At 49.0% G+C, this 137,055-nt stretch overlaps 1 protein-coding gene across 1 annotated transcript; it reads left to right on the forward strand.

Annotated features, from left to right (window-relative positions):
• The first annotated feature begins 61,403 nt into the window (after nucleotides 1–61,403).
• LOC119380921 (luciferin 4-monooxygenase-like) lies at nucleotides 61,404–121,583 on the forward strand. Its single transcript, XM_049412298.1, is given in 12 exon segments — nucleotides 61,404–61,625; nucleotides 64,887–65,094; nucleotides 72,192–72,342; nucleotides 73,384–73,399; nucleotides 75,299–75,516; nucleotides 76,275–76,446; nucleotides 78,339–78,510; nucleotides 91,286–91,386; nucleotides 93,560–93,704; nucleotides 113,393–113,499; nucleotides 113,501–113,657; nucleotides 121,459–121,583. Coding segments are annotated over 12 exon segments (1,740 nt in total). The 5' UTR covers nucleotides 61,404–61,457.
• Nucleotides 121,584–137,055: the final 15,472 nt, after the last annotated feature.

Below are 137,055 nucleotides of genomic sequence, written 5' to 3' on the forward strand. Positions count from 1 at the left end.
CAACTCGTGACGTTTTTTCTTTAAATCTTTCAAATCAGAAACGTCAGTCACCCGGAGCTACTTCCCTGTCCTTTTGTTTGACTGGCAGCAGGCGCAGGTCATGAAACACAGGAGTGACGAAACGCGCACTCTAAACAATTTTAGCGCTTAATTCCGACTAAGTGCGCACTGAATTTTTAGCACTCCAGGAATTCTAAGGAAAACTTTTATCGCAGACACGATATCTTCGTCGCCTGTATGTCAAGATGAAATGTTGCGTCATATACGTAGTGCTTTCGCACTCGGCTTTACAATTTACGTGGTTGTGGTAATCGTGTGCTCACTTAGCTTGCACACTGTTGGTCTTGACAGCTTGAAATTACTTTGAAGTCCTCGCACTATAGCGGTACTCGTGCAAATGCTAGCCCCACAAGGTTCTAGAAACGGAGAGCGTTGACCCGATGCGTTCTCTGCGCGCGAAGGGCGCTATGATTATTCGCGGTGGCACGTCATGGCCGTGCCGGATCCAATTTTCGTCGGTGCAATCCTCTTATACGGAAATTCGCTTATCACCGTGCGTTTTTGAAAGTATTCTTCGCTCTTGCATGCCGTAGATCAGTCTCTACGTTGGAGCTTTGCGGAAACTCAGGCGAAGCTTTTGTCAAAGGCCTCCAAACTATACGGTACTTGCGACAGATACAACGCTAGAGCCGAGTGACGCGTTTCTAGAGGCACTCATATAGACCGCCGATGCGAGTAACTTCAAATGCCCCTTACGACCAGCAGCTAAGGCGACTAAAGACTCCTCTCTGATATTAACCTTAGTATCCGACAAGTTTGCTTATGGATGGCACAGTCTGTACATGCAGGACGCATGCACCACGATCGAGTAAATCGCTAAATAGCATTTAGCGAACTCGAGTCTGCGCTCAGAGACAACGGTGCGGGAATATCTTCTTGATCTAAATGCACACACTAAACGACGTCAAAACGAAGAAGACACAAGGACCAGCGCAGAGTATAGTACTGTTTATGGTTAGTGGCAACAGCTTGCGATTTGATTTTTTTTTTCAGATTACGGTGACGCAAAATGTCGCTTCGCGGCAGTTTCATGAGCATTTACCGTGATAGAATGGTTGTTTGTTATTGATCGCGAAGTTTGGCAAACGTAATCTGTATGCCATAAACTGAAGTTTATTTTGATCCCTAGAGTTTGGAGACTTGGTTAAAGCGGTTATAGCTATATTGTAATATAATAATAATTCTAGGGTCTTACGTCCAAAACCACGATATTATTATGAGGGACGCCACAGTGGAGGGCCCCGGAAATTTCGACCTCCTGGATTTCTTTAACGTGCACCTAAATCTAAGTGCACGGGCCTCTTAGAACTTCGCCTCCATCGAAATGCGGCCGCCGCGGCCGGGATTCGATCCCGCGACCATGGGGTCAGCAGTATAGATATTTTGTAATTACGTTAGAGGTTTTCCACAGCGCATGAGTATATGTGGTTCGATTCTTTGATTGGGTGGATCATAATTAATGCGACACACCCGCACCTGAAGTAGCAACGGTATTCTGATGCTGAGCACGGGGTGTCGGGTTCGCGTCCCGGCTGTAGATGTGAAATTCCGATAAGAGGGAAGTAGTCGCATAGGCGGCGCGCGTGGTGCACGGTATACTGGTAGGCTGAAGGAAAGCGTTTATGTGCAGAAATCAGGAATTTGCATTGATTCTAAGGTTGCTCCCATTCTTAGTGATTTATACCTTAGAAAGATCGACAAACGTTTAGGGGACGCCTTAGGTAATTATATTATTAAGGTTTTCTGGTACGTGGACAATTACTTGATTTTTTATAGTGGTGATGACATTGAATCCATAGCTACACCAGTAAGCGACCAATTTGAATTAAATGATTAAATGGAGGAGGGCTGAACCTCACTAAGGAACTGCCTCAGACTGATCGAATACAATTCCTACACATTTCCTTAACGTTTCAGAAGAGCCACGTATGCTGGAAATATTCTCCTAGGTCTTCAAAACCGCTGTTAGACTTCTCGTCGAAACATTCTAAGATTGTAAAAAAAAACAAAAAAAAAAAACGGTATAACCATGTCATGGCTTAAGTATTCTCTCACGAAGTCGTGTGAGCACAAAATGAGTGCCAGCTTTAACGCACAGGTTGCGCGTCTTTTACATGTAGGCTATCCTCGCGTGGCAGTGGCCACCGTCGCTGAACCTTTAAAGAAGTCCGAGCGTGGTTGCGGAAAGCACTAGTAACAAGCGTGTTGTCGGTGTTCCTTACATTCATCGCGTATCTCACAGGCTAAAGAAGTGGGAGGTAGATACGGCGTTAATGTTGTTTTTACGGCTGCCAATAAGCTAGGTAAGATATGTGCCGCTGTGCAGAGAAAGAATGAGCGGGTAATAGACAAAAAGCGGACTCACATTTGTTTCGTAAAACATCTTGTCTTCCTAAGTCCCTGTAAATAGGCAGTGATTCCACTCCTGCGCCAACTGCGCCAAAGTGCGCCAAATCGTATTTAATGCGCCAACCTGATAATATCGACGAAATTTGCGCCAAACTGCGCCAAAGTCTCGGGTTTGGGGGCGTCTATCACCGGCAATCGCACCGCTGGCGCGTCAGAACATGTGCAGCTCGATCTTGGGGCTGCCAATAAAGTCGCAATCATGGACGAAGAATTATTCCGCTGAATAAATGGCGCTCGCGCGTGCGTTCCGAGTAAGCCACGATGCCATGCACGGTGCCGACGCAGCTTCTGTTCTGCAAGTCGGCTCGACAGCAAAACGCGCTCTCCGCAGAGGCTCGTGACGTCTAGGCCTATCGGTAGCGAGAAAGTGCGACGGCGATTCATCGGCGGACGTCGTCTGTTCCAGAAACGCTGCTGATAGCTCGTTTCAAGCGTCGCAAGGCACGTAAGGAAAGCAATGTTCAGTAATAACTACATGAGTGCCGCTAAAATGTCTGTCACTGCTGTTTCCGGACATCGCGGAATGAAATCTGGGATCGCTCGCAGTAGATATATGGGACAATATCGAATTTTCCTTGCTTCGCGTTTATGGAAGAGCACGCGAACGGTGGAAACGCGTTGACACTTTCCTCAGATATACTTTATCCATGGATCTTCATCCAGAACAGCTTTTTCGTAATTCCTTCCGCCAGCACGTCCGAGTTTGTAACCACTCTGCGGTAAATACCCCCTAAAAGGCCCTGCCCTTTCGAGCTCACGTGCTAGGGTTCCAATTCGAATTTTTTGCTTGCTTTTTTTTAAAAATGTCATCTCATTAGTAAAATCATATCTCCTGGTCGGAGCAGCCGCAAATGCACAGCTGTCAGTAGCGGGCCCGTCGCTGACGGCCCACAGTGAAGCGGCTACGCCATGTACACGTCCGTCCCTCACTTTCGGGGGTCATAGCTAACGGTTAAAAAAACTCAGTTTTGCTTAAGAGCGAAGCAATGAATGCGATACCAAAAAATTGTATTGTGAACGAAGTAAGACTAGCAGCTAACTCTTTGGATCCGATTCTCGCGTAACTCAACAAAACGCTGGTTTAAGGGAATATGGCCCCTCCAGGAACCGAAGCGTTTTCTTGCTCTGAGTTCTCTAAACGCGAAGTAAGCGTTGAGAGCACAGCAAGTTTACGAGCCGTCTCCTGATGCCTCGAGATAGCGCGCGCGCAAGCGACTGCGCCCTTCGAACGATGGGCCCCCCCCCTTCCGCTCCCCTGGCGTCCCTTCATGCTCCTTACGAAAGACGGGCGGGGCGTTTCCTCTCTGTTTGATGAGCAATCGACGGCAGGCCCGCACGCGGAAGATGTTATCTCATGGGCTGTCCGTGCGACGGAGACAGACGGCCGGCTAGTATTAAATCTCCGCTTCAGCCGCGTTCGTCGCCAGCGCTCGCGAGCTTTACCTGCGGCTAGAATGGCGCGTGGTGATGTTATTAATTTGGGACTTTATACGGAAATTACGGCAACGGCGACGGCAAAAATCCGCCGAGTGTCCATATAATTGCTATCGCAAGGGTCAATGTACGGGCAGATTTTGCCTCCCCCCCCCCCGCCCCCTGTGCGCACGTCTATGCTCCTGAGATGATTTTTTCCATGAGATTTGCAATGAATCGAATATTTCTCGCCTTCATAAGAGGCCCCATAATAATACTCAGGTGCTTGAATGTTAATGCAATATGCTTCTGTATTGCACTACAGGATGTAAAATTCGCTGCTCCAAAGTGCTCCACGATGCAAAATTATCTGCTCCAAAGTGCTCCAAGATGAAAATATTGCTGCTCCAAAGTGCTCCAAAACGGAAATTTTGCTGCTCCAAAAATTGCTCCAAATCAGAAGTCCTCGGTAGCATCGCTGAATAAGTTACGCGCTCGTATTTCTAAGTATCATGAATCAACAACTCGCCCAATCAGCCATTTTAACAAGATACCAACAAACTTACTGATTGCCGTACGGGTGTGGTGTATAAGATACCGTTTGGCTGCGGCCGCTTCTACGTAGGACAGGTCGGTCGCTGTGTTAACCAGTGATTAATGGAACATGAGAGGTTGCTAACCGGAGGCTCACCATCTAATCGATCTATCTATACAGTGTCGAGAGTGTAAGTGCGCGCCAAAATTCGATGAATGCGCAGTTTTGTACAGGCATAGGAATGAAGAAACGCGTCTAATGGTTGAGGCCTGACATATCGATAATAGCGGTAGCGCATGCGTGAGCCAACTGTCGAATAACTTGCATAAAAAAGAAATAAAGTGCCTGAACAATTATCTCTCCCGTAGACCACCACGCGTGCCGGACTGATAGGTTCGCCTCTTACCTGGGCATGCGCAGATAAGTTTTTGTGTCTACCGCCTTTTCCGCCGCTGTGCGCCTTTTTCAGTTATTAGCCGGCGTTTGTGGTGTCTTGACTATATATACTCTCTTGTGTCCGTGTTTACACGCCCTGTCTCTTTAACATGACTACCTACCAACTAGCTCAGCTCTCTGTTATTCTAAACTCTTGTCCCTCGGGAAGGAAGTGAGAAACAAAAAGTCACAGTTTCGCCGCAAGGGCGAAGCAATGAATGCCATAGCAAAAAAGCGGCCCGTGATGGACGCGCTGCTGCGCTGCAGAAACATCTACCCCTGGCAGCAACTACCGCGCGAGCAGACAGCGGAAAGACAAGGTTCTCCCTGCGCAAATATTAGAAGCGAGCGAGCTGGCCGACGACTTTTAAATGCACCCGTTGCGCTCCTCGCGCCATCTCGCTGGTAATGAAGAAGCGCTTATAAGCGCTTGCCGTCTCCGAGTCCTGCCAGCGGTAAAGGGTGTGTATATCCTCCTGAGACCTGAGCAAATTTGTGGCAACACAGGTGAAATCAAAACATTTTTGGAATGCACACACGCTGTATTAAACCAGAAAAAATTGCGTCTGTACGGCAAGCAGTTTGTGCGCAGCAGTCTGTGCATTATAATGCACACTGGGTCTCAATGCACGGAAAACGAACGACACTTGCCTATAACGAAATTTTACATTTGCTCGCGAAAAGCACGCTTATTTGTTGTGAAACTGCCTGCAGAAGTTTCGCGCGGATGTGATGCAAAGAACGATGTTGCACGTGATGCACTGGAACTTTGTGCGCTGAGCGTAGGCGTGCGCAGGGTTCCCCATCAGGGGGAGGAGGGTTCGTCGCAGCGCCCCCCTACTAAGTCAATGTACGAGGCAGATTTTGCGATCCCCCCACGTAGGTGACAGGGGGGTCAACGTATGGGGCCGATTTGGCGCCCCCCCCTCTTAGGTGACAAGGGGGGGGGGCGGCCGACCCCCTGCCCCGTGCGCACGCCTATTGCGCTGAGAATATCATCTGTTTCGGCACCTCGAGGAGGATCCCTAGTTCCCAAGCTCTGAAATGTGGCTTGCTTGCGCAGTTTTTCTCTCAGAAGGCGGGGGCCCTACCTTGGCTTTCAGCAGCTTCCGTCGTGACTCATTAGGGAGCCTTCCAGTACAATACGCAAAGCATTGCGTTGGCTTTTCGCGCAACTGCGCATGCGTCGTACTCTTCCGCTTGCGGGCTCCCGTTAAGTGACGCAAATAGCGAGCCACAAACGCTAACGCTAACTTAGCGTACGCTATTCGAAAACTTCCTATTGTGAAATTCTGCATACCTGTCTTCCGGCAACAGGTAATGGGGAAGGGACAGCCTCATCGTATGAGAATTCTAGGTCCGAGGTTTCGTTGCTGGTCATTGACTCAAGAACACGTTTCTTTATCACTGATTCCTAGGTGAAACAAATGCCAAAGCTTAATGCCAAAGAGTAACGAACCGCATCAGATTCGCAAACATACGGAGGAAAAGGCACGTATTGAGACCGTGTGTGCATTATAATGCACACTTCAAGAAAACAGCTTGTGATAGCAAAAATACTAGGGTTGGGGTTACATGACATGCGGAAATTATCCCTAAACCCTTCCTAAGTAGATTTAAACAACAATTAAGAAATATGACACAATGATTATTGAGTAATTTGTGAATTACTTGGACGCCGTGAGCAGAACGTCGAAGACGAGAATGACGCCATGTTTCAAAGCGGGAAACCGGACCTCTCACTGTAGTATGCTTCCTGTATTGCTGGCCAGATGGCACCACATGATAGAGCATGAGATTGCACCAAGAATGTTGGCTCCAATAGTGGCGCGAATTTCGAAAACCGGGAAAAAACAATGTGCATTTTAATGCACGCGGGTCTGAAGAGGATATAACGCTCGCCGTTAGCTACGTGAAGGATCTGCGCTTTGTGGCGTAGTGGTTAGCGCCACGCGCTCCGGAGCGAGAGGCCGCTGGTTCGATTTCGCGCCTCGGAAGCATTTTTCTAAATTACTTTTCTTTGGGACTTTTATATTACATACATACTTATGCATATACGGTGCATGACGGCAGCGACGGCGACGGCAAAAACCAGCCGAGACTGTCCATATAATTGCTATCGCAATAATTCCCACTGCTTCAATAAGGTGCATTGACTCTTTCTCTTGCTGGGTTAAAGTAAGTGTTCGCAGCATCAAGTAGCAGTGATTTGCGACGAGCATAGCATTATGCGCACTAAAGTAGAAGACCGATACTGCGATTTATTGGCGAAAGATAATACACGCGCCCTGAGGTGCTTAAAGAAAACTCGCTGAAGTCTCCAAAGGACGCTTGACAAAGAAAACATTGTGTTATCTATCTAGTCCTTCACACCTTGGGCTCTACAGAAAAATATCGCGGCGAAGCGTCCCGCGGTAGTGCCGACGTCCGCACCTATATAGATGCCTCTCTTTTGTGAAGCCTCGCGCACAGATGCTGCGGCATATGTACAACCGCCTTTTCTCGGGACGGTTCTGAGTCAACATATCAGGAGAGCTGATCTAGCAATGATTGTTGCCCTCCTTGTCAGCAAGTGGCCTTATACGATGCCAATTGCCGAGAAGAGGCCCTCCACGAATCTGTAAAAGCGCACCGCGTCAGGCGAGAGTGGCATGATTGAGGGGACAATGCCAATGGTTGCACGTGAGCAGTAAACATGTGGAATAATTAGGCGCGTTGTGTGGAATTAGCAAATAATAATAATAATAACGGCTGGGGTTTTTCGTACCAAAATTACGACATGATTATGAGACAAGGGGGACTTCGGATTAATGTCGACCACCTACTGTTCTTTAGCGTGCACCTAAATCAAAGCACGCGGGTGTTCTTTGCATTTCGCGGCCATTGAAATGCGGCGCCGTGGCTGGGAGTCGAACCTGCGCCCTCCAGCTTAGCAGCGCGATACCTACGTGTTGAGCTACCCGGTAGGTTGAAATACCGGTCTCATCAGTAGCGCTTTAGAGTACTGCGTAAACATGCTGGAAATACATAATCCTGTAGCCAAGAAATACCACGCCAATATCTTCACCACGTTATAACGTAAAAGCAACTCCCTGCAGCACTGAAAAGCCCACAGGGGTATAACCTTTACCATCGCATCACACTGCCCGCTCGTAAACGTGCAGAAGACGGGTGCTCAGTTAGAAATGTGGCTCCGAGAAACGGCTTTCGTTTTTCGCGCGATTCTAGTCTCCATCTTGCAATCTTGCTCGGCCTCGTCGCTTCTGCAATGTGTACTCTGTAGCGTTATATACCAAGCACCACACTGGTTTGCTTGAACCGGTAGTGAGTTGACGGGAACCCGCTTAGGCTTGCAGTTCAGCATGTTCACCGTGCGTTTTAACGCAGCTACAGGGATCATGTCGTGTTAAACTGTCTGTAGAAGCGAAAACTTCAATGTAAAAGAATAAAGAACAGTAAATAATGGACGTGTTCTAATTCAAGATAAACAGTTACCATTTCTTGTTGTGTGGTTGATTTATAATCTGCGTAGGATATATTGACACAGCAACAAAGTACGAAAAGCTTTATACGCATGTTATGAAACACTGAGTGAGACCACAGTTATTTTTATCATTGGCAATCGTGATCTTGACAGTCATATTGATGATCATATTGTACGTGATACTTCAGGGAAGGCCTGCAGCCGCAACATTTCACTACTGAGTAGAATGTAGTTCTACTCAGTAGCAAGATTAATTTTACTCAGCAAGAATAGCCACGCTTGGGGAACTTTGTGGCCGGTCATCGCAGTAAAATCCTGTGTATGACCACAATGCGTCTCACTACGACAAATAGCGAATGGGGACGTACAATCCGAAGTATTGACGGTGCATTGGAGCTGGTTGAGAGCAATTTGACTGATTTGCAGTAGAGTTACCGTGACGCCGTTACAGCTGGAGCCCTCTTCCACATTTTACAATTGCTCTCTAGTTTGCACGCCAGCTACAGCTAGGTACATGTGCGGTGGATATTAACTTGCACGCTCGAAGAATTGCGGTTAGTTGGGATGGTAGCAGTGAGCGTAAGCGCTATATAGCGCCATGTCAAAGCGCTCTGTTGTTTTCACAGCAGTATTCCCTCAGGAAGCTTTGCCTGCACTCTGCGTTTTTTGTATGGCTGACCATACAGTCGAATCCAGGACGCCTGCGCCAGTCGTGTCCAATGCAAGGACAAAGCGGTCCGGGCCCTAGACAAGTGACAGAAGCAGGGCAAGGTGCGTGGTGTCAGGCAGTCAGAGCTCGTAAGTAGGCAGGCTGTCTATAGATGCAAGTCATCACTTGCTCGTTAGAGTACCACTTGATACCACTTGATCGTTAGACTTCTGGCCACTGAAGGGCTGTATCTATTCACCTATGTGAAAACGACTTTTTGTAAGCAAACCAGCGAACTTGAAAAATTGTCCGACTTCCACGGCTGTGTGCAAGGCGGTAGAGAAGACTTATCGCAGTAGCGACGCACTCTCTATCAACACAGCGTATTTCCTCGGTTTTTTTTTGTGCTTTCTCTTGTCTTGTGGATCACACGCGATAGGACGGCCGCAGTTCTATACTGATGCAAGCGAAAGCGCTGTTAACTCTGGTTCCGAGGTATATGCGACAGCAACCGAGATTAGACGTATAGCTTATTAGGCACATTCATGAGCACGGGAGCGCGTGTCGCACAGTGCTTTCAGCGACGCCTATATCTACACCAATGTGAGGCTCGGCACATGCGCAGCGCGTTAGCGGCGAGGCTAATTTACCATCGCGCGAAACGCATCATCCGAGCGCACCTTCGTCCAAGGTGCTCACCATTGACGTGACCGTAATCATGCCACAAACGAACTGCACATGTGCAGTTTCTTGTTGGTGTAAGTAAGCGTCGCTGAGAGCACATGTACGGCACGCGCTTCCGTCTCCCGTGTTCAGGCTAAGCGTACTAACGACTGTACAGCAAGAACATGCGTCGTAGATGTTGTAGCACATGCTTACATTATAACGTCGGAGCGTGTGTAAGGCAGGTTAATGCGTAACCGTACACAATAGCGAAGTAACGCGGCATCCAAATAGAGGCCTGCTTGATACTGGATGCCAGCGTTCTGATTAGGAACAGTTCCAGCCTCAAGACGGCGCTACATGGCCACCTTTTCTTGAAGCTGAGTGTACATTTGGCAACATTGCCTTTGAACTTTAATCTATTTGCAGCAAACAGCAATAAGGACAGCGCTGTGGGTGATAAGAAAAAAAAAAAACTGTTTAGAAGATCGTTAGGGGACCATAGTACTGAGGTGTAGCTTACGGAGGTTTGGTGATTAGTGCAATACAACGTGATTCTTTCAGAATGCATGACATATTTCATTGGGCTGCAGTTTTGTTATTTATTATCCGATTTTAATGTGGTTTGCGGCAAAAGATTCAGGAAGTATGAAATGTTACGATCCGTCCCGTTTTATGATGCGCAACGCAAGAAGAATAAATAAGAAGTAACATTTCTAGGAAAATTGCAAACATCACTGCCGACACATTGCGGAGTGTTGCAGTCAACATGGAGCGGCGAGTTCAGTTACGCCTACTCCAGGAGGGTGGTCGCTTTCAGTAGGATAAGTGATTATAAACATTTAAACCTTTACAAACCTGTCATAGTCACGTTTGATATGCTGAATGACAACCAGAGTTCTTAACAACGTTTTCTAGGCGCAAGCCATCCCTCCTTGTATAGCATTTCATGGTTTTCCTTATTTCTTATTTATTCTCTTTTTCGACGTTGCATATACAAAAACGGATGGAACGTTAAATTTGTATCCTTCCTGAATGTTTTGCCGCAGACCGCATTACAATAGAATATTTTTTTTAAAACAGAACTACAGCCCAGTGAAATAGGTCAGTTCTAAAAGAGCCACCCTGTACAATGCAATTGGGACCTTCCTTCGTTGCCTCACTAAGCAAACAATTTAAAAAAATAAATAGATGGGGAGGTTGAAGTTTACTAATGAATTGCCTCTGCGTGGTGTGATGCAATTCCTAGAAATTTTCTTGACGTCTCAGGATGACCACGTGTGCTGGCGACACTCCCATAGACCTCACCAAATCGTGTGTAGACAAAACGAACCCCAGCTTTGATGCTCAGGTTACGCTCCTTTAGAAGTAGCTTACACTCGCGTTGCTGTAGTCACTAACGCTGAGCGTTTAAAAAAGTCAGTTGCTTTGTCCATGTTCGAACATGGTTGCAGAAAGGTTTAACAAGAAAGTCACAGTTATGCCTTACATTCATTCTTTATCGCACAGGCTAAAGAAGGTGGAAAGGAGATAAGGTGTTAATAATGTTTTTATAAAAACAACGTTAAAATTTTATACGCAGCCGTATACGACTGTCAGCAAGCTAGGTATGATATGCGCCGCCAAGCAGAGAAGGAATGAACAGGTCAAGGATAAAAAGAGGACAGACTTTTATGTTGTAAAACACAGCAATAAATTTACAGACTACCGTACTGATGTAGCTTACGATCACGCTTACAATGTTCTTTTCACGTGCGGTCGTTTCCAACATAGGGCAAAAGCTGCAGAGATTAATGGAGCATAAAATATCGTTAACTGGAGGATCGCCATCTAGTCTTTCTTTGCACCATCGACATTGTAAACAGAAACCGAAATTCGTAGAATGCGTCATATTACGCAGACACACGAACGAAGAAACGCGTCCAATGGTCAAGGCTTGGCATATCAATAGTGGTGGAAGCGCATACGGGAGCCAGCCATCGATTGACTTGCATGGAGAAGAAATGAAATGTCTGAGGCAGTTACCTCTCACGTAATTCCACACATGTGTCCGCATGTCGCCACTTCCTTGTCACGGGAAGTTCAATTCGGTCCTCACGTAACAGAGTGGCCACGTATCCTGCGCACTGGGCGCGGTCGGTTTCGATATCGCCATTAACCCCTTCAGGTTTTCGCCGTACATGTACGGCAGAAGCTTCCTGGTACCAAAGGGTTTTCGTCGTACATGTACGGCATAGCGTTTATTTTAAAACGCGCGCCTTTTTCGATCATTTCTCTTGTTTGGCCTGTGCTTCCACACTTCGGGAATACGTGGAATTTTTTTCATGCGCCGATGTCTCTCCGTTGTATTTTTTTTCGCTTCCCAAAACGGCGCGCCGCCTATCGCTTGCCCATCCGAGCGCGTTCGCGGTGCAGCTGGTTTAAAGTGCGCGCCTTTTTCGATGATTTTTCTTGCTTGGCATGTGCTGCCACGCTTCGGGAATACGTGGAATTTTTTTCATGCGCCGATGTCTCTCCGTTGTTGCTTTTTTTATGCTTCGCAAAATGGCGCGCCGCGCGCCGGCTATCGCTTGCGCAACCGAGAGCGCCCGCGGCGCGGTTTGGTTTCAAACGCGCGCCTTCTCCCATTTCTCTTGCTTGAATGTGCTGCCACGCTTCGGGAATACGTGTAATTTTTTAATGCGCCGATGTCTCTCCGTCTTTTTTTTTTTCTTTCCAAAGCGGCGCTGCGGCTTTCAGTAGCGCATCGGAACGCGTGCACGCGGTCCGGCTCGTTTCGGTTTCGTCCCTTCGGGTGGTTTTTCGCTTCTTGCGCCCGCAAAGCTGATGGCTGTTTGGTTTCTAATCTCTCAAAGGGTGACCGCTTGTTACCTCTCGCATTTATTGCACCCCGGCGCGCGATTACATCTGTTTCCGTGCGGCGCTAAATTACACAAACGACGCCGCCGTGATTGCGTTTTCCTGTTTTGGGTTCTCGGAAAAAACTAACTACGTCTTGTTGGCGATAAGACGAAGTATTACTGTAACTTTTTCACTCATTTTGCTTTCCGGACGGGCGCAGAACCATAGTTTCTTCCTTGCGCTCACTGACGCAGTTCGCTCACGCTATGGAAGCGCGCGTCGGTTGCGCTGCTGCCGGTGAGTCGAGCAGCGATTCTTCCGATGCGGACTATTCCCCAATTGCCGATCAGAAATCTGATTCATCGGATTTCAGTTCGTCAGACAAGGATTTTTTGACGAGTTCAGACTCCGATGTCGATCAAGGAGCGACATCTGAACGCGTGGCGCGGGGAGCCATGCTTCAAAGATTATCACACGCTGAAAAGTTTTTAGTGTTAGAGCACGAGCGTTTTAACCGGAAACGTACTCTGGTGCGCTTATTTTTGTATGTTTGTGAGCTATGTTTAATACAATGCATAATTTTATTCATAAAAAACTGTGAAGCTTTTTTTTAGGATTCTGCTTGATTTTACTACGAATAAACCATATGTATGTAACAACAAAAAGATTTTTTTGTCACTTTACGGTCACGAAAAAAAATTTTAGACAATTTTTTTCTGAAATAGGATCGTCTGAAGAATTTATTTCAGCAATAAAAAAATTACACATTTTTGGACTGGATTTTGCGAAAAAATTCGACCCTCAAAGGGTTAAAGTTCGATGACGAATATCTCGAATTACGCGCAACTATTGCGTCTTGACACCTATAGCGCACTGAGGTACGACGAGGACGCGGCGCTAACTTCCAACAAACGATTTATTTTACGAAGCAGTACAAGTGAAAATATAGGAACCGGGTAGCAGCACACGCAGGCGCATATGTACAAGGTTAGAACTTTTAAAAGATGTGAAAGACAGATGAAGATAACATAAAAATGCAGCGAAAGAACAAGATTACAACAGCAACTATTGCAATTTTTAAAAAAAAATGGTATGATATAAATTGTCCCGGAATACAACATCCTAATATAAACTGCCCTAAAGTAAATAATTAAAAAGTTAACGAACTTTTGTTAGCTATAGTCATTTCAATGTCATTTTAGTTGCGGTAAAGTATTTCCCCGTAGAGTTCATGTGCGAAAATGACAGGAGCCTGACTGTAATAGGAATTTTACTAAAAATCTGTACTGTTAAAAAAAACTGTATTTTTCTAAATATGGTTAATCACTGTAGCAAACAAAAGCTGCAGTTTTTGCTCATGATAGCTCGTGCTAAATTTAGTACATTTTGCGTTCCTGATTTTCCTATATCGTATGCAGGTATACGTTTCCAACTAGCCTGGCTAACGTAATTGATATGCGAAAATTATTTTCTAGTGCGAGTTTGCAGTGTTGAGATAGCTTATAACTGTGCATTGAAATAATCGAAATATAACTATGCTTTTAAAGAAGACCTGTTCTGTGCGCAAGAGAATGAGTTCTGGGTACTAAGCTGTTATTATTTTTTTAACGCAAACGTGTACGTTCATATATCTTGCTTCTAGTAGGTCTCTAGACGAAACGTCCACAGTTTAATATATGGCAGGATAGTAGGCATTATTATGTCGACTAATGTAGCAAAATGTTACTATAGTGGTGACCTACAATGTGTGCGATCCCATAGATAGCTCACCGAGATATGTCAAGCATGGACATTCCAAGTCATCTGTTCCCCAAGTAAAACTTTCAGCGTGTCTTGGATAGCACCTTATCAATCTCACTATCAGTCAGTTCAATAACAAGAAGCCGAACATATTTGCTGCGTGACAAAACTTGGTTTACGGGTTTAACAGCCCAAACGATCCAGGCTATGTGAGACGCCGTAGTGGAGGGCTCCGTATAACTTCGACCTCCTGGGGTTCTTCAACGTGCACTGACATCGCACAGCACGCGGTGCTGTAGCAATTCGCCCAACCATCGAAATGCGACAGCCGCAGCCGGGTGTGGACGAAACGTAATCGCTTTGGTTTTATCAATGGAAAATTCAGGTAATTGCGAGCGGCCCACCATCTCAGCCCCTTATGTTGTATATTTAGTTGCCATGTACGCATTAAATATTTAGCTTATTAAATGAGGACCAAAATACAGTATCAAAAATTGTCTACCTCATCGCCGTGTAGTTTGTTTTGTTTTTTAGAAGGAGAAAACAAGTTGTCACATTAACAGACCTTCCGTCTATTAATTTCGATATAACTGCAGGCGCTTTCGCTGGAAAGATGTGGACCCGTATATGTTCACGCACGCAAAAAAAAAAGAAGAAAAAAACATGGCTGATCCCTCCGTCTTAGGAATCGGTATAACACGAAAGTGAAACGTGTCTTCACAGAAGTAGTGCTCATTGTGTAGTGATATATGGGAGCTTGTACAATGTCTATTCGTGTTTGGCAGCTATAGCACCGTTGACGTGGATGCACCCATGTTGACAGCATGTCTCTATCGCGACGACTAACGCCCATGATCATGATTAAACCGTTGTGGTAGCTGACGGTGTGAACATATATTTGGACACAGCGAATCGTGAATCCCGCGTAAGGATGATATCAACAAGATCATAATCAACACAGGTACCCGGTATGCACTTCTTCAAAGCGTCGTCAATTAAGGAGAGAAACGGCACGGTGTGCGCTTTCTAGTAATGGGTAGCCGACGCCTGTGCTCATGCATACATAACACACACTGCGCTTCAGCAACACGGGAGGTAGAGGTTCGTAGCCTGAGCCGCAAACGCGTGCGTCCCGCTAGCCTCTGTCTCGCAGGCGCTGCTCTCGCTCCACCAAGGCACGACATTCGCCCGTCGAAATCGCGTCCTTTCTGCAACGCATATTACAGCAGTTTTTGTTAGTCTGTGCTCTCGCAATTGAAGCAGTCGGCGGCGGAGAAATCCCGTTGGTGCACGTGGAAGCTGCACTACTCCGATGAGCCGACGCACGCTAACACGAAGCCAAAGGCAAAGAACGTAACTGCGTCAAGGGTGCCTCGGCGACGCCAGCGCGGCCAGTCTACCTCTCTGGTATCGAGACGCTTTGACCATGACCTCCGATATCGCGTGCAATCTCGGAATAAGCGCTAGTAAGTGTCGATCGTGAAGCATTACTTCTTTTCACATCTCACAGACGGTGGCTCCGCCCGCCGCGAAAGAGAATGTGCGAAAGATATAAGGCGCGTTCGCGCCGTGTCTAGCATCTACCGAGTTGGCTTAGTCGGTAGGGCGTCGGGCGCTTGCCGTCGCGGCCGCAACGTCGTGGGTTCAATTCCCAGCGGGGTATCTTTTTCTTTCTCACCCGTTGGCGTCCATTATATCAACGTCATATCCGTGACGGATGTACTTGGTGGACACCGGCAAAAAACACTTTCGTGTTAAAAAGAAAAACCCTTGCGCTAGAACCGTTCGTAAGAGCAGGTTGCAGGCAATGGCGGCACAACGAGACGTAGTACAATGGCAAACAGCGTTTACAAATGAATGGGTTTTGGCGTCCTCTCGTGTCTTTTTTCGCGCAAGACAGAGCAAGACATCAAAGCTCTGCTATCACGCTTGCATAAGGACAAGCCAAAGCTGTCGCGCTACTGTGTATCGCAACTGTGCAAACACGCGTGTCTCGCTATCGCTTTCGCCGATCCCACCTAATCTCCCGCGTCTCAATGCTCCTGTCCGCGAGTGCGCATTCGCGAAACATACATGTTCTTGCAAAACCGGACGTTCTGCAGCTGCATTGCAAGCCTACCCTGTATTGCTTTCTTTACGCTGAAATTGTGGGAAAGAGAGAGCGAGAAAAAAAAAAGCAATTGTATCAGGGAGAAATTAGCTTATTTTGAAGACGCGTGCACGGTGGATATAGCATACGGAAAAGTTTTAAAATTTGTGGGCTGTATACGGGTGTCGCGCTGTCTTCACGCTTGCGATTACCATCACAAATAAGTGTAACGGTAATGGGTAGGACCATCATCGTCATCAGCCTAATTTATATTCACTGCAAGGCGAATGCATCTTTCATCGACGTCTTAATCATCCCTGTCTTGCACGAGATCACTTTATCCTGTGTTCGTAAATTTCCTACTTTCATAACCACCACCAAGTCCACATCGCCCGCGAGTGAGTGCCGCTTCACTTGGCATCCCGTTATGTAATTATACGAGACCATTATTTGCCTGACCTCACGGTAACGTTGCCTGGTGAACCTCTTTCTTGTTTTGAGTGTAAATTTTAAGGCTGGCTACACTAGTTTGCTCCTCAACTTACATGGGTGCCTTCTGGATGTTTTGTCGTTACACGTACAAGATTTCATGCCATATATATATATATATATATATATATATATATAATCTTTTTAATTGCCTGATGAATGTCTGCTTTAAAGTATTCACCTGGGAGGATAGTATGAGACGGTGGGATAGTGGAATTGTCCCTTACCTCACCAGTGCCACCCTTTCTCACCGCCAATTCTAATCGGAAATGCCCTCTTCCTGCTTTGTCTTCGCCGACTTTCGTAATCACTCGAGTGTGGCGAAGCTTACCTGCATAGCCGTCGTCAGGCAAACTTCGCGTACCTCAACAACTTGTACGAAAGAATGCGACAAATGCGGGACGCAAATTTCGCTTTACGTCATTTAGTACTTTCGCTGAATGTGACAGTTATGTAAACAAAAATATTGGTAGTTTTTTTATATCTTTTTTTTTTCCCGCATGACCATGACGACTTGCGCGCATTCTCTGAACATTCTTTTTTGTATTTTTTCGTGACTGGCAGGGGCTTTAGGCCATCGAATGATCTTGACTAAACTATTTTTGACGTGAAATACATTTTTCACGGCGCTCTTGCTTTTTCTTTGACTTGTTCCCCGTCTGTATCATTCGAAGAAGGCATCATACGTTCCCGATGCCTGTTTATTTTGACGAAATCGTGAAGACGTCTTTCGGGATGCTACTGAAAAGGCATCAAATTGCGCATAGGATGATGCAGAGAGAAGACGACGAAGCGGAAGATGTCAGCGCGGCTCACTGTGTGTGTCTGCCTGTTGGTGACTGTGGGCGGAGTCGTGAAGTCGGGCGCGGCCAGCGACCAGTCCGAGTGGACCTTCGTCAAAGGTGCCCCTACATTGACCCCGCTCATGTGGGCTCTCGCGGGTGCCGCTTTGACTACTCTCTTAGTTTGGCCATGTACATTTTATTAACGCGTGTAAACTCGCGCAGTGGCCTTTAGGATGTTTTCATTTCACAGTCTAACTCGAAAGCAAGGTGTGTTTCCGTTGTGCGGAGCAAGACGCGAAAAAAAGAAAAAAGAAAGAGAGACAAATTAGTTTGCAAAGCTGGCTTTCTCGTGTTCAGTTATACGTTTTCAGAGGGAAGGGGGATGTTAGAGATTTATTTTGCTGCTAATTACGGCTACACACAATCCCATCAGTACTCGCTGCGTGGAGCTAGTTCCGCTTGCAGCATCTCAGCATGACGCGTTTGCGCTGATGTGTTTTGTCAGGTTTTGTACGTCCCTCATCGCCAGGGGCGCAGCCAGAAATTTTTTTAGGGGGGGGGGGGTTCAACCATACTTTATGTATGTTCGTGCGTGCGTTTGTATGTGCGCGTGTATATATACGCAAGCAAAACTGAAAAATTTCGAGGGGGGTCTGAACCCCCTTCCCCTGGCTACGCCCCTGCTCATCGCTGTCTTCAGTTCTTTTTTGCAAAGTCCGCGCAAGAAACGTTGATCATGTCTAACCAACTAGCCCATTGTCAAGTTTTTCTTCAGCATGAACGATACGTGCTTTATATGGGCAATTTTTATATACAGGGAGCCGTCGACGTCTTTTTTGGGCAATGCGTTTTTTTGCTGCAATGTGTTGCTGGGGGCCTGTTAGTCATAACACGGCACATCGTTTGCTGCAACGCGCAACAGATAATTAATTACAAGCTCCTCATTACCGACACAGCCTCAGTTTCGGTTTGACAGAGCTCCAAAAACGACAAGCCGACGGCTGCAACTATCACCACCTAGCGAGTGAAACGCTCGGTCACGTGAGCACACAAAACAGTGACTCATTTCCGAGCGTCAAGGAAACAGCGCAGAAGCATTTCGGCATTGTGGCCTGTCACTGCAGCCCAGGCAGCATAGGGAAATCAAGAAGTCATTGGGAGCAGGAAACGGGAAAGTGGTAGTGTCGCCAAACACAAAACTTTCAACGCGTGCGCCGCGGCCACACACTCACGAGCAGCCGCCGAGCAGACACCAACAGCGCAGTCGTCAAAACAGAAATGGCGGCTACGACGTCATCATAACTTGTTGTACCGGCTGCAACGGTTACGTAGGGGAAGTAGGGGGGTCACCTCGGGTCACCTCCGAGGGTGTCAATGCAACAGGTGCGGCCTATAATGCTGGATCGCGCACGCGAACTTCAAAATTCATATAAAATACCTTCCAAGCTTTATTCGCTGTCGATATTTTTGCAGATGGTACACGCACGTAAACGGAAATCGATCCAGCAGGCTATCTCGGCCGCGAAATTTTGTGTCAATACCCCTTTAAGACTTTAAGACGGGAGTCTATGGCTCGGCACCATATAGTTACACTTTGAAACGGACTGTCTGTCTCGGGACAGGGAAAAAAAAAAAACAAAGCGAGGCAATATTACCTTTTTCTTGTGACTATTTTGCAAGCAATCACCTGCGGCAGACAGCGCGCTTTTTCTCAATAGCTGGATTGTCTTGAGCCCTTGACATTGCTTACACGACAAACCAGAATATGTAAGTGGCTAATGAACCAACTCATTGTACCATATTTAATTACTTAATTGTGGGCATGTGGGATTGAAACTGACCGGTGTTCTTGCTCGTCCATTTGCTATTGAAATCCCGAGGCTATAGCAAGTGCTTCGTCATGTACAAATTGTGCCACAGACATTGAATTTCTACGCTGTTTTGTCTTGCACTGCGTTAGGCTGTTCCAGCTGGAGGTGTCGAGTCCGAAACAGCAGTTGCAGGGACTTAGAGGCGAGGCGTCGTACTCTACATTTATCCCTTTTTGCGCAAAGCTGCGATACTTCTGCACGGTATAGTGCCTCCTTGTACAGTTAGCGACAACACCATCTTGGCAGCAAAGCGATAGCAGATGCTTGCTACGTGATGTGCATGCACATTTGCCGCCAAGATGGAGGGCGTAAAGGGGGCCGTAAGACGGTAATAACGGTGATTTTACAGCGAAGATGTTAGTTAGTTGGTCGGGAGTTTTCGCGACATCGTACTCACACACACACAAAAAAAGGAAAGGGAACCTTCAGCGATAGAAGCGAAGTGCATGCATTCCTTGATGTCACGCATACGACATGCAGCCCATCATTTGTTTCAGTCAATAACAGGCAGAAAGCAAGCATCCAAACCACATGATTAATCACAAGGCGCGATACGCTCGTAGCGCTCCCCGCATCCGTTTACCGGTAAGGACGTCAGCTTTCGACCTGGGGAGTGACGTCACTAGCCTTCGTATGTAAAAGAACCAGCATATATATATATATATATATATATATATATATATATATATATATTATATATATATATATATATATATATACATATATATATATATATATATATATATATATATATATATATATATATATATAATATATAAACCCCAGTGGTTATCGTCGGCGGAGTAACGTTGAAACCCGTCAAGGACTGGTTCCTGTCGTTGGTCAGGGACAACTTTGAATTCACGTGCTACAACGACCCCAATCAACCAGCCACGAGGTACAGATGGTGTTTATGTTTGTTCTTGGCCCTGAATGCAGTGGTGGTTTTCGGCAGCTTCGTTGGGCATCCACTTTCTCAGTACCGAGATGGCGAGTCAAAAGCTCACAGGGTCCCTTATACATTCGCCTAAGGGGACTCCAAAGCCATCTTTTCCCTCTCAGTCGATACATTGATCCTACCCCGCCCCCTCCGAAAGCTTTCTGCACCTAATGGCTCGTTCACACCGGCGACTAGCAACGGTCGCGCGACTAAGTTAGTCGCAAATGGCCGCAAATGGCCGTTTTGGTCGCAAAGCGACTGCTTTGGCTCAGTCGCTCGCTGCTCGATTTTTCAGTCGCGCGACTGCAGTCGCAAACCTCTGAACCAATCAGATGCGCAGGAACAGGACATCAGCCTATTTTACGGGGCAACGGCAATGCAAGCTGTATACAAGCAGACGTGAATTCTATGTGGCGACGCATATAGGTCGCACGCAGGTGTGAACATCGGTCGCTTTGAGTCGCTTTTTGACCGCCAGTCGCAAACGGTCGCGCGACCGTTGCTACTGCCTCCAGGATCAGAGGCAATGCAAGCTTTCTGCACCTCACTTGGTTTTGCACTGCCTCCGCGATCGGCCCACTTTTGACCAAGCGACGATGTCATGCGATGACGTCATAGTGACGTCATAACGACGCCACAAATTTTGGAGATCTGTGACGTCACGATGACGTCCTATGGTGACTTCATCACGTGACGATAATTTTTTTCATCGCTCGTGTTGACGCCGACGGTCAATTTTCGCGTTTGATGGGGCATCGCCTTAAAATTTTTTTAGAGCGCAGCTCTTAGGTGCCCGTTCCTGCGTTGAGCGGCGTCGCCGTTGTTGGCTGCCGTCAGCGTAACAGATAGAGCGAACGAGGACGAAAGAAAGCGAACGCGGAGTCTGTCGATATCACGAGCCCCTGGCCTCTAACCTCGCTTTCTTCCTCCGTTACGCGCGCTGGCCCCTCAGTTGGAGCTCGTGCGCATGCGGGGCTGGTACGTGCACTGCGGCTGGCTTCGCTTGTCGCAACGGGGCTGTCGGCGTTTCACTTGGTTCGCGACGCCTGCAATGCACAGAGTGGTGTGCGTAGCACTCGAGCGTTGGCAGTTTCTGTGGCAATGTGTAATATGAGTGTTACATTGCTACGAATGTTACATTGCTACGACTGTGGATAGCCAAAACTTCAAACATAGTTGGCGTTGCCCCAACACGAAGCTACTCTCAGAATTCGCATTAGGCAGTATCGTAATCAACGGTGAATTTTTTTACTACTCGTTGAAGTTTTTACCTTGAAGTAGCGCTGTTAACGCTTCTAGGCTGTCAGCGGTCTGTTCTTGCTTACGTTGTCCAAGGTATTTTAGTGATAGTTACGTTGCTCGTTGCTTCGTGCCATTCCTGGGTCTAGGGAGGTGCGGAATGGCAGAGAGGACAAACGCACGTGGATGTTATAAATGCTCATTAAATATTTGCCGACTCGTGCAATGCATGACACTGTGCTTTTAGCTGAGATAAACTAAGAGATATGCAGCGGCGACGAGCGTGTGCTCTGGCCGTCTCAACGAGGAGTTGGGTGTAGTTAGACATCAGGGGCGTAGCCAAGGGGGGGGGGATGGGAGGGTTCAAACCCCCCCGAAATTTTTCAATTTTGCTTGCATATATATACATGCACACATACAAATGCACGCACGAACATACATAATGTATGGTTGAATGTATGTATGTATAATGTATGTATGGTTTTCGGGGGGGGGTGAACCCCCCCCGAAAAAAATTTCTGGCTACGCCCCTGTTAGACATTGAAGGGTCAGCCAGGTCTCGCGGACAGCCGACTATCTCGTGGTGGCGGGTCTTCTTTACCACCACTGCTCACCTTGTATTCACTGGAGCTGCAACTGTGTGTCACGCAGGAGCCTGTGTCTACCGTCATCTGTTGTTTCCCAATGGATCCAACTTCACGTTCCGCAACCCCTGTGAGATGGTCATCTGCGACGCACGCAAACGCGTGGTCTACTTCAAGCGGTCAGTCGAATTGCCATGGCATTCGTCCAAAAGCCTTTCGATCGGCTGAGAGTCGATCGAACGAAATGATAATCTAATTCGCAGCTGACGTATTTTATTATTTGCCGTGTTGCTGAGCGTATACATATATATACAAGGGTTGTTCAAATGAAAAGGTACGAAACGTTGTAACAACATGACCATTAAATGCCGCTGTGGGAGAACGTAGCGAGACATCTAAGGATGCGATTGGAGTCACTGCCGTGGATCGCAGCATGCGGGGGCGCCACCGCATGCGCAGGAGAGAGCAGAGGCTCTTATAAAGAGCGCCGTCCAATTGACGCGACAGTGCGTGTGAGGACAGGATGGCGTTTACATCGCAAAATTTGTTAAGGAGTAGCGACGCGTTATCCGATTTCTGACAACGGAAGGTGTTAAACCGGCCACCCTTTATCGAAACCGGCCACCTTTCATCGCCTGCGATTTCCATGTGTCTGGTCCCCTGAAAAGACATTTGAAAGAGAAGCGCTTCAACTCGGACGACAAACTCAAGGACGATGTGAAGGACTGGGTCTCGTCACGGCCACACGAATTATGGGAACAAAGAGTCCTTCGGTTCGTTCATCACTGGGATCGTTGTGATCAGGCACATAGTGCACACTTTGAATAAAGTCTTGATTTATACCCACAATGTCGTTTCGTACCTTTGCATTTAACACCCCTTGTAGTAAATGAAAGGTAAAAAAAACATGGCTGATCCCTCCGTCTTAGGAATCGGTATAACACGAAAGTGAAACGTGTCTTGTAGTGTGCACGTACTTCACAGGAGTACGGCCACTAGCGTGGGTTCGTACTTAGCGAGCCACAGGGCCGCGTTTGCCGTCGCCTCGCGTGAACTAGCGCGCCGCTGCACACATACGTTCGAGCGCAAAGGCGCCGAGCGCAACGCGGCAAGTACACAGTACTGCTCTCGAGATCCGCAACAGTTTATTGCCTGCGGCAACACCACAAAACGCCGTACAACGCCCGCTCCCAAAGGCGGCGGGAGAAGCAAACAGGCTTCACCACGCCACGGGCGAAAATACAACACAAAGGGTGCCGCTAGCACGTCTCCGCGGGCAACGGGCTCACGGCGACACGCCGCTGAGAGAAAACGGGTCTCTCGCGACTATGCTGCGTACTCTTACGATCCGCGACCACAGGGCCCGATCGCTCGAGTGAGGGCAAGCTCCGCTCGCGTTGGCTTCGATAGGCCTCCAACGCTCAAGTTTGCGCAGCGCCGTCCGCCGCCCCAGCGGAGAGAGGGGAAAACTCCGGTAGCTGGGACGGGTCGCTCCTGCTTGGTTTTCCCATCGCGCGCGCGGAGAACGTGCTCCCCGGGGCTTTTATCTGGCATTTTTCACGCTATGGGTGCCGTTCCTTCGTCGTACTCGAAAGCAGGCACGCAGTCCTGCTGCATTGTGAACTGTCACAAAAGTTTAAAAATGTCGAAGAGCCGAAAACTTCCTGTCATGTTCTACCCTTTCCAATGCAAGCAGTCCGAGGAGCAGAGGCGTCAAGAGTGGAGTATGGCAGTTCGCCGCGATGCTTTCGCGGTCTTGTCACCTTGAAGCAGTTTTTTGTCGTACACAGTATTACGAACTATTAACGGGGAGAAACGCGATGATCGTGCTCATTTGAAAGGGAAGTGCGTTTGTGAACCGAAGTTACAACAAATAGACAGCCGCTGTACGTTTCGAGATTGCGCGCTGGCTTTCCGAGTCAACCATTTGTAATGTTACAGCAGCGGAGCGTTTGGGCTTATTACACCACAGTTTAAATAACGTACCGTAAGTACTAAGTGTTTAATTCAGCTGATTGCGGTACATTTCCCGTCGCGGCTCCCTGTAAACAGAATTAAGCTGTATGTTTGCACTGAGCGTTTATATTGGCCTTGCATGCGACACGCCGTGATTGCCTAGAAGGCTGAAGTGTTGCGCTGCTAAAATCGTGGTCATGGGTTCGATTCACGCATACAGCAGCTGCATTTCGATGGGAGCGAAATGCACTAACACCGGCGTACTTAGATTTACGTACACGTTAAACAAACCCAGGTGGCCGAAATTAATCCGAATTAATCCACCACGGCGTGCCTCGTATTAATGTCATGCGTTCGGCACGTAATAAAAAGCCTTGCATGCCGCTTTGGAAACGAGCTGAAAAAAGAACCAAGGTGGCAATTAAATTTTCGATGGCTTCGCGAATTCAGATGCGCTTATTATTGGGCACAAATCTCGCCATAATCATAAACATGCGCGATCCCATTGGGTATTGTATAGTATCAGGGGCGTAGCCAGAAATTTTTTCGGGAGGGGGGGGGGGGGAGCAGCCATACTTTATGTATGTTTGTGCGTGCGTTTGTATGTGTGCGTGTACATATACGCAAGCAAAATTGAAAATTTTCGGGGAGGGTTTGAACCACCCCCCTCCCCCTTGGCTACGCCCCTGTATAGTATGATGCTGACCAAGCGAGCTGTCGAAACAACCAAAGCGACATTCGAATAAGCGAACACGGTGCGTGATCAGGCGTCGATATTATTCGAAATGAAACACGCCTCTGCAAGAAACATGCATCGTCGAAGTGGGCATGAAATATTTATTTATTTTTTGTTTGCGTATATCATTATGCTGTCAAAGGGAGCTCTAAAAAAATCCAAGGCGACATTAAACTTGCGATCCGACGTTGTTATCATTCGATGCAAACCTCGGCAAAAGTGAAACTCCCACGAAACTGAACACTGCGCATTGCGATGCAGCCAGTGACTCAACAGGGCAGATGTAAATTTATGCTCTTCACACTGAGCTCATAATAAATTTAAAGCCGCACGACAAACTTGGCATCCAAGCAATTGAAAAGTTATCAATAGAAAACGCACGCGAAAGCGTGCTGGATGGTTGCTGACAGCTCCGAGTATACACGACTGCCGCAACGAATGTGCGTTTTACCGGTAACATAATTACAGAACTCGCGCAGTCACCTCCCTACTCATGTCAAAGAAATGTGCCCGTTCAGCATCTGCACGCACGTAGCGCTCGCACAAACAGCATCGCCCTTGACGACCTGCTCGGTCCCGAAAAGGTGGTCGATCAACCGTCCTCCTCTGGTAAGATTCCCACCGTTAAAACGTTTTTTTCCATCTCTGGGATCTTTCTAAACCTTCAGAGCAAGCGACACGTGAAGCTGCATGTGCACGGCGAGCAGAGAACAGCGCGTGCAGGGTGCCTGAACGTGCGGAGACAGCGCAGTCAAAAGGCTGGTGTGGGGACAGGAGCGACCGGTTTTCGCAAGAAAGGCGGCGAAACGCGTGCGCCGCAGCGCCCCCTGGCCGAGCTTGGGAGGCCTATAGGTACGGTTTCGGCGTAGTATGACCACGCGCGAATGCACCGCACCGCTCTTCAGCCTAGCGTTCGGAAAGAGGACAACGTAAGGTAAGCGCTCGCCGCTGGCGCAAGGCACCGTTAGCGAGTTCCGTCCGAGCGAGCCCAAAAGAGGAGCCGACGGACGGGAGAGAAAATACGTGCTTACCCGGTCCAGAGAGGGTCTCCCCCTTCCGCCGCACGAAACGTCTCGCGAGACGCGAAACTCGAGCGCAGCGCCCCCCGTCGAGGTCCGGCGCCGGGAGAGAGGAGGTTAACGTCACTCCCCGCTCGCCCAGCGCCGTAAGACGGCGGAGGAGAGGAACGGCATGATTGGACGTGGGGATGGCAGAAATAGGCGAAAACCAGCGCAATGGCGACGGGCAAGCCTCAATCCCCACAGTCTTCACAGAAGTAGTGCTCATTGTGTAGTGATATATGAGAGCTTGTACAATGTCTATTCGTGTTTGGCAGCTATAGCACCGTTTCACGTGGATGCACCCATGTTGACAGCATGTCTCTATCGCGACGACTAACGCCCATGATCATGATTAAACCGTTGTGGTAGCTGACGGTGTGAACATATATTTCGACACAGCGAATCGTGAATCCCGCGTAAGGATGATATCAACAAGATCATAATCAACACAGGTACCCGGTATGCACTTCTTCAAAGCGTCGTCAATTAAGGAGAGAAACGGCACGGTGTGCGCTTTCTAGTAATGGGTAGCCGACGCCTGTGCTCATGCATACATAACACACACTGCGCTTCAGCAGCACGGGAGGTAGAGGTTCGTAGCCTGAGCCGCAAACGCGTGCGTCCCGCTAGCCTCTGTCTCGCAGGCGCTGCTCTCGCTCCACCAAGGCACGACATTCGCCCGTCGAAATCGCGTCCTTTCTGCAACGCATATTACAGCAGTTTTGTTAGTCTGTGCTCTCGCAATTGAAGCAGTCGGCGGCGGAGAAATCCCGTTGGTGCACGTGGAAGCTGCACTACTCCGATGAGCCGACGCACGCTAAAACGAAGCCAAAGGCAAAGAACGTAACTGCGTCAAGGGTGCCTCGGCGACGCCAGCGCGGCCAGTCTACCTCTCTGGTATCGAGACGCTTTGACCATGACCTCCGATATCGCGTGCAATCTCGGAATAAGCGCTAGTAAGTGTCGATCGTGAAGCATTGCTTCTTTTCACATCTCACAGACGGTGGCTCCGCCCGCCGCGAAAGAGAATGTGTGAAAGATATAAGGCGCGTTCGCGCCGTGTCTAGCATCTACCGAGTTAGCTTAGTCGGTAGGGCGTCGGGCGCTTGCCGACGCGGCCGCAACGTCGTGGGTTCAATTCCCAGCGGGGTATCTTTTTCTTTCTCACCCGTTGGCGTCCATTTAACAACGTCATATCCGTGACGGATGTACTTGGTGGACACCGGCATAAAACACTTTCGTGTTAAAACTCGCATCTTTCGTGTGTGCGTTCTTGCAGGAGGAACAGGCGATTCTGAGAAACCTCGTTTGAGTTAATTCATGCGTGCAAGATAGCTTCATCTTATTACGTTTATTAAAACCGCTGTGTTAGGAATTGATGATGTTGACCACTGGAGTAGCCAGGGGGTGGGAGAGTGGGGGGTTCAAACTTTCCCGAATTATTTCAGTTTTGCGTTCAATCACACATACAAACGTACGTACGAACATGCATAAAGTACGATTCAACCCCCCCCCCCCCCAAAGTTTCTGGCTGCGCTACTGATGTTCACAAGCTTGAGCCATCGGCGCTGTATAGATCTTAATTAAAAACTTAGAGCTTAGAAAGAATAAATGTAGAAAAATGTGCAAGTATGCCTATTCGCAGCTGCATTATTTTGTACTTATGGTTCAAATTACGCAGGCTCTCGGAGCGGAATTGAACCAGGAAATATTGTTGACGATTTGCACAGTAATGAAGATGTAGTCAAGAATGAGTAGGCTGTCGCACGCTTTGGCCGTTGCTACTTGGTATGTATGTGCATGTTCTTCCGATATGGAATGCTATGCGGTATCTGGAGTAGAAAGGATTGGTAGACAACTCAATTAATAGCGTGAGATTAAAGGAAGACAGTGCTGCTGTTATAACAGCGGATCGCCAATATTAGACGAAATGAGCCATAACTTAGCCAACATTAGTCAGTACTGGTAGTGTGCGAGTAAATACGGTAGTTGAATTCCCTCAGAAAATATCGTCGACATGGTCAATACCCCGTGACATGAGGTAGACGGGTGGAAAAGGCCCATGGAAGACGTTGTCTTCGAAATGTGATTTGAGTCGGATTACGCTCAAGGCCATTTATCTGTAGCGTCAGTGCAACAGCGATTGAACCCTTGGTTCGCAGGTGCCCCAAGGTGAACTGTCCGCACTGCGACAGCCACTGCCACTTCGTGACGCTGAAGGGCTCTTACCCGCACTGCTGCCCGCAGGTCGTCTGCGATAGGGACCACGCCTTCACGCTCACATGACTGCCTCGTCGAGGAGCACGCGGGCGCGCGCGGCGGCGTGGTGGCACGACCTCGAGGCTCTGCTACCCTCCGCCACGGCAGCATCCCTTTCGCGCTCACGACGGAGGAAGGAAACCCTCGGCTGTTTCTCTATACGCACACCCTGATGTCGTAGGTAATGAAACACTGACACTGTATATTGTTTCGTACGATAAAGCTCCGAAAAAAATAAAGGGCTGTTTGTGCGTTCTTTTCGTGCGTATACACGAAAGCTTTAGAATGAAAAATTGAAGATAGGGTACTGTAATGTCAGTTTAATGATGATTTTTGTCTGTACTGGGCGCCGTAATTGCTGAACAATGAGAAAACACTGCCGACAAGCTTGTCACAGCCTTTTTTCCCCCTTTTTTTACAGAGTATAACACCAGCCTTTTAGACAGATTTTCAGGGGAAGATAGAAGCTAGAAGAGATGAATAATTCTTGAGCACGGGGTGTCGCTGGAGCCGACACCCCGCGCGTGTCGTCGTCGTCGTCGAAACGTCGGCTCCAGCGACATCCCGTGTTGACGAATTTTTCATCTCCATCCTTTCAGGTAGTTTTCACTTATACAGAAATGAGCCGTGCTTGGCTGCTGTAAAAAAAAAAGAAGAAAAAAAAAAAGACGCGGTTTCGATCCCCGTCGCGGCGGTCGCATTTCCACAGAGGCGAAATGTTAGGACCGGGTACTGTGCGATGTCAGTGCACGTTACAGAACTCCAGGTGGTCGAAATTTCCGGGGCCTTCCACCAGGGTGTGCCTCGTAATCATATTGGGGTTTTATCACGTAAAACCCTTAGAAATTATCCTTAACGAATAATTCCATCCGATCGACTGACCGACCGAAAAAAAAAAAAACAGAAGAAAACAGAAACAAGCAAACAAACGTAGAACTAACGAAAACGTTGAAAATTATGTGAGGTGAAGCTTTAGTGAAACAGTTATCAATGGTATACAACTGACTGAAATGCGTACAACTGTGTTTACTTTCATCCTCTGCAACGCTTTACCTTTAGCAAACTTTATGTTTATCTATCACAAACGTTAAAACTTTGATACCGTATAATTTTGATGTTTACGTTCTGCCCTGCTCAAAAGCTAAGCGAAAATTAGAACGCCGAATCAGGTGGACAAACGGGTTTAGACGTCTGCGCGGCAATGTCACAATTACAAAGGCGAGTAAAGTTTTTGAAGATGATGGCGTTGTCAAGTGTACAAGCATAGAGATAGCACAAAGTACACATCTGGCTGCATTTTAGGATTGTGTACACCTCCTGTGCCACAGTGGCACAGACCCATTCCGGAGGATTGGTCAAAAATAGACACACATACAGCGGCGTACCAAACCGATAAATCAAGGAAGCTCTGATTAATCGAATATTAAATACGAAGCCTTCCTTAGCGAAGCAAAGGCACTTTTACCGTTTCTGTATATCTATGTATCTAGCCGCCTCTGTCTTGGCACTCTCGCGGTCGTCTCCCTAGCTTGGTACATACCAATATTGGCATAGGAGGACGTGAGTGTATTACGAACACAATTCGCAGGTAATGACATGAATAACGTATAACTTCCTTGTCGCGTGCGTCATCAAATCCTTTCCACCAGTCACGGGCCGCACATACCCGCATACCGCAGCCCGTAGTATGCGGGTATGCGCCACAGGTGATTAACAGTCCATACCAACCCAGACCTTGGAAATCTTAACGCGATACAGTGAATAGGCCTGTGTCGCGGGAAATGCGGTGCCGGCGACGTTGTCATCGATGAAAAACCTGATGGAAGCAAAGAAGAAAGGTCACGGCTCCAGCCGGAATTGAACCCAGGTATTTTGCGTGGCATTCAAGTATTCTACCACAGAGCCACGCCAGGGCTCTGAACTGCTTCGGAAAAAGACCCTATACAGGCATCGTGTCGGGACAATACCAATAGCTGTGGAAGCTACCCACTAGCTGTGGAAGCTACCAGCTACGCAATAGCTACCCACTTTTTGCAATAAGCATTACACATCTACACGTATGACTCCACAAGCTACAGTCAAGCGTTGCTCGAATACACGAACGACCGATACTTATGATATGCACAGGGGCTCCGGAACCGGGGGGGGGGGGGGGGGGAAGGGGTGCAGTGTGAGTGTGGGGGCGACGGCCCCCACACTCACAGCTGCACCGACCTCCCCTCCCCCCTGCTTCCTTTTCTCACCTTCTCCCCTTGTACCACTCGTGAGGCTAGCGACTCCGCCTCTTTCATTTTCCTGTGCTGCCCTCTGCCGTTTTGGTAGGGGTTTGGTAGGGGCCGGGACAACCGGTATTGCCAGAAGCAAAGCCTCCGAGATGAGGAGCCGTTTCGCGACTTTTCCGCTAGGGTAGTGCCTATTTTCGTCTGGTTCAACGTATCTTCCGTGCTGAAGGGGTTATCGAAGACATAAAAACTGGCGCTCTATTCTGCAGCCCTTGCAGGAGTACGCCTAAGCGCCACGAACCGTCAACCTATTCAGGGGCGTAGCCAGAAACTTTTTTCTGGGGGGGGGTCTGACCTCCGTTTACGTTCTTGCGTGTCTTTGTATGTGTGCGTGCGCGTATATATACACATGCAAAATACGATAATTAAACAGGGGGGGGGGGAGGTGTTTAACCCCCAAACCTCCAACTGGCTTCGCCACGGAACTTATCGCTTAAAAGCTTGAAATGTCAGTCTACTTCCGGTTCGGACCAAACCACCTTGGTTCCTCCGCACATAATGACCTTAAAAATCGGAAAGAGAAAACGTAGCCCATGGTCTTGTTGCTGAACGGTTGTAATCGAGAAGCTCTTCGTCAACTCATCAGGTATGTCACCCTTCAAGCATACGGTGAGCGACGCCGGGATGAATAGATGATTTGAAAAAAATTGCAGTGGCTTAGCTCGGCTATGCCAGGATATACGTAGCGTTAGCCCAAAGGTTCAGCTGATTATTCTGAGCTTCCCAGATTGTCTAGGATTAGCTTGATTGTCATGCTTACTGCTGCTCCAATGACACACATTCGGCCACATCGTTCAGAACCGGTAGACCTGGCGGCATGGCCGGGTAACGATACCCATTCGTAACGCTAAAGAGCGGAATGTTCTGCTTAACGATAAAGTTGCGCGTTGTACAAACCCGCGCCACGGTTTCACCCCACTCAGGCGCCGCTACTAAACTCAACGTTTCACGCATGGCACTATACTTAGCGGCGTCAAGTCTTTCACGTGCCATAGTCTTTCACACACGTCGCACACGTATCCAAACGGATTGTTTACGAAGTCCGTCTCGAAGGTCCGAGTCGCACTGGCGCTTTCGCTAAGTTTCACAGTATAGGCAGTCGATCGGCGAGCCTCGACGTCATCGACGGCGTCTTGTTGTTGCTGCTGCCGAGGTGGTCGGGCACGTCGCTCAGCATCCTGGCGACGCCGCTTTGCTAGACGTTCCTCCCTTTCCTCCAGTGTCTCCGCAGCGCGTTTAGCCTTCCTCTGTTCATTCTTCGTACGCTGAACCGCTAATTGCCAGGCAACTACTTCGGGATCCGATGACATAAGGTTCTTGGCTCTTCTGCGCCGTTGAGCAGCATTTGCGCTCTCCTTCTCCATGGCGTTACCCACCTGCAAACGCCAGTCAGAGGCGCTGCGGCACCAGCGCATTGTCAGACGGCGATTGCCCAGCGAAGGGGAATAGCTGCGCCGCCATGGCTACGACGTCACTCCTCTCGAATGCGCAGAGCAGCAGCGGCGAGTCGCGCGCGCCGGCGCCAGTCTGTCTGCCCGGCTACGGCGCCACTCCTCGCGCACTCCGCCACCAGCAGCGGCGAGCCGTGCGCTGCGGTGGCGGAGAGCGCGAGATGCCGGCTCCGCACTCATCCTCGCGCATGCGCAGCATGGCTCATGATGACCCACGCGAAATCGGCTCCGGCTAGGCAAGTGTAGCTAACGCTACAAAAATCTGTGTGTAAGGCTTTCCAGCAAGGTTTACTGCTTATTTTTCTTTCAAAACAGAAACTTGTTCACAGACATGTTCCCTGATCAGCGTGTGTAGGATGGGGGAGGATTATGAGGTATGACGTTCTCGAAGCAATTTTTAAAAGACATGGTGGTGTGGGCGTCTTTATTGGGAGGGGGGGGGGTGCCATGAGTGAACTCACTGTTGCTCTCCGAATTAACATTTGCGTTCCTAGACCGCAGACAAAGTCGCTTTCTCGTAAGTGCTAGCTTGCTGCAAACACGTGCGCGGGAGTTCGGTTCATTTCCCTTTCTAACATTTGTGAGCCACGCGTCGTGATGTTTGTTACCCTTGAGGTAAGACCGTAAATGTGAAATTACACCCCGCTACTTTGATGGCGTGGTGCATTAATTGTGGCACGCAGCACCAGAGCACCATGCCGCCGAAAACATCATGCTTTCAAAGCTTCTTTTTTTTTTTTCTCTTTTTCCCCTCTTGATGCAAGTGCACATGCGCTTCTGAAACGAAGCTGCTTGAAGAGGGAAGCCCAAAGGAAAAACGGGCCGCCGGCTTCTCTTCGTCAGAGCAGGGAGGAGGAGGAGACATCTTTATTAAAGAGAAATTTCAGGGGTTTGGGAATGGCTGCTTGTCTGTAGCGACCTCTTCAGCCCACGCAATAATTGCTACGGCCTCTGATGATTGGTTTAGAATACCGCCCTTACGAAATTTGGCAATATGGCGGGATTTGACAGCGTCCAGAATAGGACCCCATGTTTAGGTGCACGTGAGAACACCAGGTAGTGGTGATGATGATTTGGTGCGTTTATTCTTTGGAACGGGTGGGTGGGCAGGTGCACTGAAACCTCAGTGCGCAAGAAAAAAACAACTAAACGAAGTCATGCACGCCGAAAACTGGAGGAATAAAAAAGCAAAGCAAAAACGAAGCACGCATACGGACACTCATGACATATCAGTGAGCACGCTGTAAGCTATCCGAGAGAGAAATGGCAAGTGCGTTTGCTGTCACCGAGCCGTGCGCTGAGCGTTCGAGACGAGCCTCTCAAAGCCTGGCTATTCTAGCCACCATAGCCTGACCAACGGCCGCTGGATGAAAACTGGCATCGAATTTGCGGAGCTGGTTCACGCCATTTAGCGCGCTCAAGCTCTTCGCGAGGCGGATGGGTGTCGCGTTTACACCAACGACCTTTTTCTTTTCCTCGCTCACGAAATCGAATCCACCCGCGTCTGGGCATCTTTTCTTTTTGCATGTTTGCTTTCTAATTGCCAGAGCATCATAAAGGTTAAAAACGATGCGGCGAGCATTTCTCGTTTTTTTTTTAAATACTTCGCTCCTCCGCGTTGGTTCTGGTCGACCAGAGCCTCTTCTCGCTCCCTCGCATCGCTGAGAGAATGACCGCGCGATGCTTATAAAAAATAATAATAATAAAGACACGATACACAGAGCGCGGACTGGGATCATCGGACGCGAGCTCTCGCACGCACGTGCATGGTTTCGAGCTGGAACGGTCGAGCTTCGTCGTCTCGCCTCATTCTGTTCCCTGTTCCCCTGTTCAAACTGTGGGGGGGGGGGGGGGGGGGGGGGGGGAACACTACTTGCAACTGTCTTCCGCCCCTCTTGAAATTTATCGTTGAGAACATCATATTTGAATTGCTTGAAGTTCATCTACTGAACAGAAACGAAGTACAAAAGTGAAAGCGGGGAAGGAGGGAGGGGGGTGCAGGTTGGCGGGGCTAGGGCGTGTATAAATATGGCGCAACAGTCAAACTATACGTATAAGCGATGATCTTTATTTCTCACTGCTTCGTGTGCTCTGCCACATGAATAAACATTCATTGATAAATGTGTGTATGCTACGTTGAAATATAGTAAGGATTGTTATTCCTCGTGTACGAACAAGAATTAAAGACCATTAAAAATCGAACATATAGCAGTTACGCCTGGAATCGTAAAACAATCGTACGTGAAATTCTCGATATTCACGCACCGTCAAAAAAATAGTCATTCGACCGAAAGCAAAACGAAGGCAACCCATGATCTAAACATATGCTTCAAGGAAAAATACGGTTCATGGTAGGTGGTTGTTTATTTGGATCGAGAAGAGATTCAATCCAGAAATAAACACAACTGAGTCACAAACTGGACATTGAACAGCACAATTAAGCTAATCGTGCCGGCAAGTCCCCAATGAAAACACAATATCCGTCGGACATCCGAAAGAACTCCAAACATCCGTGGACATCAACGGACTTGCAAGCGATAGCAGATGGACATCCTGTGTAATTTGAGTTGAATATGCCCCAGAAAGGATATCACTAACAAGGAATCACTAACAAGAACCTCCACCCACCCTTCGCCGAGGGCCGGTCGAACTGCGCCCTCGCCCACCCTTGGACCGCCGCTTCGCTCGCTGGCACCGCCGGCGTTGTTGCGTATCGGGTGTATCAGCTTGCGACTGCATCTGCGCAGAGATGATAGACGAATCGGACAAGGCGACGGTGAGTTAAGGCAACTTTATATACATATAAACAGAGGCGTTACATATTCGGCACTGGGGCTGACAGCTTTTTGGGTTCGCTCGCACTGAGGTGCGACGACGACCCGGGATTTCTTCGCTCGCTGTCCCCCGTCTCCCCGCGCAGCTTGGTTCTCTTATAGCCCTGGCCGATTCCTTGCATCAGCCAGTAGTTCGAAGCCTCCAATCAGGAACCGTCGTTGGTCGTTGGCTTGAATGATTATGCATGCATATCATCGCAACGTAACGTGCACTTCGCCGCGATAAAACACGTCTCTGCACCGCCACGGTGGTCTAGTGGTTAAGGCGCTCGACTGCTGACCCGAAGGTCGCGGGATCGAATCCCGGCCGCGGCGGCTGCATTTTCGATGGAGGCGAAAATGTTTGAGGCCCGTGTACTTAGATTTAGGTGCACGTTAAAGAACCCCAGGTGGTCGAAATTTTCGGAGACCTCCACTACGGCGTCTCTCATAATCATATCATGGTTTTGGGACGTTAAACCCCATATATTAAATTAAAAAACACGTCTCTCCTCTAACGTGAGTGCCGACGCTATGTCGGACCCTAACCTACCCTTTACACGCCAGTGCAGTCGTCGTGCCTGGCAAGCGCACGATATTCACACAACTACTCAATTTGCACAAATACGTCGATAAATCTTGTAACGCTTGGCTCAAAGCAAAAATACGGCAAAGGCTGCTACTCGTTGACTGCTTCGCATGACAGTGATTCCCACAATGCGTGGGATCTGCCTGATTTTTTTCGTTTAGTGAAATAAAGATTTTCTTTAAAAATTCGAAGTATTTTAGAGATACCTATGTACCAACAATTGCGATTTTATATGAGAACCCTACATGGGCATTTCGATACCGACTCGACGAGAAAATTGTCCGTCCACGCCTCTGTCACGCAAGACGAATCGCTATAAAAAGTGAATGTATAAAACAAAGTGAATCTTTCTGGCAGCGCTGGGCTTCGAACCCAGGCCTCCACGCTCCGAAGGGGAGCGTCTTAACCACTGGGCTACACACCCAGTGGTTAAGAAGCCTTGTCTTTGTCACGGCCGCAACTACCCTGACAAAGACACGCTTACTCGTTGAATCGTTTGTGGGGGTGCTGTCACCCCTTGTAAAGTTGGTTGCGCCTCATGGCGCACGCGCGTCTCACTTATTAGTCGCAGTTAGGCTTAACAGCCGCTGATCGAGAGGTGGCGCTGTGCTCGCGCGGTGCTTAGGGGCGCGCGTATCGAGGCACTCTAGCGGGGCTTTAGCGGTTTAGGTAGGGTCCCTAGATAGTTTAGGGTTAGCGCGGTGGCGCCGGCAGCGCCGCCTGGCGGGAGAGGTTGGGCCGGCACACGAAATGGCGGCGAGGTCTTTGGGGTTTGGCTATGGTGGCTAGAGGGGGAGGTGTCAGCATCGGCCGGGCTGCGCCGTGCAAGCCGGTGCGGCACATTTTCATGACGCCGACAGGTGGCGCGCTCGTCGTCTCCGAGATGCCTAGAGCAAGGTCTGGCAAAGTGGTCTCGTGTATTCTTTTCGGCAAAACGCGTGTTATGTGACCTGTTGCTTCGCCTGCTCGGCTTTTGTTTGTGCCTATTGGTGCCTGATGGCAAAAGGCGTTGCCGTTGCCACCGGCGCTTCGCGGGAAACCTGAATTCCTAGTCAGCGAACGTGTCTATGGCACGCTGTCTACTAAAGCGAGAAAAGCATGTGCGTTTTTCGCGACCGAGAAACGTACGCATGTCGTGGCCTTTGCGAGCGAGAAAAGCATGTCGCGTTTTTCGCGACCGATAAACGTTTGCCGCGTTGTTCGCGAGCGAGAAACGCATGTCGCGTTTTCTCGCGAGCAAAAAAGACAATTGTGCGGCGAACTCCGGTGTTGCGACGGTCTCCCCAGACACAAAACATCTTCTGTCGTGAAGTTGTGTCGTCCCGTCGATAGATTATCCGCTGCCGTCACCGGACCAGTGGACGCGTGTCTTGGTTACTTTATGTGGTCGACCGAGCCTCGCAAGAAAACCGAAAAGCGTCCGCTACATCACACCGACGGCTCACCTGCGAGTTTGTTGTTTTCATGTGCTGACGCTACGTGATGGCAAAACAACACGTCCCTGCGTACATTTCCGTCGCTGCGTACAACGTCGCTGCGTCGCAACGTCGCTGCGTACATTTCCAAGAAGTTGCCAGCGAAACGGGGTGACCACCCACTGCATAAGCCGAGGTGCAGTGTTTTCCAATCGTTACACTCCACGCAAAGCTTCAGCAGTACGAAGCAATTACCAAAGCTCTTGTTGGGCCAGGTTCAATTATATGTTTGCCTAATCTCGAAAATTATTTTGTTATATTGCTAGCGTGCGCCGTAAGAAGTCGTGGACGGAAAACGCGCCTCGCTTCCGTACCAAACACCTACGCGAACCTAAGGCAGCGCGCGGATGAAATCTCGGAGCCGACAGAGCGCCCGAGGACGCGCCCATGTGGCGGCGCTGCTGTCGGCACCGAGATGCCTCTCGCACCGTCGCATCGTCATGAAAAAATGCTTCGTCTCCGGCGCGCCGTTGCTGACACCTCCCCCTCTAGCCACCATAGTTTGGCTGTGTGCGTAGACGGACGTCTCCCGCTGTGTGTCAGTGGGGACGATACTGCGGCTCGTATCCCGCGGACCCCTCGTCCTGAGTCGAACGTCGGCGACGCCGCATTCGCGGTACCTTGTATACGCGTTCTGTTGTTTGGGTTTGTTATGTTTTCTGTGTATTCTATTGGCATTATGTAAGCGGGTTACTAGTTATGTATTAGATTCGGCTGGCGAGCTCGCCGTGATGTAAAAGCAGCGTCTAATAAATGTACACGTGTTGTTGCACGACCGCGTGACTGTCTCCATGCGTTCCGAGAGCGGCGATCTCTTCAGACCCCACACGTTCGCTCCAGGGCCATTCCCTCTTCAACGATTTCCCATCACTCCCTGCACGGGAATTACCCAATAGATGTGTAGCGTGACGTTCGTTCGCCTTGCATCTGCTGCTGTTGCGGCTGTTTTGTACGCGTTCCTGTTGAGCAGACGACTGATCTTTGCGTAGGCGTGTGATATTAAATACAACTTCTTTACATATAAGCACTCATGTAATCTTGTAATTCGCATTCTGCATTTCCCTAAGCACGTGCAGACTTCCATTTTCTTCTTGTGTGTGCCTTGTACTTCTTCGTCGTGTTTGCTTTTGTACATGTTTGGTCCCAGTATGCTGAGTCCATGAGAGCTAAATAATGACACGTAATTATGCGTCGTTATCGCGCCACACCTGCCGGCCGCTGTCGGGCACACACACACGCACACTCACAATGGGCTTAAACTGCGCATGCTACTCCTGTAGTGGGAAATTGGTCAATGACAAGTCGTAGGAATGGTATCGCATTACAGGAAGCCTGCCTTGCCTTTGCCGCGGGTCGACCTGGTATTGCATTATCTCAGCCGTCGGTGCACATTTCGTGCTGGAGAACGACAACGGTACGAAAAATTCCAAACAACGTGGACTAACAACTTTGCTGTGAAACACCATTAAAAGCGCGAATAATAGCTAAAAGTGTCACTCTCTTGAACAAATCTTTAGAATGGTAAAAAAAATGCGCACTTTTGCAAGTCATATTCGAGGAATTGGCTACGCAAATTAGACCAGGACGAAGAACACAAACAACAGGGCGGCCATTAAACTTCCAACTTAACAGTTGAACATTCGGAACCACTCTTTTAGGGGATCACCCCTGTGTTGAAGCCCCATCGGCGAAACATCACAGTGCGGCTGCATTTACTTACGCCTTAAACAAACATAAGCCCGACGGGTTTCAAGAAATTCTTTTAATTAAAAACGGGTTCTGTGCCCCGACGCATTTGTAAAAGTATGGCAGAGTGTACGTGACATTGTTGGAACGGGGATCTTGCCCGTAAAATCCGAATATTCCTTTGGTATGTGAGAAAATTTTCAGAGCTGTACCTGCATTTCTCATGCCACAACATGTTCATTTCTTAACCAATCGTCGTCTCGCGTTTATTGATTTTTCTACTTTTGTTGTGCTGTATTATTTTACATCAGGTAGATATAATAATCAAAAAGATGGTTCTTTTTTTTTTCAGCCCGTGTTTCTAATTTTTGCAAGCATTTCTCTTCATGCCTTTTTTCACTTCATGCAACGAGAGGAGCAGGCGACAGAGGCCACTGCACACGAGCAGGCAATGCGCTACTTAAAGGGACCATGACACGCAATTTTCAGTCATAATCTGTGTTATGCGAATTGATCCTTATGCGTTAACGAACAAGCTGGCAGAGTTTTACCGCATGTGGTCCATCACTTAATTTGCAATTGAGTATTTTTACGAACACGCGAGCGGCTTGAGAGTCAGGCAACGCTGCCGCACTCGCGAGCCGTTACGTAACAAGCTGAACTTGCTGTGCGAGCGTCTGCATTCCGTCTAACGATTTTGTTCCGTGGTCAGCTGCGCGTGCAATCGAGCTATTACAGCATAGAGTTTCATACAATACCCTAGAGAGGAAACTGGCGCTGCGATCGTTCAACCACCATGGGAATGATGGGAGGTACAGGCTTCGGATTGGATAGCGTTAGCTAGCGAACTGTCTACGGATCTTTTTCTACAGTTTCAGTTTCGTTCTTCGCGAAGCGTGGGTAGTGGGGTGCGTTTCAAAGCATTCAAGCAGCGCCTTTGTTGTTCAAAGAGGCTGAAGACCGCTAGATCTTTTGGTTTGATGCGACGCTGCAGCTTTACAGGCTGTATTTGACAGTTTTAGCAAAGCGTCGTGCACTCACCGCTGCGCACAGATGTAGCGTCCCATGTAGTGCAGCAAACTGCATCGAGTTCACGTTTATTTGATAAGCGCGTCTTACCAAAACTCGTTCAAATCAGCTGCGAAACGACGGCGAAGCTAAGTAGACGCACCGTCGCGCTCCTCTGACTCGACTTCACTGCAAAACGAGAGATGCGTTGGAGGCAGACCACTTGAACAGACGCACCTGGCATCGCAGCAGACGATACGTTAAGTCTTTCTCACTCAATACAGTACTGTTATTTCCATGAATAGATAATGCTTACTTTCGAGGGGAAAACAAGCGTGTTTCTTTTCAAGTGTTGTACAAAAATATTTCATTATTTGGTGATGCCAAATCTGGAACACAATTGCAGAGCAATGCATACCCTGGTGGTTGAATTTGTCCAGGTTTCAGTTCCATCTCACGGTCACGCAAACTTTTTGCAATAAGTTTTACATACAAAAGAATGAAGCAAGTTTTAATTGGAATTAACTTCATATCACTTTGTTTTACACTCGGCAAACAAGCGTTGCGAATCTCAAGAACCTAATCCATCCGAAGCAAATCCGAAGCCTGTACTTCCCATCATTCCCATGGTGGTTGAAGCGCGTCTCAAGGAGCCCGCGTAGACACTAGCGCCAGATTCCCCTCTAGGTATTATTGTAAGAAACTCTATGTATTACAGCTTTCTTCAGCTTAACGTCGTAACTGAACGATTTGCAGCGACTGAAACTTTGGTAAAAACGACGGCTCTGCTCCATGCAGCACATGACGTCACACGCGCCATGGCAAAATGTTGGTTGTCTGCGGTGGGCGAGGTTTATAGCCGAAGACTTTGCATGATATTTATGATTAATAGTGCCCATATTTACCACGTTAGGCGCCTAAAACGTTGCTTTGCCGGCCTACTTTTGGGCCTCTTATAATGTCTACCAACCTGCCCCCTAATCATGACCTCACGCCGTGGTGCACATGACCTGAAAAATTGGAGTCTCTCCACGCGCATAAGGAGGTTGTGTAGTGTTCGTGAGTTCCCGATTCACTTGTGTTGTGCACGGGTTTCGGTCTCGGCAACCCAAGAGCAGGGCTGGGCAGAGATACTCAGAAAAGTATTCCGGAATACAGATAACGAAATACATGAACTGGAAGCCTAAAATACAGATACTGAGATACACTTGCCTTTAACGTAACGGGATATTTCGGAGATACTTTTGCAATAAGACGAAAAAAGTATTCCGGAATACAGTTACAGCGATACAGATACTGGAATATTTTTTTTGAAGGATGCTCATACTACGCAGACATTTATTAGTGCAGCATAATGTTGTAATTATAAGTTACAGCGCATCGAAACATTCAGTTCATTTATATATTTATTACAGTACCCTCAGCGCCATTAAGACATTGCAGGGGAGGGGGTGGACAAAGTACATAATTAGTAATAATGGCATAATTACAAGTATTAATTGCAATAAAAATACACTACTTCACAGCAACAGTAACAAGGGTTGGACACCGAAATCGACATACTTGGCGAACAAACTAAGCTATGCTAGAAATAACACTTTTTAAGCAAATCACTCGAATCACTAATGAACACCAGTGAATTGAGAAAAAGCACACATTTATTTTGAAAATCTGCTTTGCTGAGAAGATTGCTGTGTAGGCTTCTCAAATAGGCTGTCTTCAAACAGCGTCGGTTAAGCCTCAGCACAAGACTCACGAAAGAAAAAAAGTCTGCCTACCGCTGAAGGCGAGCACAAATTCGTGTTATAGTGAATAAATATCGCCTTCATAGCCGGATTGCCCTGCAGCGTGGCGATATCTCTTCTCGGGTCATCTAGATACCGAAACGCTTCCGCCATCACTTGGGTTGTTCTGACTGTTCAGAATCCGAAGTCTGTCCCCATCTTCGGAATCTTAAACCGTTTGACCGTGTCGGCTTCAATGAAGCTGTCACCACCACCGACGCTACCAGCACCCATTTCAGAAAGCCGCAACAGCCAACAGGCGAAGCCGGCTCCGGCGGTGGGGGAGCCTGCTACCACAAAAGACCGTTTCACGCATGTAATCAATTAGGAACGCACCCTGACATTGGAGAGGTCGCTGATAGCGCGTCAAAGATAGCCATCTTCTAGTCACTTGCGCCGCGACTACGGGAACTGCTTTTGGAAGTGCCGCCGCTTTGAGAACTGAACGCACGCGAAGCATTGCAAAGCCTGTTCCAAGGCGGTATCCGCGCGGGGGTCGCGAAGTAATGTCTTGCCACCAAAAAAAAAAAAAAATTTAGGCATGCTGCACTGACCTTGAGAGACAGCGACTTTCATCGGCAGAGGCCGACAACACTGCCCCCGCGATTCTGCCGTCTGCGGCGTCGCGTGCTTTACCACATGGACCATTCTGTGCTTGAGGGGAAACCATCGCTGCCCTATCTGTCGGCGACCGGCGGAGCGCCTTTGTTTGTCTTGTCACAAAAAAGAAAAAAAAACGCCATTCCCCGATTGGAAACACGCCTCAACACATTTCCGACACAAAAAAAAAAATGTAACGAAATACCCGTGTCCTGCATAGTATCGCGATACAGGCGATACATCGTAAATGTATTGCACTACTGAGATACAAATACATTTTTCAAATGTATCTCGATACAGAAATACAGATATTCAAAAGTATCTCTGAAATACTATCGCGATACTCTTGTATCGCGATACTGCCCAGCCCTGCCCAAGAGCCCATCGCCAGAGAGCCGAGCAGCAGCGCATGCGTCGAGATCACGCTCCCCTCTCCTGCAAACAGACCCATTTCCCATGTACGCTCAGTGCGTCTCCAATAAATGATCGTAACAGACGCATGGAATCTGTAGTAGGTTCCGTATATTTCTTTACCTGGGCTGCAGTCCCAACGACGACCCCAGACAGCGTCAGCACACTAATAATAATTGTTGCTGTTTTACGTCCCAAAACCACTGCATGATTACGAGGGACGCCATAGGGGAGGGCTCCGAAAATTTTGACCATCTGGTGCTGTTTAACGTGCACTTAAATCTAAGTACACGGGCCTCCAGCATTTCGCCCCCATCGAAATGCGGCCACGCCGAGGAAGGCGATGCTGCGTATACTTCTAAATGGCTGGAATCGACGCCTGTGTTCAGAAAGTACGAATGCCAGCAGGCCGCGGTCAAAGAACTCGTATTTCCACACTGTGCAGAGTAACGTGTTTCTTGTCAGCTTCATTAGTTGCAGGGCAATGCATACTACATTAAGTATCAGCCGAATGGACAATCGCAGCCACTTCGGGCTTTTCTTCTACTACTACTACTACTACTACTACTACTACTACTACTACTACTACTACTACTACTACTACTAGATGTAGTTGTTGGTAGTAGTAGTAGTAGTAGTAGTAGTAGTAGTAGTAGTAGTAGTAGTAGTAGTAGTAGTAACCATTATTGATCAAAAGAGTGGGCAACGTCTTCACCCCATATGGCGAGCAGCGACACAACCAGAAATAGGTTTTTTTACCCCTTCGAAGCAGGCTTTTTTCTCATGTTTAATACAATCAGGCAAAGCACGCTTTAAAGGCGCAACTCTGCACGGGGACGAATATCGATCGATTCCGCGAACCATCGCGATGGTTCCCATTGGTGGAATAATAAATCAGAAGAGAAAATGACCATTGATTTATGAACACGGTGTCCTCGTGTGATTAAGACCGAGTACCAGTCTAGAATACTTACGTGAAAACACGTGGCTATGGACAGTGCAATAGTTGGGTAGAGAGATGGGTTCTTCTGCACGCATAGAATACAGAAGCACAGAGTGAAAGGAGAAGGGTGCAAACAAAACAAAAAAGAAAGAAAGAAAAAGAAAGAGAAAGCTTTTTTCGCGAAAAGACCAATGTGCTTATCATGGGTGTCCACGTTTATTTGTGCCGGTATCGTGGTCAATCACTCGCACCGCGCAACGTTAGGTAGTTCAATAACATCAATGTGCTATACGAAGCGACTTCATATATTTTCCTGATCGAATGCCGGCCGCAGCGGCTGCATTTTCGATGGAGGCGAAAATGTTTGAGGCCCCTGTACTCAGATTTAGGTGCACGTTAAAGAACCCCAGGTGGTCGAAATTTCCGGAGCCCTCCACTACGGCGTCTCTCATAATCATATCGTGGTTTTGGGACGTTAAACCCCAGACATTATTATTATTATTATTATTATTATTATTATTATTATTATTATTATTATTATTATTATTATTATTATTATTATTATTATTATATTTTCCTGTCTATTTGCATCACTATTGTGACGGCGTGGTACCACACCATTCAAGTTAAACCGGACCCGGACGAGGCTTCCTGACTGAAAGGTCTAGTGGGCATAGCAGTACGAAGCGTCTTGCATACGACTCCCACAACAGTGCGAGTTGCCTATGCTTGAGTCTGCTTATGCAGGCGTTTGGTGAGTGGCGACACCAAGGGCCCGAGACAAGAGACAGGGTTCAACCCCCTCCCACGCCTTGCCGTGCGTTGCTTAGGCCGTGTCCAGGGCCCTGCAGACGCAACCCGCCCCTTTGACCCCGGCTTCACGTAGCTTCTTTAACTTTATATATACCACAATTGGTATGGCGTGACAAGAGTATGACGAACATAGGTGACTGGTCCTAAAGTGCAAATCATGACACGCACGTACAACATGATTTACATGACATGGTCCCGGGCGCTCGCAGCCGTTTAATGAAATGGATATACACCAGAGTTGCTATGATGAGATATTTCTCAAAGACGAACGTAAATGATTGGTGTCAACATGCAATATCATGACTTGCATGTCATGTACGGTCATGTACGGCATGACTTACTTGCAACGCTCATGGTGTGCTTGCGGCCGGTTCGCTAGCTTGATATACACCAAAATTAGTATTGTGTCGCGTGACTGCATGACGAACATGAATGACAGGTGGCAGCATGAAAATCATGACATGCATTTCATGTACAGCATGATTTACATGCCACGCTCATGGTGCGTTCGCGGCAGGTTCGCTTTCTTGATATATACCAAATTGGTATTTCGTGAGGTGACTGTATGACGATGAGAAATGATAGGTAGTAACATGAAAATAATGACTTGCATGACAGTCACGTCGCTCAATACTAATTTTGGTGTATATAAAGCCAGCGAAATAGTCAACCCGATAATTATAACTTGATAGTGTGGAGATAGGTTTAGCACAAAGCTTACCCTACGAGGCGACCGTGAAGGGACGCGACGTTCTCCACTGCCGCAGCGAACAAAGACGCTACGGCCGGGTTCGCGACTCCCGCACGGCGCAGAAAAGGCACTCGAGGCAGGATGTCAACAAACAACACGGGTTTATTAACCCAAGATGCAGCACAGTACGACAGTCACGGGCTTGCAGGCCGTAAAAGGGAACTCCGCAAGACCGATCGAGTACGCTTGCCAGCGGCGCTAAGACAACCACACAAAGGGCAGCAGTCGAGCGCACGGACGAGAAGCCGCCTGCCAGAGCAGCGCGTCAACCTCTCATGCTAGCCTGAGAGCATCTCTCGCGGGCAAGCCCGCGCCAGACAGAAGCGAGCTCAAGGGGGAAGGGGGTTGTCACTGGCGGCCAATGAGGACAGGCGTTGCGCAGTGACGTAAGCTAGCTTGGTGGCGTGAGCATGTCGAGGCATGCCCGGACGCGTGCCCGCCCGCCGGGAAGCCGACGCATGGCTCGCACCAGACAAAGAGGCCTGGCCGGCCTGGCGCTGCCGATTAACGGCGGTCCCCGGCGCTCGAGCCGCGCGGGGCCAACACACGCGCTAGCTGGGGAACGAGGCGCCAAAGGGGAGGGCGCGCTCGATTCCCACAATAGTTATACTAACTATCAAGGTAAAAGAAAACATAATTTTCCGCGAAGCAAGACCGCGTGTCTCGCTGTACTTTGCAGAGAAAAGATCATTCGCCGAAGTGGTGCAACATGGGGCAGCACCCCCAACGGCATCGGGCGGCTGCCGAAGCCTCGTGTAGCGTGCCGAGGCTACTGCCGTCGGCCCCCACGGTGGAAGCAGCCAAGGCTGCCCTGCCCAACGTTTATAGAACCAGGTTGGCCCTGCCCTCCTTGAACTTGGCCACGCCAGAGGCCTCTTCCAGCCGTGGCATCTCGGAGGTCAAAGAGGTCCCTTCGACCTCCATGCTGGTGGGGCCAATAGCTTCATCTCTCAAGGCGAAGCCAACAAGACGCAGACACCGCTCGCTACAGCGGCTGCCCGATGGCACGCAAGTGGCAATGGACACGATTTTACGTGGAAAGGCGCAGTCAGCGTCAAAGAAGCGGCCAGAATCCCTCGACCGCTCAAAAAAAAATAAAATAAAAATAACCAGCTCTGCTTCGCAGACACCGACGAAACAGCGAGGCTGGTGGCGTTCCCTTCGTCAGGCATTTCTATGTTTTGCAAGTCTTTCAGATACGTTGTATCACTGCTCTTTATTAAACACCCTTTGTTAAGCTTACAGTGGTGTGACTGTGGTAGCACACACGCCATTTGTTGGGCTAACTGTTGCCGCCTTCCTTTTTAGTGGAAGTTGTGAGTAGTGGGATTTACCCGATTCCTGTGGCGCATACCCGTTTGTTGTGCTAACTGTTTCCTTCATTTTTAGTGGACCAGTGGTGAATAGTGGGATTTACCCAATGTCGGTGGCGCATGCCCGTCTATGATGGCCACAAGCGTTACCACGGATCCCGGACATGAAACGCTCGACCAATAACAGCTTCGCTGTAAAAAGACAGAACCCCAATTACAGGGCCTGAAAAAGGCCCTGTAAAATAAGCCAATCTCCTTTTGCGACACACAGCACACACTCACTTTTAACATGGATACAATAATACAACGGAATGTCAGGGGACTTCTACACAATCTACATGATGTACAATAACTTTTAAGTAAATTATGTCCAAAGCTGCTGTGTGTTCAGGAAACACATCTATATTCAACACCCAACAACTTCCTTCGTCAGTATGTTATTTTCTGAAAAGATCACCAAGATGTTGTCGCATCATCTGGCTGTGCAGCCATCATACTGGACAGAAATGTATCCTGCCAGCACCTCCCACTCCAAAAGACACTAGAGTCCCTCAGTCAATTCCCCTACTTCGTACTTTCATAACGAGGGCTTCGTTCCGGCAGACTTAATGCCTTAGGTAGCATGCGAGGGTTTATTGGTCAGCCGCCACCTCGTGCGAAGATCACGTGCCCCGTGACGCCATCTGGCAAAAAAGAGTGTTCCACACTCACCGCCTGGGCTTCGAGTGGCGCTGGCTAACACTCCCAGGTTATAAGCGCACATAAATACCCTACAAAAAAGTGGACGGGGGAGCGCCCTCTGTTTTAGCTCAAATGGTAGAGTATCGGACGCGTAGTTTGAAGGTTGTGGGTTCGGATGCAACCGACGGAAAGGGTGATTTTTCATCCACTTTAATTCGTTTCAGCTTAAGAGAGAATCGTTACACTACAGTCAAGGAACCGCAAATATTGTCCCCTACGCTTTCCCTGGCTTAATTCTCCGTCGGTTTCATCAGTTGTGTTAATACAGAAAAAACGAGCCCCTCGGACAATTCCCCTACTTTCATCCTTTGTAGAAGTCACAAACTATGCCCCTGTTGTACATATACGGCTGTACTTCCTTGAACTGCAGCATAAATACTCGTGCCCAGAATTTTTTACAGATGCGTCAAGGCCCCATGCTGGAATGTCTTACGCAGCCAACGGTACATCTTATTCCGACTCTGACGTTCTATACCCTAACACAGGCATTTCACAGCAGAGGCGTACGCGATAATGTCGACTGTGAAACACATCCAACAACAAAAAATACCAAGAGCAGTGATGTACGCAGATTCTTTGGGTATAGATAAGGCCAAGAACTATTAAAAAGAACAAAAATCCTGTTATCACTGTATTTCCTCTTGTGCATCATTTACGCATCAAAACAGCATGTCGTTTTATGCTGGGTGCCAGGGCACCGTGATATTATTCCGTGATATTGAGGGCAATGTGCTAGCTGACCAGCTTGCCACATCCGCTCACACAAACACTGCCAACTCATCCATAGCTGTCCCTGTAATGGACATGAAACCTTATGTACGTAAAGGACTTAGAATGTACTGGCAGCGCCTGTGGGATGCCCAGACACACCACAAGCTTCATTTAACTAAGCCCATAATAGGTAACTGACCATCAACTACAATATCTAGGCGAAGTGAAGGCTTATTCTCGAGACCAGAAATAGGACACACCTATGGCACTCACAATTACCCCTTTCTGGTGGTGGACCTCCGACCTGTGGTGGGTGTCGGGAGGCACTGACTGTGCTTCACGTACTGCTTCAGTGTCGAGAGGCTGTGACTGAAAGAGAAAAACGCTTTTTTAAAGCCTATCGGGAGCACATCCCCCTTAAACGCGCATTGTTCTTTGGTACTGATCCTTTATTGTCAGCGAAGCTGTCAGTCAAACCATAAAGACGGCAGTGGGGTCGCAGAAAACTATAATCAACATAAACTGGCATGTTCCACAGAATTATAGGGCAAATCTTACTACTCGCCGCTCCGGTGTGGCCTGTAATAATTCTGATGGGCGAGAGAACTAGTACAGAGAGAGAGAGAAAGATAAAAAGAGAAATCCCTCACGAGGCGGGATTCGAACCCGCGTACTCTCGATCCGAAGGCGAGCGTCCTAACCATTCGGCTATCCAGGCACGCCAGCAGAGAATAGCATAGCCTTGTGTAGTATAGTGTAGGAAGGGGGTGGGAAAGGGAAGTGAGCGTGAGGAGGAGAGATGTGATGGTGAGGAGGAGGGAAAGGAGGGAGAGAGTAAAGCGTAGCACAGAAAGAATTAGAAACAAAGAAATAGAGAGAAAGAAATGCAGAAAGAGAGAAAGACAGAATATTAACGAAAGAGATAGACAATAGGATAGAAGGAGAGAGGAAGCAAGCATCGCGACTAGATACCGCACCACCTCGCCAAGCCATGCATGCGCGGTAGCTAAGCCACGCCCACCGACGGAGATATCGCACGTAACCTCCGCTCTACAATGCATAGCCTGGCTGCGCCCGATCGTGCCTAGACAGCCATGGGGCGCCCTAAGAAAGTGCGTGCTCCCGAGGAGGATGCTGAGCATCTCGAAGCTATAGACGTGTCTGTCGACGGGAAGTGCGAGCGGCGACGGGCCCATGCTTCGCTGTGCCAAGCTTCGCGCGACTTAGTGCAAACTTCCCGCATTTTAAATAAAAAATCAGTCCTTTCCTTTTTAGATGACGTCAGTAATCTGAAGATCATTTGCGCATAAGATTCGTAACACATCCTGAGCAGCAGAATGCTGCTGCGAAAGTAATATGTTTTTAAAGCACTAAACCTCCGGGTCATTGTTCGAAAGTGTCCTTGTGAGGATAGTGCTTAGTATTACTTCATCCTTTTAGTATTTTTCATGCATGGCCCAATTTTTAACCCACTGCATACATTTCGCGTCAATTTCATTGTTTTAACTATTATATGCATTTTGTGCAAATTTAGTGCGCAGGATTTTAAGGCCCCTATGCAGCCATCTTACACTATCATTGGTCACAGACAATATCATGTCCTGACGCTCTTCGGCCATCATTGGCCCTTGCGCCATTAACCACCATATATCATCATTTATTTTCTTCTAGTCTCGAAACGTGACCCTGACGTCTATTGCGCTTTATAAACTTGAGTCCTATGATAAATGTCAGATGTATGCCTTCCTAATCTATGTTTAGAAACAATATGTGCGTCTTACACGGTCGAGGTATTGACACAAAGGTCGCCTATCGTTGTATATGTGGCGAAGCAATTGGTACTGTTAAACGGTTGCGTTCTCCAGCGGCTCCTAGTGGGTCGTCCTCTTGTAAACGCCGCTCGCTCTCGGAGCCCGTGCTTTGGCCTGGACTGTCGCCATAGCGAATTGTCGCAGAGTCCCGTCCAATAAACCGCTTAACAAATTGGTGGAGAGTGCTGTGCTCCCATTCGATGCCTCTGGAGCTTCGATCCCGTACCCTACCAGCTACCATGCCTCAAGACGCCGCCCAGCAGACGCCTCCGCCTACACCGACCTCATGCCCCGGTGTCCCTCGTATCCGCGACCCCCCAGTCTTCACTGGCGCAGATGGGACCGACGTGGAGGACTGGCTCGCGATCTATGAACGCGTAAGTGTCCCCAATAAATGGGACGAGGCGGGAAAATTGACCAACTTGGTTTTCTACCTCGCGGGTGTGGCCGGCCTGTGGTACAACAACCACGCATCCGATTTTACGACGTGGTCCGAATTCAAGACCGCCATCATCAACGTGTTTGGCCGCCCTGCCATTCGTAAGCTGCAGGCCGAACAGCGTTTGCGAGAACGAGCTCAGCAAGCCGGCGAAACCTTTACCAGCTACATTGAAGACATCCTCGATTTGTGTAAGAAAGCCGACGCCACCATGTCGGAATCTGACAAGATGAGGCACATTATGAAAGGCATCGACGACGATGCCTTCACGATGCTGCTCGCCAAGAACCCCAGCACAGTGGCCGAGGTCATCACGCTCTGCCAGAGCTACGAGGAGCTGCGCCGGCAGCGGTCGATGACCCGTCGCTCTCCATCCCGCGACGCCGAGCTCGCTGGCTTGTCGACCATATCCGACCACTCCGCCTTGCTCGCAGAGGTGAAGTCATTCGTGCGCGAGGAAATTGCGCGCCAGTTCTCGCTGCTGGACTTTGCTCAACCTCAGTACGTTCAACAGCCGTCAACCACTCTTCTCCCTCCCCTCCGTCGAGCGATTGAGCAGGAAATCGCGGAGGTCATGCCTGAGTACCACCAGCACCATCCAGCTCCTGCACCACTCAGTTACGCCCAAGTTGTCGCCAGGACGTCCCCAGTAATACCCGCGGCAGCCCCATACAGTTACGCCGAAGCCGCCCCTATACATCAGTCCTTCGAAGCGGCTGTGCCGGCTACCTACGCCGACGTCATGCAGAGGCCACGACTGCAGCCAACGATGCAGTCATATCAGTCGCCACCCCGTCAATCACGTTCTGCGCCATGGGCGGGCCCTGCTCCAGCAAACCGATGGCGCACACCTGACAGCCGCCCCATATGCTTCGCATGCGGTTACGCCGGCCACGTGGCGCGTTACTGCAATCGCGTCCAACCGCCTCAAGTCGTGTCGCCCGCCACCAGCCAGTCAAACCGCACATTGTACGCCCCACCTACGCCTCTGTCGCCGACGTCACGCCAAGCTCCATCTAATCGGCGCTCTCCGTCTCCACGACGTCGCTCACTGTCGCCGATGCGCCCACGTCCGGTCGCTCGCGAGCAGGAAAACAAGTCGTCGCAGTCCAGGAGGCAAGGGCTGCGACGCTATCGAACTGCGAAAGCCCTCAGCGAAGCCCATCGAACGTGATAGACGTGTTTGTCGACGGTGTTCCCGCATCTGCCCTTGTCGACACTGGAGCCGCCGTATCCGTTATGGACCAAAAATTGAGCCGATTACTGCGAAAAGTGAGGACGCCATTTTCTGGGATGTCTCTCCGTACAGCGAGCTGCCAGAGTATTCATCCTACAGCAATATGCACAGCTCGCGTCGTCATTCAGGACGTTTTGTACGACGTCGAGTTAATTATAATTGCTGCATGCTCTCACGACGTCATCCTGGGATGGGATTTTCTCTCCCGCCACGACGCCGTAATTCATTGCGCACAAGCCGAAATCGAACTCTCCCCGTTCTCAGATCTGACGCCGGCAGACACTTCATCGGTATCGAGCAAGATCCTCGTCAAAGACGATACCAAAGTGCCTCCAAACTCGTCGACGGCTGTGTCAGTCGACTGCGCCGGTCTCTCCGACACCATTGCGCTCATTTCGCCATCTGACCACGTTTGCACAAGGAGAGGCTTGCTGGTACCTTTCGCGACCGTCCAAGTCACTCAGGGCAGCACCGCTATTTTTGTTAACAACCCATCTCCATACATTGTTACGTTGGTGCGAGGGGAATGTCTTGGCAGAGTGGAACCCCTCGAAGACGCACAAGTTATGGACGCACCCGATGACACGCACTGTCCCAGTTCCGGTACGCTCAGTGCTGTTTCCGCGTCCGATTCGTCACCTGCTGATGTGTTTAGGTCCTCCATTGCTGACGACCTCACATCGGTCCAGCGTACCCAACTTCTGTGCCTGCTGGAAGAATTTCGTTCTTCTTTCGATGTCGGGCAAACTTCTCTCGGCCGCACTTCCGCTGTTACCCATCGCATCGACACTGGCGCCCAACCACCACTGCGGCAACGTCCATATCGCGTGTCTCTCACAGAACGCCGGGTCATTAACGAGCAAGTGGACGATATGCTTCGACGCGACGTTATTCGACCCTCGGACAGCCCATGGGCCTCTCCCGTTGTTCTCGTTGCGAAGAAGGACGGTTCCGTGCGGTTCTGTGTGGACTACCGACGGCTCAACAAGATCACTCGCAAGGATGTTTATCCGCTGCCGCGAATCGACGACGCGATTGACAGCCTGCAAGGAGCCGAATTCTTTTCGTCTCTTGATTTGCGCTCGGGGTACTGGCAAGTACCCATGGCGGATGACGCTCGACCGAAGACAGCCTTTGTCACGCCCGACGGCTTGTACGAGTTCAACGTCATGCCGTTTGGTCTGTGTAATGCGCCCGCGACCTTCGAGCGCATGATGGACACCGTTCTGCGCAACTTGAAATGGCACACGTGCTTGTGTTACCTCGACGACGTCGTGGTTTTCGCTCCGGACTTCTCCACGCATCTCCAAAGTCTGCGGCACGTTTTGACGCGTTTGCGCAACGCCGGCCTCCAACTGAATCTGAAGAAGTGCCGATTTGCAGCACGGCAGCTGACAATCCTCGGCTACGTCGTGTCCAAGGACGGAATCCTTCCTGATCCGGCCAAGCTTCGGGCCGTGGCCGAATTTCCCAAACCTACGACCGTAAAAGAACTGCGCAGTTTCGTAGGACTGTGTTCGTACTTTCGACGCTTCATACGAAACTTTGCCACCATCATATCGCCGCTGACGAAGCTCCTTGGAAGTAACGGACCCCTAAATTCGTGGTCGTCCGAGTGTGACGACGCGTTCGCAAAGCTCCGTCGTTTGTTGACGTCTCCTCCCATCCTACGCCACTACGATCCTACGACCCCAACGGAGGTACACACGGACGCCAGCGGTGTAGGCCTCGGCGCTGTCCTTGCGCAGCGCAAACCAGGGTTTCCCGAATATGTCGTGGCATACGCAAGCCGTACGCTTACCAGAGCCGAGACCAATTACTCAGTCACGGAAAAAGAGTGCCTGGCGATCATATGGGCCCTTACAAAGTTTCGACCTTATTTGTATGGTCGCCCATTTGATGTCGTCACCGACCATCATGCACTATGCTGGCTGTCGTCACTGAAGGATCCCTCAGGCCGTCTCGCCCGCTGGGCACTTCGCCTGCAGGACTACGACATCCGCGTGCTGTACCGCAACGGACGCCAGCATGCTGACGCCGACGCCCTCTCGCGCTCTCCCTTGCCTGACGACAATGCCCCCTGCTCAGTATCTCACATGGCTGTTGCTTCAATCAACGTTCACACCATCGCTACCGAACAGCGCAAGGATAAATGGATCACCTCGCTGATCTACTTGCTTACTGATCCGTCGGCAACACCATCCACTCGCGCGTTGCGTCGTCAAGCCCACCATTTCGCCGTTCGTGACGACCTCCTGCACCGACGCAATTACAACGCCGACGGCCGCCAGTGGCTACTAGTGATACCCCGCTGTCTGCGTTCTGAAATATGCGAAGCCTTCCACTCTGACCCGCAATGCGCGCACTCTGGGGTATCCAAAACTTACCACCGCATACGACAACGATACTTCTGGCGTGGGATGTACCGCTACGTGCAGAAGTTCGTTCGCTCCTGCCTCGATTGCCAACGCCGAAAACCTGCAACGCACGTGTCGCCAGCAGGTCTACAACCATTACCTTGCCCTAACCGTCCGTTTGGGCGCGTGGGCATCGATTTGTATGGACCCCTTCCTCTGACTTCGGCTGGTAACCGCTGGGCCATCGTCGCTGTTGACCATCTAACGCGATACGCCAAAACCGCCGCCCTCCCAGCGGCTACAGCGCGCGATGTTGCCTCCTTCCTACTACACAGATTCATACTGCGTCACGGTCCACCCCAAGAGCTTCTCAGCGATCGAGGCCGTGTCTTCTTATCGGAAGTCGTGGAAGCCATTCTGAAAGAGTGCCATGTTGTTCACCGCAAGACTACTGCTTACCACCCGCAGACGAATGGCCTAACCGAACGCTTTAACCGCACGCTTGGCGACTTGCTGTCAATGTACGTCGTCGCTGATCACACCAATTGGGATGCCATTCTGCCCTTCGTCACCTACGCCTATAATACCGCCCCTCAGAGCACTACTGGTTTTTCACCCTTTTTCTTACTGTACGGAAGGCACCCGTCGCACACCATCGACACGATACTTCCATACAAGCCGGATCCATCTGAGTGTGCGCCTATTTCTGACACAGCCAGGCTTGCTGAAGAGTGTCGCGAGCTTGCCAAGACATTTACGACGCAGGAACAAGAGCTGCTGAAGAGCATTCGCGACGGCACCACCACTTCTGAGCCCACGTTCCTCCCTGGAGCGCTCGTATGGCTCTCGGTTCCTACCACTGCAAGTGGCCTCTCTTCAAAACTGCTGCCGAAATACGAAGGCCCATACCGGGTCGTCGAGCGCACATCCCCGGTCAACTACTTGATCGAACCCATCGAACCAGCTTCGGACAAGCGCCGTCGAGGGCGCGACATAGTCAACGTGGAGCGCCTCAAGGCCTACTATGACCCACTCATAGTGACGAGCTGTTAGGACGCCGGACGGCTCCCCTTTTCGTACCCGGGGTAATTGTGGCGAAGCAATTGGTACTGTTAAACGGTTGCGTTCTCCAGCGGCTCCTAGTGGGTCGTCCTCTTGTAAACGCCGCTCGCTCTCGGAGCCCGTGCTTTGGCCTGGACTGTCGCCATAGCGAATTGTCGCCGAGTCCCGTCCAATAAACCGCTTAACATATATATTATATGAAGAACAACGCACAAAATGCGATAAACAAGAAAAGCGATTAAGTCCATTGCACTGTCACTCGCATTATTTCGGCGATACCTATGCCTACAGCAAAGCTACTCGGGTGATCCAGTTCGTCGCTTGGCTGCTGACCCGAAAGACGCGGGTTCGTTCTCGGCCGCGGCGGTCGCATTTAAATGGAAGCGAAATGCTAGAGGCCCGTATATGCTGCGCGATGTCAGTGCACGTTCGAGAACCCCGGGTGGTCGAAGTTATCCGGAGCCCTCGACTACGGCGTCCCCATAGTGTCGGTCGCTTTGGGACGTTCAGCCCCATAACTCAAGCTAAACTAACGTGATTCGGTTTGAGTTAGGTGGCACAGACATCGTGTATTATTTCAGTGATAAGTTGCTAAACTCTCGCCACAGCATCATGCAATAGCGAGCATTATGCTACTTAGCTTGCACGTCACTGTTATCGCGTATCATTTCTGCCATTTTTGGCCGGGTGTACACGTGACGTTGCCAAGGTGAAATAACGTCTGAGTGCGCCATGCAGTGGGACGCACGCGCTGTTTGCACATGCCTTTTTCTGCGCCCGTTATCTTCCGAGTCTTTCGATCGCGAAGCCATGTCCAGCCTTAGAGGCCTGTGAAAATAAATCAGAGTGAATGGTGCAGATCGACCTCGAGCCCGTGATGGTAGACGCGCTAAGCACTGCCACCGCGTGCGCATACAAGGGGCTTGATAAATCGCCTGCTATTTGCGAACGCCCGTTTTCAAGCACAGCCGCGCTTGAGCGCTGCGTGCTTACATTGACACCAATCAATCAGTGACAACGAAGTAAGTAGCATTTAGACCAGGGTTCTCAAACACGCGGACCTTTCGCTAGTGGTTCGGCCCGCACATGACTTCGTCCTATAGTTCTTTTTATTTTCTTAAAAGTATGCTACACAGACGTGATTGGTTTGAAGTATTTTTTCTTGAGGCAGCCCATGTGGTCACCATGTGTTGAACCATAACCGTGGAACAAAAACTCAATATTCCAGAATTGGCGTCCAGATTTCAGTAATTCTGGAGACCGATATGTGTCTCGAATCCCGATGTCAAATCCCCTTCAGAAATGACCCATATATGCGATCATGGGAAAGGCCTTCTTTAGCTGACATATCCCCCCCCCCCCAACCCCACACAAAAATTAAAAATAAACAACAACAAAGAAAACACGAACACACGGAAGAAATAGGGCGGGAACAGGCTGACAACTGCCACCTAAAGGGGCACAACACCTGCCTGCTCCTACGGGAAGGGGGAGAGACAGTGGAAATGAAGATAGGGGGGAAAGAAGAAAAGAGGAAAGAAAAAAAGTATGGCTCCAATCCACGCTGTGAAGGTGGTTCGACAGCGAAGCTGTTAACGACACCCAGAACGATTACCCATTGCGACGTCGCTTGAATGGACTTCCGCATTAGAGTCGTACAAGAGTGAGATTGGCGTCTGACCTTCAACAGGAGCGACAACCAAGAAGTGCGTCTGATTTTGCAGACCGGCATGTATCTTTCATTGTGCAAAACCGTCTGACTTGATGCGTTCATAGCCATGACTCATTGCTTTGGGTCATCCAAGTCGTCGACGTCCATCAGCCTCTCGACCTCGTCTATCTCCCCTTCGTCTGGGAGACGTTGTAAAGTCTGTGGGTTGCAGCGAATGATTTGGAACTTGTAGAGCGGACTCTGGAGAACAGCATCTAATAAATTTAAAATCTACATCCTTAAAATGGTTGATGGAATTGTACCTTCGTCCCTTACGCTGACCGCATACGAGGAGCGGCGTCGAGAACGTCTATTAAATTTAGAATCTGCACCATTGAAACGGAGCGTCCGAGCACGACGCTGTTTCTTGTCTACGCGTTTATTGCCCACGCGTTCTTCTGCTCACGGAGATGAAACCGTTCGGGGGTAGAGGTATACAGCTTCTTTGCACCAAAAAAAGAGAAAAAAAAAGACGGGGACACAAATAAGTAGTTGCGTGGGAAAATGTCTGTAAACGCGAGGCCAAATCGGTTTTGTTCATGAAAGTTAGCAGGGCTCGAGATTAACATAGGCGCGCGCACGAGGAGCAGCCCCCCCCCCCCCCCCCCCCGATCAAGGGGCAAAGACTGGCTTCACATTTGCCGGTAATGCGCTGAGAGAGCTTCCCCTCGAGAATTTTTTTTTAACCCTACTTGGTTCCACCCAGAAGTAGTACCTGTAGTCAATATAATATTATATTTTCTGCGTCAGTGCCTATGCTCTTGTGTGTACAGCTTATCAAGGCGAAGTCCTTAGATGCCTCATCAGACGCGAAAATTGACCGGCGTGCCCCGTCGGCGGCGTCAACACGAGTGATGCAAAAAATCGTCATCACATGATGACGTCACCATGACGCCACAGATCGACCACATTTGTGACGTCATCATGACTCATCATGAGGTCATATAACGTGACGTCATCACATGCCATCCTTGCTTGGTGAAAGGCGGGCCGATCACGGAGGCAGTGCAAAACCAGCCGAAGTGCCTCCGATCCTGGAGGCACTGTAAAATCACGTTAGGTGCAGAAAGCTTTCAGGGGGTGGCGGGGCAGGATCAACACATCGACTGAGAAGAAAAGAAGATGGCTTTTGCCTTCGAGTCGTCTTAGGTGAATGTATAAGGGACTCTGTGATTTTTTTTTCTTGTCTGTGAGAGCTACAACGTGTGGCCCCAACACACTTAGCGGCCTCTGGCGGAATGTCGGACGTCCTGTCGCCGCTAGTTACATGAAGCGAGCGCCCGCGTTGACGTCGGCCGCGATTTCCAGGCGGCCCTCCCCTTCCCTCCATCCCCCGCCCCTCCCTGTCTGATGAACAGGCGAAACGATTAATCGAGTTTCCAAATAGCGGCTGCGGTCGATAGCCTTTCGGCCGGCGGGAGCACTTAAAATGGGCTTCACTGCCGCTCCGCGGTCAGTGGGCCAGAAACCAGGCAGTGACAAGCTTCGGCATGTTCGATAATGCTTCCGGAGCGCGTCGCTTCGCCCGTCGCTGTCGTCTTCAGGCAACGCGCTAGCCTCCGAAGGAACGGGCTCCAGGCGCTTCTCTCTGGGCGCTCGTGCGGCGTCCTTTGTTTCCGGCGAGGTACGTGCTTTCGGTGAACACCGTAGGAATCGGAAGCCTCGTTCGATGCCTCACCGTTGAGCACGCATGCAGGAATGTAGCGAGCACATGCCTCCGATGTTTCCGTGCAGCCCTCCTTCGGGTTGTTTCCGCAGTCCTATTTTGTCGCCCCACATTTTGTGATGCAATCACCACAAATGGTTTCTTGTTGAACACTCTCGATTTTCTTGCGGAAAGACGCCCTTGAAGTACAGCGACTGGTCGTAAAAAATACGGCCACATATTCATTATTATACTAGTAACAACATTAATAAAGTCGACAGCGTTTCGTGGACTGCATTCGAGTTCAAAATACGCGGTGTGTGCTGGAAGGCGCCTACAGCGCATTCTTGGCCCGCAATATCGTTGGTGGAGAGGTTATATCTCGCTCGTGGTCAAAGTATGTAGTGTGACATATTTCATATAACAAAAGAAATACGTCTGCAAATGGGCAACGATTGCGGGGTGGGTGTCGCTGCAACGTGCCTTCCCCCACTACCCCCGATTTGATATATGTTCGCGTGAATGTCTGTCTTATAAGCTACACCATCGTGTGGCCTGTAACATAAGACTGCGCGAATACTCTACTGTTGAAATTAAGAGTCGCTCGCAGTCCTTACATGTCTGTTGTCGTAAGAAGCACACGCAAAAAAAAAAAAAAAAAAAACCTGGTGTTTTACGGCTCGAAAACACGACATGGTTGAGGCATGCCGTGTTGGGGGACTGAGGATTAATCTTGACCACCTGTGGCTCTTTAACGCGGCTGTGAATCCAAGTGCACGGGTGTTTTTGCTGCATTTCGCCCCCATAGAAACGCGGCCGCCGTGGCCGGGAATCAAACCTGCGTGCTCAAGCTTAACAGCGCAACACGTTTCCTGCTAAGCTACCACGACGGGTGAGACGCGCACCTTGGCAAGACTTGGGAAGAGCAAATACTACACGTAAAGAAGGATGCAATAGAGCGATGCTAATAGAATGCCTAACTCGTCGTTTTTCTTGAGGCTAATGCGAATAGAATAGAACGTGAAAAGACGCACCGATTTGAGAGACTATCGCGCATAATAGTGAGTTGACGTTACGTTAAACTGGTCTCAATAAGTTCAGTTATTCCATGTGATTTGTTATAAAAACGGGACCATTTCTTATATGCTTGCGCGGGAACTATACTACGTTTCACGCATCAGCTGCGACGCTATGGAAGCTAGCGATGATTCTTGCAGTAGACGCGTTCGCACTAGGAAATAGTTTAATGATCTTACCAGCCGTAATGTGATTTTTTTTTGTTGTTTTTAGACTGAGTAATAAATGAAGATGCTTTGTGCCTTAGAAATAAACAAACACCTTTATTGCTACGGTTGTCAATACGTTTTTCTGGATCGCTTAGCGTCTCTTTGTTTTTGCATCGTGGCCTCCGCGAGAAGTTACGGTAGCGCGCAGCCGAAGCCAATCGCGGAGGTCACGTTTACAACGACGAAATCCAAGTGCGAGACGCGCGGACTTGTACATTTTGCTGACCGAACTTCTCTTTACCTCTGTTGTCTCGTCCCTTCCTAATTGTTCTATGCGCTGTTAACATTTTGAAATGAATCCATACCAACTTGCCCAAGCGTCAACCCTTGCAAACTACATTTCTTGCATAGCTTCCACACAGGGGCGGATCCAGGTGCCTACTTTGTGGGGACGAGGGGAGGGGTGGCAGAGATGAGGATAGAGGTAGAGGGCGGGGTCCAAATTCTGCTTTGCCGTTTAGGGCAGTGGTAGCCGAAGCAACCTGAAAAAGAAGGTGGACGATAGGCTCTGAAAGGAAGGGGGGTGGGGGATCCCCCCCCCCCCCTCTCTCTGGATCCGCCACTGCACCTGATGTATGAAACGGAGTATAGCTCTTGTGTGCAGATGAGAAAGTGTCTTTAGTAATGCTAGAAAACAAAGAAAAAATGTTTCTTTCTCCTGGAGGCACGGTGCGCATATATTTTAGATGAGAAAGCTTGGGTTATATTGCGCGTACATGTGTTATTGAGAAAGTGTATATGACTCGGATCCCGGGATTTCTTGACATGCGTGCACATCGACAGAAAAGCATTCCATGAAATGAGGCTCCATTGAAATTACGCATGCAAGGATAAACAATTTTGGTCAGTACTTTTATACGCTTGGCTAATTACAAAATAAAAAAAAACTGCATATTCGCTAGTAAAGGCTGGCCTATTATTTCTGACGTTATCACCACAGAAAACAGCTGTGACCTGACATGACGTTCAGTGTTTCACACAAAAATCACACAAATACGCGCTTCTAACAATATCTCTGTACTCAATGTACACAACGTACGCTGCGAAAGGCGCATGCGTTTTCCACTCCGAGGCGAACTCGCCCAGAACCTCATTTTATTTGTGATGTGATAGCGATATCGCAAGGCCATGCATAATTAGGACTTCAGAAGAGCAGCGTGAGAACGGTGACTCAGTGCGTTTTATTGTCTCGGTGTCAGTTACTTCATGTAGTGCATTGCTCATTCTTTCAAGACTACGTCAGACTGGTCTGTCGGATTGGGTGATACCCCAGCTTCGCTGGCCAACCACCTTCGCAGCGTGAATTGAAGCCCATTTTTAAAATAAGCATCACTGAGGGGTTCTCGAACATTTCAAAGTATATGGTCGTTGGCGCTGTTGCTTTGTCCTGTCGGGATGCGCACGCATGATCATGAATACGTTGCCGGTGGTGGGCTGGAGCAGAAATGTATTGAAAAAAGGACATTCAGCAGACAGCCCGCTGAACATTTAAAGGGACACTAAAGAGAAAAACGAGTTTTCTCGTATTATCAAATTGCTCTTTCACGATACCAAGAACCAAGCGTCTTCTCGCTTGCTGCGAGAAGACGCTCGGTAAGAGAGAAAACGGGCAAAAGGAATACGCGGGTGGCGACGCCACATTGAAGTTCCCGCGCCAGTCGCCGTGACGTCATAGATTTTGACGGCGTCTACTAGAACCTACGTTCCTAATCGGTTAAAAACGAAGTACGTTGTTTTCTGAGGGAGCCAGAGACTTAATTTACCAAGTTTCAGAAAATTTCGTTCAGGCATTGTAGCCAAAATACGAAAAAAAAAACTTTGAAATCCGTGACGTCTCCATCGGGGATTTCAGCGGGATATCTAAAAGTTAAACTTTTGACATTGAGTTTCTTCTCTATTATTAAGCTGTGGTGGCGAAATTAATGACACTAGAGTTTTCAGAGTATAACTTATCAGTCTAAACTAATTTATTGTTTCACTTTAGCGTCCGTTTAGGCGCTGTAACGACGCACGCCGCAGCAAATGAAACGAAATGTGATAGCAGAGACTGGCTCGAAAGCGCGGCTTTCGTATCTACGTGACTTGCGGCTCTATACGGTCAACAATTGGCGAAAGCGTTCCTACCACAAAATCGGCACGCACACTAAAACATCCATATATCCTCTCGAATCACCGCTCATGTGCTTCAGGTATGCAGTGAGCTCTGAACGAAGTCGTCTTGTTGTTCTCGTTTTTCGCAGTGTTGCGTCACTACAAAACGCGCATTTGCGCATTTCTCTCCCGTTATTGAGCGGTGAACCATGCCGTGGGGCTGCTGCACTGTTCGAGATGTGGGCCCCCCGCCGAAGGTCATCTTCGGCGACGACCTCGTCGTGCGTTCGAGCAACGTGGATCTCAAGGTGCCGCTCGTACTTCTGACGGAATACTTCGAGCCCGTCTTCCGCCACTACGGACCCAAGACAGCCTTTGTACGTACACTATCCCACTTTTTTTACGCCTCTTTCTGCACCCAATTATCGCGAACAAGTTTCCTCTAAAGCTCCTGGCCAGCTGGTTAATCCACATGCAGACATACGAGACGCTGTGAGTGATCACTTATCGCATACTCGGAAGCGCGTTTCAGAGTATGCTCTGGCAGCGCCACAAAGGTCGCGTAAAAACGCCAATAAGCGTTTGCGCTAGTATGAAGCAACTAAACTGGTGAGAATGTAGCGAAATTGTCACTACCATAGCCGGGTAGTGTGATAAAACCTTAAACCAGATTTTTTTTTTAACATCGTCGTATGGTACTGCCACTGAGCTCTCAAGCAACCACCCTATATACAAAAGCAGCACAGGGCGAAAGACGAGACAAGAAGAAATACCCACGCGACGCTGACTTTTAAAGATGCTTACTTTAGGACCATGGCGTTTATCGCCGTGTGTGTATTTCTACCTGAGTCGCCGTATTTTGAGCTGCGCTCGATTTGCCGTGTATTAACAACATGACCTATAGCTTCTGCGCGTTTCGACCACCCGAATATTCCATTAATACATATCCCGTGCGGAGGAACTCTGCGCGTCCTCTTGCTTGAGTTGAGCTCGCTTATATCTGCTGAAATGCACAAGTGACTGCTACACGCGAAGATTCCTCGGTCTTCTTGCGTTACCCCTTTTCCCCCTCCACCAGTGCAGAGTGGCATACCAAACACCGCGGTCTCATCAAGCTCCCTACTTTTCCCTTATTTCGCTCTCTCGTGGTCCAGTTGGTATGCGAAATCTAAGTCCAGGGATTTTACGTGCCAAAGCCACTAGTCATTATGAGCCACGCCATAGTGGGGGATTAATTTAGACAACGCGCGCTTCACTAACGTGTACCTAAATTCAAGTACATAGGTGTTATTGCATTTCGTCCACGTCGAAATGCGGTCTCCGTGGTCTGGAATCGAATCCGTGCCCTTATGCTTAGCAACACAGCGCCCTAGCCGCTAAACTTGGTATGCTCGAGATTTCGCGAAAGCACTGCGATACTGCCTCTACAGGCGACCCTGAAAACCGCGCGCGACTAGTGAATCGACACAGAAATGCGAAATGACGTTGGGAAAGATCGCACACGGTCTAACACGGCTCTCGCCGAGCTTCATTAAAAAACGATCATCGACCAGTCATTGACCGAGACCCCGAGCCACCGTGGTTTCTGAGAACTGCTTTGAACATGCTTACTATTAAATTTCTTGGCACGCATTTCGCACTAGAAAAAACAAAAAACAGCAGTCCATGATAAATCGAACACAGACAGCGAGCCCGACGTTTGCATGTGCGTACAGCTGTATTTTTTTCTTCTATACTAACCACCAGTGTCACTTTTAATCACTATTCTGAACAAGAGACGCGTATGATGAAATAACCGTACAGCGCCGAAGAACAAGGACAGACGAAAAGAACAGACAGGACGGGCGCCGAGTTTCAAACTGAACAAGAGTAATATGCGTTTAAACATTCGGCTCAGGGAGCACCATAGCTTGCTGAAGGCTGCCGCATATTCGCGTCTTTCACTACATTGCCGTGATTGCGGCTGTGAACCTGTTATTTTGGACGCCTTGATTTTCAGGCACGATAACAAACTAACGCGGGAAGCTACAGAGACCTTCTTAATAAAGAAAAATGGCCGCACATGCATCATCCAACCTTCGCTGAGTCTCCTACACAGCGAATGTAATCTGTTGCGAAAATCTCGTGTCATAGCCAAGTAGGAGGAGCTTGATGTGGGCAAGTTGGTGTAACATACAAGTACTTATATTGAACACGCTGCGCAAAAAAAAAAAAAAAAAAACGCGAGGACTAGAAGGAAACCTGTCTGTTGTAAGCGTTTCCTTCTAGTCCTCGTGCTTTTTGCGCAACGTGTTTATTAAGCATGCCCAAGTGAACTTCAAGTGTCTGCGCAAGTGCGCGCCCAAGTGCGCTAAAGTGACTGGCTTTAATATTACAGCGACGCTATATATGGCTCGGTGGAACCAAAATTCGTCCGCCCTATGAGAGCCAAAACTTCTCACGCGTTATGTGCCACAGAAATTGGGCAAGCCCCACTGCTCACCACTGGTATACTGTAAATGACAAAGGCAACACACGGGCGACAAACACCAATTAGGATTTCTAGACAGACGTAACCAATAATTGAGAAAAACGTTAATGAACCATCGGGATTAACCCGTGATAAACACAGGGGCCGCATGTTACTGCTTCGTTGGCTAACCATCTGTACAGAATGCTTGGGCGTTGATATTTCACTCTTTCGCGTAGTAAATTTTCAGTTTCCTGTATGTTATTTTCGTCTGCCCTCGTTCTTCGGCGCAGTACAGTTATTACATCACGCCGTAACAGCTCGCCCGAGTTTCCGTCCTTTCAAAACCCACATGGGAATCTCTTTTTAAAAGCAAAACTTCATGGCAATCCTTTCAGGACTTTACGGCTGCTTCTGCTGCTACCACGCTGAACAGCTCACTCGCGAAACACCACTCGTACAACTCATCGGCTTTATGAAGGCCCATTTGTACTGCCCCTAGAGGTGTGCCGGTTGCTGGCTGTGTCATTTTCGAAGTTACGCAGTGAAACAGCAAATGCTAGTTGACTATCCCTTCTGCAACAAGATGCGCCGTCAAGGGAGATACATAATACTTTACTACTCCCGCCGCGCCCATCCGCCCCTGGAGTTTGATGCGATAGGCGTCTCGTCAAGGAAGGTTGGCCTGTCCTGAAGAAAGCGCACAAGCAAAAAGGGGTGATGATCGAGAATCAGGAGAGCCAAGTAGCTCTGCTCGACAGAGCCACACAGGCCAGTGTAGCCCTGGACTAGGGACTCACCCATACTTGTTCTATTACCCCAAAGTAACATAAAGTTTATACTGCTACTACTGGAAATTGCGTGGTCAAAAATGGACCGATTCCGGAGACAGCGCAATACCCGGTTGCAAAAGGGGGGGTTCTCGCTTCTTGCTAATTTACACAGCCGGCTCGTGAACGCTATGTTGCAAAACACGATGCAGATTATGCTCAGACTTATAGCAATCAATTACAAGCGCTTCCAGAAAGCTTCGCCTCATATAGACGTGCGCGTTCAATCTGCGTAGCCTCTCTTTTTCTCTCTTTCTTAAATGTCGGAGATTGCACATTCCGTTTCACTTATGCCGGGAGAGGGGATCTCATTTGAACTATGAGGGGTTTGATTCCGAATGGTGCACCATGCGACACAGATCGATGCCGTGACAGGAGCGTCGACGAGCTACCAAGAGCTGTGGGAGCAGGCGACCGCCATGGCGTCGGCGTTCCGGCAACGAGGGCTGAGGCCCGGCGGCAAGGTCTGCTTCCACTGCTCCAACCACGTGCAGATGTGGCCGGCCGTCTTGGGAATCACTAGCATTCACGGAGTGCTCGTCATGGCCAAGGCTTCGCTCACAGTTCGTAAGTTTCTCAATGTGTCCGCCGTGCTTTCAATAGCCCCGCAGATGAGTACTTATTGCTTTAAAGCTCGCGCTAGACTGCCAGTGGAAAAACCAGCCGTGGTCGTTACGGCAATGCTGCCCTTGAAAGCTTGGTTCGTGCAGAACTGAGATTTGATTTTCTGGCGTTATGAGATTTATTCAGTGAATTGTAACGCAATTCGCGCTTTCCGGGACCTTGTAGGATTAATAAAACTTGGAATTCGGCGAGATGGTGCATAGCTAATGGGAAATTTTAGCGCCCGTCCTGTCTCCCTCGTTCTTGTAAGACTAAGTGTATAACTTTCTACCTGTCCGCCATGTGTTAACTAAATTATCCCGTCACAGTCTCTACTCCGTGATAAAACATATTGATAAACAACGTAAAGACTTGAGGCGACATCGCGACTAACTAATAAATGTAAATATATATATTTTTTGTCAGACGTTCTGTTTCTCTACAAGTAATCTTGCCAAGCTTTGGAAAGTATTCAACTTTGTGTAAAATACATGTAAAATATTCGTTTGTAAGAAATATAGACAGACTATACCGTTTCCATGCACTACATGAAGTTCTCTGCTACCTATAAATGGTAAGAAATGCTCCCGATGCTTCGTATGAAAAAAGAAGGCGGATGACCAGCGAAGCCGACGGCCGCACTCCCGCCTCTGCTGTCGTCGGCGTACTTCGTAAACACGCTGCTCCTCGGGCGTTCCCACAATGAGCGGTCGACACATACTTGTCACGTACGACGTACGTCATGATGACGCCAAGATGATGTCACAAACTTTAGCGATCTGTGACGTCATTGCTTCCTTGGAGGAGGTCACGTGCTTTTTTCTGTTCGTGGACGGACGCGGACGGACGCCACAGATCAAGAAAGTGTTCCATATATAGCTCGGCTCTAATAAGTGCTATGACGACAGCGATAAAAATATTTCTCTTTGTGCAACATAAGAATGTTTCTATTGGCTTGTGCTAAACTGCTTGTAGCAATTAAAGACGAGAACGAGATGGTAGAAAAACGGACTTGAACGATAGTCCCTGTCTCTACCTTCTCGTTCTCGTCTGCTTTGCGCAGTATCCATTTTCCTAAGTACATGCGCACATGGTGAAATTTTATTAAAATGTCGTATATTATGGATAATGGAGAGGAACCAATGCTGCTTGGTGATGCGTAAATCGCAGTAATAACGTGACTTCCATGAAAGCAGGTACTTGGTTAACTTGAACATTTAGCAGAGCTGCTGCCATGTTTTACTCTGGTCTATTAAGGGAAAAAAAAGGAAAGCTGCGACCATTCAAGTAGAATGCCACAACGTGGCTAGGCGACTGGAAATGGCCTCCCTTGTGAAATTTTACATTTTTCAGGTTCGAGAACTGCATAACCTAAACAGGACAGTGAAGCACTCGCAAGGCAAGATCTGTCTCGCAACCTCACTGTACTGTCGAAGCTGCACGCTTCTAAAACCTGAAAGTATGATCGAACTAGACCAGCAGCACGTATATTATGTATATAAAGGGGAAATTTATAACCGTTCTTAGGACATTCCCACGTCGTTTAAAATCTATTTCGGAAACTCTGAGCCAACTTCGCTTTGCTTTGTGCTCCTGCGCTGGCGTGACAGCCGCCGCCTCATTGACTCTGTTGCCAACACTCTGAAGGCGAAGCAGTTTGAGTAACTACCATTCGCGACGAGCATTCCGCTCAACATGAAGTACGCGGTAATTGTAGTCCAACACGCTGTCTTTTCCAGTTGTTTTGAACGAGATTTTTTGTTGCTCACGGCTCGTAGTCCGGTTACAGTTTCTTTCTTTTCTTATTTTTTTCTTCTTTTGTTTGCATGCCCATGGCTGTTGGGAAAGACTGCACGGAATGGTTGCGCGGTTTAGTTGTACAATTTTCAGACGCTCCAGCGAGGAAAATTGTATATGGAAATTTTGTGTAGCTCTCATGCTCACATAAAGGCGTGAGTGATGTTTCCGTCCACTGCGCGTCAGTTGTCCCTCTCATTTTCAGCGCTGCCTTTTCACCGGTTAGCTGTGAACCAAGCTGCGGCATTCAAAGTTCTTGTGCACCTGTTTTGCAGACTCTCGATGTTAAATTCCACATTTTTGTTATTTTATTTATTTATACAGCTAGTCCCCTGCGGGGCCGTTACGGGGTGGAACACAATTCAGTTTCCCGAAGAAGTCCTTCTCACTATAACACACACGGAAGACGTCTTCAGAGGTGACCATCAAAGTGTGTTAACACCGGCATGACCAAAGATGACAAGGGGCTAAATTCACAAAGCTTTCCTTTCGTAAGCACTCTCTGCCATTGGCTGGCCACTTTCGGTAATAATATGCCCAGCGTCACGATTGGCTGGCTGAAATTTTGCCATACGAACAATTGTGGCATAAGAGCCTTCTGTGAATGAGGGCACAGAATTTCTTTTCTTTATTTTTTTAATGAGAGTGAATATTAAGGGGCGCCGAGAGGCTCAATTACTCGTTAGTAACAACCACGTACGGTTGAGCAAGCGAAGAAGCGATGAAATTCATACGAAAAATAATTGTTATCATGGTCCCCTTCCGTTTCACTTTTGCTTGTCTGTGCATAATTTCTACATTGCAGTGAATACACCGAAGCTCGAGTCCGCAAAAAAAAAAAAAAGAATACCTTGCTATAAAAGGGTTCGTAAGAGGATCTTTCGGCCAATCACGATGCTGAACAAATAATTAGCGACGTCGGCCGGCCTACCGAAAAAAAAAAGACACTTAGGAAAAAGAAGTTGACGTACAATTGATTAAAAGTTTAAAAAAGGTCTTGCAGAAGTCATATACTCACAATTTGATAGTATATTTCAGAGCAGCGTGTCATGTATCGATTATATCTGCTACACAAAAATGAGATCATTTGTATTGCTGGGTTAGAGCTGTAAACTTGATATTCTTAAATTTGTGAACTTGGAAATTTTCGCTACGTTAAATGATTCTATAAAACAAATAGTCGGCTTGAAAATTAATTCGCTTCCATACACGCAGTCACTGAGAAAAGCTAAAGGAACATCATCAAATTTTGTGCACTCATTGGCGATAAAAAAACGACTGTTTCAGCTTCCCTTTATTGAGATACGAGGGATAAAGAGCTAAATCCTCCTATTTAGAGGTCAAAGTATGAGACATTAATTAACCTGCCACTGCGCGTTCTCGATAACTCGCCGCACACTTTACGTCGATGAATTAGAAACGACAAAAAAACTTAATTAAAAGCGAAACTTAATGAAAAGCGATCGAGAACGAGCATATAGCCAGTAGATGTCCTTGGCAATGCACGTGCGAACGACCATCCAGTCGACCACGCTCGCACTGTCGCTGGCCGATTGACGCTAAGCAGTGTCCGTGATTGAGAAAGCGAGAAGCCGCGTCAACTCTTCTTCCCGAGTCAGCTCGATGTATCGACCGCATATCGGCGATATTGGCCGTTGTTACGACGCCCTCCTCGTTTCGTCGTGCACGGCCACCCTCGGGTCCCCGAAACGAGCCTGCGTGGACGACACGCGTCGCGATAAGGGGAACACGCACGGCCCGCCGGAGCGACGGGCAAAAAATAGTTTTCGACGCAAGCGGCCGACGCCGAGAACGCGCTTCACCGCTGACCGGCCGCGAGGGATGTACGCCGTGGTTTATGCTAATGGTCCGCACCGGCTTGGTCTATATCTCAGCGTCGGTTTGGAGCCGAACCGCCGCCTAGGGCCACTTGTCCAGGCTAATGGCGAGCGGCCGCTTTCAGGGGTAGAGGATGGCCGTGATAAGCGCCGATCGTTTCGTGTTTGACTTTGCCCGCCTCGCCCTCCTCCATCGTTCTCCCCCCCCCCCCTCCCTGTCAACTTTCCGTTTTGCAAGAACACGCTGGAGACCCGTCGTACACGTACCATATGGCTCGTGGTTGCCGAAAAGTAAACGCAGAAAACTAGTGACGTAAAAGACAGCGACGGTGGGGCCCGCTTTTTCGCAGTGCTTCGTCGACGGGAACACGTTTCGCTGTTTGAGGGGCGCCTCTGTTTGGGCGAGCAAGACGCGAGAGAGAAAGAAACGACGCAGCTTTGGTGCTATGCATGCGAGAGATTCTATCTTTAAAATTATTTCTTTTTTCTGAATGAAATTAAAACGCTCCCTCGAACTGATAATATCTGCGGCTCGTGTATATATATATATATATTTGTGGCAGCGGTAATCACACAATATTCAAAGACTAAGTTCGATCGATAATACAATTTAATATATGAAGTTCTTTGAAATGGGCCGTTTTAACCTCGTCGAAGTAGAGTTAAGGATACCTTCACCCCATATACTAAAGAAAGTTGTTATTGATATGAACTTATTAACACACACACACACACACACACACACACACACACACACACACACACACACACACACACACACACACACACACACACACACACACACACACACACACACATATATATATATATATATATATATATATATATATATATATATATATATATATATCTCGCAATTCATTAAACAGCGAGTTGCAATATGTGTAGCTGGTGAGTTCGCGAGTTATATCCACTGTGAACCATAGGTCGGCAAAACATGTGGAGCTCACTCAGACTCACTCACGAAATATATTTTGCCCTTAGAGCTCACTCAGACTCACCAAACCTTTCCTCAACTGGACTCACTCGGACTCCGACTCACAGAAATTATTCTTTACCGGACTCACTCGCACTCAAACTCACCTAAATATTACTCACTCGGACTCACTCAGAATCAGACTCACGGTTCTGAGTGAGTCGACTCATGAGTGAGTTTGCCGACCTATGCTGTGAACCAATTTTCATAGCGACAACAGTTCGAAGATATTCCCGAAGTGTGCGACGGAATACACAGGCGTTCTAGGCGTTCCTTCGATGCACAAAACCGCGTTATGTTGCGAAAGCAGGAACAACAATTAACTTTTATGTGGATACTTCGGCACTCTACCCATTTCATTCGTAATGTATAAGCATCGCCTACTCACCGGCTACAATTAGACAATTGCAAAAGCTAAGTAGTGAATATTTCTGATTAACGTGATTTCAACAGTTATCGCCGTCCGCCAATCCTTTTTCCCCTGTCCTCGTGTGTTTAGCGCAGTAGACTGTTAATTACGAATTAACACCAACTCGCCCAGTTTCTCTTCTAGTACGTTATGCGAGCGTTTCTGCATTTCGACCCCATAACGGCGCTACATTTTGGCAGCAGAAAGAAGAGGCGCCATAATTTTTCTATCCTAGTTCACGAAATTGCTTTATCAGGTCATATTAAATGCATACAATCATTAGGCAATAATTTTTAAATGCGAAGCATTTTCTTGCGAACCTTAGGCACTTTGGGCGTTTCTATCTATCTATCTATCTATCTAGCCGCCTACGTCTGGGTGCTCTCGTGATCGCATCCTTATCCTTAGATTGGTGCAGACCAAAATTGGCATGGGAGAGTAAGAGGGTTTGACGAATATGATTGTCTGGTCATGACATGAATAACATGAAAATCCTGTCGCGTACGTCGTCAAACTCTTTCCTCCAGACACATGTGGCACATACCCGTATACCACAGGCCACGGTAAGCGGGTATGCGCCACAGGTGATTGACAGTTTATATCTTCCCAGGAAGGGCGAGACAGACATTGGAAATTTAAATGCCAGAGCGTTAAGAAAAACCGGCATCGGCAGTGTTGACCCGAGGAATACAAAGAAAAATCAGGATTCCAGCAGAAATCGAACCCAAGCATTCTGCGTGGCGGTCAGGTATTCTACCACAGAGCCACGCCGTGTCTTGAAACAGCTTTGGAAAAAAGACCCTATGCAGGTGTAATGTCGGTGCAACGTCACTTGTGGTTGCAGTGCGCATATCTAATTTTGCAACAAAGCAATAAACATTCGATATTTATCATATATATATATATATATATATATATATATATATATATATATATATATATATATATATATATGTGATCAAGGCGTGATGCCCGGTTAACGTCAATTGTGGTTCCACTGTTGGCTCCACTTTTATAGAAGTCTAATAAACATTACATTTGTATTGCTATGATTGAGCAAGCTATATTCAAACGCTGCTCGACCCCGGAGGAATACGCTAACACGAAAGTTACTTATGGCATTCACATGATCGCACCGTAAAGTGCACTTCGTTTCGATAATACTGACGTCAGTGCTCTAAACTGAGTGCGGACGTTACGTCATACCGTAAGTTACCCTTTAAACGCAAGTGTAGTCGACGTGCCTGGTAAAGCCACAATGGGCACACAAATACTACGCTTAAAAAAAAAAAACACGTCGCTCCACCTCGTAATGTTTGGTTCAAAGAAAAAAAAATGCAGCATAAAGTACTGACTGATTGTTTCGCATGAAACCGATTCCCACAAGGCGTGGGATCTGCCGACTTTTCTTTCATGATGAGAATTACGGCTGAAAATCCGTGTTAATCTTAATTTAATCTTAACCTTAACTTAATCTTAACTCGCGATCATCAAGCGGAGCACGCAATACTTGTCTTAGCCAGCTATATGTATAGGATGCTGCGCAAAATGCGCGTTCCTGTGCTGCCCGCTCCCAATCTTGTGCAGAACCTGCAGCGCAGAAACGCACAGGCATGGTAGGGCTTCGTTGAAGTCGAATTCGCCGGACGAAAAGCAGAGACTATACATCCCACATGTAGGGCCGTCGAGATGGGGGTCTCTGGAGGGGTTGGTTCGAAGTTGGGCAATTGACTCGCAATAGAACTACAACTTTCAATTTGAGACCTCGGGCGTGAATTCTCTTACGGAGGAACAAAATGGCAACAATTGCCGAGGGGTGCATAAGTGAAGAACAGCGTTCAGTATGCTTCCGTAAACACTCGTTCGGTTGTATCGCTGGGTTTTGTATGTAGTGATATAACATACGCACGGAATTGGATTTGCTTAGTGTAACCATTGACTCTTGGCTGCGGAATCTTGGCTGTGTGTCTTTTTAATATGCTTGTTAAACTACTAGGGAGTCACACATACGTCACTGCAGGAGAGCTCCTCTACCAACTGGATGACTCGCGACCCCAGTTTGTGGTCACCGAGCGAGAGCTTGTGCCCAAGATTGAGGAGTGCAAGGAATCTGTGCCCAGCATTCAGGCAAGTTGTCCAATAATCTGCGCAGCTTACTGCGTACAAACACGGCATTTATTTACCCAGTAAAAAAATACCACGCTAGCTCATGTTGCGGCAGCATACATCGCAACAATTGTTATAGGACTCCCATAGACCATGCTTGCGAAAATATGCCATACGAGAATCCTTGCCGACATATAGCTCATGATATGCCTTATAAATTTAGATGAAATTGATTCTCACTATTCTCAATGTATTTCGAAAATAGCCTTCATGAAATTTTCAAATGTTCCGTTTGCTATGGCTATGGGGAAAAAAAGAAAGTTATTTAGAGCTACTACTGGCACCGCTTGAAGGGGTCAACGTATAATCTAAATTTATCTACCGGAAGATGGAAAAGACTGTGTACTCGTCAGCACCATCTGTAATGTTACTAGTTACTAGTACCAGCCTACGACGAAGGTACTAAGAAGATACATTGCGCAAGATAACGCTTCATAAACGGGTTTAAAAGCGATAACCAATTTTGCGGTCATCAACGCGATGTCGTCGCTTACGGCGTATGTATGTCATTATCAAAAATGCCCGTTTGCTAGGACAAGAATTCCAATGTCCAAGCATGGTTCTAGCGCATCACTTTCATATTGATAGCAATGTGGTTTAACTACAGCGCCACAGCCCTTCTGTTGTAGGGAGAGAGTAGAGTCGGCATGTTACGGCAACTCGATGTATTTGCGGCGAGAGAAACACAGGCGCGCCTTTTCAGGCTTGCATCGCTGAGAAGGCACCTGACGCGTTGCAAGCACTAGAAGGAAATTTGTGTGTGACAGTGAGAAGGCGGATTTTTCGTGCGTTCATTCAGATCCCTTGAATGATGAATAATTAACCCCAAGCCCCTGCTACAGGAAATGTCACTTAAGGAGCAGCCTCTAAACATTGTTATATACGTATACATGGTGTTAGCACGCTGTTACTTGTGTAGGCTAGCACGTCGTGAAGGGTTTACGTAAAAACCTTTGTCAGAGTAAACGTGGCTCTGATTTACCAAGGCTGTTTCCAGAAGGACAGATCAAGGTGCTCTAATTTCCGTGAACTTTTCCATCTACAAGTCGCTTTGTGGTCTATGTAAGTAATTACAATATAAATTGGGCCTGACAGCACGGTAACTCATTTGGTCCGCAGAGAGGATGCATGTGCAGCGACAAATAGTGAAACGCTTCGCTTTTCTGTTCTTCGCAGCCTTGACCGTTAATTTTTGTCAAGTAATTGAGAGCCTCGCCACATGTGCCATGCCGTCCTTCAGAGAAGATTCATGCCAGTAGAGTTCGTAGATGTGTTTTTGCCTGCACTGGCGTCAGCACAATGCTTATATGGAAAGCATTCGAAAGAATAGAAATTCCGGCGGATTCCACGAATTGTGGGAATCAATGCCACGCGAAGCAGTCAGCGACGAGCTGCCTATGCCGCACCTGGCAGGTCGCACAGTGATATGCTAATCAACTTAGTGTAAGGTGAAAGAAAGGAAATTTCTTCGAGGCGCTCGTTTTTTCGTTAGACACAACCAAATTAATCCAACAGGCAATTAGGCCAGGGAAAGCATAGGGGCAATTAATTGTTGTCTTTAACTGTAGTGCAGTAATTGCATAGGTCGGCAAAAAGTGTGGAGCTCACTCAGACTCACTCATGAAATAGATTTTGCCCTTAAAGCTCACTCAGACTGATACTCACCAAAATTTTCCTCATCCGGACTCCCTCGGACTCAGACTCACAAAAATTTTCGACAACCGAACTCCCTTGGACTCAAATTCACCAAAACATTACTCACTCGTACTCACTTAGACTAAGACTCACGGCTCGATCTGAGCCTGAGTGAGTCGACTCATGAGTCCGTTTGCGTATATTTAACTTTTTCGACGATAGCGTCAATGCTCTTTTAACACCAAAATCTCACATAACTGGTGCTCTACTTGGCGCCTTTTAATCTCGTACATTCACACACGAGTTATCAATGGTTGCAATCCAGTAAGGACACTTTTATTAAAAGAGATGACTTACACGATATATCTTTATCAACATCTTCCCGTGAAAGGTTTTTCCGGAGGAAGGTAAAAAGAACCCCTCCTCCGTAACTCACGCCTCTGATCAATAAATATCGAGATGTCGTATGAAAGCTAGTGTTTTGAAGTATGTGTGAGTGGCTGTGAGTATAAACGTGAGCCGACATAAGGCTGACAGTAATGCTGAAGTTGAGTAAATTGGACCATACATCGGCAAAAAATGTGGAGCTTACTCAGACTCACTCAAGAAATATATTTCGCGCTTTGGTATTCTTAAACCAGCCTCGACTTGAAGTTCGCCCTTCACTCGACCGAGTTGATCACAGCGCCACCGTCCGACTAACAATGATGTCGCGATTTTGAAGAATTGCTGCCGATTATCGCTCATATGCAGTGACCATTTCTACCTAGGTGCGGCGCTGCCATCGTCATTTTCGAGTCAAGGTGGAGCGTTGAGTGGAGGGACGTTCTAGAATACGGGGGTAACTTAGGTCACTCCGACTCAGACTCACCAAATCTTTCCTTATCCGGACTCACTCGGACTCACTCAAGAAAATTGTCCTCGACCGGACTCACTCGGACTCAAACTCACGAAAACATTATTCACCCGGACTCACTCAAACTCAGACTCACGGCTCAATGTGAGTCTGAGTGAGTCGACTCATGAGTGAGCTTGCCGACCTATGAGTAATTGTCACGTAAATTGAAATGAATTAAAGTGGACGCAGAATCACCCTTTCTGTCGGTGGGATCCAAACCCACAACCTTCGAATTACGCGTGGGCGTGGCGCATTTCAACGTTCGCTAGAGTACCGTGAGGGTAGCATAACAGGACATGTGCGGGCCACGTGATCTGATACACTGCCATAACCTTTCCCGGAGGCGCTGGAAACATTGCGTTTTGCTTCACGGTTATTCAAATCCAAAGGATCTGACATCTCGTGTCGTGTCCACGCCTGGTGCCTAGGACGTATTCCTTTTCGATGAAAGCGCCGACTACACGACTCTGAGCGAGCTGCTGGAAGAGGGACGCTCAGCCGGCACGGACGAAGGCGGCGGTCGACCCCCGCGCACGGACCCTCGGGACACACCGATGACCGTGCTCTATTCGAGCGGCACAACAGGCCTGCCCAAGGGAGTTGTGTCCTCACACTTCAACTTCGTCAGCCAGATTGTCCAGAGCGGGTAAGCGATGCCGCAGGGCTCCAAACCCTAGCTGCTATTTGCAATATGCACGCAGAGGCTTCGTTTAAGTTTTCTTGCTTCATTGTCTCTTTAACTGATTCCCCCAACACAATATTGGTGCGTATATTTGAGTAAGATGCACATCTGGCTCTTTCGAACAAAAACTCCTCTAAAGACACAGTAAGTGCTCTCGTTTTCTTGTTTCTTCTGCACAAAGCTTGGTTAACCCCCCTGCCTTTCCTCTTCGTTTCTCTCTCTTCTGCACTCCAGCATTCGCGTCTTGAGTCTTTGTTCACATACGTTTCTAGAGGCGTGTTTAGAAGCACGTGTGCCAGTTTATGCTTCGCAGAAGGCTAGGACCTGGTTCGGCAAGCATCGTAACGCTATGAACAACATTGATAAGATAGATTCCATTATATTCGTAGTATGATTCCATGTTTGTTGAATAATAATATTGAAATACCTGTCATAGGAAATTTCAGCGGATGAGCAGTCGGAAAGGGTGATTTTTGATCCACTTCAATGCATTTCAATTTACGTCACAATTAGTATACCGCAGTTAAAGACAACAATTAACGTCCTCTGCGCTTTCCCTGGCCTGATTGTCTGTTCGATCCATTTGGTTGTGTTCAACATAAAAACGAGCCCCTCAAAAAATTCCTTTTTTTTCGCTCGCTTATTCCAGTATGCATCTTTGTTGCGCCCAATGATTCACGCGGAAGAGAACGCAAACGCTGGTGGTGCTTGTGTTGGCACAGGAGCAACGGCGAGCAGATCCTGCATTACACAGACGTGCTCGCCCAGTGGATGCCTTGCACGCACCTGTCGGGTGTATTTTTCACGCTGATAGCACTGGCAGAGGGAGCCACTGTGGTGCTTCTCCCGGGATTCCGCATCGAGTTGCTTCTCGGCTCTATCCAAAGGTATCAGGTGAGCGATGCTTGACCTACTACGACACGCTGTTCTCGTCGTATGAGGGCCGCTCAAGTCGGACCTCGCTGTGCGCACATACAAGTACTCACAAGCGACATCTTTACGACATTCTTTCACGATACCCTTGTTGCATTTCTGGCAGCGATGGACTGATGTATCTTCGCACCGGAAGGGACATGTTAAAGAAAGAGCCGGTAGATCGTGTGAACTTACTTGTGGATATGCATTGTAATAAAACTTTTTCACGAACAAAGCCCCAAAACCAGCTGAAATTTAAGCTAGACTTGAAGCTCAGCATGACGATGAGACGACAATCCGCAGCACAATGCCAGGGTGGCACAAACGGTTTCGTTTGGGACTATCGGATGTCAGTGGAGACAATGCTGGACGAGTTTTCTCGTCGGTAGAGAAATTCATGGCGACAATACCTTCGGGATCAATTCAGCATCTTTTACGTTGATTTCCTCCCGAACGATAGGGATTGTAATGTTCGCTAACCTTACGCGGTGTATTTCGGGAGCAAAGAATCTGGCATGATTACGATGAACCTTCTCTAGGATAGTGCGTGCCATAGACAATGCATGCCATAATACAGCGCACCATACAGCGTGCTCTTTGTTGGATCTCGGCTGGAACGTACCACAACATTCGCCGTACAGGCCCGACCTCTCTCTGGGTGACCATAATTTTCTATGGACCATTGGATGAGTTCCTCGTAGGCCAACACAGCAGGAGTGAGGATGAGCTTAAAGAGGCTGTTCGTCCATTGTCGCGGTGCAAGCAGAAACCTTTCCGTGCTGCTGGAATCAAAGGCGCTGCCTAAAGCTGGCATAAATGTGTCAGTTTTAAGAAAATTACCTTGAAAAATGAGACAATTAATTTTCACGCGTAATGATTTTTTTGTAAAACCAAATATTAAAGAGCCCAGGTTGGACTTGAGTACCATCCGTGTGGCGAAGAGCACGAGGCTCTCTAGCTTGTGCATAAGAATAAAGGTGAAAATATTGCAACTATTTTAACTCCTGTCATCTGTCCCCGTGTTCACGAAGGCTCTATGATATATTAAGTGGCGTTTTTAATGAACCATACCCGCAGTCATTACTTTTTTAATCACGGTAGTCAGTATAGTTTATGTGGCGGTTGCTGAATGCCGGCCAATACGAAAACGCTGTTACGAAAGAAGTTTTGTTATTAGGAAACTGGGATCGAATTCACGAAACTTTCAGTTCGTAATTTCTCATTGCCATTGGCCGGCAGCCTTCCACAACGATAAATCAAGCATCACGATTGGCTAAAAATTTCTCTTACGAGCTATTTTAGCGAAGACGTTTTTGCAAATACGGGCCCTGGGCCCGTATTCCCCAAAGCTTCCAACGCTAAACATGTTCGCGACACAAAAATTTAGGCAACCATGGCAATGAACATATTAGTGACGACATTCGGCTAATGGCGAAGAGCACCTATGAACGAGAAGGTTTGTGAATTACCCTTGGTATTCATAAGCGGTAATCTTCATTCTGCTTGTTTCGATAAGCAGTACCACTGGCCTTCGTCTCCGCTGCATGGGATGGTAAAATCGAAATGTTGTGAGACAGGCAATCCTACACCTGCTGGGTTTACTTGCATAGTCCAGTATATTTCGGGAAAGCTTGATGGTGGGCTAGACATAACGATTTCATGTCATGTGAGTGTTAAAGATGCACTTCTCGTGACGTTCCCGCCATAAATCTGCGTAGGTTTTATATGTAACTTTAGCGTATAAACGCAACTTTGTGCACTATAAATAAAGGACAGGAAGTGTCCGTGATTTCTATGCGAGCTTGAAAAAAAAGAAAAAAAAAGAAGAAGCCACGCACTAAAGCCGCCGTGTGAACCGGGTGCATGCGCAGGCCACATTCCTTCCCCTGCTGCCGACATTCGCTGTGATCGTGACCCAGTCGCCGCTTGTGGAGCGCACCAACGTGTCAAGCGTACGTACCCTGGGCATCGGTGGCAGCGTCACGCCGGATGTGGTCATCCAGGACCTGCTTCGCATATTCAACCTCGAGACCCTCTTCCACGGTGCGGCTGTTGCGTGGAAAACTGGTGTTTCCTTAACATCGTAGCCACAGTTATTCTGCGCTTGCACCGAGCGGTCTTTTGGAAAGTGCGCGATGTCGCAGCAAGACCAGTGAAGCAGCCGTTGTGTTATGCTTACTTCGCTTCCTACGACAAACTGTCACGATTTATTTGCAGCGCGGGTGTGCAACAGCTATAAATGGCTAAAGAAACATAGAGCCACTTTTTGTTTGCCATTGTTTCGGCATTATTCTCGCATTGCGACCACGAAGGGGCTCACTACAACGCCACGGCCTCTATTCACAAAAACGTCTAACGATATAGATGTTCGTAAGAGAAAAATTGTATGCGGTTGCACTCAACGTGAAAGCTGTAGGAAGTGCGAAGCAGTGATTCGCCTGCCCTTTAATGACGCTCGCGTTCACGGGCAAGCTCGCGCTGGCGTTCCAAACGTGCAGCCTGCTCGGCGTGCATGGCGGGAAAGGAAACCTTCATTCGTGACGCAGTCGCGCCCTCTCCCCTCCTCCTCTCCTCCTCTCCTCACCCTCTCTCTCCTCACCCTCTCCTCACCCTCTCTCCTCTCCTCACCCTCTCACCCTCACCCTCACGTCTCTCCTCACCCTCTCTTCCCTTTCTCGCCTTCTTGCTTTACCATACTATACATGGCTATGCTATGCATGGCTGTATACATGGTTTTGCCTGCGTGACGCCATACACGGCTATGCTATGCTTTACCCTCTCCCCTCCTCATTTCCCTCCTCCTCAGCCTGCCTTCCCTTTCCCGCTCCCTTGCTATACATGGCTATGCTATACATGGTTTTATCTGTGTGACGCCAAGCGACGACATGAGACACGTCAGCATACGATGACAGCATACTCCCTTCCTCCTTTCCCTCCTCCTCATCCTCACTCCCCTTTCCCGCCCCCTTGCTGTACATGTACATACATGATTATACTATGCATGGCGATGCTATACGTGGTTTTGCCTGCGTGACGCCAAGCGACGACATTAAATGACAGCATACGACAGCGTACGACACCCCGGCCCCTAAGTGTTATAAACTTACAATTCAGCCAATCCTGGTGCTAGATATATCATTAGCGAAAATGGCGGGCCAATAGCAAAGAGTACTAACGAACAAAAAGCTTTGTAATTTCGGCCCCATGTCTTTTTAATCTTTTACAATCAGTACACGGCGCGCAGAGGCGCCGTTATTACATCGAAAAATAAGAAAGTCGCACTTGGTAGAGTGTCACCAAAGGCCCACTGAGTCTTACATAGGATAGGAAATGAACACGTAACATGCTTTCGAGTTGGAGAAACCGCACCAAAGTCTGAGCGAGCGTACTAGAAATTAGTGAGGAGGTCAAATGTCGGTTGGAGCAAAATAATGAAAGAACCGCATCGTCGACATGTCTTGCGGGCCTCCTTGAAGGGGCCCCGCAGATACTTCTCTCTTCCTTATTTTTCGTCATTCCTCTCTCTTCTGGGTCCGTATTTAGAAAAAAAGAAAAAGAAATTCGACCGCATGTTAAGGGGTATTCAGACGGGGGAGAAATGCTCGGGGGGTAAAGGCGGAGCCTAGTGAGGTCAGCTCGCGAGGAGAAGTCTCCACAAATGCCCCCCACTCACACGGACGAGGCAAACGGAGGGGGAGACCAGTGTTACTAGACTACTCTGGTGGCTTGCACCACCCGTTTGACGAGCTGCAGACGACCATCCAGCAGCAGACTGGACACCCACTGCCGCTCGCTGCAGGAGCAAGTGCAACAATGTGGCCAAACAAGAGCCCGAAATTCCGCCACATCCCCACCGCATGGGGATCGTTTGTCCTTTCGGGGAAAACGTCCCCGTCTCCTCCGAGGAGGCGCGGGGGGGTCACGCCCACTCGCTAATCTGTGACGTCGCGGTCACGTGATACGCAACCCCCCCGTCTCCCCCGAGCATTCCTCCCCCGTCTGAATACCCCTTTACGCGCTGTGTAACACTCGAAGGCGAAAGCATACTTGGAAATGCATTAAGTTATACAATCGGGGAACCAGACGGAAGACATGACGAGCCTCAGTGTGAAAGGTATACGCATTAAATTACACTGACGTTCCTAGTAGATTGCATTGTTCCTGCCCCCCCCCCCCCCCCCCCCCGTTGCTTCCTGCATCTCACGTGGTGTTGCGCTACCTCCGGGATCGGGCCACCTTTGATCACGAGACGATATCGTGTGATGACTTCATCAGATGACTTCTTGACGTGACGTAGTGACGACGTCACAAGTGTCGGCGATATGGGACGTCATGATGACGTCACATCAAGGTTTCATTGGTGACGTAGGTCACGCGCTTGCCTGTCAGCGCGCACCGCTCGTTCCGTTTCCACGCGACCCCCACTCGAAAAAGTCACGTGGGTTTGCAACTGCCGCGTGTCGCTCACTATGACTCCGCAACGAGCCACTGAAGATGAAAAAGATCTTACATTGTAGAACTGTCTGTCTGAGGAAATTCCAGCCAATTATGATTGTAAATATGTTATAAGCGAATGCGGCTAACCAATTACAAATAGCATATAAGAACCAAACGCTTTGTGAATTCGGCCCCTAGGCAAGTTGGAGCAGACGCGGCGCTGCATAATTCTGACTATACCCGAGTATTACATGAGGTGCACGCGCACCGCATGTGGTACTCAGTTTTAGTCAAACCAAATAATGCCATGCATTCTTTATTTGTTTATTTGCGAATGTACCTGTAAGCGTGCTTCCCATATCACGAAAATCAGCCAAGTGTGACTTTAATGTGCACTGATGAAATTATGTGCGTCATGCATGGTGCAAGTGAATCTCCGAAAGACATTAAAGGACTGAGGCGCGTGGAAAGGGCACTCAAGGGCGTTCAGTGTGATAATTACGACTAAACTTAGGAAAGCTAACTCTGTGCGGTAAAGCCAACTCTCGTTGGCGAAAAAATGTGTGTACACACACACACACACACACACACACACACACACACACACACACACACACACACACACACACACACACACACACACACACACACACACACACACACACACACACACACACACACACACACACACACACACACACACACACACACACACACACACACACACACACCTACAGCACCACTGACAAGTTCGTCATCGCCGAAGAGCCTCGGACGCATTCAGAGCAGTGCTGAACTTTCTTGTACCATTCAAACATTCATATTCGGACGCCAGACAAAAATTTTCGTGCTCGTATAACTTTATGCGTGCGTTAACGTACCTTATCTAAGCGGAATGTTAGAGCAGGCGAGCCAGGGCTGGGCAAAGATACTTTGAAATTGTATCGCGATACGATACAAGATACTCAGGCAAAAAGTGTCGGAGATACAGATACAAGATACTGCCGCAAAAATTGTATCCGATACGATACTTGGCAATTGTATCTTAAGATACTTCGATACATTCTCAAATTTGTTATTATAGGTCCATATAATGTAGCAGCAAACGCCTCACATCACCGCACACATCACCGTCTTCGTCTCATTTGTATTTTCTAAATAAGTATGTTCGTGAACTGAACAGACATGACTGGTCTCAAGCATTCCCTTCGTGAGGAACATGTGGTCACCATGTGCTGAAACGTAACCGTGGAACAAAAACTCCATATTTTAGAATCCGCGTCCAGATATCAGTCATTCTGTACATCGGTATCGATGTTTCTCGAATCCTGACTCCAAGTACCCTTCAGAAATGACCTATATATGAGATATTGGAAAGGTTTCCTTTGAAACATCATTTTGTTCAAACTCTCTCCCACCATCTTCACTGTCCCGGCCCTTGTAACTAAATTTCGCGACTGCGGCCCGCTGGCTATAAGCTCAGTTTGAGACCCTTGGTGTATCGCAGATGACGTAAAACTGCAATGAATTTTCATATTCTACTTATCTGCCGGCGTAAAGGATTCTTTGTTGATATACTCACTAATGTGCAATCTTTTTAGGAATTTTTCTTCAACGAGAGAATCTGTGCAACACAGAAACGTCTCAGACGTATTGTACAGTTCCACAAAACGTCGCAGGACACCGCCGCTATTTGAGAAAACCACTCAACGAGGGCCTGCTTGAGTGAGTGACGCCCTCGATCGGCTCCTGCTTCGTACAATGATTTTCAAGTGAATTTTTCCGAGTTCGCGCTCAGCTTTATGTGTATCGGATCCGTGAAGTTACCAGGACTATTTTGACACCAAATTCTGCCCTGTAAGTGGACTGTTTTCACATTTTACGAACGTTTTTCCTCCCGACCACGCCGCCGCTTGGGCTAAGCCTAACGAGGCACGCCCCCTCCGGCGTGGCGCCAGGCCCGTTCCCTGGAGCCCTTGTCGCTCCTCGCAGGGCATTTTTGCGGGGAAAATGGAATATCGAGTGGTGGGGGATGACATAACCCCCGAAGAGATGACAGAAGACCGTGGTTGGCAGTCAGCAGGCGCCAGAAAAGCTGGCGCGCGTTCGGCAGGCGCTAATCCTAACGGGACGAACTCTACCACGTCCGAGGCCCCACGAGGTCACAACGGCGGCAATAACATCAAGACTAGGATCCTCCGCGCTGGCCGGATGCCGCAGCTCCCCAGGGAGGATAACAAGATTGTGATTCGGCCACGCGGAGGCCTCAGTATTGTCAAGACAGGCTCCACCGTGGTGGCTGATGCAATCCTGGCTGCCACTAGCATCTGCACCGAAGACCTGCGGGGCGACACGCTATGCCCCAACGTCCAGCAGAATATTATGGTTGCCAGCACACCTAGAAGGGAGAATGCCGACCGCTACGTCAGGGTTCGGCAGATCGTTGTCCTGGGCCGGACCTACGAGGTCAGTGCATGAGGCCGCCCCACATTCCACGTGCAAGGGCGTGATCCGAGGCATTCCGCTCGTCGACGGCCCTGATGTTATTGACAACAAGCTAGTAAATGAAAGAAACCCACTGGCCCTGGCAGCCAAACGCATTGGCAGCACCGGTACGGTGATCGTCGCCTTCGACGGTCACAGGGTCCCAAACTTTGTGCGCTACGGCCCCACCCTTGTGCGGTGTTCGCTTTATCGCAAGAAAATAGACATTTGCTACGCTTGTGGCCGGCTCGGCCACCGTGCCGATGTGTGTCCCAGCCCCGGCGACGTCGTCTGTCGAGGCTGCGGGGCATCAAACCCGGACTCGCAGCACCAGTGTACCCCTAAGTGCAGGCTGTGCGGTGGCCAACACCTCACGGCCGACAACGACTGTAAGCAACGATTTCAGATCCCATACGCCGTGCGGCGAAGGCGCTGGGAGAAGTCCCGTGCCACCGACCAAGACCAGGCCAAGGCACCACCGTCACACCCCACGGACGGGCAGAACTACCGGCAGTCACGCGGCTCCGGGGGCCCTTCCAGGAGCCGTTCCCGTTCCCGGTCCCGTTCCAGGGGCCGCTCCCGGTCCCGAGGAGGTTCCCGAGGAGGAGGGCGCCGCTACAAGTCTGGGAGCCGCTCCAGGTCCCGCTCCAGGTCTACCGGGGGCCAGCAGCAGCCTACCGGCGTGTCCGCGAGAAGCAAGAAGACGGGCTCTCTAACCTGGGCCGACACGGTTCGAGGAGGGCCGCCTGAGGTAGTATCGGGGTCACTCCCAGAGCATGCGGAAAGCGCGCGCGAGATCGCTCAGTTGAAAAGCGAAAACGCTAAGATGAGGGAAACCGTTAATAGGCTAATGTCCGAAATTGCCGAGATTAAGAATGCGAGAAGCCCACCACCGCCGCCCGCCAACGCCTACACCTTGGAGGCAGCGCCCCAACCCATGGAGGTGCACGGCAGTGAAGAAGGCAGCAGCAGCAGCAATGGTCAGAGCGCTCCCAAGAAGAGGGCCGTCGCTTACGAACAGGACGGTGTAGCCAACCGAGTCAAATCCGAGCTCCGAGACACGCTGTCCGCGCTCAGTGAAAGCATCAAGCAGCTCGGGGAGAACTTTGCCCAGCTGCAGGTCACCCTGGCCGCGCAAAACGACCGCGTGTCAAAGGTAGAGTCCTTCCTCGAAAACGTAGTAGTACCCGCTCTGACACCAAACGCCGACATCCAACCGCAGCCCGGTGCAACGGGCCCCATCCTCCACACGATCCTTAGCCAATCTGAGGGCAGCAGCCGCCCACAACGGAACCAAGATGGCCAAGCCAAGTGAGACGTTTCGCATTTGGCAGTGGAACTGCAGGGGCTTCCTCGGTAAAAGGGCGTCCCTGCAGCAGTACATCCGAAGTTATAGCGAGAAACCCCACGTCATCCTGCTTCAGGAAACCTTGACCCCCAACGTCACGCTGACTGGTTACCAGCCCGTGTCGCGCCATTCCGACGGCCGGGGCGTCTGTACTTTGGTCAGCAACAAGCTCACGCACCTCTCCCACGACCTCAAGATGGCCACTAGCAGGCACGTAGCCAGGATTTTTTTCGGGGGGGGGGGGCCCAAGGCCTAGTTATTCGAAAGAAAGTCTTTTCATGGCAAAAAGAAAAAAATATTGCCCGGGAACATATAAGGCTGGACGAATTTCGGGGGGGGGGGGGGGGCCGGGCCCCCCGGGCCCCCCCCCCTTGCCTACGTGCCTGGCCACTAGCAACGCCGAATAAGTCATGACCGAGATTCTGCCCGGCAGCTCGGACCGAAGCAGCATCTTTCTCCTCAACGTGTACAGTAGCCCTAAGGAGCGACGACAGCGCTTCAAGGCCCTGATGAAGAAGGCCGTCAACCTGGCGGGCTCCAACCCCCTCGTGGTGGCGGGTGACTTTAATGCTCCGCACCACACCTGGGGCTACCCCTACGACACCAGCAAGGGCGAGGAACTGTGGCAGAACGCGACCGACATGGACCTGACGCTAATCACCGACAAGGCCTTTCCCACCAGGTTGGGCACCTCGTCCTCTAGAGACTCGACCCCCGACTTGACCTTCGTCAAGAATCTCGCCGAGGCACAGTGGACCAACTCGGCCACAGACTTGGGTAGCGACCACTACGTCCTGCTCACGCAGTTCTCAGTCGCCCGAAAGAAGGCACGGGAGTTTTCTTGGACGGACTGGGACCAGTTTCGCAAAGTCCGCAACGACCGGATTCTCCCTGCAGCCAGGCCGAGCCTCGACCAATGGGTAAGCCAGATCAGGGAGGACGTCAGGAGTACCACCAAGAAGATCAGCACCGACCTACCGGTTGAGAAGATTGACAGCCGCCTGGCCCACCTGCTCGAGGCCAAGCAGTCGCTTCTTGCCCGCTGGAAAGGCCAGCGCCTAAACCGCAGGTTGCGCAAGAAGATCTCGGAACTGAACAAGACCATCGAGGAGCACTGCCGCGTCCTCGCTAAGCAGCAGTGGGACGAGGTGTGCAACTCGGTGGACGGCCAGATGCGCAATGGCAAGACATGGAACCTGCTCAAGCACCTGCTCGACGAGACTAACACCAGGACTAACCAGCGGCACCTACTAGCGCGGGCTATGCACGAGGCGAAGCAGTCCTCTTCAGAAGAGGAGGTCATGAAGCAGCTGGTGCAAAAGTACCTCCCTGTCGACTCGAGACCCGCAACAACGCACCCCGAGTACTCGGGCCGGCCAACCCTGAACTGGACGCCGAGATCTGCAACGAAGAGGTTCGCCGGGCACTCCACGAGCTCAATGGAAGTCCGCCGCAGGCCGTGATGGCATAACGAACAAGATCCTGCGCAACCTGGACGACCCGTCGATCGACTACCTAACCGAAGTCATCAATGAGGCTTGGAAGGTCGGCGAGGTCCCCGATGCGTGGAAGCTCGCACACACCGTGCTCATCCCCAAGCCCGGCAAGCCACCCAACCTGCACAACCTGCGCCCCATTTCGCTCACGTCCTGCGTGGGCAAGGTGGCCGAGCACGTGGTGCTCAACAGGCTGACCCGGTACTTGGAGGACAATGGGCTCTACCCGCACACCATGATCGGTTTTCGCGCCAAGCTCTCGACGCAAGACGCTATGAAGCTGCTCAAGCACCAAGTCATCGACCGCAACACTCGAGACACGCGGGCCATTCTCGGGCTAGACCTGGAGAAAGCATTCGACAATGTTGCCCACTCTTTCGTGTTGCGGTCGATCGCCGAGCTCGGCCTGGGAGCCAGATTCTACGAGTACACCAAATCGTTCCTGACCCGCAGGAAAGCCACCCTCAGGGCGGGAGACCTGGTCTCCGAAGAGATCGAGCTTGGCTCGCGCGGCACCCCGCAGGGATCGGTGATCTCGCCCACCCTGTTCAACCTTGCCATGGTCGGGTTGTCCAAGAGGCTCTCGCGCATCGAGGACATTAACCACACGATTTACGCCGACGATATCACCATTTGGTGCTCGGGCGGCAGCGACGGGCAGGTCGAGCGCGCCCTGCAGGAAGCCATAGACACCACCGAAGATTACCTCCGCCCCACGGGCCTGAGGTGTTCCCCAAGCAAGTCCGAGCTCCTCCTCTACCAACCCACTAGGCTGGGACCCAAGCCCAAGGGCTGGAAGCCGATCGCGGAGAGTGAGATCAAGCTCCTCACCGGAGACGGCGCCGCAATACCCAGAGTCGACTCCATTCGGGTCCTTGGCATGACCATCGCGTCCAACGGTTCCAACGCCAAGACTATACTCAAGCTTGCAACTAAGACGGATAACGCGGTTCAGCTGGTCCGGCGGGTGGCCAACCGTCATCACGGCCTCAAGGAAGACAACCTCATCCGCCTGGTCAACACCTTCGTGCTCTGCCACTTTTCGTATGTCGCGGCCATGCACAACTGGCAGCGTGCCGAGCGCGACAAGCTCAACATCCTGCTCAGGAAGATCACCAAGCGGGCCCTCGGTATCCCGATCAGGACACGCACCGAGCGCCTACTGCAGCTCGGAGTACACAATACGTTGGAGGAGATTGCCGAAGCGCAGGAGCGAGCCCAGATCGCGCGCCTTTCGACCTCCCAGGCCGGTAGGCATATACTACGAGAGCTCGGCCACTCCCCGGCCGAAGTGAAGGAGATGAGGCAGCTGCCCCGCGAGATTCGCGACCTCATTACCGTGGCACCGATCCCGAGGAATGTCCATCCCGAGCACAACCGCGGCAGGCGACGGGCCAGAGCCGCTGCTATTCTCAAGCAGATCCGCAGCGAGGAACGCAGCGTCAGCTTCGTCGACGCGGCAGCCTACCGCGGGAGCCGCGCCTTTTCCGCGGTTGTCGTCGACTCCAAACAGCAAATCACCAACTGCGCATCGGTCCGCACCGACGACCCGGCAATTGCCGAGCAAGTGGCCATCGCCCTGGCTATCCTGGACGGCGAAAGGGATGTCATCTATAGCGACTCGAGGTCGGCTATCAGAGCTTTTGAGAGCGGCGTCGTCTCCGAGAAAGCCCTGCGCGTGCTCCGGAGTGGCCGCCGAGACGGTATAAAGGACCACGTACTTATATGGTTTCCCGCACACGTTGGACAGGTCAAGGGTGCTCCCCCCAACCTCAACGAGTCGGCCCACGAGACCGCGCGCGCGCTAACCGACCGCGCCGGTTCCGGGCAACGGCTTGGTAACAACGAGGTTGCGGAGAACAGGGACGCGCCTGCCACGTACAACGAAATAACGAAACATTTTTACCTCGCGCGAAGAGTGTACCCACTCCCTCACCCCAAACTTAATAGGCCTCAGGCCCTTACGCTCAGACTACTGCAGACGGAGACGTACCCTAATCCGAGCTCCTTACACGCCATTTATCCCGAGGTATTCCCCAGTGACGCTTGCCCCGCATGCGGAGACGTAGCCACGCTAGCGCATATGCTCTGGGAGTGCAAGGCAACGCACACTAACCCCGATACTGCTTCGGCCAGGTGGGAGGCGGCCCTCCGCAGCTCCCTCCTGGCTGACCAGCTCTGGGCCGTCCAGCAGGCCCGCGGAGCGGCCGGCAGGCTTGGTCTGACGGTCCCGACGTGGGAGTCGCCCGCTGCGCGCTGACGCGCGCCTTGCAGGACCCAAATAAAGTTTTTCAACCAACCAACCAACCGCCGCTATTTGCGCTATTGCCACTTATAGCTCCCATTACGTGGCGATTAGTAATGCGAAAAATGTTGAAGAAAGCCTAAAACAGGACAACAAATATAAGTAAAATAGAGAGGTGGTTGTGTATCAAACATTCACATTGAATGAGTACAGAAACACAATACAGATGGCGCCCTGAATAGCTATGAGCATGAAGTATTGTCAACTTACCTGTTGAGACTATAGCAAATTCAGTGCCTATGGAACATTGCCTGAAACGGCTCGTTGGGACGCTGATTAGTAAAACAGAGCATTCAGTAAAACAACGTTTCTCGAATCCCCCTCCTAACATCTTTAAGATGGCTCCTAATCATTTTCAATATTATAATGCAAACTCAATTTCGCTATCTTCCTAAGCGGTAAGCCGAATGTTTTGTACTGTTTACTCAAGGTACGCCCACATAATTTTGTACTTGTTTTCAACATCGCCTTGGCAACGTGTAACTGTGTAAACAGTAGTGGAAATAAAGTAGACAGAAGAATAAAGCAGAGATCTTATTTTGGGAGCACGTTACAAAAGACATACTGCAGTGACCAGACCGGAAAAACAGTGCAGAGACTTAATTAATGTAAGGGATGCAAAATGACAGCTAAGAAAGCACTTGTGCTAATAATGAAACTATGATTTCATAAATTCTTTGAATAAATGTAGCAAGAAGTGAAAGATACGGTACGCCAAGATATTTTCTGTTAGGTAAACGCTTGGTCTTTTAGATCTAGCATCAGCACCAGTTGTGCTAACGTTGTTAGATTCTTATTTGCATATAAGTTATTTCACGGCCTGCAAGTCAAATTACATCCACGAGATCCTTCAAATCTCTGTTATGTAAAATCCACGCGATGCAAAGGAACCCCATTCTTGCACGCATCACATTTCGTTACATAGCAAGATGCAAGACGCAAGAGAATCTTCAATAACGACACTGTAGCAACATCAGAATTTGCGCGATAGACGCGGCACAGGACAGTGGCTAAGAGCAAGTGTCGCGGCATTGGCGCAACTAAAAAGAAAGGACATCAAACAAACAAAAAGTGCGTGGGCTGGGAGTAGACGTCCGCGCGCTTGTCTTCCTCATCCGCCCTCCCTGGTGTACTCTGGCGGAAAAATAAAATTGCGTCACTGCCGTAACACTTATTCAGATGGCTTAGTGGCATCCAGTACCAGCTTGAGAAGCGGAGCTTGGCCAGCGATTATTGTTTCGCACAGTTGTGTTGCGATAGAAGTATCTTGTATCTTAAGATATACGATACATTATCGAATGTATCGGAAATACAGATACAGATACTCATCTTTCGAGACGTATCGCGATACAGATACAAGATACCCATAGAGTATCTAAGATAGTATCTAAGATAGATGTATCTTCGATACTGCCCAGCACTGAGGCGAGCGTAGCAAAATACACACACACACACACACACACACACACACACACACACACACACACACACACACACACACACACACACACACACACCTACAGCACAACTGACAAGTTCGTCATCGTCGTATATATGGGTCATTCCACGCCAACTGTCCCAGCCTTGGCGCTCGACCATCTGCGATTTGAATGAAAAAAATCGAGGACTATCTATCCAAAGCTAGAAGCCTACCGCCAAAATATTTTTAGCAAAAAAAAAATTTTCATTGCTGCAAACTCCATGTGACGTTTTTCGGAAAGCTCGAAACTATGGCTCGGAAAATGCGTTTTCAAAAAATCTCTTCTTCATATATTAGGCTAAGACAAATTTTCCCTACATAACGATCGTAGGCTTCTCACCTAAAATAAGTTTCACGAACATTTACGCTTTCGTGGGTTTTTCATGCGGCCTTAAATATTGACAATATGACCCATATTGGGGATTTTTTCATAGAAAGGTGACATTCACACACACACACACACACACACACATATATATATATATATATATATATATATATATATATATATATATATATATATATATATAAAAGTATAGAAGTATATACGCCTTCATAAAAACAACTGTTTATTTTGTCTACGTTTCGACGGGAGCCCGGTCTTCTTCAGGACATAACCTGGACATGTCCGGAAGAAGACGGGGCTCCCGTCGAAACGTAGACAAAATAAACAGTTGTTTTTATGAAGGCGCATATATTGTTATACTTATGCCCTTGCGGCCACGGCAACCGAAGTTACTCTTCCGCATTTATATACACACACGTACACACACACAGATATATATATATATATATATATATATATATATATATATATATATATATATATATATATATATATATATATGCTACCGCCGGAGATCGCTGCCACTCAAGTCTCGCTTGCTGGCGGGAACCGTATGAGCAGGCGACGCTAGAGGTGGCAGCACGATACCCTTTGAGTCTGCTACTGTCAGTCAAGGTCGCTGTTGCAAAGGAGTCGAACTGTTGCTGTACCTCTGTGAGTGCATTAATGACTGCCGACAGTTGTGTCCCGACCTGATTGCGCCCATTCCCCAAACAATGCGATTTCGGTATCGCAGCAGAGGATTCAGTAAAATGGGGTGCGGCGCTCGCGCCTATAAGGCCCAGTATATGGAAAACAAAATCCCTCCCTTCGACGCTGCTTGTGCATGCCTTTTGGGTGACCTATTTGCTCGTGTTGCGTGTTGAAGTGACGTGAGTCCATTCTTTCTTTTTTTCATTTTTTTACGTCCTTGTTCCCGCAGTGTACGGAATGACAGAGATGAGCGGCATGGTCAGCGTAACACCTTTGCACCACGTCTCGTCGGGGACCGTTGGATATCCGATGCCACTTACTGAAATCAAGGTGCGCTGAAAAAAACAAAAACAAAATTGAACATTCGATGCTTTATTGTAGTCAGGGTACTGAGTAAATAATCTCAACCAATACAAAAATAAATTTACTATAATGAATCGTCACGAATACGAATGCATGAACGTAATTATCTCATTGAAAAGGCCTGTTCAACGCACATCACACTTACGTTGAAGTCATGTTATTAAGGACGCCGATTTTTCTTTTGGCATGCACACTACCACCGTGACACAACCTCTCGATGTAGAATTCTGCGATCATGCGTTTTATTTACTTCCTTAGGACAACAAGGAATGAATAGCGGATTTTAGATATTACCAGTCATATAAAGGGTAATTGGGCAACAGCAAGAACTGGATATTTCACGAATGTTTCAGGAGTATAATCATAGACTGCTTGCATCAGTTGTTTGCGTATCATGGACGTTATAACGCCGTGGTTACGACATCATGCTTATGATAAGCACCGGCGTACATGCTTATCAGTGGAGTGAGTGAGCCATAGCTTTAACTAAATTAAATAAATGTGGCTGCGGCGGCTGCATTTTCGATGGAGGCGAAAATGTTTGAGGCCCATGTACTCAGATTTAGGTGCACGTTAAAGAACCCCAGGTGGTCAAAATTTCCGGAGCCCTCCACTAAGGCGTCTCTCATAATCATATCGTGGTTTTGGGACGTTAAACCCCAGATATTATTATTAAATTAAATAAATGGATAAATTCAACCGCTGAGGTGTTGAACATGGAGTCGCAAACAGTTAATACTGCAACTGACGAGCACACCAAAGCCCGTATTTACATAACTTATTTCGCGAAAGAGAATTTTCTCATTGGCTAGTTATTGGGCTCATCCCACTCTTGATAGCGCTCTCGTGATTGACGATCAGTGCCTGGATGATCAATGGCTGACGGCAGCTGCGTAAGGGAAGCTTTGTGAATATTGGCCCTGATTTATACAGCGCTGTGAACACTCGCTAACGCAATGCCACTTACGCAACGAAATACAAATCAACTGTAGCGCTCATAAGAGATAGCGTGATATATTTAATTATAAACATACTAAAGTCCCGTACTCACAAAGATGGCCCGTACTCACAAAGATGTCTTTCGCTAAAAATTTCCGTAAGAGAATATTTCAGCCGATCACGATGCGGGACATATTAGCGAGGCCGGCAGACCAATGGGAAAGCGCACGTACGGAAGTTTTGTGAATTCGGCCCCATATCAGCACTTGATTCACTCTATGCATATTTCCGTTGAAGCACCGTGTAACGTTTAAACGAGAAATCCATGTTCACACAAGGGTGATAAGCCAAATTTATTCAATTCTTAATTCTGCTGTATACGTCAAACATCGGCCATTTGAAATATGAAACATTTGTTTTGATTAAAGAAGTCGGGGTTTTGACGGAAGCCCCGTCTGGTCGGGAAGTAATATCATAAAAAAGTAAATGAAGAACACCGTCCACGAAAGAACAAGGAAAAGACGTTTCGGCTCCCCTGACGGGAGCCTTGCTCACAATATTACGCTGAACTCTTTACCTGGTTTGATTATTCGCGTAACGTAACCGTCACAAGGCGGCAGATAATACAGTTTCGATATTCTTCTCCCCTCTTTTTTTTTTCTGCGCCTTTCAGGGCCCGTATTCACAACTTCTTGCGCTGGAATCGTTCGTAAGAGAAAATTTCTGTCGATCTTGACGCTGGAAATTCACTTGCGAAGCTGGATGGCCAATGGCGAATAAATCTTACGACTGAAAAGTCTTGTGAATTGCGCCCCAGGTATCGAGCGATAAGGTTAGTTTACGTATATTAACGAGACGATCATCGCGGCGATGATCATAGAATGACGCTTGAGAGTGAAAAGTATTGAAACTAACGGGTCCGCTTAGTGCACGGGGCGACACCTTCTTAACGATATCAATATGTGTAACCTAATGTTTGACGTTACAATGTCTGTAAGATGACGCTGCTCATTTTCAAGTTGTCATATCGAGAACCTGGAGCCTTGTATAACTAAGTGCTGTTTAAAAGTTTCGTAAGACGCCGCTCTGTGGTTTACACCAGGTTAATATAGCTCATGCTCACGCGCTGAGCATCACACATCTGTCGTTCTTTCGTACGTGCATGTTCCAATGGATGGATACGTGATCGCGCAATATGCAGATATTGGACCTCGATACCGGAAAGCCGCTCACCGCTGACAAAGATGGTGAGATGTTGGTCCGCGGGCCCCAGATGATGCTGGGATACCTCAACAAACCGGAAGCAACCGAGAACGCTATCGACGCGGACGGCTGGTATCACACGGGTAGGATTACGTCATTTCCTGCTTTTAGGCATATCGCTTCTCACAAAGATACCTTTTCACAAAGTGAATGAAACAGAGATGCAAACTTCCGACGAAGGTGTTGCCAAAGTGACAATATGTTCAGCGTTTTGAACACGAATCTGTCAGCGTTTGGTGCTACGGTCTTCAAGAGTCGCATTGTCCGTCTCGGTGGTACAGTGGTTACGGTGTCCTGTACTGACCCAAAAGTCGCGGGTTCGATCCCGGCCGTGGCGGTCGCATTTCAATGGAGGTGAAATGCCAGAGGCCCTTGTATTGTGTGATGTCAGTGCACGTTAAAAAACACCAGATCGTCGAAATTTCTGGAGCCCTCCACTATGGCGTGCCTCATAATCATATCGCGGTTTTAGCACGTAAAACACCAGTTATTATTTATTTAGCAGTCGTATTCACACGTGCCCTTTCAACAGCGGTACAATGTGGTGCAGTTGTGAAGCACCTAGAAAACTGTGCGTATGGATCGAGCTATTTCATAACCAAATACTACTACTAATCAATCAATCAATCAATCAATCAATCAATCAATCAATCAATCAATCAATCAATCAATCAGTCGTTTATTTAAAGGGATCCTGAACCACTTTTCCAAGTAATCGTCGAATGACCTCAGTAGTATCGGAATGTATTGCCTCACGAATCGATTGCCGCAAAAAACATTCCTCGAATTCGTCGAACGAATGGAGTTACAGGGATTTGTCGCACGATTTTAAGCACTTTCCCTCTTCTCTCGTCCGGACGAGTACGCCGGAAGCTACAAAGCGAGAGATGACACGGGGGAGGGAAGTTCCGTCAGCGTGAGTCATGACCGTAAGCGGGCGTGATAAAACGCGATCACTCTCTCCCGTTGCGATTCATGTGCGCGAGTGTGGCTCACTGTGTGACGTTAGCAGGCTATGAAGCGCGGCGTCGGCACGTGGCGGCCCCCCGTGGCGAGAAGCGCATCTGATTCAAACGCCGCACTTGATTTATGTCGGCTATTGACCAATAGCATGCTATCTGCTTTTAGACGGAGTTAAATTTGGGTCGATGGAGGTGATCCCGATGGTTCGGATGATCGTGGCGACACGTTGAAGGACTGGACAGGCCCGGTTGTTCAGATCTTGGCAAACTTGGGTTTATTTACACATTTTTACACTGTATGACAAAACAAAGGCCGGGGTGGCCACTGAACAGCTCTCGCGACAACAACTGGGCTGGGCCCGCACCAAGCGTTCAAGCCCTTAAGAGAATATCTCTAAGTCCTTCGTCCCTGGATCAGAGTCGGCGCCAAGCACGACCTCTGTCCCCTCCGCAATCTCTCCGTCGAGCACCAAGCTCTCCCCTCTCCTCTCCTATTTCTTCCTTTAAATCCACCCTGTCTCGTCTGAGACCGCCTTACGGGACCAACCCTTTTCGGTACTCCACCAGTGAAGCAGAGAACTTTGTTTCTCTCAGAGACGTGTCTCCGCCTCCGCGTTCCGACGCTTTGCTGCCCTCACTATGCGGCAAGCCAACTAAAAACGCCATCAATCACATACAAAGTCAACGTACACTGAAATGAACCACACCAACGTGCCCAGTTTACTATGCCGTCTCGGACCTTGTCTGCGACAAGATGCCGCCGCCTGTTGCAATTACTGCAAAACCACGTCGGTGCTCCTTCAGTGAGGACCGTTGCGACGGCGACACATTGTTTACGTTGTCAGTCTCCGTGAGATCGCTTCCGCCGTACGGGTGACGCCGCGAAAGGAGCGGTCGACAAAAGGTCGCGGGGTTCGGCTACAAAGGCGCGGGTAGAGGCGAACGGCCTAATGGCCCTTCCGAGCGCCCCTTTTCCGTCACGCGCCATCCGCGATTAGTCACCGTTGATCCGTACTGGGGAAATCGTCCCCCGAACATAACTCCTTCCAACCCAAGAATGTTGTATGTACGCTTGTTGTACATTCAACTTCAAAATTCCATGCGGGGGCGGGGGGGGGTATTCACGCTCAAGGGCGCTGACAACGTTTCGAGATTGTGGTCCAGTTTCATCACCACTTAGGCAAGTAAGCAAATAACATCGCACAAAGACAAACACTAAACACGTTATAAAAGATTCCCCATCACTACCGAGCGTCATGCCGGATGCACCCCTTCCCAATTGTTTGTGTGCAGTCCAACGCATGAAGTCACGCATAATCGCACGAGGGGGGTTGTTACATCCACACGCACACACACACCAAAATGCACTCAAGCAGGCACACCCGCGCCTGTTTGGAACGTCCCTCGCAGGTTGGTACATTCCTGTCCTTTCCTGTCCTGTACATTCCTGTCCTGTACATTCCTTGAAGCACCATGACAATTAGTCAACATTTAGGCACAATGCTTTTGCTGTCTGGCTAGTCTAAAAAAAAACATACTCTTATTTCACAACGGGGTCCGTGTTAAAGTACTAGCCAAAAACAAAATTTACATTAACGGCCTGGTTCTACCGTGACGATAGCCGAGGTGTGCGGACGTGTTCACTTCGGCTCCCGCTTTACTCAACGTTTTCGTAACGCTTTTTTGTGATTTCAACGGTATATCGGTAAACAGCAACATCCTGAAGACAAAAGGACCCTATCGACACTTTCTTGAGTGCAGTGAGTGCCTATTTCTACGTTTTTCAACGCATTTTCTATCGTCGCTCGCCTGCCGCCCAGCTAGCCCTAACGAGTGCCCTCTTTGCTTCGACGTGGCGCGCGCTCGCTAGCGCGGCGCCGCGGCTGGCTCGCTGCGCTCTACCACGTCGTTGCTGCTACTTCGGCTGCATTCTGTCACGGCGCGATGGAATACCACGTATCGGGGGAGGACATTGACCCGGAAGAAATCACACCAGACCAAGGCTGGCAGACCGCCTCGTCTCGCCGTGCACTAACCCAAAAGGTGGACTCCAAACCTACGCCGCCTAATGGCGCTTTGAAACATGGAGGGAACAAGCCCTGCGATAGTGAAAACGTCAAGAACAAAATCATCCGAGCGAGCCGAATGCCGCAACTACCGAAGGACGACATACGCATCATCATAAGACCCAGAGGGGGCCTTAATATCGCTAAGCTTGGCCCAACGATCGTCGCCGACGCCATTGCCGTCTCGGCAGGTATCAGCCCTGTGGAACAGCATGCGGACACGCTCTGCCCAAACAGTAAGCAGAATATCTTAGTGGCGAGCACGCCGAGAAGAGATAACGCCAACCGCTACGTGCGCATTAAAGAAATCCGCATCGCTGATAAGACCTACGAAGTGAGTGCCTACGAAGCGGCACCGTATTCTACATGCAAAGGCGTCATCCGGGGGATCCCCGTGCAAGACAGTTCGGCGGACATCGATGCAAAGATCGTTAACGACAGGAATCCACTGGCCCTGGCCGCCAAGCGCATCGGCAGTACCACCGCAGTAATCGTGGCCTTTGATGGACATCGCGTGCCCAACTTCGTGCGATATGGGTCTGTGCTATTGCAATGTACGCTATACCGCAGGCAGATAGATATTTGCTATGCCTGCGGCCGGCTTGGCCATCGTGCGGACGTTTGTCCTAACCCCGGAGACGTTATCTGCCGAGGCTGCGGTGCCCCGAACCCTGATCGGGAGCATCGTTGTACACCCAAATGCAAGCTTTGTGGAGGAGACCACCTCACTGCCGACAAGGCATGCAAAGAACGCTACAACATTCCCTACGTGGTGCGACGACGACGATGGGAGCGAGCACGCTCGACGCGAGACGGAAACGACGATCTTGATGCAAGGTACAAGCCCAACGCAGCCACTCACGACGACGAACCTTCGGAACATGCGACAGATGATCGGTCCGATGGCAACCGATCCCAGTCCCGATCCAGGGGTCGTTCCAAAAGCCGCTCCAGACGTGCATCGAGGTCCCGGAGCCGTCCTCGGGCCCCCTCCCGCAGTACACGACGTGGGGCGCCCAATGGGTCTGCATCCAGATCCCGTTCCGGCTCCCGTCCCGGGTCTCTCTCCGGTTCTCGTTCCGGATCCTGCCCCGGCCGTAGCGGTTTCCATGGTCAACGATCGTCGAGCCCGTCGGCACCATCACCGGCAAGCAACGCCAACAATAAGCGAGGAGCTCTTACTTGGGCGGACACCGTCAGGAGCAAAGGACAAGCTACGGCACAGGTAGGGTCGGGTTTACTCCCAGAGCACGACACACACACCACATCTGAAATATCATATCTAAAGCGCGAAAACGCGATGATGAAAGAAACAATACGCAAACTCACGGTCGCCATCGCCGAACTAAAAAATGACAGAAGCGCATCCACCGCTACACCCACCACCGATCACGCCGCCAATGCAGTCGCTTCGTCACAGCTGCAGCCCGTAGGCGCCCATAATGATGACGGCGAGAGCGCACCTAAGAAACGCGCGATCGTCCGCGACCAGCCAGCTTTAAGGCCCGAGGAGTTGGACGATATTAAGAGCACGCTTTCAGCGATTAAGGAGAGCCTTCGGTTCCTTGGCGAGAGTATGGCCCTTGTACAGTCAACCCTTGCGGCCCACGGTAATCGGTTGGGCCAGGTGGAACACTACCTAGACCACATCCAGTGTTGTACGGAACGGCGTTCCAAGGAACGACGTTCCAGGAACTAGTTCCTTTTTGGAGGAACGGAGGAACGCCGCCGTTCCATTGAGGATCGGTGTAACTGTAACGGTAACTCGTTACGTTTACGTAGGAACGGCATAGGGAACGGCGTTCCTTCTGTAAACGTTCCATTGAACAGGCGCCCGCGCACAGCCCATCATGCAGAACAGGGTGGACGGGCAACAGCGTGAGGCACAAGAAACTACCGCTCGCCTGTCACTTGACTATGCTGCACCCTGGTTTTCAGTCTAAGGCACACGCTGGGGGCTTGGGGAAGCGCGCGATGTCAAGACCGACCACGTGCGGGAGGAACAGCTGATTTTTTTGTTCTTTTTGTTTGAGCCAGTCTGACAGCAATCGCGGGCCGTTCTGGAGTGTAGACCGTTGGTGTAGACACACCTCGGCGAACTTTTACTGGAAATTCGAGAATTATCGAACCCCATTGTAAGGCTGCCGCCAGGAAAGGGCACGCAATTTTTTTTTGCATGTGTGGGGGGAGGGGGATACGTATTCGGGCGGTTCTGCTGCGCGTTCCCGTGGCCTTGTCAACACGGCGAAAAGTGCGTGGGGGAAGGAATCGACTTACCGTATAGTCGAGGCGCCTGTATACGCGTGGTTCCGTGGAGTTTTCGAACGGCGCGAATAATCGTCGCGAATCTGGTGCTTGACGCGCATGGGACAAAGGAGCCAATCACAACGTTAGAGGCCACAGAAAATGAGTGAAGCACTGACATACTAACCACCTAAATCCCGCGCGGTTGCCTCCCACTGCGCATGAATGGTCTTCGGCCCCATCGTAACGGTGGCGAAGTTACACTTTAGTTCTACCTTCCGACGTTTTATTGGTTTTATGTCCGCGCGCTGCCAACTGCGAAGCTTGGGCCCAGTTCCTGGGAATGTTTATCTCGTCGCGTGCTCTTTAGCGGCTGGCTCGATCGTCCCTTTAGTATCTCGTGCATGCCGCCGGCAGCTATCGACAAATCTGTCTTTTGACACCCGGTTGCGTGGTTGGAGGGGAAGAGGTCATGTTGAAAAAGACAGAGGACACAGAAAGAAGGTACAAAACGAGCGCAAAACAAAGCGCTCGTTTTGTACCTTCTTTCTGTGTCCTCCGCCTTTTGTGCGCGCTAAAAAAGTTTCAACATGAATTCATACCAACTCGCCCAGCTCTCAGTTTTACCGCGGGGAAGAGGACCGAAACGCAGTGGACGCGAGTGCTGCAGTGGCGCCTGTCCGGTGCCTTCGATGGTTTCATTCGGGCAAGCATCCCTTCAACATCCAAGTTATCTCCGCGGCTATCGGTCTATAACTTCTATTATAGTTCAGTTCGAAAGCCGCCTCACCGATAACGTCTGTCATGCAATAAACGATACGCGTACATCCAGTGCTACATTCTTGTTGCGCACGCTGAGCCTGTCCTCGCCCCTGTGACCTCGGTTGACTTTGTTCCTATTTGTGTACAACACGGCAGTACCCTCAAGCGCTTGGTGAAACGGCTCTTCAACGTTGGCAACGAAGTGCTGACGAGAAAACAGGTTCGTCTGTCGGATACGAACATCGAGATGCTACTCTTGCTGAGTGCGAACAAGGCACTTTACTAAGCTGCGAATTCGTATCCTGGACATTATATCAGCACTCGTTAAGCGCCTATATATTGTTCCTTTCGATGCGATTTCCTGTGCAAGAAACTTATTTATATTGGTGCACGTGTGGGAATTTCTATTTGAATATCTGAAGTATTCTGACTGCATGTGAAGAGTGACGTGGAAAGTGCCACGTGTGTTGCACTTGTAATAGACGAGCACGAAAGTTGTAGTTAGACATGTCTGTAGTATGAGCAGTGGTCTATGAAAAGTTCATCTAGGAGCGTTTCTTTAGATTCCTTTTATCTACATGTAACCTGCTGCTGGCGATGTCAAATTTGTAAAATTTATGTAGCTCGATGTGAGCTTTAAATTGCTCACTTTATTTCGCCTCAGGATTATCCGGCAGCCACGGGAACTATTTTTTGAATAACAATTCAAATGTAACGTTAATGTAACGGCACGTTCCAATTTTCGAAATGTAACTGGAACGAGTTTCTTTCTCATTAGAGGAACTTGTAACGGGAACTCGTTCCAATATTGGGAAGGAACGAGGAACAAGCTTTCGTTCCTGTTTTAGAGGAACGTGTACAACACTGACCACATCGTCGCCCCTGCCGTCGCCGCGGGTCAGCCGGTCTCACAGCGCACAACCACACCAAGTTCACTCCCACACGCGGCCCTTTTGCACCCGTCGGGTGCTCAGGCCAACACCAGCATGCTTCAAGATGGCCACGCCAAATGACGAGTTGCGAATCTGGCAATGGAACTGCAGGAGCTTCGCCCATAAGAAAGCCTCCCTGCAGCAATACCTCCGTAGTCACGAAGCCAAACCCCACGTCATCCTGTTACAAGAAACTGCAGTACCAACCGACACGTTTTCCGGATACCAGTGGATACCCGGCCCCTCGGGAGGACGCGGTACCGCCACGCTGGTTGCTAACAAGATTACCTGCATAGCACACAGCCTAGATGAGCCCGAAATCGAGCATGTTATAGTAGAGATCATCCCTGGAAACACATCCCGACAAAGCGTGTACATCCTCAATGTGTACAGCAGCCCCAGCCACCACAGACAACGGTTCACACGCCTGTTCCAGAAAGCCATCCGTCTCGCAGAGTCCAATCCGCTAGTGATCGCGGGTGACTTTAACGCCGCACATCGTGCCTGGGGGTACGCGTACGACACCCCCAAGGGTAACGAGCTTTGGCAAAACGCTAACGACATGGACCTTGTTCTCATCACGGACAAGGCTTTCCCTACACGCACCGGCACATCAACACAAAGAGACACCACCCCGGATCTCTGCTTCGTCAAGAACATTGCCGACGCCCGTTGGTCCAACCTCGCGGTAGACCTTGGTAGCGATCATTTCTTACTGGCCGTACACCTCCCCACTGTCTGCAAGAAGACCAAGTTGTATACGTGGGTTGACTGGGACCTTTTCCGGAAGACCCGCGCAGAACGACATCCTCCAGACGCCGCCCCAAGCCTCGAGACGTGGACGGCCCAGCTCAAGGTCGACGTCGACAAGGCGACCAAAACCATCACTACGGACTTACCAACCGAGAAGATGGACAGTCGCCTCGCCCACCTGCTCGAGGCCAAACAGTCTCTACTGGCCCGCTGGAAAGGACAGCGCCTTATTCGGAGGTTGCGTAAACGCATATCTGAGCTGAACAAGAACATGGAGGATCATTGCCGCGCCCTTTCTAAGCAAAAGTGGGACGAGGTTTGTAACTCGATTGACGGTCAGGTCCGAAATGGCAAATCCTGGAACCTCCTCAAACACCTGCTCGACGACACCAACACCCGCACGAATCAGCGTCATTCGCTCGCGAAGATACTCCATCAGGCTAAACGGACCGCGCCACCGGAAGACGTCACCAAGACCCTCGTGCAGAAATATCTCCCGCTTCCCACGGGCCCTTCGACTCCTCACCCAGAATACCTTGGTACCGACAACACTCAGACGCCGACTTTTCCGTCGAAGAGGTGCGGCGAGCTCTCCACGAACTCAATGGCCGTTCCGCCCCTGGCCCCGACGGCATCACCAACAAGCTTCTACGCAACCTGGACGACCCCTCCGTCACTTATCTCACAGACACCATCAACGAAATATGGAAAAAGGGCGAGCTACCCGATGCCTGGAAACTCGCCCACACGATCCTCATTCCTAAACCGGGCAAGGCGCCGAGCCTAGATCACCTGCGTCCCATCTCGCTCACATCATGCGTGGCCAAGGTGGCTGAACACGTCGTCCTCAACAGGGTCGGTCGATACCTCGAAGATCACGATTGCCTCCCACACCACATGATTGGCTTCCGGTCAGGATTATCGACTCAAGACGCTATGCTACTTTTAAAGCATCAGATTCTCGACGGAGGTAACACTCAGGACACTCGTGCCATACTCGGCCTCGATTTAGAAAAGGCCTTCGATAACATCACACACTCGTCCATTTTGAAGGCGATCGCAAACCTCGGGCTGGGGCGTCGGTTTTACGACTTTGTCCGCTCCTTCCTCACTGGGCGCAGAGCCGTCCTCTGCGCAGGAGACCTGGTGTCGGAAGAAGTCGAGCTCGGACAGCGAGGCACTCCCCAGGGATCCGTCCTCTCACCGACGCTCTTCAACCTCGTGATGATCGGACTCTCCGAACAACTCTCAAAAATCGAGGGGTTGAACCACACAATCTACGCGGACGATGTAACCATATGGTGCTCCACAGGGTCGGATGGCTTCATCGAGTCCACCCTACAGGAGGCCATCGAAACCACCGAATCCTACCTCGAACACACCGGTCTCAAGTGTTCCCCCGCGAAGTCGGAGTTGCTGATATACCTGCCCAAACGCCGCGGCGCAAAGCCCAAAGGATGGCAACCCCCGGCCGAACGCAACATCATCCTCCACACCAGAGATGGTCGTGCAGTCCCCAGGGTAGACTCCATTCGGGTCCTGGGCATGATCATCGAGTGCCGCGGAACCAATACCCAAACGGTGCAGAAGCTCAAGACTAGGACTGATAACGCCATACGGCTAGTACGTAGAGTGGCCAACCGGCACCACGGCCTGAAAGAAGACAACTTGATGCGTCTCGTACACGCGTTTGTTCTGTGCCATTTCACGTACGTCGCTGCCATGCACAAATGGCTACGTACTGAGCGCGATAAACTGAACGCCCTTATTAGAAAGGTCGTTAAAAGAGCCCTCGGCCTCCCTATGAGCACTTCCACGGAGAAACTCCTCGAGCTCGGCGTGCACAACACGCTTGAAGAGATCGCCGAGGCTCAGGAACGGGCGCAGCTGCTCCGACTCAGGACCACCAAGGCGGGCCGCCATATTCTGCACGAGCTTGGCTTCTCCTCGACGGCCGGGGACCCCCCAGAGTGGACGCCGGTTCCCCGTGAAATCCGAGATCTCATCACGATCAATCCCATTCCGCGAAATGTACACCCCGACTACAACAGAGGCAGGCGCCTTGCGCGGGCGACCGCCTTTCTCAAGCGCATAGACGTGAAAGAGGACGACGTCTCGTTCGTGGACGCCGCTGCCTATCGCAACAACCGAGCCTTCGCCGCGGTCGCGGTTTCATCCACGCAGCGGATCCTAAACTCCGCCACTATCCTCACCCGAGACCCCGAAGTAGCTGAGCAAGTAGCCATAGCCTTAAGTGTGCTCGACAGCAAACGAGAAGTCATCTACAGCGACTCTAGAGCGGCCATGAAAGCCTTCGAACGTGGCGTCGTCTCCGATCAGGCGTTACGCATCCTCCGCAGCGTGGATCCGAGTACTCTCAAGCATCACACCGTCATCTGGTTCCCTGCCCATCTCGGCCGGGTGCCGGGCGCCCCGTCCAACCTCAACGAGATCGCCCACGACGCAGCGCGCGCGCTTACCGACCGCGCCGTCACAGGGAAACCTCATCTCGCCGAGTTAGAAGCCAACCGGGACGCACCCATTACGTATAACGACATCACAAAACACTTTTACCTTGGACGCCGCATTTTTCCGCCCCCGCATCCGAAACTTAACAGGCCGCAGGCGCTAACCCTACGCTTACTGCAAACGCACACATATCCAAACCTCGCCAAGCTTCATGTTTTCTATCCCGACGCGTACCCCAGCGACACGTGCCCCTCGTGCGGACACACGGCGACACTCACACACATGCTCTGGGAGTGTAGAAACGCTCATCCCGGCTCTACCTCACACAAGTGGGAGACGTCCCTCAGAAGCTCGCTTCTCGCCGACCAGCAATGGGCTGTCCAGCAGGCCCACGAGGCGGCCGCCAGGTATTCTCTGTCGGTCCCTACGTGGGAGACGCCCGCTACGCGCTGAGCGCGTTCTGCAGGACGTAAATAAAGTTTTTCCAATCCAATCCAATTAACGGCCTCCCCTCCAGTCACCCTTATCTTCCATTAGCAATCCCCGCTGTCCAACCGCGACAAGGCATCGGCGCACTTATTAAGTGACCCCTTTATGTGAGAAAATGTGATGTCATACTTTTGTAATGCCAAGGCCCATCGGTTCAGGCGTGCACTGGATGACATGGAGCGGGTCAGGTAGGTCAGCGGGTTGTGATCAGTCACCACCTTTATTCTGGCGCCAAATAACCAAGTGTCCAATCGTCCAAGCGCCCACACAACAGCAAATGCCTCTCTTTCAATAGCCGACCACTTTGCCTGCTGAGGAGTGAGCTTCTTACTGAGGAATGCAATAGGTTTCTGATCTCCATCTGTCTCTTGAGCCAAACAGGCCCCTACACCCCTTTCCGAAGCGTCTGTCGTTAGCACAAACTCCCTACCCAGGTGTGGAGCACTTAATGAAGGCACGGCCTTCAGGGCCAGCTTGATAGCATTAAATGCCCTTTCACTTTCTAAGCTCCACGGGATGATGTTGGGTACACGGCGGTTTGTCAGGTCTGTCAAAGGGCGCACTATTTCTGAGTACGCGGGTATATATTCCCGATAATAATTGAAGAGCCCCAGCGCGCTTCGCAGGTCTTTCTTTGTACGCGGTGTTTTCAACTGCGCTATCGCACTTACCCTATCGGGGTCGGGGGAGTGAGACCCTGAACCAACGATGTGCCCTAAGTACCTAACCTTCGCTTGTGCGAGCCTGCACTTTTCCGGGTTAATCGTTAGACCCACTTCCGCTATAGCGGCCAACACCGCTTCCAAGTGACGTACATGCGACTCCCAGCTTTCCGAGTACACTGCTACATCATCTATGTAAGCACACGAATACCCTCTATGCCTTTGGAGTATTTCATTATTAATCCTTTGGAAGGTCGCGGCAGAGTTGCGCAGCCCATACGGCATTACTCGCCACGCGTATAGACCACTTGTGGTCGCGAATGCGGTAAGCTTCTGCGAGCTCTCTTCGACCGGTATCTGCCAGTAGCCTCGAGTCATGTCGAGTAGCGTTATGTAGTTAGCCTTAGCCACTTCATAAAGCAATTCCGCCGTTTTACCCATTGGGAAATTGTCTGGTTCTGTGACTGTATTTAATTGGCGGTAATCAACGCACATTTTCATTGTACCGTCTTTCTTCGAAACGCATACAACCGGGTGCGCAAAGCTGCTTTCGATAGGGTAAATCAAGCCCCAATCCTTCAACTCGGATACCTGTCTTTCCACTTCCGCTCTCAGCGCTACCGGCACACGGTAGGGGTAGGACTTCGCTGGCGTCGTGCCCGGAAGCAGGGTAATTTTGTGTTTACCCACTTTAGACATTCCAGGCTTTTCTGAAAAGGTGTGCTCATACTTCTTCAATACTTTACTCAATTCGTGTGCCTGCGTTTTCGACAGGTGTGTACTTTCCTGGAGTATTGTAAGTATGCCATTGCCTCTCCTATTACGCTCCGGAATTGTTTCCAACTGGCCGAACTCTTCGTCTGTTTCAAACACTACAGCCGCGTTATGTACCCGGACGTAGTACTTTCTGAGGTGATTGGCGTGCACCCATTTTTCCGCACCTTCCGGAAACCTGACGATGTAGCTGTCTTGCCGCACCTGCTGCACCACTTCCGCGGGTCCATTCCACCTCGGCTGCATCTTTCCCACCTGTCCTGTCTCAAGAACCAGTACCTGCTCCCCCGTGTCAAACTCTTTTGGCCTAGCTCGAAGGTTATACTTCTCAGTGTACATCTGCTGTATTCGTTCCGCGCGGCTGTCAACTGCACGCGCTGCTTCTGTCATTCGCTCACGGAGCTCCGTGAAATATGCAGTTGCACTTTTATTTAGACCTATTGGCGGCTGCCAATCTCCCGTCCAGCTTTTCTGTAGTATGTTTAATGGTCCTTGGGCCAAGCGACCATACATTAGCTCGAACGGTGCCACGCCTGCTATCTCATGAGGAATCTCGCGATACGCCCACAGGACACATGGTATATAGCGGTCCCAATCTCGCGCATGGTCGTGTATAACATGTCTCAGCATCGCCTTAAATGTTCCGTTCCACCTCTGCACTAATCCGTTACTCTGTGGGTGCTCTGGCGTTGAAAACCGTACCTGCACCCCCAGTCTTTCTGTCAGCTCCTTAGTCAACGCTGCAGTAAAGTTCGTGCCCTGATCACTGCATATAAGTTCAGGTACCCCATACCGCGAGAAAATATCTAACAGCGCCTGACAAGTTGCACTCGCGGTCAAAGCTCGAAGCGGAATGACTTCGGGCCACCTCGTGCATAAGTCAATCATGCACAAAGCATACTTGTGGCCGCGTGAAGATGCAGGCTCTATGGGACCGATACAGTCGATGTATACCACCTGAAATGGTGTTTGCGGTCGTGTGAGGGGGGTGATTGGCACTCGATCGGCCACCTTTCTACTCGCGAATTTCTGGCAGGTAAGGCAAGATTGACAATGCTTTTTGATGTCCGCCGGCATTGTTGGCCAAAAGAATGCACTACGAACGCGCTCTTTCGTTTTCTTTCCTGAGAAATGGCCACCGCAAGGTGCATCATGAGCGAGCTCCAGCACTTCTCTGCGACGTGTTTCAGGTAGGACAAGTTGATTACACTGCCTCCCGTTCAAGAGTTCCCGGTGGAACAATAACCCACCCTTTATGAACATTCCGTGTGTACCCTCACGTGCCTGCTCCCATGGCAATCGCAGGGAGCTGTCCTCCCGTTGCTCTTTTGCGAACATCTCATCACCCGCCTCATTCGTCGTTGCTTGTCTTTCTATTGTAGACCCCACTGAATCTAGCCGGTGCTCCGGCGTCTCCTGAGCACTCACTTCATCTTCGTGATCAACTTCCTCAGCGGCATTCCGCTCCGCCCTCACAATATGAATCGCCAGTTCCCGCGAGTTTCTTTGAATCTGCTCAAGCTTCTCTAGCGTGTCCGGCGTTAAGAGGGCGTCTACTCCTTCAGCGAGTTTTTCAGTAACCGCGCATAGTTCCATCAGCTCCGGAGTAGTATCTCCCCCTGGAATGTGCAGTGCCAAAGGGACGTACATCAAATCAGCGGGGACAGCCTGCCCGAATGCTCCCCTCAGTCGCACTTTCCCTACTCCCTGGAGTTTCGCTACTTCCGGAACTAACTCTCCCCTGATCACTGTTATGTCTGCTCCAGAATCTAAGCACGCGTTAAACCTGCGCCCCGCACTTACCAACTCTATCCATGTTAAGCTCGACCTACCAGCTGTGCCCCTTTCGGTTGTTATGCTCTCCGCCGCCGGTTCACATGCTGCCCTCGCAGCGAGCCTCTCCTGAGGGAGACGATTTTGTCCCTGCTCCGTGGCTGGAGTTGTCATTTGTGAGCATTGCCACTGATAGTGCCCGTTCTCGCCGCATGCATAGCATCGGACACCCATTCTCTCATTTCCCTGCAATGACCTGTCTGTCATGCGGCGATTGAACACTTCGCCATTCTTCGAGCTACCCGTGACTGTTTTACTCGACTTTCTCGTTCCCGTGCTTTCGTCATATTTCTGTGCTAGCTTCGCCAGGTCGTGAGGTCTCAGCCATTCTGCCGTCTCGTGCTGTAGCACATACGCACGCATGTCTTCACGCATCAGCTGCTTGACTCGGTCTGATATGAGCAATGCCCGCAGCTCCTGAACACTACTAATCTCTCTACTGCGGAGATAATAATCTAGTAAAATCTCGAGCCTTGTGGCGAACTGTCCCCACGTCTCATCTCCCTTCCGGCAGGCATAGAGGCGGCGCTTGTACTCCTCAGGGGTGAGCTTTAATTCATGCAGGATAAGGTCACGAACCTCGTGGTACGAAAGCACTCGGTCATCCGCCCGATTTGCCACCAACGTGCGGCTATTTTCGTTCAAGAACGGCACAATGATAGCGCCCTGTACCTCGTCAGGGATCTCGCAGCTTCTCAGCATGTTTTCAGCGCTCCGGAACCACGCCGGCACAAGCTCATCGGAAACTGGCATTGGCGGAAGAACTGCTCGCAACTGATCCGCATACCGCGCCAAACCGCAGCTGTCGCTCCGCCCCACTTCATTGTTCGCGTGCGATTGAAGCTTCAATTTTTGCAGCTCGATTTGGAGCTTTAGCGCTTCTATTTCCAGCTCCTTTACACGAACTTGTACAGCTGGATCAGCGCTTTCTACAGCACGCACATCTGCGCTATCAGTATCTACCGATGCCTCATCACGATCTAGCTCGTGGTTCTCACTAGTCCCATCTGCCCTCTGACTTCTGGTCACCCTAGTCGCCATGGTGCTCCCGGAGAAAACAGAACAGGGACCCACATGTGATTTCTGTCGGTAGCTGCGTCGCCACGCTGGCTCCTCGTCGAGGCCTCAGTCAGCAGATCATGGGAGCCGCTTTCCGATGTACTTGGACGGATTCGTACCGTTCAGTCTCTGCCTTCTTGGTTGGGACGACGGCCGGTCGTGCAATGACTCTCGTAGTACTCGTCGCTCCAGCAGTCGCCAGCCGCTCCGGGTGAGGTGCCGATGTCCGGGGAGAGGACGCTGCCGATGTTGATTGCAGCTCAGTTGACTGCCGCACTCGGTGTTGTCTCAGGTTCAGCCTTCTCGAGCTGCATACTTGCATGCGCCGTTCCGAGGTACCTTTTTTTTTTCGCCCCACCTCTCTTTGCTAAGGTTATGTGCGTATACACAGGACTGTGGGATGTCTCATTGTCCTCCAGGAAGCCGCCACGTCATCCTGTCGACTGCGCCAGTTAAATTTGGGTCGATGGAGGTGATCCCGATGGTTCGGATGATCGTGGCGACACGTTGAAAGACTGGACAGGCCCGGTTGTTCAGATCTTGGCAAACTTGGGTTTATTTACACATTTTTACACTGTATGACAAAACAAAGGCCGGGGCGGCCACTGAACAGCTCTCGCGACAACAGCTGGGCTGGGCCCGCACCAAGCGTTCAAGCCCTTAAGAGAATATCTCTAAGTCCTTCGTCCCTGGATCAGAGTCGGCGCCAAGCACGACCTCTGTCCCCTCCGCAATCTCTCCGTCGAGCACCAAGCTCTCCCCTCTCCTCTCCTATTTCTTCCTTTAAATCCACCCTGTCTCGTCTGAGACCGCCTTACGGGACCAACCCTTTTCGGTACTCCACCAATGAAGCAGAGAACTTTGTTTCTCTCAGAGACGTGTCTCCGCCTCCGCGTTCCCACGCTTTGCTGCCCTCACTATGCGGCAAGCCAACTAAAAACGCCATCAATCACATACAAAGTCAACGTACACTGAAATGAACCACACCAACGTGCCCAGTTTACTATGCCGTCTCGGACCTTGTCTGCGACAAGATGCCGCCGCCTGTTGCAATTACTGCAAAACCACGTCGGTGCTCCTTCAGTGAGGACCGTCGCGACGGCGACACATTGTTTACGTTGTCAGTCTCCGTGAGATCGCTTCCGCCGTACGGGTGACTCCGCCGCGAAAGGAGCGGTCGACAAAAGGTCGCGGGGTTCGGCTACAAAGGCGCGGGTAGAGGCGAACGGCCTAATGGCCCTTCCGAGCGCCCCTTTTCCGTCACGCGCCATCCGCGATTAGTCACCGTTGATCCGTACTGGGGAAATCGTCCCCCGAACATAACTGACGGCAAACAGCAGGCGCCGGCAGCTTCGAAGAGAGTGAGCACTGGCCTCTGTGTGAAAAGAGGGCGCCTAAGGAAAATGACAACTTCACGCTTCGTTTCTAAACTCTCTTTGCCGCGCACGACTGTGAGATTTGGCTGCTGTATATATGTTTTAGATGCGAAGCAGCTTTTGTTCGGGGCTGTGTCCGGCGGCGGTGGTGGCGTCCGCGCTCCACTGCGCATGCGCCTACTCTCTCTCCCACTCTCCTCCTTTACGCAGGTGTTCGGTCGCCTTCTCTCCTCTCCTCCCCCACGCTGCAGCCGCGGCGCAACCTCTCCTCCCACGTGATGCAGCCGCACCGCAGCCAAATACAGCCTGTAACCCGCTCTCTCCCCTCCCTCCCCGATTTTATGTGTATATAAGCGCGTGCGCTCGGTCGGCTTCCGTCATTCTCGCTTCGCACCCGTTCATATGAGTTGTAACGTCAACGTCGGCGCCACTAGTTCACTCGGCGCTAACGGAAAGCAACGCACAAACACAACATAATGATAACACAAACACTAAATACAAACCTCACACACTAACGGAAACGCCGAGTGAACGTAACGGAAACTTGGTGTGCGCCCCCAATTTTGGTCAGCTAATTGATTGGTCAACTGGTCTGAATGTTTTACGAAATTTACCTCATCGTTTGATACGAACGAATCATACAGAATCCTAAACAAATGTAGTGTATATGTATGGAAGTCCTTATTAACCTTATTCGAGATTTCATTCGATTAGAAGCTTTTACTATTTGTCTTTCGAAAGTTTGCGGATTTGTATTATTTGCGTTTTTACGAGCCGTCGCATTGGAATCAGCTGATTTAGCCCTTTAGGGGTTTATTACATTTTCTTGGAACGCCGTATAGTGTCACAAAAATGGTACATGGCGACACAGAGCGTACAAAAATTTACGTGCAAAACGTATATTAACCCTTTGAGGGTCGAATTTTTTCGCGAAATCCAGTACAAAAATGTGTAATTTTTTTATTGCTGAAATAAATTGTTCAGACGATTCTATTTAAGAAAAAAATTGTCTAAAATTTTTTTTCGTGACCGTAAAGTGACAAAAAAATCAGTTTTGTTGCTACATACATATGGTTTATTCGTAGTAAAATCAAGCAGAATCCTAAAAAAAAGAAGCTTCACAGTTTTTTATGAATAAAAATTATGCATTGTATTAAACATAGCTCACAAACATACAGAAATAAGCGTACCAGACTACGTTTCCGGTTAAAAACGCTCGTGCTCAAACACTAAAAACTTTTCAGCGTGTGATAGTCTTTGAAGCATGGCTCCCCGCGCACGCGTTTCAGATGTCGCTCCTTGATCGTCATCGGAGTCCGAACTCGTCAAAACTCCTCGTCTGACGAACTGAAATCCAATGAATCAGATTCTGATCGGCAATTGGGGAATAGTCCGCATCGGAAGAATCGCTGCTCGACTCACCGGCAGCAGCGCAACCGACGCGCGCTTCCATAGCGTGAGCGAACTGCGTTAGTGAGCGCACGGAAGAAAACTCTATGGTTTTGCGCCCGTCCGGAAAGCAAAACGAGTGAAAAAGCTACAGTAATACTTCGTCTTATCGCCAACAAGACGTAGTTAGTTTTTCCGAGAACCCAAAACAGGAAACGCAATCACGGCGGCGTCGTTTGTGTAATTTAGCGCCGCGCGGAAACAGATGTAATCGCGCGCCGGAGTGCAATAAATGAGAGAGTAACAAGCGGTCACCCTTTGAGAGATTAGAAACCAAACAGCCATCCGCTCTGCGGGCGCAAGAAGCGAAAACCACCCGAAGGACGAAACCGAAACGAGCCGGACCGCGTGCGCGCGTTCTGATGTGAGACTACAAGCCGCCGCGCCTCTTTGCAAAGAAAACAAAAAAAGACGGAGAGACATTGGCGCATTAAAAAAATTACACGAATTCCCGAAGCGTGGCAGCACATTCCAAGCAAGAGAAAAGGGAGAAGGCGCGCGTTTGAAACCAAACCGCGCCGCGGGCGCTCTCGGTTGCGCAAGCGTAGAGTCACTGTATATGCTACCTTTAGGTAGCAGAGTTGCGCATCTGTCTTCCAACGCCGCTAGCAACCATGCATTGCAGAGAAGCTGCCGCTTAGGCCAATTTTTTTATTTCTCGACGCCGCCGCTGCAGCAAACTGAATTAACACTAGCCATCGGCAGCCAATGTTTATCGCCCGTCTTCGACACGCCAGACAGGTTAATTGGCGACACGGTAGGCATGTCGCCTGCAAAAACGAAGTGCGACTTCACCGCATAGCTGTGGTTGCTAGCCGGACCTATGCGCAACTCTGCTACCTAAAGGTAGCATATACAGTGACTCTACGCAAGCGATAGCCGGCGCGCGGCGCGCCATTTTGCGAAGCATAAAAAAAGCAACAACGGAGAGACACCGGCGCATGAAAAAAATTCCACGTATTCCCGAAGCGTGGCAGCACATGCCAAGCAAGAGAAATCATCGAAAAAGGCGCGCACTTTAAACCAGCTGCACCGCGAACGCGCTCGGGTGGGCAAGCGATAGGCGGCGCGCCGTTTTGGGAAGCGAAAAAAAAATACAACGGAGAGACATCGGCGCATGACAAAAATTCCACATATTCCCGAAGTGTTGAAGCACAGGCCAAACAAAAGAAATGATCGAAAAAGGCGCGCGTTTTAAAAATAAACGCTATGCCGTACATGTACGACGAAAACCCTTTGGTACCAGGAAGCTTCTGCCGTACATGTACGGCGAAAACCCTGAAGGGGTTAATAGCAGTAAGGAAAAGGTGACAGAAGAATGTAAAATTATCCGCACTATGGCAGGAGACGCGAATGCGTCAGCAGAATACATAGTACATGATGTTATTTGAAGCGTAACCATGGGATAACCACAACTGCAACGAGGATATGTTTTACGGTTCTTGCTGTACGTGTGGTCGAACATGATTACGTAAATACGGACAAAATGCGGTGTCATGATCTTCCTAAAAAGAAAAAAAAAGAAAACCGTCTATAAGTGACACTGACTAAAAAAACGACAAATGCTTTCCATAGATATGGCCATAGGTTGCTTTGGGAATTGAACATCTCGGTTGTCTGTTAAACAGCCTCTGAGCACACGGGGCTCTGACCACGAGGTCCGTGAATTGTCCTGGCTACCTACCAGAGCTTATTACGATATAGTATATCCATCACAGCAATGAGTTGCTGTCATCTTTCCGCAGAGCAACAAGGTGCATCAGGGCCTGTATTTAGACACACACAAATGAAAGAACAAAGAAAAAGCTCTTACGCTAAATGCGTTCCTGACGCTCGACATATCATTAGCGAAGGCTAAATGACCATCACGAAACAAAAACTTTGCGAAGTCGACCTCAGAAGCGCATGCTCCACGATTAATTGCGCACGTTGTGCACGCAGGCGACGTGGGTCACTACGACGATCACGGGCAGCTGTACATCGTGGACCGCGTTAAGGATCTGATCAAATGCATGGACCAGCAGGTGGCGCCTGCAGAACTCGAGGACCTTGCTGATGCGCCATCCATTCGTGCGCCAAGTGGCCGTGGCAGGCGTGCCGCACCGTCAGATGGGGGAGGCGCCCAGAGCCTTCGTCGTGCTCACCGACGAGGCGCGCGCCATGTCTGCAGATGATGTTGCGAATCAACTCAGCGAAATGATCGCGGGTATGTGACACCATGCAGCGGGCGTCGTCTTAGAGCCTCACCTCGTTGTAATACCCACGTTGTATTACAAGAAATGAAGAGTGAACAAAGAGTAGAATGTTTTTAACACGAAAGTGTTTTATGCCGGGGTCCACCAAGACATCACTGACGTATTTCCGTCACAGATATGACATTATAAAATGTACACTAACAGATGACAAAGAAAAACTAGAAGAAAAGTTCCGTCGCTGGGAATCGAAACCACGACCCCTCGATCCACAGCGCGCTGTGCTAAACGGCTCGACCACAGAGCGGACGTTCTTCAACTCACTAACGACGAGCTATTTATATACACCATTTACCGCTGGCAGTACCCAGAGTTTCGTGGCACTTTAGCGTGTTCTCGTTATCACCAGCGAAATGGCGCGAAGGGCGCGCTTTAAAGGTCGTCGCCCCGTTCGTTGCGATCCGCGCGCGCATCCACCAGTACTTTGTCCTATAGGGCGTGGTCGCCCGTGCGCGTGCGCTTATCTCGTGATGGAGGCGGTTTGTACGTCTTGTGCGTTCACCGCAAAGGTTGCGTTGAAGTTACACAGCGCACGAAGGTCACTTCGCTCATTGCAGCAGCGGCGTTTGCGAAAGGAGCGCGCTGCTCTAACACGAAAAAGTAACAAGTGTGACAGTTGTTAGTTCGCGCTTGTCCTGAGTATACTTGTGCGTTCGTTTCGTGCGTCCTTCTTTGTGTTTGACGGTGCTATAGCTGCCAAACAGCAATAGACATTGTACAAGTTCTCATATATCAATGCACAATAAACGCTCAACTACCTCTGTGAATAGGCGTTTCACTTTCTTGTTATACCGATTCCTATCACGGAGGGATCAGCCATGTTTTTTTACAACATTGCTAACCGGCGGCTGTAAATGGTGTTCAAGCACCGAAGCAACGACAGAGCTGCGATGTTGGCGTGCGTGCGTGCGTGCGTGCGTGTGCGTGTGTGTGTTTGTGTGTGATGCTGTCGGCAGCAACGGCGAGCATTTGTGACCAGGACAGTCGCCATAGTGTAGCCATCCCTAGATGTTGACATATAATGGCGTTCTCCTTTAGGAAGCAATAGACGGAGCATGCTGGATATTTATAAATTGTTAGGGCCACAACAGCCATGGGCTCACCTCTGACCATTTGACATCTGCGTATTGGGCACCAGATGAAGAGGGAACGGGCAAAATAGTAATAACATGTCCTACGTTACTGCTAACGGGAGGTCTAATAGCAAGGTTTGAGCAATTGACGGAAGAAGAATAAAGACAAAGACGGTACAATATCTAAATCCACTAAAGGAACAATGATCGCCTGTTTATGCGGATTTAGTACGACTTGGTACTTTACATGGGCTAGAGCTGCCACACTGATCCGCTATATCCAATCTGTTCGCGATATCCAATTGGGATGCGAAATGAATCTCACTCCGCATTTTAAGGCGAAGCTTCTATGAGTTACAGGTTTCGCTGGCGACGGCATAATTAGCGCACTATGCCGCCGCCACCACATAGTTCAGGGGTGCACACAAACAGGCCCCCAAAGGTGCGCTGGTCGCATGCGTATTTGTATGCGCCGTTGTCCAATAATTGATGCTCTCTCGATCGTGGGCTTGTCGGTGATCAGCCGTTTCTGATACGGAAATCTGATGCTTTATCGAGGTGACTCGTCATTTCACGTTGCCACATTTCATTCTTGTCTGGATATGAACGCATGACCGTCGTTGTTGCCTGTTCCAATTGAAGTGTTGCGCAGCTATATAAACACGTGGATGACGGTCCTAGAGTCACTGGAAAAATTTCAGAGTATCACATCTGTTTTCCGCGCGCCGCCGCCGACGCGATTGGCTTACTCGCATCACGTGACCTTTCGCCGCCATATCCCTTCCAAGCGCTTTGGGTGCAGGCGCGTTCAATGCAGAGCGTGGCCGGACATTTAGCAGTACCACGGTCCCCAAAAGTCCTTCGTCGCTTTTTTAAACGCGTCATGCAGACAGGGGCGTAAGCAGACATTTTTTCCGGGGGAGGGGCCACCTCCTCGATCTCAAGTGGGGGCCTGGCAGGCAGATATGGTCGATTGTCATTTCGAGCTATGTATGCCACGGGAAAAAAAAAAAAAAAACGCCAGGCCTGCGCGGAAAGCGCAGCACAGTCACAGCGAAAGCTGGAAGGGCGGCATTTCTAGAGCCTGTTATAAACTCTCCTGTGGCTACTAATACAGATACATTAGCAACGTACCCACTACGCAACAAAGCGTAATTTTCGGGAAGTTGGGAAGCACCCAGCACGACATTATTCGTTGTTCTGCGGAGAAGCGCGGTACCATATGTAAGCGATTATGTGCAGTTTGTTGATGTGGCGGTTGATGACGATGAATAATTATGGTTGCGCCCTTTGTAATGGGTTGGAAGCTTTAAACGACCCACTAGTTACATAATGCATATTGTGTGACGCCCGGTCGTTATTTAACTGTCCCACCCCGCTTTATAACACACTTTAACCAGAGAAACGTAGAGCGAGAGAGAGAGAGAATTGACTTTATTGAGACCCTGAGGAAATGGATCATGGGAGCCTTATGGGCTTCCTTGGCAACCAACAGAAGTGCACTTGCGAGGAACCCACTACGCTATAAATCATTGTAATTTTTGAGAAGTAGGGCAGTAGGCACTGTGCCATTTTTCGTCAGACAGCCGTGGTACCTGCTAAACGCATGTAAGGCATTATGCGCACTTCGTTGATGCTGTGCGTGATGACGATAAAGAATTATGGAAGAGCTCTTTGTAATGGGTTGGAAGCATTCAACAACCTACTCGTTGCGCAATTCGCATTGTGTGACGCCTGGTTACAGAATTCGCGTTGTGCGACGCTTGGTGCTTATTCTACTCTTTTACCACGCTATATTGCATATGCTAATGTGGTTCCTTCCCGACATGAAGCCTGTATAGGACCTTTTTGCAAAGCAGTTTCAAGCACCGGCATGGCTCAGAGGTTGAATACTGGGCTCCCACGCAGAGGGCCCAGGTTCGAACCTCGTTCCATCCTGGAATTTTTTCTTATTTACTTTTTTTTTTCTTATTTCGAGCGATACTGGTTACGGACACCGGCGGCGGCGGCGGCGGCGGCGGACAACTACGGCACCAAAAACGGCCGGTGAAATGATCTCATAACAGCTTTCGCTGTAATTCGGGGGGGGGGGGGGGTACGGGCCCGGTGTGCTACCCCCCGGCTACGCCACTGCATGCAGATGCCAGAAGAGAGTAGCTCACCATCAATCGAACGTTACTGATGAGCTACTCTGGGAATCTCGTTTGCCGTGTGGGAAAAATTAATGTCAAAGAGCGCCGTTCTACGTGGTTACATAGTTGGCCTGAACGAATTCGCCCCCCTCGAATAACACTCCTTCCTGCAGTGAACTACACTAAGTTTGCTGGAAAAAATCTTATGCGACAGGATACTTCACCTTTTCGGTTCGCTATGGTCAGCGATATTGAAAACTACATACCTTTCTATTTGCTCGGCTGTTTATATCTCGATCTGTTGAACAGATTAGGCATGCTGTCCGAGTTATAAGCGTGTCACGCACGAGAGCGAAATCGAAGATTTATTAAAATAATAACTGTTTACTGGTGTACCTTGAAGGCAATTGTGGCATGATCATTTAGCATTGCACAAAACAGAAGCGTGGAACTCTGTTGATAAACTTGGTGTAAGGCAACGTCATCAAGCGTATTTTTAAATTTGTTGCAAAAAATGTTGCTAATGCTGCATTGCGCCGAGCGTACCCTTAAAATACTGTATAGTTGGTGAGAAATGGTCACAGCAGAAAAAAAAGCAGATCCCACGCATTGAGGGAGTCGATTTTATGCGAGCCCTAGGTCTATATACATACTGTGTTGCAGTAGCATGCGCTTTAAAAATCCCGGGATGTCCTATTTCTGATCAAAATAACATAAAGAACGGTGCCGAGGAAGTTTTAATAAGAGCGCATTATGAAAAAAAAAAGTGAAGCAATGCAGAAACCGAACCCCAGCTGTTTACGCGCTGGCAACGCCAAAAAAAGAACTGTTTGTCTGAACAGAGAAAAATATTTGCAAATTCATTGCAACGTTGAGAATATTAAGGAGACAAGAAATAGGAAATGAAATAATTAGGTAGCGATGTCAATCATTTTTGATGGCCTTCTACGTATCGCAAGATAAGATGCACCTTACCTACCGCACACCGATTCGCCCGTGCGTTCGGCTGCTGGCGTTCCGAATCAAGACGTCGCGCACAACGTCCAATTACCGTACACACACAACTTCTATTACACATATCAACCAGTTGAACAGCAAGCACGGTGTGCAAGCAAGCTATGCGTCCGCGATCAGTCGAAGGACGCAATGTTGAATGTTCTCGATGTTGTTCGATAACGTTTTCGAGTGCAGTGAACCCGAACACCGACTGCAAAGCTAGCGCAAAGAGTCAAGATTCACCAAATGTCGAAGTAAATGGCATCTCGCACGATGTCACTGCGCTAATGCAACTATGTTTGCAGCCACGGACCTAGCGAACACGCCCGAGCGTGACACGAAAAGAGACCGATGAAGCCATGAAGAGAGTTCGCGAGCACACGGCAACATTCGCCGTACGTTTGATTCGTTGCACCGCTAACCGCGCAGTCGATCCATACCTGTCGATGACTCGAAATCTCTTCTAATATCCTCTTGAAGAAACACACACACACATAATGCCGTTCTGCCGAGCGTAACACGGCACTGAGGCTAAAAGATTGGTCACTTCTCAACACACGCTAGCAACGCGCCAGACGGTCTGGAAGGGACATGGCCGCCGCCACCCAATGTTGCCCGCGTGCAACCTACCTTTGCGGTACTCTGATTTTCCAGTGACTCTAGACGGTCCAGTTCCCGGCATGGAGGAAGGGGACAGTTGGGAGGGAGAATTGCGCAATGCGATAGAAAGAAAGGAAAGTAGTATGCCGGGCACGCACACGCCAAGCTTCGCTTGCACCCATTCCCCCGATAGGGCTCCTCCTGAATTTTTATGTTCGCTGATCACACCTTGTCTGTAATTCGAATATTTTTTTAACAAAATAGAAGGGGGGATGTAGGTTGAGGAAATGAGCAAATTGAAGCAGTACAACCACGTTTTGATGAAGTAGGCCCTTTTCATAATGCAAGAGTGCGCTTCCCTGCGCTGTCATATTCGCCCAACTAATGGCGGCACCTGTCGTGCTTCAAATGGACACGAGGCCCTAGTTTGCACTTGCAAGGGCTTTTTTATTGCGCGTGTTTTTATCAAGAGAACTGAATGCATTTTCCTGCGTCATAGCACGAGCAAACTGCGCTTGAACACGCTGTTTGCATAGGTGACTAGCTGCCTTTTGTTGGGCTAACTGCATCGCAGGAAAGATAGCTTTACTATTATGAAAAAGGGTCTACTGTGTACGAGGGACACTTTGAGCGTGAGGCGTACTTTGACGTGGTGCGCTCATCTTCACGAGGTAGCGCAGAGATTTAATTTGTATCCATGAAGTTGCTCGAGGAAATTTGGTGCCCCCGATCTACTATATACGTGGCGTGAACTTGCCCGCTCTTGTGAGCCAAATACACTTTGAGCCCTTTGCTTACCACAAGCAAATGAAAAGGTTGCTTTTGCATCGAACGCAAATACTGTGCAACAGATGCGCAGCTTTCCTATCTTACCTGGATGGGGGCGGAAGTAGCTGTGCATTGAGGAAAAACACCAAATAAATCCGTTAACGTTGCAATCAAAATTTGGAAGTTTATTTGCGAAACAGGAGAGGAGAGGAGAAGGAGAGAAAGGAAAGGCAGGGATGTTAACCAGTCTAGAAGGACCGGTATGCTGCCCTACACTGGGGGAAGGGAGGGGGCAGATATAAAGATAGAGAGAGAAGGAGAGCACGCACGCACAAAGTAACACACATCTCACAGTCATGCTAACGTCGTTGGTCTATAACCACCGGTGCAGGTCTGAGGCCTTCAAGAAGTTGAGCACTGCCTTCGTCGCCTTCACCCGCGATGACCTCTCAGGACGACTTTCCAGAATCGTTTCTGCCGTCATCAGTCTGGGATCTATGCGAGCAAGAGCGACTGCGAGGGATTTTCTCTGCGCATTGTAGCGAGGACGGTCGCAGAAGATGTGCTGTAGTGTCTCCTCGCTACCACAGTTGTCACAAAACGGGTTGTCAGCCATTTGTATTCGAAAGCAGAATGAATTCGTGAAAGCCACTCTTAGCCATAAACGGCAAAGCAGAGTGGCATCATTTCGGCGTAGTCCCGTAGGTGTCTGAAGACGCAAATTGGTCGGGCAGTGGCGGTGGTGGTTGTGCAGTCTGCTTGCTGTATTACAAGTGGAGGAAGTCATTTCTTGTGCAGCCACCCGAAGTTTGCTAGCAGCATCGGTCCTTGATAGGGGTATTGTCTCGAGCCTGTCACCTGGGAGAGCTGATCGAGCAGCATTGTCGGCGTGTTCATTGCCTATCAGGCCGCAGTGACTTGGCAGCCACTGAAATGTTACGTGGTGTCCTTTCTCTAACGAAGTATGGAGGAGATATCTAACCTCGAAGACCAACTGCTCGTATGGTCCGTGCCGCAGGGCTGATAGCAAAGATTGCAGGACTGCCTTCGAATCGCAGAAGATTGACCATCGTTGAGGCTGTCGCGTTTGACTACACAAAGTGCAGCGCGAAGAGCGGCAAGTTCTGCTGCTGTCGATGTCGTTGGGTGGTCTGTCTTGAAACTGACGTTGATAGCTTTCGCTGGGAAGACCACTGCTCCGGACGAACACTGGAGGGTTCACTTCAGCAGTACACTGCATGTGTGAACATGTAACGCGTGTTCACTTTGTCCAGATCTCTGTCCGCGTCGTAGAGGTGTGAGTGTACACTCGTGAGCACGCGAGCAAAAGTATACGGACCACGGGAGCTCGTGCGGAAATTGCCGCCTGCGCCGTCTAGTCGCGAGCCGTCTGCTGTTCAGAGCATTCCTCAGGCGAATGCATTGCCAGAGCAGTGCTCTCGACAACAAACGGCTCGCCACTAGACGGCGCAGACGGTAATTTCGGCAGGCGCTCCCGTGGTCCGTATACTTTTGCTCACGGGTGTACATATTCGCTGTGTGCCACATGCGCATGTAACCCTAGTGCTGTATCTGTATACGTAAGGAAGAAATGTGCATTATATTCTCCTTTTAATTCTAATACTGCAATGTGAGCCCCCGGAGGAATCCCTTACTAGGAGTACCTTTTGAAAGATTATTTTGTACCGAGCAGTTTTTGCTGCCTGTCTTCGGTCAATATAGTGTGCCAAATAATAGTGATAGTGTCGCTCACTACTTTCTTAGGCTAAAGCTAAATTTATCTTATATCGCAATGAAAGCAAGTTAATTGTTAGCTGATAAAGAGCATCACTAAAAGAACTTATTATTCTTGTATTGCTTTAGCGCAACTCAGTTTGAGCATGAAGGAAAAGGGACAAGACTCAAAAAAGGAAAGCTCTTTTTTAATTCCTTTATTTTTTCACGGGTGTCAGAGTTATTGGCGTCATTAGTTAGTTTTGTGAGAATATTATGGACAAGACTTCGCAGCACAGTTACAATTAGGTTTGTTCAGTTCTTAATTCTTGAATAATTCTGCAGATGTAACTACCGAGTTGAGCATATTGCCTGCCTCAACTCCTGGTCTTGCGAATGGCTTTGCGATTAGGCGTGATAAATATGTAAATTAATATGCACTATGTATTTGTTTCTTTCTCTTTTTTGTCCAGAAACTTCGGCGCCACACAAGCACCTCCACGGGGGTGTGCAGTTTATGGAAGAACTGCCGAAGTCGGAATCGGGAAAATATCTCCGCCGGCAGCTTAGAGATCAGTATTTGCAATCTATCTTATGAACACACATCAATAAACAATTACTATATTGTTTCGGCTGCTCCATTGTTGCAATGCTCGCTTTTATCAACTTCGATTTCGATTTGAACTTACCTAAAACTATTGTGCGAAGAAAACAAGATTGTCATCATAGATGAAATAAGAGCGATTACCCTGACAACGCATTTCAAGGTTGACATGGCCCCAGGACAACTCAAGGACGCTGACAACTCACGAACGTTGGGCTGAATCGCCGTAATTAAGTAACGCAGCTCGAACGGACAGCTCGTAGTACATATTATACTGAACGCATGACTCGACGAAAAGCCGCGGTGATAATTCTCCAATGCCAGATCCAAAGGTGTCTTCACACACGGTCTTTGTTGCCACAGGCGCCCATAAACCGCAGGCCATCGTCTTCGAACAGAAGGGATTATTCGACAATGTCGAATCGCAGAATCCCAAACGGAGCGCGAATAAAAAAAAAAATTGTATGCGCTTGCAGTTAACGTGAAAACTGAAGAGAGTGCGGAGCAGTGATTCGCCTGCCCTTCAGCGACACTCGCGTTCACGGGCAAGCAAGCGCTGGCGTTCCAAACGTGCAGCCTGCTCGGCGTCTATGGAGGGAAAGGAAACCTGCAGTGGCGCCCCCTCCCCACCTTTCCCTCCTCCTCGCCCTCACATCTCTCCTCCTCACCCCCTTGCTATGCTGTACTACACATGGCTAAGCTATACCATGCTGGTGATGCTATGCTTTACCTTCTCCCCTCCTAATTTCCATCCTCACCCTCACATCACTCCTCATCACCCTGACTTCCCTTTCCCGCCCCCTTGCTCTACTTGCTATACATGGCTATTAATGACAACAAACAGACAATCAATCCAAGGAAAGTATAGGGGGCGTTATTTGTAATTATGATATAAACGTGAAGAAATAAAAGTGAACATAAAGACAACTTGCCGCCGGTAGAGACCGAACCTGCAACCTTCGCATAACGCGTCCGGTGCTCTACCAATTGAGCTACGGCCGCGGTCGACCTCCCGTATCGGGTATATCTGTGCATTTGTCGTAGGCATGGATCCAGGCGGTGAAGACGGGCGTGGAGAAAACCGGGCGTGTTCCTCGCCTCGAAGACCAGCCGCTTTCTGAGCAGTCAATCTTGCAATGTCGGAAAGATCGAGCTTCACGCCAGAAAGCAACGAAGGCGCTGATGAAGTTTCTGCGAGCAAGACGCCTCGTTGAACGATTGTGACACTCCTGTGTGTGTGTGTGTGTGTGTGTGTGTGTGTGTGTGTGTGTGTGTGTGTGTGTGTGTGTGTGTGTGTGTGTGTGTGTGTGTGTGTGTGCGTGCGTGCGTGCGTGCGTGCGTGCGTGCGTGCGTGCGTGTGTGCGTGTGTGTGTGTGTGTGTGTGTGTGTGTGTGTGCGCGCGCGTGCGTGCGTGCGTGCGTGCGTGTGTGCGTGCGTGCGTGAGTGTGTGTGTGTGTGTGTGTGTGTGTGTGTGTGTGTGTGCGCGCGTGCGTGTGTGCGTGCGTGAGTGTGTGTGTGTGTGTGCGCGCGCGTGCGTGTGTGTGTGTGTGTGTGTGTGTGTGTGTGTGTGTGTGTGTGCGTGCGTGCGTGCGTGCGTGCGTGCGTGCGTGCGCTTCCCTCCCTCCCTATCCCATTCCTCTCTTTCTTACTTTTCTGTCTCCCCTTAGCCCTTCCCCAATGCTGGGTTGCAAACCACATATGTTTGCTGGTTAACCTCCCTGCCTTTCCGCATTAAATTTCTCTCTCTCTCTCTCTGTGTATTTAAACCTGGGAGTATTAGTCCGCATCGCTCGCAGCCATGACGCCGAGTGTGAAACACTTGTTTTTGCCTCCTGGCGTCACGTAGCATGTGATCTTCTTACTAGCTAGCAGCTGATCAATAATACCTAGCATACTGCCTCAAGGCATTAAGTCTCTCAGAACGAGACCCTCACTATGAATGAACGAAATTTAAGGGCGCATTTTCTTTCTTAGACACAACTATAAGGACAACCCACAGACAATCAAGCCAAGGAAAGTATAGGGGAAGTTATTTGTAGTAATTTCGTTTATACATGGTTATAATATACAGGGTGTTTCAGCTAAAAAGCACCAAGTCTTAAAAAATTAAGCATAGGCGGTACGCATCTACAATTAGTGCAGTATTGTTCTGAGCCATATAGAGCACGTCAGAATATTTTTTCCAATCCGCCAAGCTCGGCAATTAACAAAGATTGCTTAATGAACTTTTCAAACAGTAACTCTAGAGAAAGCTTTTCCATACAAAAGTTGTAGCGCTTGTTCAGAAACATCGAATTTTTCAATGTGTGTTAAGATAACTCCCCTGCCTAAATTTTTTCCGGCCTTTCTTTCAAGCGCGCGAATTTTAAAAAATACCACGTGACTGCCGCCAAAAGCGCGGCGCTTTCAGTGCCCTCAAATGTAAGTTGAACGAATTATCAAAGGCTGCTCCGCGCACGAAGTTCGATTGAACAGGCTACCGGTGACTGCTATGGACGCTAAATTATGATAGAGGCGTACCATCTAAAAAACAAAAGATCTACGAAAGAGTAGCCGTCACATGTGAGTGCATCTTTTATCTCGATCCTTCATCACGCTGTCACCCTCGCCCCTTCCAATGCGTTTCTTCATTGGTGCGAAAAGAAAAGAAAAAATGCCTACGCTGCATCAAATGCTGCCTACGGTCTTATGCAGCATTTGCATGGCTACCGCTTTGTCGTTGAAGATTATTTTTTTGTTGTTGAAACGGTATCTTCATTTTGTCGCTTAACGTCCATCGCAGTCACCGATAGCCTGTTCCATCGATCTTCGTGCGCGAAGCAGCCTTCGATAATTCGTTCAACTTACATTTGAGGGCACTAAAAGCGCCGCGCGTTTGGCGGCAGTCACGTGGTATTTTTTAAAATTCGCGCGCTTGAAAGAAAGGCCGGAAAAAATTTAGGCAGGGGAGTTATCTTAACACACATTGAAAAATTCGATGTTTCTGAACAAGCGCTACAACTTTTGTATGGAAAAGCTTTCTCTAGAGTTACTGTTTGAAAAGTTCATTAAGCAATCTTTGTTAATTGCCGAGCTTGGCGGATTGGAAAAAATATTCTGACGTGCTCTATATGGCTCAGAACAATACTGCACTAATTGGAGACGCGTAGCGCCTATGCCTAATTTTTAATATTTGGTGCTTTTTAGCTGAAACATACCCAGCAATTCCGGACATCGCTTTCAGTTCGCGGTTCTTGGCACCACGTGGCGTACAGACCTTAAAGATTCATAATTCCCGCTATGACTCCGACAGCGTAGCGGTAAAGATAGACGACAATATCGGCTTTCACCACTGCGCGCGAACCGGCAATCGCCGACTGATAACCGCAACGCATGCGACGAGCGGGCGGTGTTACGAGTGCGTATTCGGCTCCGTCCCACCGCTGCAACCAGTTGTTACGAGCGGGGACGTTGGCCGACGCGGACTCGTGGGGTAGCGTGGAGCTGAGTGGCAGGTGTCGTACCGCAGGCCCAGGGACGTCCGGAACAGCAGGAAGCCGAGGCAGAGAGACCGACGTAGAGGAAAACTTAACAGAGGTTTATTTACAACATTCCAGAGGACAGGATCGTCAGAACGACATCTAGTCCGATCGATCCGTCCCGAGCAGACGCTCTGCTGCTCCTTAAATACGCTTCAATACAAAGACAGGGAAACTCCTTATGCGGCAAACGTCCAATCACAAACGTGCATGCCTTTGGAGCTGCACAACTATAGCTCCTTATGCGGCAAATGTCCAATCACAAACGTGCATGCCTTTGGAGGGTCCGTCTCTTCGGCACATAGGTCACCGCCCCCAGGATGGCACTCCAGAGACCACTGCCCTTTCACTCTTCACGTCAGACCAGTTCGGAAGGGGGGGGGGGGGACAATGCCACCTGGGTTCTGATAATCCCTTTACGAACAAAAGCACCAACCTTAGCCAAAAGCACACTCGATGCAAATACGCGTTCCACGGAGGGGTCCCGCGTGTAGCAGCCAGCTTCCCGCCGAAGCGCTCAGTTCAGGGAAAAGGCAGCAGGTGTAGGTGTCTAATCCGTTCCCCGAAGTGAGGGGGTTGGGGGGAGTCCAAGAAGCAGGAAAACTCGTTTGGAGACAGCTGGCCCAGGACCCTCGCATTTGCTTTGTAACAGCGGATGCACAACTGTGAATCAGCGCTAGTTTTGTTGCAAAGTGGCTCGGTCCTTCTTCAAGACGACAGAATCTGGAAAGGGCGTCGTGCCCTTCCTATCATTTTTCTTTCAATATTTTCCGAGTTTCTTGAATATTTTTTCGTCCGATCGTACTGCCGTTGGCCTCCCCAGTGTTCTTTTTAAAGTTGGCGAGCACGCCTTTTGTCGCTGCCATGTTTTGAATCATAGAAGCTAATTTTGAGAAATAATACCATCTTAAATTATGATGATGGTCGTGCGTTTCGGACTATGCATACTCAGGCTTGACTTCCCTCATTTGCGTTGGCGTCAGTTTACAAACCCATTATATTGCACAACTGGGTGAAAGCGCCAAGCAGTGTGTTACAGTCGCTAACAGACTTCGCTTTTTTGTGTTCAATAAGCGACAGAACTAAGGCACAAATTTATTTGAATACTTATTATTATTCAGTAGCCTTCGTTGAAGCATTTTAATTAGGCGCCATAGTTTCAACCGTGTTGCTTTAATTTCTCGAACTCATAATAAAGTACGTCCTAAGTAACTTAGGTTCCTAAGAACAGTACACAATTTACAGCCCGCCCTCGCCTTTCTTCTCAGTATTTCTGAAAATGAAATGAAATTGAATAAACTGACAAATCCCTCCTCAATGCCTGAATGGATATCTGCTAGTCTGCAGATTTGTGCGAAGTCATGGATTGAAACCAAGCTATTGCGGCCTGTTTAAAGCAGGAAAAAAAACGAAAACAAAAACGTGTTTCTTTACGTGACAACGTACGTTAACAGGCCCTTCACGAAATCCATTGAAAACTTAATAATAATAATATCTGGGGTTTAACGTCCCAAAACCACGATATCCATTGAAAACTTTTGTTACATTCTGAAAGTTTTCTGTTGCTTATGTAAACAAGGCAACTGCAAGAGTCTCGAAACGCATGTCTTCTTGTTCTCTGTGGTGAATGCTTATTTACCGTGGAAAAAGTGCGTGTTCTTTGCAACACATTGTTTCGATTGCACCTAAAGTTGTAGATGCCATCTAGCTAAGATTTTAAGAATGATTTTTTTGTAAATTAGTTAATTATAGAAAGAGTTGCAAGATATTGAACTGTCCTGTTACCGCATTTTCAGAAGATCAGCACCACTGACAACTCAGGCACTCTGTGTCTTTGCCACGGCAAGAGTCCGCAAGCGAAGTTAGTTTTTTTTTCTCGCTTTCTTGTGGACACTGTAGCCTCAGTACGTTGTAATATTCACGTGAAGGGTCCCGCATGTTTTTATCGCTATTTTTCATTGCGGCACCATTCTAGTAGCGTCAGTGACCGTCTCAGATTAGAGGGTTATTTGAAGTTACGTGTCATAGTCAGTGACTCGATCACTGCGCTGCAGTCCGTGGCTCACATTCGCAGAAAGCCCGGCTCCCTCAGAAAGGCATGACCTTCAGCGTCAAATTTTGGCCGCCCTTCTGCGAAGCAGCCGCTCATGTTTTGTAGACACGATCACTACAGAATGATGTGTACTGCCCATTTATTTGTAGTGCGCACTGATTATAGTGAGAAAATCCGAAGTGCAGGGGAGGAATAAGGGCATAAGGCAGGCTAGCCGATGTCTTCGTAGGTGAGCCTATCTTGGTCAAAGGCGTCAATGACCAACCCTCTCAAACATATGGCGCCTTTGACGAATATACCACCCATCGAAACATCAGCTAACCGGTATGAGGCCCCTATTTTGGCGAAAGCCTTAGATGCCTCATCAAACGCGAAAAGTGACCGTCGGCGTCTTCGAGATTTGGCAATATCTCTCGACACTTCGCGAGACCGGCGTTGGCGTTGAAGGATGCAAAAAAAGTAACATAAGTGGGTTCAGAGTCACTTGATACTCAAGTGAATGTGTGTGTGTGTGTGTGTGTGTGTGTGTGTGTGTGTGTGTGTGTGTGTGTTTGTGTGTGTGGGTGTGTGTGTGTGTGTGTGTGTGTGTGTGTGTGTGTGTGTGTGTGTGTGTGTGTGTGTGTGTGTGAGAGTCGGCGTACCAAAAGCCACATGACCTCAGTGTAACATGACGTCAGCATGACGTCACAGGTCGCCAGAATTTGACACATCGTAGTGACGACATCGAAGGGCATCGTCACTTGATTAAAGGCGGGCCGATCACGGAGGCTCTGCAAAACCATGTCAGGAACAGAAAGCTTGTAATGCCTCCGATCCGGGAGGCAGTGCAAAAGCACGTTGAACTCGGAAAACTTTTGAACGTTACGGTGGAGGGGAGGATCAGCGCGTCGACCGAGAAGAAAAAGAACAAGAAAATGGCTTTCGCCTTCTAGTCGTCTTAGGCAATTGCATAAGGGACCCTCTGAGTTTTTTCTGTTCAGACAACCTCCATAGCACACCTATTCGGTGCCTTTGACTACGCTGTCCCTCATCTTCACAAATTCAGTCATGCGATACTACCAATAAGCACTTCACAAAATTCAGATGGCAGTACTAACAGATGGCAGTACTAAAAGTCGCCGACATGGGTCACTGGGGGGCAAAAAGATATGACCCGTTGAACACAACCACACATTTATGCTTCGTCGTTAACGCGGGAGTGTCACGCACTAAGCTTCGCCGAAATTAAGCTTCGGAATGTTCTATTGCAAGCATAAGTTAGTCCGTACGTAATCTGGAAAAGTTCACATGCGCATGCTATGCACATGTAAACTTTTCCAGATTACGGACGCTATTGCTTCGCGATGACGTATTGCAGTCGTCACGGCGGATGTTTATCTTGCCCCTCCAATCTTGCTTCTGCTCCCTAGGCTGTCTTCTGGCGCTGCTGTTGCGCGTGAAATGTTTCAATGCAGTGCATTTTACTTCGTGGGATACGAGTCAAGCAATTTATTCTCATGGTATCTGCGTTTCTTTTTCTTCCTCGCGCCATAGGTTGGGAAATCCACAGCTTGATTAGAGGCTTAATACTTGTGTAGCTCATTGTTCGTACACCGGTGCACCGAGCAGACAATGTTGAACAAGCTTCAATGGAAAGCTTCTGAGCTTTCATTTTTGCCAATACAACTATGTGTAAACGATTACATTAGCAGTTTGAGTTGACAGTTAAAAAACGACCGTTTTAACTGATTTGACGTATTTCATCAGGGCTTATAGCTTAGAACGCTAGGTTACGTTAAATCCAGTTAACTTTTATATTCAACAGCTAGGGCACACTGTTCACTCAGCTGCAATTAAGCCCTCTTTCGGTCAGTCCAAGAAACGCCTCTGTGAGTATCATAAACATGATTATCATCATGTTCAACCTATTCCGTCACCACTTCAAAACTGAGGTTTTCTCTAGCGATCTCCCATTCCCTCTATCCTGCGACAGTTGATTGCACTTTATTCCTGCGACATTCTTAATTTCATCACTTCGACCTAACACTGCTGTCATTGACTTCGTTTCTGTTCTCTTGGTATCCATTACGCCGCACTAACGGCACATCAATTATCGGTCCTCCGTATTAGTGACCTGCCCAAGTACACTTTTTTCTGATGATGTTAACTAGGACGTCGGCAACGCCTGTTTGTTCCCTCATTTCCTATACGTATCATTCGGTGTCTTAATGCGCATCATTTTTTTCTTCCGTCATACATTGCGTGGTACTTCACTTTTTTCTCGAGTTTCCTTGTTATCCTCCAAGTTTTCAGCCCCGTACGTTACTACCAATAATACGAAATTGCACAGGTCGGCAAACTCACTCATGAGTCGACTCACTCAAACTCATTCGGACTCAGATCGGGCCATGAGTCTGACTCTGAGCGAGTCCAGGTAAGTAATGTTTTGGTGTGTTTGAGTCGGAGTGAGTCCGACTGAGGAAAATTTTAGTGAGCCTGAGTCCAGGTGCGTTCACTTGAGAAACATAGTGGCGAGTCTGAGTACGAGTGAGCTCTAAGCACAAAATATATTTCTTGACTGAGTCTGAGTGGGCTACACCGTCTATTGCCGACGTATGGTCATATCTACTCATCTTCAGCATTACTATCAGTCTTATATCGGCTTACCATTATACCCAAGTCTATTCACACATATGTCAATGCACGAGCGTTAATGCGCCACCTCAGTATTTATTGATCAGAGGTTTGAGGCGTCTGTGTCTGTGTGTGTGGAGGGGGAGGGGGGAAGGTCTACCTCCCCGTGCAATCTCTTTCACGGGAAGTTCTTGATAATATATCTCGTGAGAGTCGCGTATTTCATAAAAATGTCCTTGCATGATTTAAGCCACTTATAATACGTGTTTGATGGCGCAAGATCAAAAGTCCCATCGTAGAGCACCGATTACGTGAGATATTGGCGTTAAAGAGCATCGGTACCATGACCGAAAAGCTAATTTAACGCTAACAGACTCATGAATCGACTCACTCAGATTCACTCAGACACAGGTCAAGCCGTGAGTCTGAGTCTGAGTGAGTCCGGGTGAGTAATATGTTGGTGAGTTTGAGTCCGAGTTAGTCCGGTTGAGAAAACATTTAGTGAGTCTGAGTGAGTCCGACTGAAGAAAATTGGTGAGTCTGAGTCCGAGTGAGCCATCGGAGTAAAATGTATTTCTTCAGTGAGTCTCAGTGAGCTCCAATTTTTTTGCCGACCTATGCGCAATTGTTGTATACATCCCGCTTTACGAATAGCGGTGAATTGCCTGTCATGACTTAGGAGTGTCTGAACACTGGTTGCTAATTTTGAGATCTTCTAAGGAGTCAAAACAGCCGAGCACGCAACACGGTTAAATTTGCAGATAGAGGAAAAAAATATTTTTAGTATCACTGCTCCTCCGCTTGTGTTTCTTCGGGGTAAGGTGATTCAACACATCGTTCTTTTTTTTCATTGCGGGCTCACTACAGGCAGTAGTATTTAACTCCTCGAAAAAATACTTACAGAGTCCCAGTTTCATGCAGGAGTATTTTACAGCACTTTGAAGGAAATGTATACATTTATGGCGTTATATATATATATATATATATATATATATATATATATATATATATATATATATATATATATATATATATATATATATATATATATATAGATATATATATGTGACGTATAAAGGCAGTGATGTCTGGTAGAAGCCGACGAGCAAGAAGTGACTCGTGCGATAGAATAAAAGTATGGCGTCTGTGCCGCTGGACGTCTCCCATTCATAGCGTCACACAAGTCGACAGGATGAAGACCTGGCAGCCACTTCATCAGCCACACATCATCAACATTCCCAACAAGACGCCCTGACCACATACAGACCATCTGAGCAGATCATCGCTGCACACAGCGACCACCATCATGGCAGCATCATTGGCAGGCCTTGCCATCCCACAGTACGCCGGATCAGCGGACGATGGACCGGTAGAGGAATGGTTCAACCTCTTCGAACACCACGCTACCGCTGCATCATGGACGGAACGGGACATGGTCGCAGACTTCAACAACTACGTCACCGGTGAGGCTTTCAAATTTTACCTCACACATATCTTTCAAAACGATGAATCTTGGCAAAAAATCAAAGAAGAAATGATCATTCGATTTAAAGAATACGATGAAGACTTGACCATAACCAATCAGTTGGAGGCCTTTCAACTCGCTCGTCACAGTAACGAAGAACCTTCACGCAGCAAGCATTTTTGCCACACAAAGCCTCATGTGAGAAAATCGTTGCCTATGGCCCCATGTTATGAACGTTCTGATAACAGAAAGCGCATTCGAATGCCGAGAATGAATGCCCAATTTTCAACAGACAAAGCAAGGCCCCAGCTCACTAAAACGCAACCATGGCTTTTGCCGAAAAGACCCAGCCTTCCACCGGGCTTCTCATCTGCTCAAAAATCGGCATCTTCTACCTCTGCGCTGCACCAAGCTACACGAGACGTCATTGAACCACCCAATGCAGCTGATTCGTCGTTTCGCATACGTGACGCAACACCTGGATTTGCATCGAGTGGCTGTTATGTTCTTCGTAACGACTGCCACATACATCAGAAGGTCATTACGTTCACGACCGATCAGCTGACGCGTCGGGAAAGTAATCGACCAAGCCACGACCTTTCTCTTCATTTGAAAGCATCAGAAGAGCTTGTTTCTGTTATTCCGCAAAAAGACGAAGATTCGGAATTGGGTCAAGCCATGTCTGTTGCGGTAACTTCCAGCGCTCAACCACCGGAATGTCGAAGCGATGTGGATTCACCATACAGCGCCAGTTCCAACAATGGAAACAAAAGCGCAGATGTGACTTCCGTCGACACAAGCTCCTTTCAGACAACTACCTCCGGTGAACGGTTTATTATTACTGAAGCCCCAGATCCACTTGACATCTCGTGTCGCATGCATGTCCCACAATCGGATTTGACATCACCTCACGGTAATATTACCGATAAACCTGACGACACACCTCAAAAGATGCCTACACTCACTCTCAACGAGCTGGTGAGCCTGTACGAAGCCAGACCACACCACTTTCCAGAGCAGGGTTTTTCGTCTGATGTTTGCAGCTCGATAGTTCCGCAAAGCGACACGCGTTCACAATTGACCAAGCCTTCACTGCCTGACAAGCAACACAACAGCCCGCCGTGCACCAGCTACCCAGTGGACATCACATCAACTTGCGAAGAAGATCAGAGTCATGTTCCTAAAGGACTGCCTCATCAGCCAGACCAACACAAGCAAGTCGACGAAATCAAGCGACTACAACGCACACTTCAACATGGGCAACGACGAAAGAAAACCTCATCGGAACCTCGCTCACGGCTTAAAGAAGATAGTCTGAAAAGAAGCCCGAGGAGAAGACACCGCAGAAAGGACCACCGTCATGGACCCCTTCTGCACCAAAGATCAAGATTGCGCCTTCGATCAAAACAACTGCGACATCACCACATAAAACACCCAAAAATACATAAAACCACCCCTTGGACTCTGCAGGCAGAGAGGCAGCGCCCAATCAGCTTCAATCAACAGGCACGCAAACTGCATGCATGGCGTGTGTACCAATCACAACGAAGAATACGACGCCTGCGAAATCCCAGCGGTCGATCCTGCAAAGTCTTCAAACCTCCTCCATTTCTCACACAAATACCAGCTATGTCATTATCAGTGTCCACGTTCAAGGCATGCTTATGTTGGCCCGAACGCAACAGCCAGCCTCGCCCACCAGAGCTCTCCTTGCTATTCCTGGACTGCTGGCCTCTCCTGTGAATCTCTATGTGCTAGTTTTACGGAACTCCCCTGTGACATCGAACTACTCCGCGTTTGGACATTTTAGCTTTAACACTCTGCTTGCTCATGTTTTGTTAAACTCGCGCATTCTTTCGGGGGGAGGGGGAATCCTGTGACGTATAAAGGCAGTGATGTCTGGTAGAAGCCGACGAGCAAGAAGTGACTCGTGCGATAGAATAAAAGTATGGCGTCTGTGCCGCTGGACGTCTCCCATTCATAGCGTCACACATATATATATATATATTTGCGTGTGACGAATATGACTGTCCGGTCATGACATGAATAATATGAAAATCCTGAAATCCTGTCGCGTACGTCGTCAAATCCTTTCCTCCAGACACGTGTGGAACACACCCGTTTACCACGGGCAGCGGTGCACGAGTATGCGCCACAGGTGATTGCCACTTTATTTGGTGATTGCCAATTGGTGATTGCCAATTTAAATGCCAGAGCATTAAGAAAAACCGACATCGGCAGCGTTGACCTCCGAATGGAAAGAATAAAAGCTAGGATCTCAGCAGGAATCGAACCCAAGGATTCTGCGTAGCAGTCAGGTATTCTACCACAGAGCCACGCCAGGTCTAGAAGCTGCTTTGGAAAAACACCCAATGCAGGCGTAATGTCGGTGCAACATCAATTGTGGTTGTGGTGCTGGATATATAATTGTATAACAATGCAATAAACATGTACTCCTACGATACAGGCGTCATGTCAGGTTAACGTCTCTGGTTTCAGTGTTGGCTCCGCTTTTATAGCAGTCTAACAAACATTACATTTGTATTCCCATGGTATAGCTATAATGCAAGCTATAATGAAGCATTGCTCGACCCCGGAAGAATACATTAACGAAAGTTACGTGTGATATTCCCATGATTGCACCGTAAAGTGCATTTAGTTTCGATAATACTGACGTATGTACTCTAACGTGAGGGCTGACATTACGTCGCACCATAAGTTACACTTTAAACGCCAGTGTTGTCAACGTGCCTGGTAAGCCAAATATGTGCACACAGCTACTACACTTACAAAATCACCTTGATCAACCTCGTAACGCTTGGCTCAAAGCCATAAAATACAGCATAGAAGTACTCGCTGACTGCTTCGCATGAAACCGATTCCCAGAAAGCATGGGAGCTGCCGAATTTTTATTTTGAGCAACAATTCGAAAATGTTTAAAATTCATGTCAGTACTTCTTTAAAGAGTAGGCCTGCTACGTCACGGGACGCTGGAGTGCTTTTCGAAATCGAAACTGTCTCAAGTCCTAATATACGAGCATATAAATAAACATTCGTCTCGCGCTGGGGCAAATGAGTTTCGTTGCCGCTATTAACGAGACTGTCGCCACTGAGTGGGAGAAAAAAAAAGACGTTCACAAATTTTCTCTCACCCCTGCACGTAGTTACACTACGGTCACGTAAAAGCGCGTGCATTGTTATTCAGTCCCGCGTACAGGCAGCATCGGCAGCTGATAAGCCCAAAGAAATCGTGACACTTGCTGGACAAATAAAAACGAAAATTTAAATAAAAAATAAATTACGACTGGATTCTGATAGCGTTCATGTCAGACCAGACTTTGCGTACAGGAGCCAAAAAAAAAAGCATGACGAATGTTCCATTCTAGAAGCAGTTTGCGCATGCGTGTGGAAGCGACATTGGTATAAAAGGCAAAGCCGCATGGTCGTCAAGTAACAGCGGTTTAACTCTGTGTTGGCAACGATTCGTGCGGCTTCTTCCCGCGGTGGGCACTTCGCGTCTTCCTGCAGGATGTGCTTGGACGACCGATTCACCGATCGAGCATCTGCGTATCGGCATGGCTTGGTATCTGCGTACCAGGAGCCAGGCCTCATGGTTCTACCAACAGCGCTCTAAGCGAATGTGAGTTATGCGTTGTAATATTTTCGTTGGAGCATTCCTATTTCGCTGCAGGCGGCAACGAAGTTTCATTTGTTCAGAGTAGAGTGGTAATACTGAAATTTGTCATTAGCGCAAAAAGCCTTCAAGAGTAATAACAATTCGTCGGGTTTTACGTGCCAGAACCACAATATGAATATGAGGAACGCGCTTCAGTATAGTAACGGAGAACGGGCCAACAAATAAGCAGCAGATAGTTACTCTCGCAGAGAAAGAAATCTGATGATGAGAGCAGTGCTTTAATAATACGCAGTAGTCCTGTTATTCTTTCATTTCTTTGCTCCTGCGAAGAATTTGGGCCGCTTCATTCAGCTCGACCGGCTTCCGTCGACACCTAGCATGTTGTCGTCCTATACATCGCAAAGCCTACCAAGTAAGGTAACTTGAGTGCGTACAAGGAATGTGTTCAAAGCCTACCGAGTAAGGTAACTTGAGTGGGATACCGTGATGTGTTCACTTCAGTTTTGGTCGAAGGTAGTCGCGTGTTTGCACTCTTCCTGTTTTCGCGGATTCTGCGAGTTCCACAGCTTAGAAATTAGCGCCGCGACTTTTGTCCTGGCGTGGTTTCCTTTATATGGTGCTACATATCTGTTACCAGTGCCGATAAATGTAGCCGCACCGTTGGAAAACATTGAAACAATCTAACCGCAGGTTCAGTGCCGTCGACCAGTCGTCTTAGTCACGCTAGTTTGTTCTTTATGGCAGAACATAAGCATTTTGCGCCGAATCAACTAACCGTTTAGTGTAAAGAAAATTCTCTGTTCTGTGGAATACACTGGGAATAGATTGAAGTGCATGTAGTGCTCTACAAATTAGGTACGATAAGGTGCGTTAGTGCCCCTCTGGTGTTTTTCGTCATGCAGGAAGGTACTGAACACTTCACGAAGTTGAAATTCTTGCATGCAAAGAACAGACTAGATGGTCGCCCAGAACTAAACTTCGTATATGCGTACCAGATTGTATTCTGGCCGATAAGTTAACGGTGGTTTCTTGGCGCGCGCTCGGTACAATTTGCACCGTCACGCGCGCCAACTGGCTGACGCGGGCCAAGGAACCACCGTTAACCTATCGGCCTACCGCTGCAACGCAGCCGGCGTGTCGCGGCCGCAGCTGATTTCGTTCGCTCAAACCACGGCTGAGAGCAGCATGTTCACGCCGTGGCTGCGCGCGAATGAGCTAGTCATGTGGTTCTTTTTGTATTTCGCGGACTTTCTTTGCAGCCTGGAAAAAATGGTATACGTGAGACTTTCTTTACAGCAAAAAATTCAATTGGGGTTTCTGAAGACGCTCTCGAACTTTGAAAGTCGCAATTCTTGCCTAAAGTCAACGTTTAGCGATTTAGTTAAATAATCCTAATTAACAAATTAATTACCAAACAAAAAATAGTCTGTAGTGCACAAGATGACTGTCAGCAATTTGCAACTGATTTCACGCGCCTGCCTCTAATATTGTATTTTTTATCCCTTGGCTAAAGATAGCTGGGACACCCGATATATTGGGACAGAGAGGCGGAGGTATAACCAAGTATGTAGTCATCCTAATTACACGTTAACTGCAGATATGGGTAGCTATAGCACACAGTCTTGCGTAGCGGAGCGCATGCATATTCCAAGGTACTTATAGATTCATATGATCAAGATAATAAGCTAGATATTGCATATTCGCGGATGGGAGAGGATGGCCTGCAGGGTAAGAATAGTCATTAGTGTACAGGAGCAATGACCATTTCCTTCACCAGGTTGCGATCTGTGTCGGGAGCATTGACGAAGTCGACTATACATACGAGGTGCGTCCGAGAAGTATCGAATTTTAGGTCATGAGAAATAAATTTGAGTAGAAGGTACAAACCCTCATTCCCTTCAATATATCTCCTCTGTAATGGACACACTTCTCCTAGCGCTCCCGTCCTTGTTGGACACACTTCTGGCATGCACCTTTAGGAATGATCGATCGGGTCGTCGAATTCTAAATCTCTTGGCTCGAATCTGATTAGTTTCGGCGGCATTTTCAGCTCGAGAAACGCCAAGTCACAAGGAGCCTGTTAGGGAAGCAGGGAGCTTGACGAATCGCATAAATGTTTTCTGGACTCGGTTTCTTCTGCTCCATTGCAAGCAGTTTTGGTACCAATTTTGCGGACACTG

Source organism: Rhipicephalus sanguineus, chromosome 1 (assembly GCF_013339695.2).
Source record: "Rhipicephalus sanguineus isolate Rsan-2018 chromosome 1, BIME_Rsan_1.4, whole genome shotgun sequence".
NCBI lineage: Eukaryota > Metazoa > Arthropoda > Arachnida > Ixodida > Ixodidae > Rhipicephalus > Rhipicephalus sanguineus.